The sequence below is a fragment of the Rhinatrema bivittatum genome, chromosome 7 (assembly GCF_901001135.1).
Source record: "Rhinatrema bivittatum chromosome 7, aRhiBiv1.1, whole genome shotgun sequence".
Classification (NCBI taxonomy): domain Eukaryota; kingdom Metazoa; phylum Chordata; class Amphibia; order Gymnophiona; family Rhinatrematidae; genus Rhinatrema; species Rhinatrema bivittatum.
In genome coordinates this window covers 184,083,286-184,227,464 of record NC_042621.1, presented here as the reverse complement: position 1 = coordinate 184,227,464, position 144,179 = coordinate 184,083,286, and positions in this window count along the sequence as shown.

The following is a 144,179-nucleotide window of genomic DNA, read 5'->3' as shown; positions in this document are numbered from 1 at the left end:
GGGGAATGGGTTCCAAGAACTTGGAGATAAGGGAGAGGAAGGAAGGAAGGTTCTAGGATCTGGGAGATAGAATTTGAGATCGAGGGAGAGAGAGAATGGATTGCAGTGTGGCTGAGGAGAAGGAAAGAGAGGAGGCAGGTGCTCTGGTCCTGCTCCCCCTTGCATCCCCTCTCTAACCTCTCAGTCTGGCACACCCACACACAGCATCAATCCCTTCTCTCTCTCACAAACACACAAATATTGCCTCCTCTCCCAGCTGCTCTCATCCCCCAGCCTCTCCCCTCACCCCTCAATGATTCCCATTCAGCCCCTCCTAAACTCTCTTTGCTCTGTGTTCTCCAGACTCATTCCCCTCCCATCCTGTTCCCTGCAACCTGCATGAATAGGGAACGGCTGGATCAAGAAGCAAATGGCAGTTCTTTGCCGAGTGAGATTCAGCAAAGCTGGAAGGCATTGCATCTTCACCCAGCCTGCTGCCCACCAGAGTTTTGCAGCCCCTGGCAGAGGTCTAGTGTGCCTATTGTCAAATCCAGGCTTGTGTGTAGTGGAGCAGGCCTCAGATGGTAAGATCACCACACTACCTCGATCACTTTCTGTTTGTAGGTTGAAACTCCTCTGAATACAAAAACTTACTATCAGTTTTTGAAGGCATTACTGCACAATTTGGCATACCACTAGCACAAGAAAGGATGGGTCAGTGCCAGATGCAGTGGGACCAGCATCTTCCTTGATATTTCTGGGAATGGAACTGGATATGTGTCCTAGATTGTTTAGGCTTTCCCGAGATACGCTTGGAAAGCTAAAGGAAGTATTACAAAGCATGAGATGGGCCAGAAAGGCGACTTTGTGGCAGTTCTAGCCACTGAAGGAGCCTGCTAGCATTGCCAATAGAGTTATCCCAATGACCAGGGTGTTTACTGGCACCTGGCAGCACCATTACAAGGGCTATTAATGATAATTTAGACATATGGGTAGCATTTCTGTGAACATCCAATGGCCCAGCGTTATGATCCAACACGCTTATTTGCAATACTGAAGTTGAATGATTTAACAATGCTTCAGTTGGAAGGGCTTTATCTATTTTCAAGGGGTCTTGTACATTGAGGCATGAGCATAAGCATGACATTACCCTCCTAGAGTTGTTTCTTATTTAGAGAGAAATTGTCATACTGGGTCAGACCAAGGGTCCATCAAGCCCAGTATCCTGTTTCCAACAGTAGCCAATCCAGGCTACAAGTACCTGGCAAGTACCCAAACACTAAGTAGATCCCATGCTATTGATGCCAGTAATAGCAGTGGCTATTCCCTAAGTCAACTTGATTAATAGCAGTTAATGGACTTCTCCTCCAAGAATTTATCCAAACCTTTTTTAAACCCAGCTATACTAACTGCACTAACCACATCCTCTGGCAACAAATTCCAGACCTTAATTGTGGTAGGGCTGCATTCATGGGGCAAGAGCCATGAATGCAGCTATAGTATTCATATCTAAGAACATGGCTGTAGTAGAAGCCATTAATAGGATGCCCGCTAAACACTAGGTGTAATCTCTTGGCTGAGAAAACTACTGCTGTAATGCCTGCTGCATAATATCACATTTTGTGCTTTGCATGTATGAAGGCAAAAAACACCATAGCTGATTCACTTTCCCATTATAAGTAGTCCTATATCAGGTCTCTGGCATCATTCACTGACACAGAAAGAGCTCCTCCCCCTTCACCAGTATGAAGTTTTGGTCCACCGACATATGGCATTTGATACTAAACTCCTTGTTGCTGAGTATCAGGAAGAGCTACATTGAAGCCATAAACAACTTCCAAGCAATTGCTGGACAATGCATCCTTAGACATCTGTTGTCAATTAGGACTAGTTCCATCATGCAGTATCATACAGTGCAAAAGGGAGAGCATGTCCAGAGCAGCTGTAGCAACCAGGCTAGACACAGTCAGCAAGCACACTAGATGGCAGAATCCCAGCTAATAGTTTTGTGGTTAAAGATGATGCGTGAGTGTTCAAATGAAGCTGGATGAAGATCAGATAAATGTCAGGCGATAACACAAGAGTGCCTCAGCAGGCAATTAAAAGGTTCAGTGCATATGAAACATGTCTTCTTAAAGATGCCTTTTCTCTAGTATTTTTTGGTGCTATCAGTCATCTAGTTACCCATTCATCTTGGGTATTGGGTCTCTCTGTCCTCAAAATGGAAGATATCCTGCTATAGTGCAAAAAAGCCACAATTGTCACACACAGTTCAAAGACAGACAGAAGTGCACGAGACATGCAGCTGGTGTTAAGGCACCTCCAAGGCCACTGTACTTACTCAAAGAATACATTTCACTTCAGCCACGGGGGATCCTTTTTTTGTTGATTCAGAGGGACAGTGTCCCATTGTCATGCTTTCAATTCACAAGGTTTTTAAAGAAGTGTTTAGTAATCATGAATCTAGACAGGATGCACACATTCCTTTCATAGAGGGGCAGCTGCAATAGTGCAGACATAGGCTTATCACCAAGACAAATCATGCCCACTGGCAAGTGGTTCTCCCAGCATTATAAAATATATGTTAGACCTCAAAACATATTTTTTAAAAAACCTATGCACATACAAGCTGATTTGCTGTCTATTTTGCTCCAGGTTTTTCATGGCAGCCTCTTTTTTGTATGAATTTGTGGGTATTCATTCGTTCTTTGGGCATATAAAAGGACATTGACCAGGTCACTAGGCAAACACCTGGGATTGGTTGACAGTGGAATAACACTTCTCTGGATGGGTCAATACGGGATACAGTGGGACCAGTTAATGCCCTTAATACAAAAGAAAAAGTCGTTTGCATCTCGCTTAGCCATAATCCTCCACTTAGGAGGAAATTATATTACCATGATTAACAACATGGAGCTCACAGAAAAAATTCAGATCAATCACTGGGCTATTTCCTGTAGAACATACTGTCTGGTCCTACATCATTCCTCAGAGAATATGGCAAGGTGAAATGTTGCACCAAGCCATCGACTGAAGTAGAAGGAAGCAGAACTGACGGATCTATAAGTTCCTGTGTTTCGTCAGTGGCATGAGCATTCCACATAACCTCATTGTTGAGAATTGCCCTGGAATATATCGGCCTCATGGTATAAATCTGTCAGAAGTGGGCCTGGATGTTTGTAACAGTAACCTACAGGATGCAATAGAGATTATGAGATTGTGCTATGTCCGCAACAAAACCCTTAGCAAGTGAGGTGTCACTATCATGGGCTGTGGTGGGTGGTCATGTCGCTACCATGGGCTGTGGTGCGTGGCCATGTCGCTACCATGAGCTATGGTGGGTGGCAAATAATAATATGCTAAAGTGGAGCAGGCACAGACTAACCAGAAACAGATTTTTCTCCCCTCCATTACACTGTGTTGCGAGAACTGTAACAGGTTACTGGCCAAGTTCAACTTCGATGACCTGAACAGACCTGGTATGTCCACAATTATAAGCAAATGTGGCAAAATGACTCTTGCTCTTTTACAAATGGCAACAACAACTTGCACAAGTAAATGTTGCTTGTCAATCAAAGATCAGATTGCTGGACTGTGATAGGGACAAGGTTTCATCAGCTCTGCACCTCAAATAGCAAGAAGTATCAAAAGAGGAGTTGGTTTCAATGGACAATTCTATGGCAAGCAATTGCTGTCTTTAAGTGTTAATGTTTGAAATTTGACAGGTGGGCTGTGAGTATAGATAAAGACAAGGCCACTCCCTATGTAGGATAGTTAAGTTGGTATAAGGTTAATGAAGATTTTGTTTTTTTGTTGATTGATTTAATTATGCTGTTGCCAAAGTTAATGAAGATTTTGTTTTTGATTTGTTGATTGACTTAATTATGCTGTTGCCAAAGTTACAGACAAAATTTAGTTTAAGTCGGCCATCTTACAACATTAAGCAGGAAGTTAGGGATCTTGGTTGTACTATAGATAGTGAACTTAATCTATAGGCTTTTGTAAAATCCACTGTTAAAGATGGCTTCTATAAACTGCAAATTTTGAAAAAATTGAAACCTTTACTACATGGCAATGACTTTTGGACAGTTCTTCAAGCTCTTTAACTGTCCAAATTAGACTACTGCAACACTCTTTTGTTGGGTCTCCCTTCATCGTCTATTAGGCCCTTACAGCTCTTGCAAAATGCAATGGCACGTCTGTTAACCAACTCGAGGAAATTTGATCATATCACTCCCATATTGAAGGACCTTCATTGGTTACCCATTCATTTTTGCATTCAGTATAAATGTTTGACATTAATCCATACATCAATTTATGGGGTAAATATACAATGGCTAAATGCTTCTTTTTACATTCACACTCCATCACGTAATCTAAGATCTATGGGCAAGGCATTACTTACAATTCCATCACCGAAGTCAGCACACTTAAACGCGGTTAGAGAAAGGGCCCTGCCATTGGCTGGGCCAAAACTTTGGAACACTCTTCCACTTGACATTCGATTAGAGGCAAGCATTCAACCATTCAAGAAAAAGCTTAAAACTTGGTTGTTCAAAGAGGCCTATACAAAGTCAGGCTAAATCCCTTTTTTGGTCATTCTCCCATGGAATTAAGAACATAAGAAAATGCCATACTGGGTCAGACCAAGGGTCCATCAAGCCCAGCATCCTGTTTCCAACAGTGGCCAATCCAGGCCATAAGAACCTGGCAAGTACCCAAAAACTAAGGGGCGGATTTTAAAAGGAGCGCGAATAGCCTACTTTTGTTTGCGCTCCAGGCGCAAACAAAAGTACGCTGGATTTTAGTAGATACGCGCGGAGCCGCGCGTATCTGCTAAAAACCTGGATCGGCGCGCGCAAGGCTATGGATTTTGTATAGCCGGCACGTGCCGAGCCGCGCAGCCTACCCCCGTTCCCTCCAAGGCCGCTCCGAAATCGGAGCGGCCTTGGAGGGAATCCTCTAACGCCCTCCCCTCACCTTCCCCTCCCTTCCTCTACCTAACCCACCCGCCCGGCCCTGTCTACACCCCCCCCTTACCTTTGTTGGGGGATTTACGCCTCCTGGAGGGCCCTGCTCGCCTAAATCCGCCCGGTTTTGGGCGGATTTAGGCGAGCAGGGCTCTTAAAATCCGCCCCTGAGTCTATTACATGTAACCATTGCTAATGGCAGTGGCTATTCTCTAATTATAGTGTAGTTTAATTTAAATAATTTTAGTTTTTTACTAAAAGTTAGGACAGTAGTCATGAAATTTTATTAATTTTTAAATGTATTTTATTATTTTGTAAAGTATAGTACAAAATTTATTTTATTATTTTAACCTAGAAATTCCAATGGGCTGCTTTTTGTTTATAATTTCAGAGTATGTTTTTATTTGGTTTTAATAGATCAATATATTTATGGGTCAAAGTAATAATGGTTTGTCCCCAAATGAATTGTAAACTGATGTGAAGTGAATACAATATGTTCGGTATATAAAATGTTTAAATAAATAAAATAAAATATATATATCCAATAAAATAATTCTCTCTTGAGCAAATGGTAAGATGCTGCTTCCTTTGGGGGAAAGGACTTGGGGAGGAGTTGTAATAAAGGGTGGTTGGTAAAAAGGGGGAGAGATAGTGTGCCACCCACCATAGCTCATGGTAGCGACATGGCCACCCACCACAGCCCATGATAGAGACACTTCATTTGCCAAGGGTTTTGTTGCGGACATAGCACAATCTCATAATCTCTAATGCATTCTGTATGTTACTGTTAAAAACGTCCAGGCCCACTTCTGACAGATTTGCATACCTCTAAATTTTTCTATATTACAAGCCAGGATTCCTATCTCCTAAATAGAAAAATAAATACTTTTCATAAGAATCTGTTTTAAAGGCTATCTAAACAGAATAAGAAGGCAATCACATTACTTTATCCAGATATAAAATGTCACCATTTTAGTATTAAAGTCTGATCTACTCTAATCTCTATAAAATATTATATTACATTGCAAGAAACTGTAGGCAAATGTGAGGCATTGCATTTTTTAAGATGAGGATTTGAATAGTGGATATTTTTAAAAATAAGCAGCAAAGGCAATTCTATTTTAACTCCTTTTAGATATGCCAGGTTTGAACCCTTCTCTTCTCAATTATTGCATGGGCAGGTAACAAATCTTCTCTAAGTACTTTCTCCATCACTTTTCCTTATTTTTTTCTTTCCCTTCTATCCCTTTGTAATGGGATTCTGAAAAAGGAAAGTTGTCAGGCCTTTTGGAAGCTGATTTAGTAGAATATTTTAATGAGCAAAATCAAGGAAATGGGACTTGCTAAGAAGATATATTTACCATGTTACTTATTTTTGGCAATAGTTCTCAAGGTGTCTCCTTCCCATTAGATAATTTTCATTTCTGTAGTTGGCGACCTAAGTAAAAGAATAGGTCATAGACATGAGGACAAAGATAATTTTCCCATGGTTAAGCCCTACAATGAATACAAATATCTTGATTAAAAAGAAAAAAAGAATTGAAAACAGTTTTCGAAAGTCTGAAGTAGCCCTAACTCTGAGGTGGCTTGCCATCACTAGTTGTTGTTCTTTTTATAAAACATTATTATAGAGTAATAAAGTCTTATAGAGAGGAAGAAGAGTCACAGGTCAATGCAATAAGATGAGCGCTCATATTGAGCACCTGTTTTCCAAATGTGCGCACATCCACAACCCCTGTGCATCCAATGCAATATTTAAATGAGAAAGAAAGTGGAGAGGCATACAAAAAGGGTGTGCTAAGGAGAAATGGGCATCTCTGGTGCTCAAAAGTGTATTGCATTGGGTGCCCTGTCATCTACATTGTGTGTTTCCAACAAAAGTGTATCATTAACTTGAAATTACAGAAATCTGCAATGCGTGTTGTTTACCAAATGGAAAGGAATCACCAATGATTTTTTAAGGTCTTAATCAGTTAATCATCATGCTCTTCTCCACTACTCCCTATATACTTTTTTTTTTGTTCTAACCCCAAATAACTGAATATTATACTAATCTCTGTAAACAATTCTACCCTACAAGAAGCACATTTATCGCAACACAGAGGACCACATTTTTTTTCTCATGAGTCCTTCACTACGAGCAAACTTTACTCCACCTCCAGAGCTGGAGTTCATTTTTTGGCATAAAACAATGTGCAATGGGTGTCCAGCCTCTGGGCATGCTTTCCTGCATCGGGCAGTAATAGCTAATGTCTTCATTTATATGGAATTTAAATGCCATGGTCGCTATCCGGTATGTGTTTGTTAGGATGCATGCTTTAGACACACTAATCTCCTTGCTGCATCGGTCGCAATTATTGCGCATTTGAAACGTGCACGCAACTGGGAGTAAAACCATGCATTAGGCTGGTCATCAGCCTGTCAAGGCAATAATCATACAGTACTGACAGACAGCATTATGTGATATCAATTTTCATACAATTTTGTCATGACTCACACAGCAAAAATAAAAGAAACATTTTCATGATTCGTCAGAAAGTAAATTGTAAGCAAAAGGAAGCAGGAAGTGAGTTTTCTATTGTTTTATTTATTTTTGAGCATTATTCAGTTTCTAAACTGTACTGTGACTATCCCTTTCTTGCCAACCACATTCTTTCAGCTCCCTCTCATGCTCTTGGATTAATTTTATACCATTTACTGATACTGCCATATCCTTTGTTAAAACTCTGTCACTTTTTTTCTCCTGGGGACGATGATATCACAACTTTCAGCTGTACTTGTTTCCTCTAAGTGACTATATTTTCACATTGCCAAGAGTACAAAGTTTGTCACCTTTAAAATGCCAGGCTTAGAAAATGTTCATATCTGTATGATGCTGTTAACTACAAAAGCCTTGTTTATATTTTCCTTGGCAAATGAACTGGCCATATATGTTAACTATTCTGGCTATGATTAAACTTTAAAACTCACTTATGAAAGTGTAGAATCCCTTACAAATAATGCCCAATTTCCATTTTTCTATGATTGAGACACTTAATCAGGCCTTCTTACGAAGGGCCTGATTTTCAATGCATTTACATGCTTAAAGCTTTACCCACATAAGTGGGCTTTTATTTATTTATTTAGTAAATTTATAGGCCACTAATACCGAAGCCTGCAGCAGCTTACAAGTAAACATGCATAGTAAAACATGGAACAAAGACATAAGGATAACATCTTAAAACAGAAAAAGATTAAAACCAGATAAAATTTAGACAATATCTTTAAACACAATGGCTGGATTAAAAAAAAAACATTTACATGTATAAAACTGGGTTTTACTTACATAAATACATTTTACTGGATTAAGTGGGCTTTTGAAATTTGTATATGCCGTTGAATTGTCCATAGTATTTGCTCATGTAAGTGCACTTTAAATGCTTAAATGGCTTTAGAAAATTGCTACTGTAGTAGTTACATTTACATGTGTAAATCCTTTTGAAAATTCACCTGATAATGAATTGCTGCAATATATACCATTGAATTGTCAATAGGTTTTACCTGCATTAAATGCACTTAACACAGGTAAATGGGCTTTGAAAATTGCTACGATAGTATGTAACAGTGACATGCATAACTCCTTTGAATATTCACCTGCATGAAGATAACTTTCCAACAAATTATTTGTAACCTACAAATGCACATTAAGGTTAAATTCTTTCCGTCTAATATACTCCCTACAGACAAATTTAATGTACACACATAGGGGCGGATTTTAAAAGGAGCACGAATAGGCTTACTTTTGTTTGCGCTCAGGCGCAAACAAAAGTACGCTGGATTTTAGTAGATACGCGCGGAGCCGCGCGTATCTACTAAAAAACCTGGATCGGCGCGCGCAAGGCTATGGATTTTGTATAGCCGGCACGCGCCGAGCCGCGCAGCCTACCCCCGTTCCCTCCGAGGCCGCTCCGAAATCGGAGCGGCCTCGGAGAGAATCCTCTAACACCCTCCCCTCACCTTCCCCTCCCTTCCTCTACCTAACCCACCCGCCCGGCCCTGTCTATACCCCCCCCTTACCTTTGTTGGGGGATTTACGCCTCCCTCTGGGAGGCGTAAATCCCCGCGCGCCAGCGGGCCTCCTGCGCGCCGGGCCGCGACCTGGGGGCGGGTACGGAGGGCGCGGCCACGCCCCCGGACCGCCCCGGGCCGTAGCCACGCCCCCGTACCTGCCCCCAAAACGCTGCCGACACGCCCCGAAAACGCAGCGACGACCGGGACCGCCCCCGACACGCCCCCGACACGCCCCCGACACGCCCCCCTCGGAGAACCCCGGTACTTATGCGAGTCCCGGGGCTCTGCGCGCGCTGGTAGGCCTATGTAAAATAGGCTTCCCGGCGCGCAGGGCCCTGCTCGCCTAAATCCGCCCGGTTTTGGGCGGATTTAGGCGAGCAGGGCTCTTAAAATCCGCCCCATAGTTTATTGAAGTGAATTGTTACCGAACTATGATGGCACATGATTAATTGTAACCTATACCACTTACTTTATGCATTATCGTGCCTTGCTGTAAACCATTGTGATGGTTATCTAACTTAACGACGGTATAGAACAGCTTTTAAATAAATAAATAAATAAATTCACACATCCCCATACATGGGCATATATGGCCACACTAAGATCTACTACAGATTTCTATAACCTGTGCTTATCAGGTATGCACAGATTATAAAATACACATATGTCTATCCCACAACCTTTCCACCTATGTTTGATTATGCATGAATACCTGCAATGAATTGAAAGTGAGTATTTCAAAGCACTGAGTGGGCATACTATTCTTCCCTCCTTTATAAATATAGGTGCATATATTTTAAGTGCAAAAACAATCTTGCTTGTGTAAAACTCTGATTTATGCACAAGTTGGTGTATTTTAAAACATGCACACATAGTTATAATCATGAGTTTTCTGATTCCTCCACCAGTTTCTCCCAGTCCTTCTCCAGGTCATTGAGACCCTCCTAATTTTTCAGCCTCATCTCCTTCCATTTCCCCCAGACCTTCCATCCAACCAGTACTTCACATCAGACCTATCTGATATCAATTTCATGAGATAATTAACAGGTATAAATTTGCGAGAATAAGTAAGCACATGTACGTGTGTAAATCTCATAAAATAGCAACTTATGCATATACCTCTTAGTTTTGCGCCAGAACATCCCTAGACCACTCCTTTTTTGTGCAGGTAAATGTGGGCGTAAACCAAAAATACATGTGTACTTTTATGGCCCGATATTCAGCCGACAGATAGCCGGATAAGTAAGATTTATCCGTCTATCTCACACTGCTGAATATCCACTCATGTTCAGTAGCTGCTAGATAGCTGGAAACGTCACTAATCCAGCTATCTTGTTAGCTGGTTAAAAGGTGGGTGGGCAATGGGCAGATTGGAGCAGTGTTATTTAGCCAGATAAGTTACCCAACTAAGTATAGACCTGCTATTGAGTACGTCTAGACTTAGCTGTATAACACTTATTCTGCTAATTAGTACTTTCTATGCAGATATTTAGCTGCATAACCATGCCGCTGAATATCCTTGTAACTTAGCCAGATATGTATTATCCGGTTAAGTTACTTAGCCGGCCGGCCTCTCAATATTCACCTTTTATTGGGTGGGCCCACGAGGCAATCTGGGGGCCCATGGATTACCTGGGGCCGGGAGCTGGAACACACGTGGTGATGGCCTCGGGCTCTCCCCAATGATGCCGGCAGCATAGCCCGCCCCTTTGGGGCGGTTCTCAGGGGCCAACGTCATTTGGGACAGCCAAGGACAGCCACCGATGATATCGGCGCCTGAATAAAGGTGCAGGGCCGCACTGCAGCCGACCTCTTTGCACCATTGGGCAATTTCCCACCCCCATTAGGTGAATTTGTTGAAAGGAATAAATATAAATGTTACTAAATGCATTGGGGTAGATTTTAAAAGGTGCACGTGGGAGTAGATTTGTTCGCGCAACCCAGTGTGAACAAATCTACTCCCGATTTTATAACATTCGTGCGCTGCTGTGCGCATGTTATAAAATACAGGGTTGGCGCGCGCAAGGCTGCGCAAAATCGGCAGCCTGCATGTGCTGAGCCACGCAGCCATCCTCCATTCCCATCTTTAAAAATGGTGTGGGCCATCCAGTGCTCCTACCATGTGATAGGGGCCGGCCAATGGCACGGATACCCTGTCACATGGTAAGGGCAAAGGGCCATCGGCGCCATTTTGATTAATGGCAGCCGACGGCCCGGGAATGGGAGATCGCTCCTGGGACCCCCACTGGACCATCAGGTACCTGTAAAAAGTTTTTTGGGGGGGGGGGTTGGGAGGGTGGGGGAAGCAAAGGGATTAGTTTTAAAGGGTCGGGGTGGGTTTTTTGTTTATCGGCTCGGGTGCAGCCGATAAACAAAACCACGATCGGGCCCGATGGAAAAAAAACACATGTGAATCGGAACCGGAATCCGAACCGATTCCGGTTCCAATTCACATCTCTATCCAGCACATGGTGCGAACCTTCGCTGGTGATCCATATTAAATAGCATGAAAACCCACCTGATCACAATTAGTCAACACTGAAACATGATGACCCCCACCTGGAATCCAAACCCAGAATGCGAAAATACCAGTGCAACCCTGAAAAGTATAAACCATAAAGTGGCGCACCGGTGTCGCCCTCCGCAAAAAACCGCTCCCGCCCCAAACAGCAGGCAGGTCCGCAGGCTGCCATACCGTGTGCGGGACAACCCAGGGAAAGGAGGACCCGCATCAATAATCGTATGTGCCGCCACTGTTGTCGGGTCCCCTTGATATGATCTCCTGCCGTGTCCCCCCCAACCTCTCCCCTCGGTCAGCGCAAAGCGGTAGTGGATCCCCCCTGTGTAGAGCGGGGCCACCCACTCTTCCATTCCATCCCTCCTGTCCCTCTGCCTGGCGGGAGCCACCGTGACCTCACGCCCTCCATGCCATCAAGCTGGATCCCAATCCCTGGGCCAGCGAGGCTCCACCAATCCACAAGCATGAAGCGAAGGGGAAGAACCCCCTGTCCGGGAGCCCAGAGCGCCCCTCCCCCACTGCCCCAGCCACCAACACACACCCGGCCCTATCACCTCCCGTGCGTGTGAGATTACTCAAATGTACTACCATTGCTGGCGCGCAATCGGCCCCCTCACCTCCCACCAATGCACAATCTCACCGGTGTCACCTTTGGCAACAGCCCGCCCTGAACAGCAGATTGATCCACGGGACAGCAGGCCATGTGCGGGACCACATGGGGAAAGGAGGGCCCGAATTGGGGACTAAATGGTGTCGCCCACTGCAACAGCCCGCATCCGGGGGAAAGGAGGGTTCGAATCGGGGCCCAAATGAACCACCAGCACGTGAACCAACGGCCTGACACCCAGGGCACCCATCCCGCGCTGTCCAGGCAACCCGCCCGCATCGAAAAGGCCCCCCTCACCTCCGCATATGCGAGTTTGCTCCTGCCGGCGTACTCTTTCCGGCGCGCGGTCAAAAAGAGGGTTATCTGGCCTCTGTTGCAGCCCTTTAAAGGGCCATTGACATCATCAGCTGGCGCTGCTCCCTATTGGCGCCGAAGCCCGAGGCGTGGCTTAATGCCCCATGCTTGCACTTGCGCAGGTAAGGGGGGGTATGCCCGATCGTGCCCTGGCTCATCGCGCGCCTCTTCTCCCCCCTTTTTACGTTCCACCATCCTTCGTGGGAGGATGACGCTTCGGTTATGGGTTGGGCTCTGGCCAGTAGGGGCAGGCCCAACTATTTACTAATGGTGTGCCTCAGTGATTGATCCTTGGACCAGTTCTTTTCAACATTTTCATAAATGACATTGCAGAAAGATTGCTAAGAAAGGTTTTTCTTTTTGCCAATAATTCCACAATCTGGAACTGGATAGACATCCAGGAAGATGTGAAAAATATGAGGAAGGTTATAATAAATCTTGAGAATTGTTCTAGGGTCTGGCAGCTAAGATTTAATGCTAAAAAATGAAGAGTATGCAGCAAAAACCCAAAGGAGAGGTATAGTATTGAGGTAAAATTTTTCTAGGCACCATAGAAGAGCAGGATCTGAGGTAAATGTATCTGTCTGATGATCTTAAGGTGACAAAACAGATGGATAAAGCAATGAGAAATTCCAGAAGGATGCCTTGCTGCATAGGAAGAGGAATGGTAACAGATAAAGGAAGGTGATATTGCCCCTGTAAAGTCCCTGATGATATCTCATTTGGAATACTATGTAAAATTTAGGGATGTGAATCGTTTTTTGACGATTTAAAAAAATCATCAGATATTTTTTAAATCGTCAAAAATCGTTAGAGTCGCGATACAATAGAAATTCCCCCGATTTATCATGAAAAATCGTAAATCGGGGGAGGGGGGAGGGCAGGAAAACCGGCACCCCAAAACAACCCCTAAACCCACCCCGACCCTTTAAAACAAATCCCCCACCCTCCCGAACCCCCCCAAAATGTTTTAAATTACCTGGTGGTCCAGTGTGGGGGTCCCGGCGCGATCTCCTGCTCTCGGGCCATCGGCGCCATTTTGGCTGCCACTAATATAAATGGCGCCGATGGCCCGATAAAAAAACAACCCACCCAACCCTTTAAAATTACCCCTTAGCCTCCCCCACTCTCCCAACCCCCCCCCCCCCAAAAAAAACTTTTTACACATACCTGGTGGTCCAGGGGGGCCGCGGGGAGCGATCTCCCATTCCCACGCTATCAGCTGAGCTAAAAAAAAATGGCACCGATGGCCCTTTGCCCTTACCATGTGACAGGGCAAAGATAGCGCCGGCGCCATTTTGAATATTGGCAATACGGCCCGCGTGCAGGAGATCGCTCCCGGACCCCCGCTGGACCCCCAGGGACTTCTGGCCAGCTTGGTGGGGCCTCCTGACCCCCACAAGACTTGCCAAAAGTCCAGCGGGGGTCCGGGAGCGACCTCCTGCACGCGGGCCGTATTGCCAATATTCAAAATGGCGCCGGCGCTACCTTTGCCCTGTCACATGGTAAGGGCAAAGGGCCATCGGTGACATTTTTTTTAGCGCAGCTGATAGAGTGGGAACGGGAGATCGCTCCCCGCGGCCCCCCTGGACCACCAGGTATGTGTAAAAAGTTTTTTTTGGGGGGGGAGTCGGGAGAGTGGGGGAGGCTAAGGGGTAATTTTAAAGGGTCGGGGTGGGGTTTTTTTATCGGCGTGAGCCTCACTAAAAAAACTTAGTGATGTGAATTGGAATCAGAACCGATTCCAATTCACATCTTGTAACGATCAGATTCTCCCCCCCCCCCCAGCCGAACCCGATCATTAAAACGATTGGGCACACGATTCACATCCCTAGTAAAATTCCTGAGATTTTACATTCAAAAGGATATAAATCAGTAGCAGTCATCCAGAGGGCACATATTAAAATGACCAATGGTCTTTGTTCTAAAGCATTTGGTGCCAAACATAAAGATCTAATGTATACCCTAAAGGAAAGGCAAGATGGGGGAGATATGATAGAGACATTTAAGTACCTCCAAGGTTTTCATGCACCGGATGCGAGTCTCTTTCAATGGAATGAAGCTTTAGAATGAGGGGTCATGAGATAAGAGTGAAAGGAGGTAGGTTTAGGAGTAATCTTAGCAAATATTTCTTTACTGAAAGGGTAGTGGATGCTTGTAATAGCTTCCCAATGGAGGTGATTGAGATAAAAACAGTATCTGAATTTAAGAAAACATGAGATAAAAATAGGGGATCTCTAAGGAAGTAACTGGAATTGTAAAGCAAAATTAGTTTGATTGATGGGCAGACTAGATACCATCATGTTTCTTTGAGGAGATGTCAGAGATGCTAAGAGGAAGAAGAGACCTTGGGAATGGAGTGAGGAGGGAGAGGAAGAGAGGATCTTAGAAATGGAAGAAGAAAGAGAGAGATAATATGAAAAAGGGAGGTGAGAAGAAGGAGGGCAGATTAGTCATGGGGACATGAAAAGAGTAGGCAACTCAGCAAGTGAAAGAGAAAAGAAAAAGGAGGAAATTCAGGGCTTGAGCTGAAGGAAGAGGAGAGAAAAGAGAGAGGGTGAAAATAAAGGTGGGACATTCCGAGATCTGGGGGTGCAGCAAAAGGGGGAATATTCTTAGATCTGGGGGGAAGGAAAGTGGGAAGATTCTGGAAACTGGGGTGGGAGATAACCAGATGGGGGGAAAGTGGTATCCCTCTCCTGATCTGGGTTCTTCTGTCCCTTGCATTCCCACCCTCTCCCATCCCATCCCAGATGCCCGCTTTCAACCTATCTCTTCCTAGTCAATTCCCTTTTACTCCACCCTACCCCTTTCTTTGATTCTTCCCTATTAATCATCCTTCCCACACTGATCCAGGCCAGCAGGAAGAGAGGGAGAATGATATGCTTTGGGCTGTGTCCTCCTCCTCTTCTGCCACCTGTGACATTGCTTTCTACTTAAGCATCCCCCCCATCAAAGATGCACATCTAACAACTACAAGAGAGAGAGCTTTTTCTATCGCCTCCCCTAAACTCTGGAACACCCTTCCTAAAGCACTAAGAACCCAGCACAACCTGAAAACTTTCAAAAAGGACCTAAAAACTTTTATGTTCCGCAAATTCTTCACTGACTCTCAGACCTCGGATATTCCCAACTCTCTAATGAACTCGCATCTATAAACCACTTATTACCTACTCTCCACCCTGAAACCCCTCTCCCTCCCTTCCAACCTAGTAATGCTTTCTGAACTTGAAACTTTCATATCTACTATTGTTAACATTGGTTTACTGTTGCACAACTGCGAAGAATAATATGTACTGTTCACTTGGTTTTTACTGTTGCCTAACTACTAAGTTATACATAATCTGTAAACCGTTAACTACTAAGTTATACATAATCTGTAAACCGTTATGATGGCTCTACTGAATGACGGTATATAAAACTCAATAAATAAATAAATAAATAAATAAATAAAAGCCATTCAGTAGCCTTCAAGAAAGGAATTGTTGTCTCATTCCAATTCTCATTAAGGAGTTAATTTCAAAACTGCTCGCATTGGTGCAAAGTTAGCAAATACTTTTTATCAGCAAAATTGACACTAACTTTCACAGTGGAAGTGTATGTACTTTCCTTTTGAAAATTATCCCAGAAAAACTACCTGCAAAACCCTCCCCGACCACACCTCTGTCTCCTACTGCAGGTAAAAGTACTTGTATAATATGTGCATAATTTTATGCACATATAGGGCAAGCAGTTTTCTAAAAGCCCATTGGCTTTAAAAATGGCTTTGAAAACTATCCTCCCTGTGATTATCTCTAAATTACAAGAAAATTATTGTAACTGATACTTCCTGGCACACTACTGGATTGGATTGTTATGAAAGTTTTCAGTACTAGTAAACATGGTTCTTCAAGAATTAATTTCAGTCTCTTTAATGAGTGAGAATGGGTTTATGCTGTACCCAAGAAAACAATCTTACATGAAAATTCAACTTTGGAAAAGCCGATTTATCAATCAACTGCTGCTGTTGTCTGCGTGCTAACTAAATAAACTAGGAAAAGTTCAATTGGATCATTAAGGTAAAATTATATTAGCCAAAGATTTTTCTCTTGCCGTAAGTCACTCAGAGTTTATAGCTTTAATAGTACAAATGCAGTAATTACAGAGTTTATGTGCTATCCTTAACATATTTTTATTGCTGTGTTATCAGGATAGGAATGAATGAGAAGTTAATGTAAGCAGTGAACCAGACAAAATGCATGCTTTATAGCCATTGTTCTAATAATCTGGACAATATGGCGCCATTATCTGACACAAGGAAACTAGGACTCATATCCTATAACCAAGGTTAAATTAAGTGACTGTTTCACTTATTGTTCTACACCAGTGTGGCCTTTTGGAGACCTTTTCTAGGAGGAATTACAGGTCTTCAATAAGTAAAAATGGAAGACTGTGGAAGCTTGCTACATATAAATTTGATAAAAGAAAACAAACAAAGAAATTGTGTAGAAGAGAGGATACTTTTATTAATCTAATAAGTATTCTAAGATGCAAATTTCAGGATTGCTATGATCCTTTGCTTAGGCATGTCTTATGTAACAAGTTGGAAAGATTCCAGTCACATACAGAAGGTCCAGTGCATGACGAGGCGCAGGCATTCTTTCTTGGTAGGATGCAGATCCCCCTGGTAAGAGTGGCATAATCTTGCCTCTGTGCCTGGATGCCTGTGGAAGATCCCTGCATCCCCAACTTCCCTGACCCTTCCGGCAAATAAACTCCAGCTCATCCCACTAACCTGGTTGCAGGATTTGGCCTTATCTGCTCCTGGCTGCACTGCCTCTCTCTCCTTGGCCACTACTAGCATCCCGTAGCTTCTGCGAAGACTTTTCAGTGTGCACAATGTTGGTTGCATATATTTCGCACACCGAACAGGCTCGTGCTTGATCAGTTAGAAGGAGGTCACAAACGGATGGACAGACTGAATAAAACAAAAACAACAATGAAAATTTAATTTCTAAAGAAAAAAAAAGTGTAAAGGGAGTCTGCTGTTTTCTCCAATGTTGTTGGGCCCTAATGGTATTTTCTGGGGAGACAAGGTTCCACCATTTTTCTCTAGCGAAGGCACTGGTATGTTCTCTGTTTATTGCTAGAGCTGGAGTAGGACAAGTCATGCGGGGCGGGGTAGGAAAATAGTAATCAGAAAAGTTATAACACAGACACAAGTGAACCAAGGAAGTGCAAAGCAATTCATGAGTCAGCAAATATAACTCCCCCCTCCAAAAGGGATCTTCTCTCTCATGCTAGGGTAAAGCTCATAGCATGAACATCTCACGCCCTCTCCTCCCCTCCCCTTCTCACTTACTCAGCTCAGCTCCCCTTGACAGTAAGGGATGCCTTGGGGCTGTGGGTCAAGGAATGCCAATGATGTGACAGTCAGCTGCAGAGAAATAGCAGAGCATTTTCACCAGAGCATGAAGGATGGGCAGCAGCTCTGTATGAAGCTGTAAGCAGAGGGGATGCCTCTGCACCAGCATCTTCAGAATGTAGGCAGCAGGTGTAATTCCACCTATCGAGTGCTGCAATGGAGCAACACACAGCTCTTCATGAGTGGTCTCTGCAAACCAAGATAGTTGTAGATTACCCCCTGAGGCTTCATGGTTGATTACACATGATGCCGACGGTACAAGTCCTGAAGCATTTCAAGGATGTCAAGGAGGATCTAAATTCAACAAGAACCATCCTGGGTGGTCAATTCTTTTAAGGACAATGCAATTCAATCTTAACAATATTCTAATCAGCTTCAGTACTTATCTTTTCCGGGCTTATGTAGCCTTCTTATGAACAAAAAATGCCAGTTTATATAAAACTCTGATGAGCAAAAAACACCGACATAGCCACGTTTTGCAGTCTGACCTGCTGCTTCAGGGCATTCCGTTTATTTGCAAGAAGTGAAGTACATGGAACGCCCTGAAGCAACAGTTCAGACTGCAAAATGTGGCCATGTCGGCATTTTTGCTCGTCAGAAGTTTTTATAAACTGGTGTTTTTTGTTCTTCAGAAGTCTACATAAGCCCAGAAAAGATAAGTACTGAAGCTGAATAAGATTGAATTGCATTGTGCTTGAAAGAACTGTACACTACAGAGTTTAGCATTGCAAACAGAAAAATGTTTTTTTGTGGGATTTAAATGTAAAGATAAGTGCAATGCTTAAGTGCACATATTTATAAAAAAAAAAAAAAAAAAAAAGGGTTTATTTTTCCAATGATGGCAGCTTCAAATGGCTTTATGCACCACTAAAAATTGTCAGGTTGACATCTTGTGGGTGCGCTGTCTGAGGTTTTTTCCCCTTATTTTTCCATTGCTCTTCCTTTACAGGCCATAGCTACAATGGTTGGTAGCAGAGACTAGTATCTCCTCTAGCATAGGAGACCTGTGCACAAATTGCAGTCAATCGCTATGTTGCAGAACCCATGGAGGACGGGGCCGCAGGCTCCTTGGCATACTGGGCACACACAAAGCTGCGGTCTGGCCAGATCTCAACAAAGTTGGCCAGCATTTCCTTTCTACCAACCAATGAGGGTGCTTAGTAAACAAGTATTCCCAAAGGCAGGGAACACTGGGAGTCCACATCACTCACTCACAGCTTGCACCTGCCTTTCTCTTGGCCTCAAAAGAAAAACATTTTTAAAAGCAAGAACAAAAAACTTTCTGCTCCCACCTTGCCTTTCTCCTGGTTCAGCTCCTTGCTGCCTCGCCCTCTCCTTCCATTTGCGCGTTGTCCTGGGGAGCTCCTGCTACTGGTAGTACCACATTGTCCCTCTCACTCTACCTTGGAGTGTATCGTGTCACTCTGGATGCCCTTTGTCCCTCCTTTGGTGCTCTGAAATGTTCATATGCCTCTATTTGCCCCCTTTTTGGTTCCTTGGCGCTTCATGCCACTGTCTGTGCTGTGTTGCCACTCTCTTAGGCACATGGATTGTTAATGCCATTGTTGGGGGTGCCCTTTGCCTCTCTCTCTTTTGGTACCTTGCCTGTTCTTTCCACTGTTGGTTCTGCTTTGCCCCTGCCACAGTGCCTTGGGCTCTGCATGGCACTCTTCATGCCACTTTGCCCCATTTTGGTGCATTGGAGTGCTCGATATCCTGTTGTTGACGATTGCTTGTAAGTTTTATTCATCTTGGACAGAAAACCACATTTTTAGAGCCCCAGATAAGATGCATGGTTTCCCCCTTTGACTTTAATGAACAGAATGACTGAATGAGTACAATAAACAAATGAAATTATGGGACCCAAACCAAACAAAACCTTTGGGCCAGTAGAATGGTGTTTGAAAAACAGAACAGAAAACAGCAATTAGTTCTACCTTACCCTAGCAGTACACATTAAACCGATTAACACGTGTGATAATACACTTCACAAATAGGGGGGAAAGATGCGAATACTTACTGGAGCTGCTGTAATTTTTAGCTTGATCTTCTGTAAGGAAACTGGACTTATAAAGAAGTCATCAGTCTGTAGGCCTGTACGCCTCATGTAACTATGTCCCTATCTAATAACTTTTAAGCCAGAAATGCCAATTGATCCAAAGCGAGCAGGGATATTTTGAGCCAATCCTGGGTTGTTGTTTTTTTTTTAACTTACATCCCAATGTAGACTAGGGGTGTGCAATGAGAATGTTTTTTCATTTGTTTTTCATTTGTTTCCTCTGTTGGGGGAAAAGGGGATGTTGTATTTTGTTTAGGCAGTAGCAGCTAGCCCTGGAGCCATCCTCCCCTGCTGCAAAAATTGTAGTCTAAAAAATAAAACTAAGTGCTACTGGGTCTTTTCCCCAATCCCCAATATCCACCTTGCAGCCCCTCTCAGATTATCCACAACTATAAATGTTTTCATGGGGTAGGAGCAATGCCAAGATGCTCCTGCACCACTCTGTTACTTTATTAAAAATGGCAGCTTTTGACTCTCAGCTCACACTTTTCAGGTCTAAGTCTTTTTTCTTTTTCTTTTTTGTAGGGAACTAGGCCAGTACAGTTCAAATGAAATTTCAGGGAGGTCACAGCAACTTATGATGTCATTGAGCATTTTGAAAACTGCTGTGCCATTGGTTGACTTCAAGTATTTACAAAGCTACCCTGCCATTGGCTAGTGCTTGTGGCCAAAGAAGGAATCTAGGTATCATGAAATATTCACATTTTTCCTTTGTTTCACCTAAATTTTAAATCCAGGATTAAACTCATGTCAGCAGCTACATTGGCCCATATATGTGAAAAATAATGGCAGATTACCATTCTTCAGTTCAAAATCACATAGATTAAACTCACTAATCTTTTTAATAAAAACTTCTTAAGCATTTATTTCATTAGCTGCCAAATTTTGATTGTTTCCTTATGGGACCTTTCAGTCTTATAATGTTTCTGAATTCATATTCCTTCCAAGTAAGATGTCAGAAATTATTACTGAATTTCTGGAGAAACAATCTTTCTTTTTAAATGTTCCTGTGATACAAGCACCCAGCCAATAAAAAAGGTTTTCAGAATACACTGGATTATGGCATAATGAGAGCTGGGTTTTATATTCGGGTCATCTTTTTCTTGTGCATTCCAGATGTATGTCGGTATTAATTAATCAATACTATACTTTTGGCAAAAGTAGCAAACCTTTATACTGGAATGGTCCCAAAAAACGTGTTTATTATAGTTCCAAATGAGAAACTATTCTTTCTTTTAGAGATTGGGCACCAATAAGGGCCACAGTTACTTTCAGTAAAAAAAAAAATACAACAGTCTCATTTTTCAGACCAAGCTTAATCTATAGAGGATTTCTTATAACATGGATATCACGTCATGACCTAAATAGAAATCAAAATGAAAAATAGAAAATTAATGATTTTGTTTGTATTAGCTGCCTGCTGAATTATGTATTCAAAATGTTTTTGCTAATGGATCTTTTCAAACCTATCTGTGGTACAGCATTTCCGTGAGTAACTGGACCTGCACAGTTTATAAAATACCACATATTTCTGGTCCAAAAGTATATACATATGTTTCAGTATGTGTAAATATTTTCTTTTTTTTTAACTTCATCTTTATTGGGTCAAAGAAACAAAGCAGACATGAGAGCAAACTGGTAAATATTTTCAGTGCAAATAACTAGATACTTTACGTATTTTATAAATATACTCACACATAATTATGGATGTAAGAAAATTAGAACATGTATTCATAATAACCTTGATTTATACATGAAGGTAGGTATTTTATAAAGATCTGTGCACATACCCATATATGTGTGTATATGGCCGTGCGCAGGTCTACTCTAGTATTTTATAACCTGCATGTATATGATAAAAGTGGGTTATAAAATATGCGTAATTCTTCCGTGCAGCATTTATGCATATGTAAAAAATATGTGTGACTAGATATTCAAGCTAACTGGATTAGTCTGGATGCGGAAGATAGCCGGATAAGTCTCAAATAGTGCTAATTATCTGGATAAGAAGAAATGAGACTTAGCTCCCACTTTTCTGGATAAGTAGCTCTATTTGAGACTTATCTGGCTATATCATTTGTCCAGATAAGTAGGGCTTTTAAGACCTATCCAGCTAAGTGGCAGCAAAGACACCACTTTGCCATATAAATTGGAAATTATCTGGCTATGTGGCGATGAATTGCTGTGTGTACAATTTTTTACTTTAAAAATATACACATGGAGATTTTACATGCAGAATTTATCTCAGGTGAGTCGCTTTTTACATGCGTAAATCCGAAAATTTTAAATGCATGAATGAAATTACCAATTAGTCATTGAGACCCTTCTGGTTCTTCGCCTGAACTCTCCCAATTCTTCCAGACCTCCCATCCAGGCAGTACTTCACAATAAAGACTTTTGCCAGATAATAAGCAGGTATATATATGGGAACAATTTGCCCAATCTCTTATAAAATAGCAACTTACATGCCTAAATGTTAGCCCTGCACCAGGCAGAATGCTCCTAGACCACCCCTTTTTTACACAATTATTTTTTTTTTACCTATTTACGCTTGTATATTTGAGGTTTATAAAATGGCATATACGTGAGTGCATGCTATTTAGACACGTATATACACATTTTACGTGTGTAATGTTTGCAAAATTTGCCTTATAGTGTTTTCAAAATACTGACTTGCATGCATACTTAGAATCACCAGTTCATGATACCTCCACTAGTTCATCCAGTCCTTCTCTCCGGTGCACTTAGACCCTTCAGCACTAAACCTTGAACCCCACCAGTTCACCCAGATTTCCCACCCCCAAAAAACGCTAACATGAATCAATTAGCAGGTGAAAAGTTAATGGATAGGTTTGATAATGTACACATGTATGTCTCTTACAAAATATCAAGTATTGGGCATACTTCTGAAGCCCACTCCAGAAAGCCCCTAAACTGTTCCTTTTTTCCCTGTAAAATACACAAGCAAAACCAAAACTAATTACATACGCTCAACATTTATTTATATATATATATATATATATATATATATATATATATATATATATATATATATATATATATATATACCTCCATGTCTAGTTATATAGATATAGATGAATGGAATAGATATAGATGTATAGATGAAGATATAGCTCTTTTTGTTAAATAAACATGCACTGATGGGTGGATTAACTGGCATGGAACTTTTAGACAGGACATTCCATCTTGTCTGTATAATAATAATTCTTGCAGAAAATAATTGAAGGAAAGAAGGACAATTCCTCTATTCCTGAGAAATGAATACCATGTAACCACAGTGAGTCATTAAAGGGAAAGCTTAGGAGAGAACAAATACAGCAGGATTGACTGTAGCTCTCCTGAGACAGTCTGAGTAAACGATTGGAAGCTGACCTGGTATTTGGCCCAAAGGCTGATCCCCTTCAGAGCCTCGTAGTCAGATTTGAACCAAATGCAATAATTACCTTTTTAAAGCTGCTATTTGTAATGAGAACTTCATGGAAAGTTTGGTCAATAACCAAGTTGTGATTCAAAGAAGCTTAGAATATATTTTTTAAAAAGTACTTTAAAGGTAATGATTTCAACAAATTTGTCTACTTCTAGAAATAAGAAGCTAGACATAGATTCAAACTGTCAGCATCAATGAAATACACATTTTTAAAGCAAGGGCAAACATTTAGATAGGAAAGTAGCTGTCTGGCTGTCAAAGCTATGGGAACGTAGACCCAAACAAATCTCAATACCACACACACACATCCCTGAAACACACAACATTTTCATTATAAAAACCTTTAACATTTTAGGTTTTCTTAGTTTGTTCAAAGTGAGCTATCATACCCTCATAATATTTGTCACTTGCTGATAGCATCCTAGTTTTGTTTTCCTGCTCTGGTTATCATTCATACGTACAATGATGTTATCAGCATGCAGGAGTTTGAATTCCCATGGAATTGCACCAGTGTTGCCAACTAATGAAAACATTTTTTACTGATAGGATTCTACATTTTTACTGGCAATCCAACCTTTCTTTTTACTGACACATGTTTTACTGTTGTTATGTTGTACACAGCTGGACTTACAAAGCTGAGATTTACCCCTTTATTCACTGAGACGTCGCTCTGGACTCCCAAAGAATGCAGCCTCATAGAGCTTGAAGCCAAACACCAGAGACAACTTATTCATTGTGGACTGACATCTGCAAGTAAAGGTACTAACAGTCAGTAAAAAAAACATACGAGCAAAAATTACATTTTTACTGACCATCCACAATTAATATGTTCAATCTTACCCCTAGATTCATCAAAGTGCTATGAATATAGCAGAAATAGTGCCTGCGATAAAAATGGGCATGGCTATTTAATTTCTTGTCTATTACATCTCGAAAGCTATTTCTGTGGAGTGTCATTCCTTAGAGCGTCACACGATGCATCGGCACATCATGCATACGTAGCCACATGCCACATAATTAGCCAAGTCCCGCGTAGATTTATATGTTATGCGTTATTTTGTTTGTTTATATATACCGGCTTCCTGCAGCTGCCTCTTTGAGGAACTATGGGGAGTTAGAGAGAGAGGAGGTAGATGTTCTTGGTTAGTGGATAGTTGGAGGTTAGGAGGTTCTTGCGATTACTGAGTTGTCCTTTTTGGTGTTCTCATCTGTTTCCCTTTTCCTTGGTCTCATTTGTCTTTTTCTGTGTGTTGGCGAGTTTATGGAATACACAGCTGAGCAGCACTATATTGCTTATTTTGGATGGGGGCATACATTAAAGCTCCACCCATTTTATCCAAACAGCAAAATCTACTTTTGAGAACTCTGAAGGTGTGTTCTATGACACAGTGGGTAGAATATAAGGCCTCATTGTACCTCGTCTCCGCTGGCATGTTAGGAATGGCAACGAGGTGAGAAGCCAGGTCCTGCAACCATAGCCAGAATCTCCTGTGGCAGATACAGATGTAGGGCATCAGTCATAGCACAGTCACTTGGAGATCTGGCTGCCAAACCACAGCATGCTATAAGACAGAAGCTAGCCTCTAGCTTAGCCAGAACCTTAAAAGCCTACTTCTCTACCCTAAGTGTGTGCCACATTGTTCTGGGGGAATATGTGTCCAGAATAGCAATAGTCAAATCTAACTCAGATCTTCTGAACTACTAAATCGCTTCTGGGGATTGCAATAAATGCATGCCAGGCCCTCACAACCAAGCTAAGGCTACTCATTCGTAGCAGTCAGCAATACATAAAAGCTGCCACACCTGTCCTAGCAGGTCTGATTGAGCAAGTCCTACTTGCTCTGCAGTATCTCCTCCAGGGATACCAATTTGTAAGCCCTGTTGTTAAAATTAGTGAGGTTTGGGTGGACCCTTGGACACTGTGGCATCTGACCATGCCCACGGGGGGAAGTTCCAGGTCAGGCTCAGCTTAGGACACACAAACACAGAGATTGATCTTTTATTAGACAATGTGATGAAGCCACCAGAGGTGGCTGTAGTGAGCAGCAGAAGTAGCCCGGCTGGGCTAGTATCCCTCAGGCGCTGGAACAGCGACTCCTCTGGTAGCAGTGCTGTAGTAGAAAGAACTGAGAATAATGAGTACAGTGGAATATGCACAATGCCCCAGTATGGAGAACCCCAGGATAGGGAGAGCAGGCCCTCGAGGAGCGAGTACCTGATCCCTGAGAGCTGAGAGGCTTGAAGGTAATGTACTCACACAGAGGTTCCACGTAGGAGATGGCACTAGGGCTGGAACAGAAGCAGGCCCTCGAGGAGCGAGTACCTGCTCTGAGGTGAAGATAGTAGTACTCACTGGTGTTGAAGATAGTGAATCCTTCCAGGCAGAAGAGAAGGTAGGAGCAGGCAGTGAGTCAGGGAACATGGGCCCTCGAGGAGTGAGTACCGGTTTCCCGATAGCGACCTGAAAAGCAAGTGAGACCCCCGAGGAGCGGGTACCCCGTTAGAGTTAAGAGTCCAATGGAAGATTGGAGAGGCAGAGTAGCTGGGTACGGAGAGTGAATCCCATCAGTAAGATTCCCCTTGCTAACTCAAAGGCTAGCAAACATCGTAGGCTTTAAATATCCAGGCAGCGTGACGTCATCACAGGGGGACGCCCCTGAGGTTCGCGCCAAGTAGGAAATAAGAGTGAGGGCCACACGGCGCGCACGCCCTAAGGTACCAGCGGAGCATGGAGGGAGGCAACGCCCAAGCCGGTCCGAGGACGCCGGAGAGGATGGCAGGCAGACGCCGCAGCAGCCAGGCATCCATCCATAGCGAGAGGAGGTGCAAAGAAAGAAAGGTAGGCGAAGTGAAGCCGTCGGGAAGGGACGGTTGCAGCACCTGACACAGGAATTATGCCTGGTCCTCAAAATTCACAGGTCACTGCTTCTGGTTTAGCTGTGGAATGACCAAGACCAACTGCCCGACATCCTGGCTGATCCATCACTAACAGGCCATACGTGATCTGGTAGTATCAGTAGTGTGGACACTTCAATCTTGTGATTACACAGTGAGATTTCAACTGCTCCAAATGGGAGGTTAGGAACAGGCCATTTTTGAAGGTGAACACACAGAAAGTGTATAGTACCTGCTTACACACCAAGCTTTAGGGCAAATGCATTGTTTGCCCTCACAAGATTAGCAGGCTTCTGCAGCATGGGGATAAAAAGGCAGGCCTGGTACAATGTCCTGCAGACATAAGTGTACAAGCCACTTGTCATGTCAGCAATGCTATTATATCCCCCACAATCCCCCCCCCCCCCCAGTGTCCCAATGTTATAAACACATAGCCAAAGATAGAATAGAGACAGAAGCATCTCTCTTACCTACGAGCCAACCGTCACCGTAGAGGCTGTTCTCAAAATTTTCACATGGGCCCGATTGCCTAAGTATAAAGGAATTGTGCGCGGATCCTGGATACCTGGCCACCATATTGAGCATGCGCATTTGAGCATCACAGACCACTTGCATGTTGATGGAGTGGAAGAGCTTTCTGATGTGGAAGATCTCCTCCCTGTCTCGAGGTCGGATGATACCCAAGTGAGTGAAGTCAATAGCTCTCATAACATTGGGAAATTTTGAAAAGGCACAACAGTATCTCTTCAATTCCATCAAGTCCTGTCTGTCCCAGAGAAATGCTATGTAGTGATTAATTCGGTCAAATACAGCTGTTATGATCTGGTTCAGACAGCAGGAAAAAGAGGTTTGGGACATTCCCCCCACGACCCCTACTGTTGCCATGAAATCCAGGGTGGCAAATAGTTTGTTGCGGCTTGGCACAGCATGGGACCTTTCCATGACAGAATCCAGATCCCTTAAGATTTCTTCATATAATTTCAGGATAGCCCAAGAACTGAGGTGATATCTCCTAACCACGTAATCCTCTGGCATGCCGAGAAATTAGGCTTGGGGAGAAAAGATGCACTCCTGTGTCTCCTTCACCGTGGCTGCTTGCATGTCAGGCACTGCCGTGGGCCCCGACCCTCTCCCTGTGGGGCCAGTGGCTCAGATTCTGGTGCAGGGTATTCCCTAGGAGGGGTTGGAACAGACTTTGCCTGATCTTGTGGTTGTTGTTGTTCCTCTTGTTGTCTATAGCAAGTCTCCCAAAGCATCCAGTATCCCCAACAAGTAAACTTGCCACCAACATTATGGGTTTAGGAAGACAGGCCAGGTAACAACAGGTGTTACTGGCTGCGATCAGTGATAATGGCTGCGGCGGGCACAAAAAATGTTTTTCACCATACCGGAAAAAAAATGTAGTAATTTCTGACATTAAATCCCACGTTACTGTGCACTACTCTACTGCATTCTGTGAGAGCAGACCCTAATTTCCATTAAGTTATCCTAAACTCCTCCCACTTGCATATTAAATATAAAATTTACATACTAATGCAGTTTGCGCCATTTATCAAACACATTAGAGCAATTTATCTTGTGTTCGGCCCCTACACATTTTGATGAATGACCCGATTAGATTTTGAGTCCTCTGAGGATAGGGAAATATCTACAGTACTTAAATGCAATCCACTTTGAAGTGCTGAAAAGCAGAAAATAAATCAAAATAAACAAATAAATAAACCTTGGAAGTGACTGAGTTTTAGCGATTATAATTGCACTATTTCCAAAATTAAGATAGTGTTTAAAACTATCTGAGATGGTAGGTAGCTAAAAATAAGCACGAGCATTTTCTTATTGTAAATGAAAATTCTGAAAATGTAATCTAAATGCTTACAATTAAAGATATTTCACCTTACTTTGCCCATAGATCATAAGCTTGAAAAGCACTTCTGGTCTCATGTCCCCATGTTCATTACATTGTTTTGACTAAGCGTAAGTTTTACCAAAATCAGTTTTAAATTTATTAGGCATTCTTTATAATGGTCTAAGAAAACATTATGTTTCTGACAATGGTGTCTGTCTCTGTTCTGTCATCTCTGCTAGCATGGACAGTTTATATGCATAAAATTCCTGGCAAGGAAAGCTATATAGGTAACAGGAAAGCTTCGTATGCAAACTGTTATGCGTGTATAGACAATTAAGGCCCCAGACAAGGAGTGTACACCAGGCTCAGGATAGTTGGAGGGGATCTCCAGGCCCCATTAGCTGAAGAGAACTAAGGGCCAGAGTGCCATGGCTGTCAGGGATCCTCAGGCCCTGTCAGCCAAAGAAGAGAGAACCTCATGCCAAAGAAAGGAGATCTTCCATCTGAAGGAGGAGACGTGAGACTGCTGCAGCCATAATGGGGATGAGAAGTACATGAGCAGAGGGTGGAGAGGGAAGGAGAGAGAAGTCCAAAGATGGGGGAAGAGAAGCGGGTCGGGGGCTGTGGGAGGTAGAAGGTTGAGGGTGTAAATGGGGAAGAGAGACAAAGGTGAAGGTCTGAGTTAGGGGAGAGATCAGGGGAAGGGATCAAGTAAGAAAAGAAAGGAGAGTGAGTGAGGAGAAAATAGGAGGATGAGTGCATGGCAAGGAGTGAGTTGCACCAGGACTAGTGTGGAGAGTGACAAGCATGCATGAGGCTGGAATGGGGTAGGGGAGTGCACTCAGCAGGGAAGAAATGCACTCATTATCAATATGCACTCCTGCCACCTATATACCCAAAAAACATATAGAGTCTGGAGGTAGTGAGGTAGGAGTTCATGATGAGTGCATATCTTCCCTGGTGAGTAAGTACTGGAAGAAAACCTTTGCAAATTTCCAATTTGTTCTTAAGCAAATGTATTTATTTAAAAAAATTGTGTAGGCCAACATCATCCATAGCTTAAGGCAGCGTGCAATAAAACATTCATAAAATAAAAAAACAAAAAAATCCCCAATTAACTCATTTCTTGTTCCTTCACTGCTCATGAACATAGAAAAATTACAATAGCTGCTTCCTGAGAAGTTATTATCACAATTGAGAGCTATTAGTGTAATTAAGTATCACATACATCGGCTTCAGGAAATGCCTGTGAAAACAAATATGTTTTCAAATTCTTACAAAAGGTTTTAGTATATATCACAAGTGAGCTGGGAGTGCATTCCAAAAAATAGAGGCTGCAAGAGAAAATGCCCTCACCCTCATTTCTACAAGGCGAGCTGACTGTGAAGGGGCATCAAGTAGGCCGTTTTTGATGACCCTAATGTGTATGTTTAGGATTGTACATGTGCAGCATGGCATTAATCCATTGTAATATGTTCTTACATAAACATGTGTGGGTCAACATGGCCATTCCACATGCAACCAGGGAAGACAGTGTACAATCGGTGTTATAGGATCCTTCATCTTTATGTCTGCCAGAACGCGAGCTGCCGTACTCTGAACAATTTGAAAAGCCCACAGAGAGTTCAGCGGCATTCCCCTATAGATGGAATTACAATAGTCGAGGCTTGAGAAAAGCCAATCTTGGAGGACAGGGCAAAAATTAGGTAAGCTTAGTAAAGGTTTTAATCCCCGTAACAAGCACAATTTAAGGAATGCTGCCTTGACAACCGATTTCAAATGGTCAGGCATTACATTTTATTATAGAAAAAGCAGGAGAAAATGATTCAAAAAATAAATAAGTGGTTGGGTGTGGGGAGGAGAGGAGTGGAAAATGACTTCATATCTTATCAGCTGCAGCACAAAGAAGAAATGAAAGTAAGGCAGCAGATTAAAATAGAAGCCACGTAATAGAAGTTCTTTTTGCTTAGATGTGTAAAAAAATGTCATTTAATTAGTTCAATTTTTTATTACATCATTTATTTTTAATGTGCATTAGCAAAGACATGCAAATTGAAGCACTGTGACTGGCCAAATCTGCCAGCTTTTCTACAATCTAAAATCATAAGCATATGGTTATTAGGGGTGTGCATTCGTATTGACCGCATATGAAAAACGCTACGCATATTTTTTTTTTTACTTAAAAAAGTGATGAGACATAAACGATCGGATTTCCAACATATCCAACATAGCTATGTTGGATATGTTGGAAATCGCGATTGTTGATTCAAAATTAAAAGTTAAACCCCTCACCTTCCTTAATCCCCCCCCCCCCAAAGACTTACCAGAACTCCCTGAACTAGCGAGGAGTGAGGACGCCATTTCTGCAATCCTCTGCGAGGAGCACGTGACGTCGGCGCCACGTCGAGTGACGCGGCGTCACGTGATTCCCCGCGGGGTCGCGCCGGAACAGCCCGTTCGGCCCAAAAGGAACTTTTGGCCAGCTTGGGGGGGCCTCCTGACCCCCCCAAGCTGGCCAAAAGTTCCTTTTGGGCCGAACGAGGATCCCGGAAGCGACCCCGCGGGGAATCATGTGACGTCGGCGCCACGTCGAGCGACGCGGCGTCACGTGATTCCCCGCGGGGTCGCGCCGGAACAGCCCGTTCGGCTTAAAAGGAACTTTTGGCCAGCTTGGGGGGGCCTCCTGACCCCCCCAAGCTGGCCAAAAGTTCCTTTTGGGCCGAACGAGGATCCCGGAAGCGACCCAGCGGGGAATCACGTGACGTCGGCGCCACGTCGATTGACGCGGCGTCACGTGATTCCCTGCGGGGTCGCGCCGGAACAGCCCGTTCGGCCCAAAAGGAACGTTTGGCCAGCTTGGGGGGGTCTCCCCCCCCAAGCTGGCCAAAAGTTCCTTTGATATTATTTATCTATTTTTTAATCCTCTCTACTTTACCCCATCTTTGTTTGATATTATGAAGGATAGGATAACCAGATATTGCACCAAAGAACTGGAAAATTTGGAAAACTATTCAGTTTGCCCCATGATTATTCTATTTATTTATATTCCACTTTTTGGCACTTCAACGAGGATTACACTCAGATACTGCTTTGAGATGTTAAAAAAGTTTTTTCTTGACATTTAAAAATCCCTAAGGGTTTATTATCTTCTGTTTCTAAGACATGCTAAGTATCAGATCTTGAGAAAGTAACAACTTTAGAGATAAGATCCAATTACCATCTGAAAGTTTTGACCTAACTGGGTTTTTGGAGAAGTCACAATCAGAAGTTTTGGATAGGGCAACCTTAATAACTATCTTTGCATAAGAAGCTGATACACCATTGGGTTCCCTGATGTGGTCAGAAAAAAATCACCATAAAAGGAAGTTGTTTTTGACTGAAAAATAAAGAGTTATTGCCATAGGAGCCAGTTTTTGTTGAAGTTTCAGTGCAAATGTGCAATCATATTAGAAGGGAAAAATGTACAGTATTTTCTTTGACCCCATACAATTTTCTATTCTGCTTTTTGCACTTTTCACAGCACTTCAAACTGGATTACATTCAGGTACTGTAGGTATTTCCCTATCCCCAGAGGGCTTACAATCTAAGGGGATCATTTATCAAAGTGCTATATGGCGTTTTTGCATGCAAAAAATGCCTTTAACACATGCAAAAGCACCATAATGTTTGGTGTGATGCAAAGGGGAGGGTATTGGGTGGGAATTTTGGACAAGTGGGCTCACAGTTTAGTGAAGCTGTATTGCATGGCTTTAATGTGAATTTTAACGACACCTTTTTCATTTGCGTAAAGCTGTATGAAAGGGCTTTATTGTGGTGTCATGCCATTTTAAGCTCCTGGAGAGCCAGCCAAGCTATCAGGGCCCTCCTGGGGGAGAGGGAGAAAGGGAGAGAGAGATAACCTAGCCATAATACCCTCACACTAGATAGGTATTTATATCTCTATGTGAGGCCCATCTAGGTGAGGTTTAGGTATTAGTGTAGGGGTTGGGGACCACTTTGACATTCAGAGTGAGACGTATGAACAGAACAGTATACTTTTATGAAGATTTGATGTCCTTCGGAGTGAGGAAACTCACACAAAGATGAGATTTGCAACCTCTACACTACTACCTTGGGGGGGTCTCCTGACCCCCCCCAAGCTGGCCAAAAGTTCCTTTTGGGCCGAACGAGGATCCCGGAAGCGACCCCGCGGGGAATCACGTGACGCCGCGTCACTCCGACGTGACGCCGACGTCACGTGCTACTTGCAAAGTTGGTCAGAAATGGCGTCCTGACCCCACTGGACCACCAGGGAGTTGTGGTAAGTCTTGGGGGGGGGATTAAGGAGGGTGAGGGGTTTAAATTTTTATTTGCACATATGGACATATACCCAACTCATTGAATTCTGTTTATGTCCATATTGACCGCAAATGGGACCCCCTTTGGACATATGGACATATGGACATAAACTTTTGCTCTGCACATCCCTAATGGTTATTGTGATGGGAGACAGTCGCACATCTTAACTTCTTTGCATTTATACAAAAGAATGATAAACTAAAATAATGCTATAGAGATACCAAGATCTCGCCCATGTAAAAATAGAAATGGAAAAAAGTTTTGCTTCATTTTTTTTACTTCCATATGATGCCCAGTTCCTCTCTCCAATACCCCAGTTAGTCCAAAGACGGATTATGTACTGAGTTGTTTACCTGAGCAATCTGATTGAATACGTTTATTAATTATTTTTTGCTTTCCTCTGGATTTTTCCATGTACTTCTTACCCCCGACCATTGGCAGATGGTTTACCTTGACAGACTGATGTGTTCATTGACCCAGATTATGCAACCATGTAACTAAGGAAAGAGGCTCATTGTATTTACATTTAGGGCCTGAATCATCAAGATTGTTTCCTATAAACAAAGGGGCCAATGCAAAACAGTGCGCTCAGCCGAGCACACTGTTTAACCTACGGTCGGACGCGCGTTTTGGACATGTGTCCACAATCCCTTATGCTATAAGGAGATTAGCGCATCCAATGCGCCATGAAACTAATAGTGCTCATCACATGCAAATGCATGTTGGTGAGGCTATTATTAAATATTAATAGTCACCCCACATGCAAAAAAAAAGTGTGTCCAATTCACACATTCTTACGCTCAGAAATTAACGCCTGCCTACAGCAGGTGTTAATTTCTGAGCACCCCAAAAAGTTGCCATATTAAGTTAGAGGAACGAAAAGTTTAAAAGACTAAAAAAAAAATTAGAAGAAACCAAAAAGAGTGCTGGCAGTCAGGATAGGGAAACGGACGATCAGTTATACCAGCATCCATTTCCCTAATCTGTGGCTGTGTGCCAATTAGGAAAACAGGTGCCGATAAATTCAGTGTCCGTTTTCTTAACTCACTGACAGCTGACCTCTCCTGGGCTTCCTTGGCAGCACGAATCCTGATTTAAATATTGCATGGTGCCTGGGTGCACGTTAGGAAAGTGGGGGCTGAACACTGAGCACCTGCTTTTGGCGCATTTTTTTTTTGCATCGGCCCCAAAGAATGGGAGAAAAGCCTTAATGAATGAAGCTGGGTTTAGAAGGTCTGCGGCAGATCTGTCTGCCAATCTAGCAGTTCAGTAAAGATAGTATATGACCTCCAAGCATTCTACCATACACAGACATTATCTTCCAAAGACTTCATAACCTTTAATATTATGTTTCTTAGCCCAGATTTTTGCACCTCATATCTCTTCTCCCTTTCTACCTTTTAAACCACCCCAAGTCAACACGATGATCATTGTGTATTCTTTACCCCTTCTCCCAGCTTTGTGGACCACACTATTCCCGATTGCTATAATTCCTCAGTGCCCAACCCACCAAGCAGCTTCCAACAATGATTTGAAATAGTTCATCTTCTGCCCAAGGCTTTTTTTTTTTTTCCCTGCAACTTCTGGTAGGGAAAAAATTACACCGAAAAAATTTATAGAAGCAAAACTTTTTTTCAAAAGCAATGGTTAAAAGTTTTAGCTTCCCAAATTTTCCAGTGCAATTTTTTTCCCTTGCCAAAGATATAGGAAACTAAAGCCTTGAACAGAATATGAATCATTTAAAAAAATGTGAATACAACCTGACAAAGATTTTTTATTTTCATTTTTTAGCTTTAGTTTTGCCCCAAATTCAAATCTGGCTCTTTTATCTTCATTCTCTCTTATGGATCCAAAAGATATGCTACAAGATCCCCAGTAGAGGGCAGAATATAAATATAATCACTGTTGTAACTGAAAAGATTACAAAGAGCAAACATTTGCTGTCTTCTTAATCATTACTGATTAATTCATCTTATTATGTTGAAAAGACATTTCAGCTATGGAATAGTCTGTTCCATGTCTGTCATCTTAGGAAGAGAAAAAACAAAGTGGTGTTTAGGACTCAGCTCTTTGAAGATCCTTTCCCTCCCAGTAGTAATCACAAAACGATTTCAAAATGCTTGAAGAAAAATGTTTTCCAGGCACCAGCGATATCAGAATCATTAGGATAACTTTTAGGATCACAATAAAGCATACTACCAAAAACGTTTTCTCTGGTTTGTTTTATGTAAAGTTTGATGTGGTTGTTGCAAATATAAATTAAAGAGCTCATGTCCCTAGGATAGGGACAGGGTTTAGGAATAAGAGACTTCGTATATTTATGCATGTAAAACTAGGTTTTACATGCATAAATGGGCTTCTGAAAATTGTAACTTTTATGTGCATAACTTCTTGGAAAATTCATTCCTTAGGGTGGAATTTTCAAATGGTTTTAGGTATTTAATTACCACTGGGATTCATTACTAAAGGTGCCTTAGCTTATCTCTTTTAGCCAGGATTAGGCAGCATAGAATTACGAGGAGGTACCATTTGTTTGCAGACCCTTCCTTTCAGGGTGATGGGATGGCCATCCCCCTGGAGACATTATGAAAGCAGCTCTCTACTTACTGAAAGAGTGTGGGCAGTGCAATTTTGGTTTTACGTTTGGAGGCAGTCTGGGAGTCCTTACCTTTGTTGCATTTTAGGGCCTACCCTTGGACTCAGGTACCACGTGCCTGCAGTTCCTGGGCAAGATCGAGCTACCTCTGCAATCCACCCTTTGGCAGTAGAGTGGTTCTTTGGATTGTTTTCAGGATTTTTCCATTTTTCTTAGTAAGGAGCCTGTGAAACCCCTGGGCAGGGGCAGTTCTATCATGAGGCAAGGTGAGGCGGCGCCCTAATTTGGAAGAATTTTGAAGTGGCAAAAAGAACCCCTCCAAAACACCTCTACTGCAGCCACCGCCTCACCCTGTCTCCAAAGTTAAATATCGGATTGGGAAGGGATAAACGAAATCCCTACCCGATCTGCTCAGTGGCAATCCCAAGCAGCAGGAGTCACGTTTTTCCCGATGTTATCTCCTGCTGCCGCATGCCAACCTCACAGCAGCAGGAGATGACGTTGGGAAAAAAAAATGTGACTCCTGCTGCCTGGGGTTGCCACTGAAGAAAGCAGCATCTGGAGAAGACGTCTGATGGGAACAGGGCCAGCCCTGCTGGAGCAACGGACGAGGATCCCTCCTCCCCCACTCACTAGAGCAGGAGACGTGTGCACAAAGGCTATTCCTGTGCCATAGGAAAGAGCCCGCACAGGCTGCCTGCCCATGTCCCCACCAGGCTGCAGAAGAGAGCAACCAAGTTGGTCAATTTTCCTCAGGAAAGGAGTGCAGGGCTGAATAATCTGCCTGGATCACCACAGGACTGAGAGTAACCACAGCAGGACTGGACTGAAGTAGAGCACCAAAGGACCTCTGCTCTGCAATCAGGAGGGCACAGCCACAGGTCTGTCAGCCCCCACCCCCGCCAAGGAACTCTTGCTGCTGATGTTTATTCAGAGCCCCTCCCCCAATCATTCTGAAGGAGAGCAGACATAAAATGGAGAACAGCGGCCTCCATTGATTCCCCCTTCTCTCAAGGAGGCTGGAGCCGGCTCAGGGAGTCTAGAAGCAGAAAGGAAAATACAACTGGCTTTTAATTAACTATTCTAGTTGGGAGTTCGGGGGGGCGGGAGGGAAATTGTGACCACCAGAGGTTGGGGGAGCTTCAGATCCATTGCAAGGATTGTGTTGCATGGGGGATAGGGTTAGGCTCGACAGCTCACCTTTTCTCAGAGGCATTCCAATGACTTTGTCAGTCTGAACTAATTTCATCATCTTGTATTATTTTAAATTTTCTTGCATTTGTTTTTAGTCATTTTATTGATAATTTAATTTTTGTGAATGTTTTCTCCCCCCCCCCCCCCCCCCGGACTGAATTAAAGAGGCAGGAAAGAAAGGCAATAAATCAATGGAGTTCTGATTCTGATTGACCAATGTCAGCGGGTGGCTGACTGCCTGCCTGGCTAGATGGGTGATTGATTGTTTGTGTGTGTGTGTGTGTGTGTGAGGGGGGTGAGAACCTTTGTGTGTAGGTGAGAGGCTGTGTTGGTGTGGAAGACCTTGTGTGTGTTTGTGTGTGTGTATGACAAAATGAATTTTCACCTGCCTGGAGGTCTCTGTATGTGTGTGAGAATGAATTGGTGCCTGCCTGGGGTCTGTGTATGTGAGAATGAATGGGAGCTTGCCTGAGTGTTTGTGTGTGTATATATGGGGGAGCCAATGAAAGTGAGAACATGTGTGTGTATGAGATAATATGGGGGAGTAAGAGCTTGTGTGTGGGGGATAGGGGAGAGAGAGAGGGTCTTAGAGCCTGAGAGTGTGTCAGTGTCTGTGTGAGAGGTTGTGTGTGTGTATATAAGAGTATGTATGTGTGTATATGTGACAGTGTATGTGTGAGAGAGAGAGGATCAAGTTTGTGCGTGTTCCCCCCAATCCACAACAATTTTAGGGTATGGAGAGTGGGGAATTTTTTTATTCTTATTAGATTTAACTGATGAATATTATTTGATGTGTCTTGTTTTGAAATATTTTATTGCTGGTTTTTTTTAGAACATTTAAAAACATTTTGATGTTCTGTTCATCAGCCATTTTGAAATATTTATTCTTTCTATTAGTACTGTTTTACTATTATGATTAATGTTATATTTCTTGATTTTATTATTGTTTTATGAGGAATGATGGTGTTTCTATTTTTCCATTATGCACTGCACACAGGTCTGGCTTCATGCAGTTTCCAGTTCAGTTTTTGTCTGCACATTTCTGTTTATATTTTATTCTATATTTGGTGTCGATCTATCTGTGTTCTACATGTGTGATCGAAGGGACGTATTCTGCTGGCATGTAGTTTCTGTGTAGGGATACAGCAGCCTGTTTTCCTAATAGGAGGTATATTGGTGTTTTAGAACCTGATGTCATATTTGTAGTGTCTTTTCAAAGGTAGGGTTGTTACTGCTTGAGTGCTGGCATTTAGTGCTGTTTGGTAGGAGAGGTTTATTTATTTATTTAAAATATTTCTAGGCCGCTTATGGGAAACATATTGTACTAAGCAGATTACAATGGAAACATAAAATACTTCATATTAAGTTTACTATATTATCATTGTTATTCAGTTTACTCATGGCTTTCTGAGGGCCAAGCCCACATCAAATGTATTTTACAATAGGCCTAATAACAAATGTCTTTTTTGCAGAGTTTTCTGGTTGGCACCAGTACAGTGCATGTAAAAATAATATACTTGTTGCTGTGATATTTTTACCTTGGAAGACAATGAATATCTTTTTTCATGTACAATCTGTTATTATAAATGCACAGTTTTTAATTGTGTGTGGAGAGGTCTAGTGTGTAAAGTTCGCCTAGTGTGCCTGATATCCTTGCACTGACTTGGAGAGAGTGTGTCGACCCCCCACTAGTCACCCATTTCCCACTTCTCCAGGGGGCAAATGCTGCAAAAATGTGGGAGGCAGGTTATAGTGCTCCTGGGAGTGTAGCAGGGTTGCCAGCTTCCAAGAAATATCATCAGTGATACACTATCCGCCAATTCTGACCCTTCCTTTCCCCCTTCTGTAGCATTTCCAATCACTGAAAGGGCCAGATTCCAAGGGGACTCTCTGCCCCCCATGACCCTCTTGACAATTTGACCTGTGCTTTGGGGAGGGGGTGGGTGGGTACCATCTCATCCCTCGCCTCAGGCAGCAGATTGCCTTGAGCCGCCCCTGCCCCTGGGTGTTGCTTGAGGAGAAATCATGGGGAAACCTCTTTCTGGATGGGGGGGGGGGCCCAGGATGAGAAAGACATGCCCCTCTGTAACCTCCTGTGAGGACAGGGGAATGGTGGTTTCCTGCAGCAAATGTCTCCTGGTGTTGGACTCAGTTTTGGGAAAAGAAATTTCTGTTAGATGAACTGGGATGAAGATTTTTGCTGCCCCTTCCTTCATTTGGAGGGTGGACCATTTGAGAAGTGCTTGTTCCAGTATGGATCCCATCAGTCACAGGATTTGAGAGAGAGAGATTAAGAGAGACATTGGAGAGGAGAATTGTGAGAAAGCTTAAGTTGAGACCTATTGAGGACACCCATTTGAAGTCTTCATCCCTGGGGAGAGAGGAATTTGTGCAGACTGGGCCAGATTTTCAAAGGGCTACGCGCATAAGATACGCGCGTACCCCCTGAAAACCTGCCTGAAGTTCCCCCTGCGTGCACCGAGCCTATGTTGAGTAGGCTCAGCGGCGCGCAAGCCCCGGGACGCGCGTAAGTCCCGGGGCTTTCCTGGAGGGGGGGGTATGTCGGGGGAGGGGGGGGAGGGGGGGGCGTGTCGCGGCGGCGTGTCATTTGGAGGCAGGGCCGCGGACGTGGTTCCGGCACGGGGGCATTTCGGGGGCATGGCCGAGACCTCCGAAACAGCTCCCGGGCCTGGGAATCTCACGCCGGCGGCTGGCCCGGCGCGCGCAAGTTACGCCTGCCTCGGGCAGACGTAACTTGTACAACAAAGGTAGGGGGGGGTTTAGGTAGGGCTGGGGGTTGGGTTAAGTAGGGGAAGGGAGGGGAAAGTGCGGGGGGGGGGGGGTGGAAGGAAAGTTCCCTCCGAGGCAGGCTGAGCGGCTCGGCGCACGCAGGCTGCCAATTTTGCACAGCCTTGTGCGCGCCGATCCTGGATTTTAACAGATACGCGCGGCTACGCGCATATCTATTAAAATCTCGCATACTCTTGTTTGCACCTGGTGAGCGAACGAAAGTACGCATGTGCGCAAATTTGTAAAATCTACCCCACTATGTTTACCATTTTTGCCAACTTGGAGGGGGGTTTTCCTGCCCAAACAAAGATAATCTGTCCACTTGGGAACCTCATTTAATGCATGTCCTGGAGGTTGAGTGTTTTCCCAGCCTTTGTAGTAAAAGACTCTTGCTCAGAGGATAAATTGTAAACTAGAAAGATCAGCTGTGGTTCTAAGGACTGTTTTTGAACTGTGCCATTTACTCATCTAATCACCCTCAATAAAGCATTTTATTTGGACACTCAAACTGAGTCTCCATGTTTTATTGGCACTGATAGCAAGTCACAGCAGGAAAAAGAACGTTACCGCTCCCAGGGAAAAATGTATCAAGGCACCCCTGACACTCTGGGCTCTGAAGGGAGATCCCGTCCCCCTCCAACAAAGGATTCAGACCCAGAAGAGACGGTGCAAGAGTTAGCCTGTGTAAGAAGCACAAATACTTTTATGGCCTCATCAGTGTTAAGTCAGCTCAGGGAGATGGGGTTACATGTGCATAAATGTACATTATCAAGTACATTTTCAAAGGCCCGCGCTCGCAAATACCGGAGGTTATGCATATGGGCGGGCCCTGCACGCGCTGCACACATTTTCTAAAGGGCCTGGCCATGTGTGTAACCGCCGATATGCGCATAAATGCTGAGCCTCTCAGAAGGGGGGACTGGGGGGGGGGTCTGGGCGGGGAGAGGCAGGGTGGGGGCGGGACGGGACAGCGCCATTCAATGCTGTCCTGGGGAAGCATGCTAGCAGCTGGCCGGCATGCAGAATCTACTGCTGCTCCAGAGGAGCAGCAAGGTAAGAAATAAAAACAAATTTAAGAGTTAGGTAGGGGGTAGGAGTTAGGGAGGAGTGGGGAAGAGGTAGGAAGAGTAGGGTTAGGCATAGGAAAGCTCCCTCCCAGTCCTCTTCTGCCAACTGGGAGAGAACCGGGGAAGGCCCAATTGCGTCACCACACGTAGGCTTTTAAAATTTCTCCTCCTGCGTGCAGAGGAGGAGGCCATCCACCTGCACATGCATGGCGGATATTAAAATCCGCCATGCATGTGTGTGTGGATATCGTATTTTATAACACGTGCGCATGTTATAAAATAGCCATGTCCATGTGCACGTGCCGGGTACCGCGCACACATAGACGACCGTGCGCTTCTTTGAAAATCGACCCCTATATGCATTAATGCGTTTTTGATAATTGCTCCAATGTTGCTACATAAGAACATAAGAAATTGCCATGCTGGGTCAGACCAAGGTCCATCAAGCCCAGCATCCTGTTTCCAACAGTGGCCAATCCAGGCCATAAGAACCTGGCAATTACCCAAACACTAAGAAGATCCCATGCTACTGATGCAATTAATAGCAGTGGCTATTCCCTAAGTAAACTTGATTAATAGCCGTTAATGGACTTCTCCTCCATTTCATGCATGTAACTCCTTTGAAAATTCACTCCGCTGTGTTTTCTCTATAAACTTTTTTTTAACCCTGAAACACATTGATGGCTCAGGGAAAAACTGAAGGAAATGCAAAATGGAAGATTTTGTAAGAACTTTGCTACTGAGTTACTTAATGTTAATTTTGTGTGGCTCTGAGATATAATTCTATTTTTTCTTCTAAGGAAAATCTACTTGTGAAGATGTGGTCTTGAGGGCGTGGGTGATCAGTACCCTGTGAAAGCAGCAGCAATGGTCTCCCCACTGTTACCGTCTGTCTCTGTCCTTCTTCCCTCAGGACAAAAGTATGGATGTAGCATATTTTCCATAAAGTTTGTGACTGCAAGGGTTTCCTCTTCACGAGAAGGAGGGGGTAAAAGATCTGCTTCACTGGTTCCTGATGTTGTTAGTGTCTGCAATAATATGCCCTTTGAGGGGATAATTTTAGGACTGTCCACCTCGGAACAAAGTCGGCACTGCTTTTTACCCAAAGACTTTGCACCAAGTTTCAAAGAGAAAATACCTGCGTACTTTCCTTTTGAAATCTGCTGTGAGTAACTCTGTACTTTGAAACCTCCTTTTTGGGTAGGCAGATTTTCTATGGAAAATAACATGCACAGACTTGAAAATAAATACACCCTGCTGAGAACACATCCCTGGGAATGGCTTCTCTAAATGTGGCTAATAGAATTTGTGTTGTGGAACAATGCACCGAACTTTAAGCCATACTGAGTGAGGGAAATTTTCAGAGGGCCAATTTCCATATCTGAATCACTATTTACTTCTGTAAATGGATTTCAATATTGTCCTCCTTATGGATAAGGAAGGTGGCCTGCTTTGAGACTAGAGCCATCATAGTACTGTCCAGTGTCCTGGCCCCTAGTCTTATTTGGGTGCCTTCTAGTGGGCAGGGTAAGCACATTCTTCCCTTGAGCCTGCCCTGGGATCCTAGGATAGTAAAGACCATTAGGGGTGTGCATTCGTATTGACCGCATATGAAAAACGCTACGCATATTTTTTTTTTTACTTAAAAAAGTGATGAGACATAAACGATCGGATTTCCAACATATCCAACATAGCTATGTTGGATATGTTGGAAATCGCGATTGTTGATCCAAAATTAAAAGTTAAACCCCTCACCTTCCTTAATCCCCCCCCAAAGACTTACCCCAACTCCCTGGTGAACTAGCAAGGAGTGAGGAAGCCATTTCTGCAATCCTCTGCGAGGAGCACGTGACATCGGCGCCACGTCGAGTGACGCGGCGTCACGTGATTCCCCGCGGGGTCGCTTCCGGGATCCTCATTCGGCCCAAAAGGAACTTTTGGCCGACTTGGGGGGGTCAGGAGGCCCCCCCAAGCTGGCCAAAAGTTCCTTTTGGGCCGAACGGGCTGTTCCGGCGCGACCCCGTGGGGAATCACGTGACGCCGCGTCACTCGACGTGGCGCCGACGTCACGTGATTCCCCGCGGGGTCGCTTCCGGGATCCTCGTTCGGCCCAAAAGGAACTTTTGGCCAGCTTGGGGGGGTCAGGAGGCCCCCCCAAGCTGGCCAAAAGTTCCTTTTGGGCCGAACGGGCTGTTCCGGCGCGACCCCGCGGGGAATCACGTGACGCCGTGTCACTCGATGTGGCGCCGACATCACGTGATTCCCCGCGGGGTCGCGCCGGAACAGCCCGTTCGGCCCAAAAGGAACTTTTGGCCAGCTTGGGGGGGTCAGGAGGCCCCCCCAAGCTGGCCAAAAGTTCCTTTTGGGCCGAACGAGGATCCCGGAAGCGACCCCGCGGGGAATCACGTGACGCCGCGTCACTCCGACGTGACGCCGACGTCACGTGCTCCTTGCAAAGTTGGTCAGAAATGGCGTCCTGACCCCGCTGGGACCACCAGGGAGTTGTGGTAAGTCTGGGGGGGGGGATTAAGGAGGGTGAGGGGTTTAAAGTTTTATTTGCACATATGGACATATACCCAACTCATTGAATTCTGTTTATGTCCATATTGACCGCAAATGGGACCCCCTTTGGACATATGGACATATGGACATAAACTTTTGCTCTGCACATCCCTAAAGACCATATTGACTTGTTAGATATTATTGCTTTTTTATATTGTAAGATTTTATTTTGCTTAATTTACAACACTTGAGCTTCTGTTAGGTGATTAATTAAAATGCAATAAATACAATTCTCACTCATTGAGGCTTCTTGGGCTGGTTTCTAAATGTGGCCTTAATTCTGGGCCCAGTTATACACTGAGTCTGACCCAATTCTCCAAGGTTCAGACCTCTGTTCCCTCAGTTCCTCCCTGATCTGCTTTTGCTGGGTTTCATTCCATCTCTTTACGGTAGTATCTTCTCAGGTTGTTGGTTCCCTTACCGTCCTTAGGACTCTTCTCTGTTTTTATGTGCCTCCCCAAACTCAGTATTATTTTTCCAATTAAAATCTATCATACTAACAGCAACAGATATCATAAAATCAATATTTCCTCTGTGAAAAATACAAAAAGTCCGCAATGCTAATGATTGAAGAATAATAACATCGTAAGAGATAGGGTAACGGATATGTAAAATATCCAAAATTTTCTCCCACATTTCCACCCAAAACTTGTGAGTTAATGGGCAAAGAAAAAGCATATGAGAGAAAGAGGTGTTGGCAGCACAGCTGGACCAACAATTGGATAGAGGAAGTAGGCGTGCTTTGTGAGGTGTCAGAGGGTCTAGTGAGAACATAAGAACATGCCAAACTGGGTTAGACCAAGGGTCCATCAAGCCTAGCATCCTGTTTCCAACAGTGGCCAATCCAGGCCATAAGAACCTGGCAGGTACCCGAAAACTAAGTCTATTCCATGTTACTGTTGCTATTAATAGCAGTGGCTATTTTATGTTAACTTAATTAATAGCAGGTAATAGACTTCTCCTCCAAGAACTTATCCAATCCTTTTTTAAACACAGCTATACTAACTGCACTAACCACATCCTCTGGCAACAAATTCCAGAGTTTAATTGTGTGTTGAGTAAAAAAGAACTTTCTCCGATTAGTTTTAAATGTGCCACATGCTAACTTCATGGAGTGCCCTCTAGTCTTTCTATTATCTGAAAGAGTAAATAACTGATTCACATCTACCCGTTCTAGACCTCTCATGATTTTAAACACCTCTATCATATCCCCCCTCAGCCGTCTCTTCTCCAAGCTGAAAAGTCCTAACCTCTTTAGTCTTTCCTCGTAGGGGAGCTGTTCCATTCCCCTTATCATTTTGGTTGCCCTTCTCTGTACCTTCTGCTTCGCAGTTACATCTTTTTTGAGATGTGGCGACCAGAACTGTACACAGTATTCAAGGTGCGGTCTCACCATGGAGCAATACGGAGGCATTATGACATTTTCGGGCGGATTTTCAAAGCCCTGCTCGCGTAAATCCACCCGGATTTACGTGAGCAGGGCCTTGCGCGCCGGAGCGCCTATTCTCCATAGGCCGCCGGCGCGCGCAGAACCCCGGGACGCGCGTAGGTCCCGGGGTTTTCGGAAGGGGGCATGTCGGGGGCGGGGCCGAATGACGCAGCATTTTGGGGCGGGGCGCAGCGTTTCGGGGATGGGCCCGGGGGCGTGGTTTCGGGCCGGGGCATTCCGGGGGCGTGGCCGCGCCCTCCAGAACCGCCCCCGGGTCCGGTCTCGGCGCGCCAGCAGCCCGCTGGCGCGCTTGGATTTAAGTCTCCCTCCAGGAGGCGTAAATCCATGGATAAAGGTAGGGGGGGGGTTAGATAGGGCCGGGGGGGTGGGTTAGGTAGAGGAAGGGAGGAGAAGGTGAGGGGAGGGCGAAAGAGAGTTCCCTCCAAGGCCGCTCCGATTTCAGAACGGCCTCGGAGGGAACGGAGGCAGGCTGCGCGGCTCGGCGCGTGCCGGCTGCCCAAAATCGGCAGCCTTGCGCGCGCCGATCCAGGATTTTAGAAGATACGCGCGGCTACGCGCATATCTTATAAAATCCAGCGTACTTTTGTTTGCGCCTGCTGCGCAAACAAAAGTACGCTATCGCGCAGTTTTTCAAAATCTACCCCTTTCCGTTTTATTCACTATTCCCTTTTTAATAATTCCCAACATTCTGTTTGCTTTTTTAACTGCCGCAGCACACTGTACCGACGATTTCAATGTGTTATCCACTATGGCGCCTAGATCTCTTTCTTGGGTGGTAGCACCTATTATGGAACCTAACATTGTGTAACCTAACATTTTTCCCTATATGCATCACCTTGCACTTATCCACATTAAATTTCATCTGCCATTTGGATGCCCAATTTTCCAGTCTCACAAGATCTTCCTGCAATTTATCACAATCTGCTTGTGATTTAACTAGTCTGTACAATTTTGTACCATCTGCAAATTTGATTACCTCACTCGTCGTATTTCTTTCTAGATCATTTATAAAGATATTGAAAAGTAAGGGTCCCAATACAGATCCCTAAGGCACTCCACTGCCCACTCCCTTCCACTGAGAAAATTGTCCATTTAATCCTACTCTCTGTTTCCTGTCTTTTAGCCAGTTTGCAATACACGAAAGGACATCACCACCTATCCCATGACTTTTTACTTTTCCTAGAAGCCTCTTATGAGGAACTTTGTCAAACGTCTTCTGAAAATCCAAGTATACTATATCTACCGGTTCACCTTTATCCACATGTTTATTAACTCCTTCAAAAAAGTGAAGCAGATTTGTGAGGCAAGACTTGCCCTGGGTAAAGCCATGCTGACTTTGTTCCATTAAAGCATGTCTTTCTATATGTTCTGTGATTTTGATGTTTAGAACACTTTCCACTATTTTTCCTGGCACTGAAATCAGGCTAACCGGTCTGTAGTTTCCCGGATCGCCCCTGGAGCCCTTTTAAAATATTGGTGTTACATTAGCTATCCTCCAGTCTTCAGGTACAATCTATATGGTTTGCGTAATACTAGCAGATAATTAAGCATGAATCATGGATTTCCAATAAAGATCCCATGGAATAGTGTTCTTCCATTATAGATCATGTTCCCACAATTTTTCTAGCTCTATGCAGCAAGAAAACTTGGCATTTTAAAACATTTATAAAAATTGGATGCTGCATGACCTTGCAAAATCACCTCAAGGAATAGAGGTATAACCAGATGGGGTATATTAAATATATTTAAATCCACTATTGCAGTTTTAATACAATGACAAAGCCACATCCCGCAGTAGTATTGAGAGGGTAACAAAGAAAATAAAGAGGATAGCTCAGAAAAAGGAATAAATACATCATTTTTTTTCTATCTTTTCTACAGTCCATATCCCAGCATGCTGCCAAGAAATAGGGCATTTAACAATCTTAAAAGTTGGATTAAACCATAGGGGCATAAATGGTGTAGAACGGTTTATAAAATATCAGCAAAAATCTCAGTGGATCCAGCTACATGCATAAAATACTAAAAATTAGGCTCCATATGAGCAAACTGGACATCAAAGCTTTTTTGATTGTTCCAGATGAAATGATCGAAAACATCAATGATTCAGACCAACTTGATTCATGTTTCAGAATTATCACCTACCTCAGGGTATAATTTACAGTAAGCAGCAATGTCTCAGTTAAAATATCCCATACTTTGTTAAAGACATCTAACATTCAAGTCATATTGAGTGCACTACATCTCTTATAAATGGCCAATAGCCATCATGGAAGTTTTAGATATTAGAGGATGATATCACAACAATATAACAAATTGCAGGTCAAGGTTGCCACGCATTTAGCATTCATCTTCAGATTGGTTCACAAAACCAGACACATGACTCAAAAGATCCAGTCAGAGAATAATGTTTATAACACCAAAACTGAGATTCATTCATTAAAATCTGTAGTATAAATCATGTACAAAATAAAGATTATTATTGGATAATCTAACAAAAACAGATCATAACAACACTGCAAACAGTAGAAAAGCAGAATAATTATTAACATTATCCCAGGACCAAATGAGTACAAAAAATTCACAGTCCTTTTAGGCTGATGTAGCCCCTCCATTCTTATCAGTAGGTTGTATGGCAAGGTTCTCATAATATGTTAGAGATTCCAAAGATGAGTTCTCATTTTTAGTTAAGTTGAAAAGCAACTTTGGGGGAATTGATTCCAACTGATAAACATCTTGTGGGACAAGTTATAGAAAAGTCCTACTTTATGAACCAAGAGGAAGTTACTGGACTGTCAGTACCAGAAGAACTTAAGTTAAACAGTGGACAATTGAAAGATTTGCCCATGTATTTTGGAAAAATAATCTTAACATAAATTGATAGCAACATTTATGAAAATCTACATGAAACCTAAGGAGGTCATATAATTTCATAGACACAAATCATAACCCTTTACTAAACACAGATAAATGATCAGGTGTTAAGACTACATCAAATACATGTATAACTGGTGATACTGCATCGATTGTGTCCATATCTCTGCCTGTATCAAATGAAACATGCTTAGAGGACACAGAATAAAACTTCTTAGTCCAAAATATTTAGAGAGCCACAGGTGTTGTCCTGCTCATCTCATTTAATTTATTTAATTTTTTTTTTTACCTCTGCCCTGAAAATATCCGTAGATCTTTGTATATCTTAGACAGTGCATCTAACAATCAGTCATATATTGTTTCAATGATACCAAAGAACTAAGTAACTATTCTGTAGTCTGTTGACATTATTCTTTGCAGTCTCAAAGATCAATAGCATTAAGTCCAAGAAACTTGTTCAAGACACATTCCCCTTAAAAAATAATTCATGATTTTATACATATAGTTTTGGCTCTTTAAAGATCCTAGGAATCTGTGTAAATCTACAGTATTCAAAGGGATGGTAATTTTCAAACAGGCACGTGGGCACACATGTATACATGTGCATTGGCGTGCACCCGGAGACATGGCAATTTTATAATATGTGCGCACATGTTATAAAATAGCCTAGTCACGCATATATGCGCACCTAATTTTAAGCTTGTGTGCACCCAGCAGAGTAAGTCAGGCTTGAGCCACGTAAGTGAGGGAATTTTGTAATAAGCACACGTCCATTCCTTGACCAGTTTCATCAGTTTGTCCACCATTTCATTCAGTCTAGAGCTAGGTCCTCCAACCCCCTTGGTTCTTTGGCCTGCACTCCCCCACAGTTACCCCGGACCCCTTAAACCCTCTCATAGATGCTTGGAAATAGTTTTATTACAACTTACACCTGCTCCATAGCGGAAGTAAAGTTACATGGAGCTGAGCTTGTTCTTCAGCGCACTTCTCTTAACCCCACCCTGGAACACCCATACCATGCACACATCCCCCCCCCCCCCTTTTTTTTTTTTCGTTCGACGTGAGATATTCATGCATCGGGACTTGCGCACACATGTGGGCAGGACGTGCGCATGTCCTACATGCACGCATATCTCCTAATTTTGGCACTCATTTGGCTTTCAAAATTCACCTTTAAGAATGGCACTCTACACGTCAGTACAAATAAGGCACGCGATTAGAAAGTTAGCATCTGATCACTGAGTGGATACAGCATGGATAGTCTCATGGGTAATGGTCCAGACATGTTGAAGAGGCACAAAAGAGATCAAAGAGTCCGCTTCCGTAATTACTGCCATGGGCATCAGCCATTGAATTACAGAAGAGGTTGAAGTCATTTCAGTAAAGCAGGAACTTTTACTGTTAATTAATAGCACTGTTCAACAAGACATGACACTAGCATATGAGAAATTACATACAGTAGCAACCGTTACTTTTAAAACAGCCATCTTGAGGATTCTAGATCATCAATATATCCTCTTCCAACTGAATATTTATTAATATGTGCTCATACAAAGTTTGCAAGCAAGTCAGAATTGTATTAGTGATTACTAATACATGGCGTTTAAATGGTGATCTATACCCGTTTCCAAATCATAACATGCAACACTTCGACTGTAACTATTCAATCAAGCCCCATGACTGACATTTGTTTAGACAAAATCTTGTTATTAATTACTAGCAAAACACCTATGACATCAGAAACAGTCACTTCTATTAGTTTATTGTATTCATTAGTGTGTCATTTTAACAGTTTGAGTTATGAATGGGGAGTTCTGCATATTATCATAACACTCATTTATCACCAGTGTTTATAACTGGTGACACATTTCAAAAGCCACTGACAGAAAGCAGGGGGCCACAGAATTAGATTGCCATAAATGTTCTTTGCCATCCTACTGCTATTTCAGTTTGCTGCTGTACAATACAATGGGCAATCACTGATTATAAGAAGTCAAACGGCTCACTTCTTACTTGCTATCTTACGTGATTATCAACTTGACAATGGGTTATTTTATAAAGAAACGTATTTGGGGCAGGGGGGGAATGTGGCTAAGGCTCACCTTGACTGATGTTGGCCTCAAGATGGCAAATAGTCATTTATATTTTGGTTTAACTGAATAGCAACTGTATAAAAGCAGATATTTGGGCGATATTTGACATGGTCAAAAACATATTCATCACTGCTCAAAAAAGGAATTTGGAGCACCATATACACTCCATCTACAACATGTATACTCCTCCCCATAAACATGTGTTTACCTTTGATTTGCTTCTGATAGTCTACAAATATGAATAAACTTCATCTTGCCTCAGGCTATCATATGTCTGTAACTAAAGTAATAAAGCTCCCATTATCTACATTATTAATGGACTACATTATTAATTTTATAACATAAACCTTATTTAGGCTTTTGGATAAATAGTAAACAGGTAGATTGTAAAAGCGATGCTTGTGCAAAAACAGCCCCATACACGTATATATGGGCCGTGCACGAGCAAGAATTTTAGAAAAGCTGACAGTGGCCCTGATGAGAGAGAAATAAAAATGTTAAATAGTTTGGACAAAATCGCTAATCTCAGAAACCACTGAACCGATTGCTTTCAAATTTGGACACAACCTTCATTTCGCATACAGGAAGGTTCTTCTGTACTTACATTACAGATATGTCACACCTGTGACAGGTAAAATAGGTTTAAAAATGTTTTCGAGAAAACAGCGACATCTGCTGGACGTAAGCACCATCTGTTACACCTTACACTAACACATGCTACACTAATCATTTCGCCAGTCCAGGTCCACGTTTCACTTCCATTTTAATACATTTGCGCACTTTTTTCGCCGGAAGATAACTATTTCCTTTACAGATAAAATACACCCACCACCCTCCTCACACCCCCCACACACATGCCAAATTGATTTACTTCCCACAGCCTCCCAACACACACAAAACCACCCTCCCCACACCCCCCACACACACATGCCAAATTTATTTACTTCCCAGGCCCTCACAACACACACAAAACCTGACAGAAGTCCGGGAGGCTCCAGCGGGGGGCCAGGACCGGTCCGGGACATATCTCCTGTACTACGGCCGTTGGCTGCCAGCATTCAACATGGCGCCGACGGCCCTTTCCCTTACTATGCCACTCAGGGACACCAATGGCGGCAGTAGCCCATGTGACAGTAAGGGCGAGGGCCCCTTGGCGCCATTTTCAGGACTGGCAGCCGGCGGACCTTTGCCCTTACTATGTCAGAGGACCTACCGCTGCCATTGCTCCACCCCACTGACATAGCAAGGGCAAAGGGCCATCGGAACCCGTTTCAGTGCTCGCAGCCGACAGAGCAACGCCAATACATCGCTCCCGTACTGCATTTTTATCAGGTCTCGGGGGGTCTGGAGGGTGGTAATGAATGTATTGCGAACATCTTGGGGAGGGGTCACGAGGGGGTGGGGCAGGTTTCATTCATTCATCAACTCTGGGGGGGGCAGGGGGTGGGCTACTGTTTTTCGCAGGGCTCGGGGAGGGGGGCAGGAGAGTGTGGGGTGGTTATTTTAAGAGAACTTTTCTCATATGGTTGTTTTTTGGGGGAAGGGGGAGGTTCACACACAAATACATACACTAAACTTGCACGATCTCAGGAACGCACCAAAATAGCCCTCCCCAGACCACAAAACAAATTTGGAAGTGCAAATTTGGTTAGGCACTCCCCTATTTGGCTACATAACGCGCACAGATGCCCAGGGACAGACCACATGTAGCACCAACAATTTTAATTTCCCAGGTCTTGGGAGGGGGCAGGAGGGTGGGGGGTTATTATTTGATTTAAAGGGTTGGGATTGGGGGGTGTTGGGGTGGGGGTTTCCCACAGAAATAGAAAGACAAAGGTTTTCTGATCTGAAGGGTAGGCAGTAGGTGGGGGGAGGTGACAGTGAGCGGAGGGAGAATGAGGGGGGGAGGTGAGTGTCTTTGGGGGGAGGGGTTTGGTGGACCAGGGCCATGAGTGTATGGTTAATCTTTGGGAGGGTTGGGGTGGGTCAGCTGGTACCATGAATGTGAATGGGGGGAGGGGTTTAAGGGACCAGGGCCATGAGTGTATGGTTGATCTTTGGAGGATGGGGTGGGAGGTCATCGCTATGTGACTCCATGTTCACTTTCACCCCTGTTCAACCTCCTCTCTTTGCTGTTTTCTTTTTTTTTATTGTTTACCACCACTTTAAATTTAAGGCAGGAACCTCGGGACCTGCATTATGGTCCTGGGCCTCTCACTTCACATCACCATTTTTCCAAGAGGTGTTATTTTACCATGGCTGACCACCTCCTCAGTTGGCCGCGATAAAATATTTACAAAGGATTACCCATGCATGACTTTCTTTGCATGCATTTGCATTATTCATGCATGCAAATCACATGCAAAGAACGTCATTGTAATAAGGGAGGGAACCTGGGTGGAGAGATGGCTGTCAGCGGGTTCAGAAAATCGACACTCGTAAATTTGAATGTTGGTTTCCTGAACCCGCTGACAGAGCCAGCTCTCCTGGGCCAAGGAAGCACTAGGGGCGCATAATCATCCCTAGCGCTTCCTTTTAGCGTGACCCCTCATTTAAATATGGGATTGCGTGCTCAGGAGAGGTGGCTAGGCACATGTTGGGAGAGCGGCCACTCAACACATAGCGCCTGTTCTCACGCATGTTTTGCAGAATCGACCTGTAAGTGTATAGTTTAAATAAATAAACACCTCCCATGACCTAATTTTGCCGTAGGAACCCTACAGAAATAAATGGGTAAAAGTATGTATGTTGTTGACATAGACCCTTACTTTTATCTAAGTGGCTGGGCAATAATCACAGCATTTTACATGTTGAAATGGCTTTCATCATTATTGCCCTGCTGTTTTATGTGACTTAGGACTTGATTTACTAAGCTTTTTCTCATAGACATAGAATGGACAAAAAGTTATAGTAAATCAGGCCCATATAGGGATGCGGTCCTTAAAAACCATGTAGATAGGGTTTACTAAACTTTATGAGATATGCAGGGACTATAAAAGAAGGGTTTTTATTAAAATAGGATGCAGATATAGTCATTTGTCAAATGTCTCTTTTTTTTATTTTATTTTTAGACATTTCATATTAATACAATACTCAATTTTACATTGAATCAAAAAATATCGAGAGTACATGGAATATACAACTGGGAATATTACCCAATAACAATTAAGAAAGTACATTTACTATACATAACACAACAAAATATTTATGTCTTATCCGTGTCTCCCTGTTACCAAACAATTTTGAGGGGAATCCATCATTTGAGCAAACCTACACCATAAATACATTATTTCAAAATAATATGAGAGGTTACAGAGTAATATAAACTTTAACCAACTACTCAGGAAGGTGATGCATTAGGCGCAATTCCTTGGTTCCATCGGGCTTCTAGATATTTCTCCAGTTGATCTGGTTCATAATAAACATATCTTATACCGTCAACTTTCATTATACACTTGCATGGAAACTTGATTGTTAATTGAATTCCAAAAGTTCTAGCCTGGTTCACCAGAACTAAAAAAATATTACACCTTATCTGTGTCTCCTTAGAGACATCCAGGTAAATTCATATTTTTTGTCCCAAATACAGAGAGGTTCTTTTCCTCAGAAATAATTTTAATACATTATCTCTGTCTGACAACAGCTTAAATTTAACCAACAAAGTTCCCCTCTTTTCAATTTGAGAACTATAGGAGGTTGCCAAAAATTCAGTAACATTCAGTGATTCTACTTCCACTGGTTGATTTTCAATTACTTGTTCATTTTTTCCTGGTAGAAAATAAGCTTTCAATAATGATGGTAAAGTTTCAGGTGTCATCTGTAATACTTCTTGAAAATAGTTCTTTAGTTGTTCTTTTGGAGAAACCATTCTGCATTTAGGAAAGTTTAATATTCTTAAGTTATTATATCTGGTGGAATTTTCTAAACTTTCAACTTTCTTTCCAGCAACATTTCTCCTTGTATTATAGAAAGCTGTACCCTTTTTATTTGAGTGATATCTGAATCAACTTTCTCAAGAGTCTCAGTGTGCTGATTTAACACTAGATTCATGTAATAAAACATTAGAACATAAGAACATAAATTGCCATGCTGGGTCAGACCAAGGGTCCATCAAGCCCAGCATCCTGTTTCCAACAGAGGCCAAACCAGGCCACAAGAACCTGGCAATTACCCAAACACTAAGAAGATCCCATGCCACTGATGCAATTAATGGCAGTGGCTATTCCCTAAGTAAATTTGATTAATAGCCATTAATGGACTTCTCCTCCAAGAACTTATCCAAACCTTTTTTGAACCCAGCTACACTAACTGCACTAGCCATACCCTCTGGCAACAAATTCCAGAGCATTGTTTGTGTCTCTCTTATATTTGTTGTTAAGTTTACTATGGAATTCTGCAACATGGTTATTGCCTGCCGTATCAATTCCATTGTTACAAGTTTTGGTTTTTCAATCAACATATGAGGTGTAAAAGTTACTGTTTGAAGTAAAGATATACCTTGTGAGTCCAGATTCCTCTGGGATTGAGCCGTCTTCCTATCTGTAACAACGCTAACGTCGTCGGTGCAGACTCTGTCCACGCCAAGTAGCTTTTCCACTTGTGGGGAGAAAGGTGTCAGGCCTCCCGCCTTCTCTGGCACCGCCATTACCTCTGCTGCTCCCTTCTCGATTGGGCTCAACTCCATAGACGCCATCCGTTGTGTGGTAAGCCTGACTCAGCAGTTGTTGCGGTGCTTCTAGTTCGAGAAGGTGTTGTTGGTGCCCCGGGACTAAGAGTAACTTCTCCCAGGGACGGAGGTGCTTGCTCTCCACCTTCCGCTCCAGTGGGACTCTCCGGGGCTATCAGCTGTCTGTGGGTAGAAGCCCGCTATCGATGTTTGAAATAGCGCGGGTTGCACGGGGGTCAAGGTGCCCTCTCTCACCCTGCCTTTACGTTTAATATGTGGCATCTTTCACAACGATGCCAACAATCAGAAAAAAGGTTTAGCAAAGCAACGATTCAGGAGCTCCTAATGCCAACTCCTCTCATGGAAACGTCATCTTGGATTCCCCTCCTGTCAAATGTCTCTTGACTGTAAATTTTTCTAAGTCTTGAATTTTGGGTGAATTGATTCCCTTATTCTGTGTAAGTGGGCTATGGGAGCTCAACTTTCAAAACTGTCCTCAAATTACTATTTAATGTGAATTTTAAAAGCCCGGTGTGTGCATGAATCATAAAATGTGCGAATAAATCGGGCTCACGTAAACTGACTGTATTTTTAAAAGCACCCTGGTACGCGCATAATTCCGTTCGCACATCTCAAAAGTCTCTAAAAAGGGGAAGGGCGTGGTCTGGGTGTGGCATGTGCATTCGGGGCCTGGCCAAGAGATGTGCACATAAATACTTACGTGCCCATGAGTGCCAAGATCCCCTGCCACAAAACTTTACTTCTGCTATGAGTGACGTGTAAGCTATAAAATAAAAGGATGGAGCCATTTCTGGGGTAACAAACCAGGATGGCTTGGTAGACCTTGCTGTTAAATTGGCAAGCTGGTGGACAAACTGGTAAACTGGCAATTGCATGGGCATGTCCCCCTTTTAAAATCCCCCAATTTATGCTGTGTAAGTGGCATCTGCGTGCCCAAGCACACGCCCAGTTACAGTTTTGCGCACATGACCAGGCTATTTCACAACATGCACGCATATACGCGTGCAAGTTATAAAATGGCCGTGACCCTGGCGTGGGCCAATGCATGTGTGCAAATATGCTCCCGCACACCAGTTTGAAAGTTTCTGAATTTGTGCACATAGGTGGATGCACAGAAATGTATGCAAGTATTTTATAAGGTGTGTGGCAGGTGCTCCAGAGTTTAAAATATATCACATATTTCTGCCCCGAAAGTACTTCTGTATGTTATAATAAACGTGTATATTTCCAATGCCAGAAAACACTTATTTTCTCTACCTATTTTATAAACTAATCATGTATATTTTAGACTTGTAAAAATATATAACCTGGAGGCCTAATAACCATGATATGGACACATAAGCAGGTATTTTATAAAGTGTATGTGTGTATACTGTTCTGAAAATACTTTCTTTGGATTCACCAGTCTGCCAGTACCTCCACCAGTTCACCAAGTCGTTCTCCGGTTCACCTAATATTTCATCCTGAGCCCTCACTAGTTCAACCAGACCTTCCACCCAAAAACCGCAAAAAAAAAAAAAAAAGACTTGTCGGATTCAATTGCACGAGTCCATTAGCAGCTGTCAGATTGTTCGGCCATGCACCTAAACCTCTTACACATAGCACCTTGCACACGTAATTCTGAGCTCTGCCCTGGAATGCCCCCACACTGTCCCTTTTTTTCCCCCTGGTAAAATGACTTGCCATTCTGCAAGTATGTGCGTACTCTCGAGGTTTATAAAACAATATGTACGCATGTACCTGCTACTTATGTGTGTACATGCTATTTATATTCATGAAATCTCTTTGAAAAACTCATTTTTATGTGTCTGGAAATTTGGAATCAATCTTTTCTAATACATGAAGCTCCTCCCCACAGGTTGGTCATGCTTGCTAAAAGAATCATCCTGTTAGTGACTACATTAGGCCTGATTTAACAATGGACTCCTTTACATGGACACAGATTAGAAGAAAAGTCTCTACAAATCATTTCTTTTATTCTTAAAATCTACCAAGCGTATAGTTCCTATTTAGTTTGGAATAAATAAATAAATCCTTCTGGAAATATAGCTTATAAGTGGGCAGGGGTGGCTTTATCTCCTCAGTGAAACTCATTACCATTAATCTAGTGAGACAGAATAACAGTCCAGTTCTGATTTAGTTCATTGAAATTTTAACATATTTGATTTTTTCATTGTTTTAAAATTCTCTTCTAGCAGATTTAAGGCTTCTACGATACAGTGTAAATCTTCCATCTATTTAGGGACCATTGACTCTTACACACATTTGCTTTAATATACTGTATTCCGTGCAAGCACATTTTCATTTGTCATTGTTATGGATCATCCTACAAAACCTATAGAGGGTTCTATATTTATCAAACGGGGAAATCATTAGTCTCTTTCAGACATGACCTCCCTCTATATTAGTAGAGCAATTCTCTGATGAGGTGCCCAGTGCAGCTGCCTGATGAGCAATGATTCCTTCCTCCGTAAAGTAGGGTTATCTTAATATACTGCAAACAACTAATAAAACTGAAATGGTATCTTGAGGTTTTGCTCTGCTTCTATTAATCCCACGTTCCATGAATATAGTGGTCTTTTCCAGGACCAGCTCTAGGATAACTGCATCTTCTGCAAAACTGTTTACTTCATTCTGTCATTAGCATCAGTTTTCAACATTAAAAGCCTTTACATGATTTATAGACACTATGAGACTGTCACAACTGAGGGTCCAGTTAGAGCACCGTACTTCAAGGCAGGGCAGAGAGGATCTTCCACCTGGACCAGCCATCTCCCCCTTGAAGGCAAATTTTAAAACAACCGTACGGGCGTCCATGTGCGTACGGTTCCCGGCGCAAGCACACGCGTGGCCGATTTTATATCAGCGCACACATGTGCGCACGAGTGTCACCTCCTATGCCCAAGGGGGGGTGGGATTTTCTTAGAAATGTGCAGCAATGTGACAGGGCATTTTCCCAGATCCCTCCCAGTCGGCCCCAATATACAGTGGACTGGGAGGGAACATCCTAACCCACTAGTAACCTGCTTGCCTTTTCCCCTATCCTTGCCAACCTCCTAACTACCCTTTTCTTTTTGCTTTTTAACTACTTGCTCTATCGAGCAGCAGTAAGTCGCGTGGGGCGGCAATGGCACTGTCCCGATCTGTCTATGCCCCACCCATGCCCCGCCCAGACCTTGCCCCTGGCCCGCCCTTTTTTCAAACTTGGCGGATACCAGGGGCAGGACTAGGCAGATAGGACCAAATAGATAAGACAAGACTAAACTATATTACACAAATCTATCCACTCTCACAACTCTAACTGGCTGGATGAACCCTTCTGTCCTATACGCTCTAACCGACCCATTCGTTCTGTCAACAAAGGTACCCTCTCCATTCCCCCTTTGAAAAAAGCCCACCTCTCCTCTACCAGGGATCGCGCACTATCCATTGCAGGCCCCAAACAATGGAACGCCCTCCCTACCACGCTCAGGCTTGAGCCATGTTACTCCAAGTTCAGAAAAAAACTTAAAACATGGTTCTTCCAACAAGCCTACCCAGTCTAATCTCCACCCCCCTCACCCCCCTCAGCCCATACCTCATTGAACCTTTTGTATATAGACCCCTGGGCCCTTGTAAGTATTTAGACCCTGTAAGTAACCCGTTTAAGCCTGTATATACAGACCTGTAAGTAGCCTGTTACAGTTTTAATGCTTCTATTTCATTGTCCTCTGCTCTATGTATATTCTTCCCTGTTTCCCCCTCCCCGTTGATTGTAATTTCAGCCTTTCAGTTACAATGTGAACCGGTATGATGTATGCTTACTAATGCCAGTATATAAAAGTTTTTAAATAAATAAATAAATAAACTTGACAGACGAGGACTGCACAAGATGAGACAGAATAGAACAAAAACACAGAGGCCCAAAGGCAGTGGTTCAGTAAACCTGTAAGCCAATAAGCATAAGGCCCAGAGGTCTGAAAGGGATATACTACAGGGAAACATAGAAAGGATGGCAGAAAAGGACCAATGGACCATCGCTGTCTGCCCAGCAAGTCTATGGTAGTTTCTGTTGAGCCATACAAGTCCCCCCATTCTTATCAGTTTCCCAGACCATCAAAGTCAGGGCCTTTGTTGGTTGCTGTTAGAATCCAATTCCCTGTTACCTTCTGCCGTAGAAGCAGAGAGTAATGTTGGAGTTGCATGAAGAGTTTCAGGCTTATTGGTTAAGGGTAGTAACAGTCGCATCAGCAAGTTAACCCATGTTTATTTTTCCCAGACTGCAAAAGTCAATGTCCTAATTGTTTGCTGTTAATATTTAATTCCCCTTTACCTTCTTTCCCCCTGCCACTGAAGGCTTTAGTTATTGCCTTGTCACATTGTTTTGCCAACTTCAGATTGTTACGCGACCCGGCCATGGTAGGCCCATGCCAGGGCCTACTCTCACCCCAGGAATACAGTGCCAGCTCCGGCTCACCTTCGTTCGTGGTGGTGGACAGCCGCCTCTGTCCCCAAGTGCCTGCAGCCACCTCTGCAGCTTCTGACTCCTGCGTGGTTCCTCCCTGCACCCGGCAGGTCTCCCCGCGCAGGCCACGGAGTGATGCTGCCATCCTGCTTCCTCCGGGCACTGGCTTAGCCCGCGGCCGTGGATGATGACATCACTGGGCCTCTGTATAAAAGGCAGGGCCTAGCCACTTATTCCCTGCCTTGGCAACAGGTCTCCATGATTGCTTGTGTATTCGTTGCTTGTTCATGGTTCCTGGTTCCTGTTCCAGTCATCGTTCCTGTCTCCTGTTCCTGTTGTTGTTCTTGGTTCCTGTTCCTGCTTGGTCCTTCGCCCACTTCTTGTACCCTTGGATTGATTCTCTGGTATTTATCCCTGCTTCATCTGGACTATGCTTGGACTGATTCTCTGGTAGTGACCCTTGCTTTGCCTGGACTACGCTAGGACTGATTCTCTGGTATTGACCCCTGCTTCGCCTGGACTACACTTGAACTGATTCTCTGGTATTGACTTCTGCTTTGTCTGGACTATGCTTGATCTGATCTCCTGGCTCTGACCTTAGCTCTGCTTCCAGTACCTCGCCTTCCTGCCGCCTATCCTGACTCCATCTTGCCTTGGACTCTCCTTTGGCATCCTATGGACCTTGCCTCTCAAGCTTTGGCCTATCTTTACCTGGACACCCCCTGCTTCCCTCTGTTCCTATTGCCATCTGGTTCTCAGGAACCCTGCCTCGTCCGGACTGTGGCCCTCCACTACCTCTGCTGGTTCCTGGCGTACCCTTGTCTACCACACAAAAAACCCACACACACCAACTGGTGTACTCCAGTACACACCAATGTAAACAACCCAAAAAGCAAACAATGTACTGGTCATAAATTAATATAGCACATAGAACGCCAAAACAACTTATGTAAGACCCTCTAATCACGAGCAGACAATTTATATGAACAACTCGTTTCTCATAGGGGTCTCTGTTACTTTAATAGTAGTCATCCATGAAATAAATTTTTTAGTTTTTGATATTTTTCTTCCAAAAAGTTATCATGATAATTATAGGGAAACTTCCCAATTGAGATAAAAACGGGTACTTATCCACACTGAAAAGGTCCCAGATAACCCGACATGGCCATGTTTCGGACCGCCGTCCTGCTTCAGGGGAAAAAGTGGAAACCGATTCAGGCAGCCATCTCCTATGTGGCTCAGCAAATCATCTTCTTGCAGCGTATTTTCTCCGTGCCGATCCCTTTTGTAGAGGCGAGCTGAATTTCAACCCTTGTCTACACCAACTGGGAGTTGTCACATGGAGGCCCACCTAAGTCCAGCCAGCCCCGGCACCCAAGGGCTCAACCTGAGGGGATCGTGGGTTGGTATGGCGAAGCTCCAGTCGGCCACCGTCTCCTAGCCTGCTCCGCCTCCTGACGGTGGGGACCCATAGGGCTTGCCCTGCGGGTAGCATCAACCCCACCTCGGGCCAAGGGTCCACCATCAGCGCAACACAGATCGCTAGATACTATCATCCCAATGTCCCTTTCTTGCTCCGTGCACAACAGCCCTTCATCCCTATTACATACAGCTCTTTTGGATTACCGCACCCCAGATGCATGACTCTGCACTTCTTGGCATTGAATTCCAACTGCCATATCTATGACCAAGCTTCCTTAAATCATGTCTCATTCTCTCTACTCCTTCTGGTGTGTCCACTCTATTGCAGATCTTAGTATCATCCGCAAATAGACAAACTTTATCTTCTGTCCCTTCTGCAATGTTGCTCACAAAGATATTGAATAGAACCGGTCTCAACACTGATCCTTGTGTGAACTCCACTTATCACCGCTCTCTCCTCAGAATAGGTTACATTCACCATCACACACTGTCTCTGTCTGTTAACCAGTTTGTAAGCCAGGCCACCACCTTGGCGCTCATTCTCAAGCTTCTCATGTTATTCACAAGCCTTCTATGCGGGACTGTATCAAAAGCTTTGCTGAAATCCAAGTAGATCACATCAAATGTTCTTCCTTGATCCAATTCTTTAGTCACCCAAATAAAAAAATCAATCAGATTTGTCTGACAGGACCTTCCCCTAGTAAATCCATGCTGCCTGGGGTCCAGTAATCCTCCTGACTGTAGATAGTTCACTATCCTTTCCTAGGAGGCCCAGAGACTACAGGCTAGACAAAGCAGAGCTAAAAGACCCAGAGACCACAGGATTAGGCAAGACAGAGCTGGAAGTTCTGGAGGCCATAGGTCTAGGCAAGATAGAGCTGGAAGGCCCGCAGGCCACAGAGTAAGACAAGGTAGAACAGGTCAAGCAGGGAGCCGAGTAGACTCAATGACAAGCCATCAGGTATTGCAAGAGGCAGGGCTAAATAGGCCAAGCCCTGCTGAACCATGAGCCTGAGGAGACTGGCTGGAGTGAGAGCAGGTATAGCTCCATGGGGATCTCTGGTGAAAGGGATACTGCATAACAGGCTGGATCCTAACAGAGGCCAATATTCAGTAGACTGTTTAGTGGACAAGTTATCCGGCTAAACTTGCCCTGAATATTCAGTGGGATAAATGTCTCACTGAGTATCCCTGATTAAACTTATCCAGCTAACCTTAGCTGGATAGGTTTAAACATAACCCAATATTCTTTTGAATATTGATGGTTATGTCTAAAGTTATGCGGCTTTGTGTGGCCAGATAACTTAACAAGTAATTGGATATATTCAATGGAATATATCCGGTTAAGTAACATTTCTGAAAAGAAAAACACAAATTGTGGGTCGGTAGGCCCAAAACTATCCCTGTCTCCCTCCCACCCAAACTCCAAAGGCCCTGCGAGGTCGAACTTGCTGCCTCCTTCCTAAAGAGCTCCATTTTTAGCTTTATAAAAATATATCAGGGCCACAAGACCAATATAATTCAATCCCCCCTCCCCCAGCCCCTGCTATTGCTTCCCGTATTTTAAATGCTAAGATCTTGTGTCCAGACCCACTATCATCCACCCCAACCCTATACCTGGTACACCCCTCTCTGTACCTTAAGTTGTCATATTTCCTCACCCGGATCACAGTAGCATCCTACCGCGATCTGAGCCCTGTGTGTCTGCCATTGCTAGGCTACTGTGTTGGATGTATAGTAGCCTAGTAATGGCAGATATGCCAGCTCAGATCACGATAGGATGCTACTGTGATCCGGGTGAGGAAACATCACAACTTAAGGTACCGGGGGAGGGGAAAAGGTTGTGGTGGATGAAGGGGAGGAAGGTCTGTCTGGACACAAGATCTTAGCATTTAAAATATGGGAAGCATGAGCAGGGGTGGGGGAGGGGGAATAAATGGCAGTGGTCTTGCCACGCTGATATATTTTTTGAAAGCTAAAAATGGAGCTCTTTAGGGAGGAGTCAGCAAGGTCAACATTTTGTCTATTTATTTCAAAATAAAATCTAAAAATGTTCTACAAACTGCCAGTAAGCAAGAACTTTGCACTATGGTGCAGCAGTGCTGGTCTGGGGGCACTCACTGTGTGAGCTCATAAGCAGCAGTACAACAGTAGCATGCCAGAGAGAGTGTGTGTCTGTGTCAGAGAGAGTGACAGAGAGATACACACCTATACACACTTTGTTTGTGACAGTGTGTGGGGGGCAGGGGCGGATTCCCGATGACGACCGGCCCGGGGATTCGCCACCCAGGCCGGACCAGGAGATACCACGTGGTCTGCCGAGCATGGCTCTGTCACAGCCGGGCTCGGCAGACCACGTGACTAGAGCAACCGGCCCACCGGGGGATGCCCGATCCCTCGATAGGCCAATCCGCCCCTGGTGGGGGGTATCTTTCTCTCTGACATACACACACACATACTCTGTGTGTGAGTGTGTCTTTGTGTCTGATAGAGTATGTGTCTTTGTGTGTGTCAGTGTGTATGTGCCAATAAAGTTTCTGCAATCTAAAAATCTGTTTGTGACTGAGTGTGTGCGTGTCTGACACTGGCTGGCAGTGTCATTACTTGCAACTGGTTCAAGAGTCAGACCCAGAATCCAGGATATATCTCTACTAGCAGATTTGCATGGATAGAACAGGGGCTGCAGCTCTCCTCACTCTGGTCACTTCTTAGTTATTTAGTAAAGATGAGGTTTATTTTGGACATATTTTGGCTCAATTCTGCCAGGTGTCAAGGTTGACACATGTGCTACAGGGAAAGTACATGAGGGCATCAGATACCCCATGGGCCAGTTTTGAAAAAATTCCCTAGACCAATATTTTTCTGCAATCTGCCCCTGATTTAGACTGTCCAAACACAGCAGAAAATTTCACTGTTGAAATACTTACAGTGGCCAGTGAATTTTTTCTGACCAGAGACAGCTTGTTGTAACGTTTCTGTTATTCTTCAGCTGTTCCACCAAGCAGGAATTTCTCAGAAACAAATCTTCTGCAGCCTATCTCAAATGATCATCTCCTGTTTTTTCTCTCTGTCCCCAACTGATTTTCTTTTGGGGGGAAAAAAAAAAACAAAACCAAGCAGGCTATTTTCAGAAGACGCTTCTCTTTCTTGCTGGCTCATAAAATCAAGTCTCCTGAAACTTGGTGCAGCCTTATGATGCAGTGACAGGTTAGAGAAACCTCTGACCTTCCTTCTGTGGCAGAACCTGCAGTGCAAAGTAGAAGGGTACTATATTATATATTTATATATGATATTTTATAAATCTCATGAGTACATGTGGACTTGCAGTATTGCATGCACATTTTAATGGAGGAAAAAAGAGAAGATCAGTGGGCACTTTGGGAAGGGTTCCTATGTATGTGTGCATATGACTATTTTGTAAGAAATATGCACACATTCGTTACTTAACTTGTCCAAACACTTTTACACCTGCTAATTAATTTGTGAAATTGAAATTGTATCATTTGTCTGTAGTTTTTGTGTGGGAGATCTCTGAGTGAACTGGTGGGGGTTCAGAATGAAGTGTGGAGAGTTTAGGTGAATTGGTGAAAGTCTAGGTGAGTTAGTGGAAATATCAGTGAAATGATTCCGAATAAATTTGTAACTATTTTCAGAATGGAATACACATGATCTTTAAAACTGCGTGGTTCCTGCCTCATAGTAGCATAAATCTCAGTGTCTCATTTATTCATGCAAATGATGTACCATGGACAGTTTTGTAAGTTCTGTTGAAAATATTCACAATAAAAGGAATATTTGTGGAAAAATGTTTATAATAGTGATAACATAATTATTTTTTTTCTTTATTTATCACATTTTTTCTTTTACAAATTAGAAATATATTTAAACAATCAAACAATTACACTTTTGAAATTCCTTACGAGTATTTCACAATAGAATATTTTCAATGAAATAAAATTATTTTAAAGAAAAATTATTTTAAAGAAAAACATGAGAAACCTTGGGAGACAAGTGAAAATTCTTAAGGAGATTTATAAAAAGAAAAAGAGCTATCAGTAAGGGCTCTAACATAGAACATCCACCTGCACTTTTTATTCTCTAGCCCTCTCCCCATTAGAAGTAATTGGGGAAGAGATGGTAGGCTGACGGACCGCCACAAATTGGCGAAACTGATCAAACTGAAAAAATACATATAGCTCTGCGCCCCTCTTCAAAATACATTTGCACGGATACCATAGCACAAAAGAAAAGCCTAAAGCAGTAACATTTTGTCGCAAAGTGAGAAACTCCTATATCAACATTAATGATTTCAATAATGGATAAGGAATTTGTTTTCCAATTTGCAAGCATTTGTTACTACAGTGTTCAGATCCAAGAGCAGTGGCAAATATCCATGAGTTTTTAATTACTGAAAGTTCATAAATAGTCCCTATTGACAGCGCAAAGAAACCAACTATTCAATAATAACTGAATAAAGGAAATATAAATGTTTTCATGACAAAGAAGCATTTGAATGAGGGTATTCCAAACACAGTCCAGGTTGATTGTGATGCAACTTTTCCCATCAAACTATCAAGAGAACTAAGACAGCAGGGTGTAAGAAGGATGTTATGGGCATTGCTGCTAATGGACAAATTATGTGACTGGATGGAAAACATCTGTTGTGCATTTGGATTTGAAAAAGGATATTAAGTCTATTACCCCCAACTTGTATCTGTCAGAGTTATGTTATGATTTATTAGGCAAGGGATTTGGGACATTGGTTGGCTCAGAGCATTGACACAAGAATACTGAGACTTTCACCTCTAGGTTACCAGTTCAAATCCTGCTCAGTTTCATAGTGACCAAACATTAGCACCAACTGGTAACCAAATTAAATAAGCAAGAAGTCCCAGTTCATGTGCAGGTATACCCACCACTACAAAAACCAAGTTCATAATTTACACTAATTGAAGCCAGTGTTGGCAATTTCAATACAGTGGCCAAGCATTGAATGAACATGGAAATTGTATTAGCATTTTACCTTTAGAGGTGGTCTACACACTGCACAGCTGGGAAAAATTGGCAAAGCAGCTTACACAGTTCTGCAGATAAAAAGAGGACTTCAAGTTATAATAACCTGTCACCTTTTACAGTTACTAAATTCACTTGAAAAATTTAGTTTTTAGAAATATTTAAAATCATTGGGATTCAAAGGGATAAATAGCACCATGGTACAAAGGAACTACTAACGGGAAATAGTAAAATACACAGAAATAGCCCAGCCAAAGTCAGCAAAGTCAAACATGAACAAATGTGGTCCAAATCCAGATGGAAAAGAAGAAAATTCCCTTAAAAGAGAAAACCCCATAACTCCCCAAACATAGTAATCATAGTAGAACCTAAGGGTGTACATTTGTTTACAAACAAAATAAAAAAAGTGATGGAAAACTTGTATTTTTCTTGTTTGAAAATGAAATGGAAAAACACCATAGCAATTAATTCCTTTTTCTTTGAATTTCATTTTAAAAAGTCTGTGAAAAATCCCTCCTATACGTCACCAAAATGTTTTAATTGAAACCCCTCAACCCTTCTCGCTCCTCCTTTGGCATCACCTTACCCTATCCATAGGGTCATTGCAGCCCAAATGAGACAGGCACAAATCCCAGTCATTTTTTTTCCACATGGGTCCCAGTTGCATAATGATGCTAGCCGGCCCTGAGGCTGGTGCCATTTTGTTGTGTGGCGGAGAAGATTAGTTTGGGTAATTCCAGACCTACTGTGGAAATAGAATCTTAGCTTCTAGAGAAATGGATGATAATGGATTAATTAGATTTAATTCAAATGTGCTGAATATCTCCAGGCATTGGCATGTAGCCTTTTTTTCTTTTAATTCTTTGATGCTGGATTTCCTCTTTATTTGCAAACTCTGTATTTGGGGGCTATACATGACTTTTTTTTTGTATAATTTGTTTAATTACTGAGTTTACATGTGATAATTTCTGGGCAAATTATTGTCAATTTATTTTATTTTCCACAATTTTGCTTTTGTAAAATTAATTTGTATTTTGTATATATAAAAACAGTTTAGCATCATGCAAGCTAAACAAGGGGTGATGACTTGTTTTGTCATTACCCTGCTATTTACTAATCTCTGATAAAGTCACCAGGGTCACACCGCTGTGGTAAATTTACTGACATTGCAGAGGTTCCATATTAAAGGCTAGCATGGCAGGGTCAGTGCATGATCTTTTAACATAAGTTTCTGCAGTGGTATTAAATTTACCATGATAATGCTGCCCTAGAAAATTTATCCTTCATGGGTCATAGTATGAAGAGATGTATAACATCACCATTTCAGGTGCAATGGGCTGAGCCAGCAGAAATGATGTGAGCATCCTCCTGCTGGCAGAGGGGCATGGAGGGGGCCATCAGCAGGGGAAACAAGGGGATGTTTTAGGGACATCAGTCAGGCTGAAAGTGAGATGGATAGCTATATAGTGCACCAGATCTGTGCTCTAGACTCTTAATACCACCCCTCCCCCATTATACAGCACTTCATCCGTGTACATTCTACGCCATTTTATACAGCTTCATTCATAAGGAGATAAGAACTAATGAGCTCTTTTCTACTCACTTAAATACTGTATGTGGCCACATTCATTTTCAATCAGGCCGATATACAGGCCGATACAGTACAGTGCGCTCCGATGGAGCGCACTGTACTGTATCGGCCTGTATATCGAGCAGGCTAACAGTGCGCTCCGATGGAGTGCACTGTTAGCCTGCTCTTGGACGCGTGTTTTCCCTTACCTCTTATTCAGTAAGGGGAGGAAAACGCGCGTCCAACCTGCGGCACCTAATAGCTCCCTCAACATGCAAATACATGTTAATGGCCCTATTAGGTATGCGCGCGGGATACAAAAAGTAAAATGTGCAGCCAAGACTCACATTTTACTTTCAGAAATTAGCGCCGACCTTTGGGTCGGCGCTAATTTCTTCCGGCGCCGGGAAAGTGCACAGAAAAGCAGTAAAAATTGCTTTTCTGTGAACCCTTTTCTGCGAACCCTTCGACTTAATATCATAGCGATATTAAGTCGGAGGTCCCGAAAAGTAAAAAAAGTAAAAAAAAAAAAAAAAATTAGAATTCGACCCACGGCTGTCAGGCCGAAAACCGGACGCTCAATTTTGCCGGCGTCCGGTTTCCGAGCCCGTGGCTGTCAGCGGGCTCGAGAACCGACGCCAGCAAAATTGAGCGTCGGCTTTCAAACCCGCTGACAGCCGCAGCTCCTGTCAAAAAGGAGGCGCTAGGGATGCGCTAGTGTCCCTAGCGCCTCCTTTTCCCCGTTTTTACCGTGTCATATAATTTAAATACAGAATCACGCGCACCAGCGAAGGGCCGGTGCACACGCTGGGAGAGCGGGCGTTCGTCCGCTCTCCCGCAGACTTTACTGTATCGGCCCGATAATAAGAAGAGCGGGAAAATGGGTGCTCCGTGTTGAGCACCCGCCCTCCCAACATGCGTTCAGTCACCTCTCCTAGGCATGCAATCCTGTATTTAAATGAGGGATCATGCTAAAAAAGTCACTAGGGACAATAGCACATCCTAGCACCTTCTTATTAGCGGAAACCCAGGAGAGGTGGCTGACAGCGAGTTCAGGAAACCAGCACTCAATTTTAACGGGTGGATTTTAAAAGCCCTGCTGGCGTAAATCCGCCCGGATTTACGCGAGCAGGGCCTTGCGCGCCGGCGCGCCTATTTTCCATAGGCCGCCGGCGTGCGCAGAACCCCGGGACGCGCGTAGGTCCCGGGGTTTTTGGACGGGGGCGTGTCGGGGCGGAGCCGAACGACGCAGCATTTTGGGGGCGGGGCGTGGTGTTTCGGGGGCGGGCCCGGGGGCATGGTTTTGGGCCGGGGCGTTCCGGGGGCATGACCGCGCCCTCCGGAACCGCCCCCGGGTCGGGTCTCGACGCGCCAGCAGCCCGCTGGCGCGCGTGGATTTACGTCTCTTTCCGGGAGGCGTAAATCCATGGATAAAGGTAGGGGGGGGTTTAGATAGGGCCGGGGGGGGTGGGTTAGGTAGAGGAAGGGAGGGAAGGTGAGGGGAGGGCGAAAGAGAGTTCCCTCCGAGGCAGCTCCGATTTCGGAGCGGCCTCGGAGGGAACGGAGGCAGGCTGCGCGGCTCGGTGCGTGCCGGCTGCCCAAAATCGGCAGCCTTGCGCGCGCCGATCCAGGATTTTAGAGGATAAGCGCGGCTATGCGCGTATCTTATAAAATCCAGCATACTTTTGTTTGCGCCTGCTGCGCAAACAAAAGTATGCGATCGCACAGTTTTTAAAAATCTACCCCTAAGAGCATTGTTTTTCCAAACCTACTAAGAGCCATAGATTAGGAAAATGGATGCTGGTAAAACTGAGCATCCATTTTCCTAACCTGACGGGCCGGCACATTTTTTTTTTTTTTTTATATTTTTTTTTTACATTTTTGGTTCCTCAGACTTAATATCACTAGGATATTAAGTCAGAGATGTTATAATTAGTGAGGTTTGGGTGGACCCTTGGACACTGTGGAGGCTGATCACGCCCACAGGGGGAAGTCCCGTGAGGGGCCACAGGTCAGGCTCAGCTCTGGACACACAAATACAGATATTTCTTTATTTAGACAGTTTGAGAAGCCACCAGAGGTGGCAGTAGTGAGTAGAAGATGTAGCCCGGCTGGGCTAGTATTCCCCAGGGCGCTGGAACAGCGGTTCCTCCAGTAGCAGTGCTGTAGTGGAGAGAACTGAGAAAGTGAGTACAATAGAACATTCACAGAGTCCCAAGTATGGAGAAGCCCTGAAATAGGGAGAGCTGACCCTCGAGGAGCGAGTACCAGATCCCTGGAAGCAGAGAGACTTGTTGGCAAAGTACTCACACAGCGGTTTTACGTAGGAGATGGCACTGGCACTGGAACGGAAGCAGGCCCTCGAGAAGCGAGTACCTGAACACAGGGAAACAGCGCTGAGGAGTGGATGATAATAGTACTCACTGATGGTGTCTGTAGCGAATTCTTCCAAGTAGAAGAGAAGATAGATGCAGGCAGTGAGTCAGGGAACATGGGCCTTCGAGGAGCGAGTACCGGTTACCCGATAGTGACCTGAAAGAAGTGAAAGGGGCCCCCGAAGAGCGGGTACCCCGTTAGCAGAAAGAGTCCAATAGAAGTTGGAAGGGCAGAGTAGCTGGGTACAGAGAGCGAATCCCATCCATAAGAATTCCCCTTGCTAACTCAATGGCTAACAATAAACTGTAGGCTTAAATATCCGGGCAGCGTGATGTCATCACAGGGGGACGCCCCTGAGGAACATGCCAATGAGGAAATAAGAATAAGGGCCGCGTGACTGGCGCGCGCACCCTAAGGAACCGTAGAACATGGCGGGAGGTAGCGCCGAAGCCGGTCCAGGGACGCCAGAGAGGACGGCAAGCGGATGCTGCAGCAGCCACGTGTCCGTGAAGAGCAGTAGGAGCCACAAAAAAGGAAAGGTAGGCGGAGTGAAGCCATCGGGAAGTGATGGTCGCAACAAGAGGGAGTACAGAATTTTCTGCTTTTTTGTATACTTTTTCAGACTGCTCAGAAATTAACACCTGCCCTTGAGCGTAAAATGTGAGGCTGCCTGCACATTTTTTTTTTCGTATCCTGGGTACAGGCAGGGGCGGGGGTTGGACACAAGTTTTTGACGCACTAAATCCCCTTAGAGTATAAGGGGTAGTGGATGCATGTCGAAAACGCATGTCCAACCACATGTTAAACAGTACGCTCAGCCGAGCGCACTTTATGGTATTGACCTGCTTATGACTGCAATCCCTTGATTTAATATATTTCACCAGTGTTCACTAGTAATTAGCACAAATACTAACAGTTGTTTTAGGATATTGACACTTAAATGCTTTAAATTTACCCCATACTGTATTCTTGTTTCTTAGGCGATATTGCAATTTCAGTCTGAAGTTTTCTTGTTAATACCTTAAAATCAGTGTCTGATAACATCATACAAGTTGGTTTGTTTTTAATTTCGGCATGCTTTTAATCTTTCACAATGTAAGTACATCAAATTTGTACCAGTTTGACTCCGTCCACCATCATCTAAATCAACTCAACTAGGCTCCTCCATTTTTAATCCAGCATATTGAACTGGCACAAGGAGGTGCTGGGTTGAATAATCATTTGACATTGATGCCATAATGCATTTAGGGCCTTATTTCTAAGGCTATCGCACGCTTGTGCTACTAACGCAAGCGTGCGATAGCTAGCGAAGGTACCACATGCCTGCGCTACCTACATCGGGGCGGAGTCGGCCCCGGAAGAGGAGGAGTCGGGGCATCACCGGGGCCGACTCTGCGAGGATGGCGCAGACAGCGAAAAGGTAAGGAGCCTTTTTGATGCCTATTTCGTGCCGAATAACTACACCTTTTAAGGTGTAGTTATTCGGCGTGATGCCGGCAGAGATCGCACCGCAGCAATGTGATCGCTGCCAGCTAGCGCAGGACCATCCCCCATTTCGCCCCCCCCCCCCCCCCCGCCCCCGTTATCACCGGATTTTCTAAGTTGTGCGAACATAGAAAATCCAGCCCTTGGTTTGAAAGATTCCTAAATTAAAAGAAACATTTTGCCTAATCTCTGCCTCGCGAATTTAATAAAGTTGGCTTGCATTGAAAATCTGGGACAGTTTACTTACAAAATATAAACCAAGGTAAGCCAATCAAATAAAACCCATGCTGAAAATTCAAATTTCAATCCAAATCTGGGGAGACATGACTTGGAAAAGAAATCTGAACCAGAACACCTTCCAAACAGGAACAGAGCTACTCATCCATCTTGTCTGGCTATTTATAATTCCTAGCCAAACTTCTATAATAAATGCAGCACTGGATCTTTTGAATTAGTTTCTAATCAGATAAACAATATTAATATATTTTTTGTCTAGAGCCTTCTAATGATGAGTAACCTAAAGTCATTAAATGCACTACCAAAAGTCATTAATAAAATATATTACACATTTATTGTGCACAATGAATACCAGCAGAAATAATGTATCTCTAATGCCAGTATTAAAATAATGTAAAGCAGGGGTAATTAAGCCTTTGTGATGAAGAGGAACACAATCACTTACCCATTTTAAAACTGTCTCCTCTGTTGTATGGTAACTGTTTTGCTATCTAGCATTGAGGTTTGTAGTCCTTTTAATCAGAATATTTTTCCCTCATGCTTATGCATGCAGTATACATTTGGGAGCAGCAGGGAGGTTATGGAAATTTCTTAGTACTAAGTAAAGATATTTGCTAGGTAAATGACCCAGAGGCCAAGTGCACAGTTGACAATGGGTGGTCCATCCTGGGAAGTATATCATTCAGTTCTGTACCAAATGTTTCAGCAATTGTTGAGTCATTAAACAGCAGGAGGTTTGATTTGGGTCTATGCTTGGCTCTTCTCCCTCAGTGCTTTCAGTTAATCTGAATTGGAATGTTTATTTATGTTATTTTAGATTTTACCATATATCAACTTGCTTTTCTGTGATAAATGATTCAAACTGCCAGGAGACTATAAAAAAAAAAACACTATTGCAATACATTAAGTATTTTTGAATGGGCAATTGAAATTATCAGTGTGGTCTCAGCTCAAGCAGGGATTCTCTAACTGTAATCTTTGTTACATTTACAATTTTATATGACATCTCTCTTCTTAGACGTGTTATTTGACAAATAGATTACTAGTTTATCATAGTTATAAATAACTGATCTACAGTCAAAATGCTTCTGAAATGAATGTGGTCAAACTTTACTAAATCTGGGTCACTGAGAATGACAATGATACTTAAAATTGTTGATTGGCTTTAGTTTTCAAGATACATTATGCTACTGGATCAGTATATATGACCTTTGACTTGGGAATTGCAGAGGATAAGTGAGTTGGAAAGGATCTCAAATTAGCATCCAGACTTGTGAATCAAGGAAGATTTTGTTACCACCCTTACAGATCAAGCTGGGTCTGATGAAGAACTTTGTCAAGGCCATGGAGAAAACTAAAGAGCCTTCAAGTACCTCTGTGGTAAATTTCTAAGGTTAAGGGGGTCATTTTCTATAGCTTTTGCATGAGATACCTAGATCGGGGCAGAGTCGGGATGGAGGTGGCACCGGGGCGGACATGGCAAAGACATCGCTGATGGTGAAAAGGTAAGGCCCCTTATCGCTGCCAGTAACGCGCCCAATAGCACCACCTTCCACAGTGGCGCTATTGGTTTGCAAAAGCCGGCAGCGATAGCACCGCGGTGGTGTGATTGCTGCCGGCTTTCACAGACCCGCCCCCCGCTTCTCCCCCTCCCCCTGGTACTGCACGATTCACTAAGGCCTGCGATTTTAGAAAATCCAGGCCTAAGTGAAGCTAAGATAAGGGAAGGTATCTTTGCCCTCAGATTCATGAAGTTCTTTGAGATTATACATTTAACTGTGCATTGCATGACAAGGAAAAGAAAATGTGGAAAGCCTTCCAATTAGTGGTAACACATTTTTTGAAGAAAAAGCAAGACAGAAAGCTACAAGGAGTTAATGGAAAACCTCTACAAGGCATACAAAAGCCTCAACTTCAACATGTCAATAAAGATACATTTTTTGCACTCGTCTAGATTTTTTTCCACCAAACTGTAGAACAGTGAGCGATGAGCATGGTGAAAGATTTCACCAGGACATTGCAGCAATGGAATAACAGTGTCAGGGAAAATGGTGTCCATCAATGCTTGCAGACTATTGCTGAACAGTGGCAAGAGATGTTCATTTAATGAATACAAGAGCCAAGCCAAGATGAGCTGAGTAGCCAATAAATAAGGACTAAACTATGTACATTTATATATATATATATATATATATATATATAGTTTTTGGCCTTTTATTTCATAGTAAATTTTATTTCTATAAATCTTTGCCTGATTTAATTTTTAAAGTATTATATAAACATGACGGGTAAAATATTATTTATTTATTTATTTTATTTAAAACTTTTCTATACCATCGTTTAGTAGTGCACCATCACAACGGTTTACAGTTAGGCACAAATATGTTTAGTTTGGTTTCTAAATTATCCATAGGGTGCTAGTATTATACGGTTACATAGTTCAATAATATACTCTAAATGGGGAATGGGTGTGGTTACCATTTATGATTATACTGTCTTTCTAATTTAATACTTAAATGTGAGAAAAATAATAAAAATAAGCAATTCTGCTTATTTTTGAAAAGACCTAAGTTTACAATTTATGATTAAAACTCTACTTTCTATGCATTATCTATGCAATAGATATCGATGTAAAATGTAAACATTAAATATCATGGAAACAGTAGTCATTCAGTTTGTGTCATTGTCATAATTGAATTCAGCACCAAGACCATTATTTCCTGATCCAGAAGCCAAGAAGTTATAAAACCATCCAAAGTTTATTGGATAGAGGAGATAGTAAAATTTGCCTTTGATGGAAGAGCTGATATATGACCTTTCTCTTCTTACCTAGCTTCAGGATTACGACTAATCCTAAGAAAAGGGCCCAGCTGATATTACTCACAGTTCACATATGGAAGGACACCATATCACACTTTTGTGATTCCCGCTCCTTCAAGGGATGAAATTTCCTACACGGGGCATGCCCCTTTGGCACGTGGCTTCAGCTAAGCGCTATTGGTGCAGGTATTAAAGTCTATGGTCCAGTCTTGATGACATCTAAACAGAAGGGAGGAGGAATTGCAGCATCTCTCCTCACCTCTAAACACTTGGACCAGCCATGTCACCTTCCCAAAGGCTTCTCCTCAATTTCCTGGAGCCAGAAGTCTCGCAAAGATCTCCAGTTGACCCGGAGTTCAAAGCCTGGCAGTCCTGCCTTGATGACATCTGAAAGGGAGGAAGGAATCTTTCCCCACCTCCAAATGATTGGACCAGGTGTGTCACCTTCCCAGAGGCTCCTCCTCTATTTTTTGGAGCCAGCTGCCCCCCCCCCACCAAGTTAGTGCAGATTTTGAAGTCCAGTATTCCCGCCTTGATGATGTCTGAGCCAGGAGGGGGTAGGAGTTGCAGGATCTCTCCTCATCTCCAAACACCTGGACCAACCGCATTGCCTTCCCAGAGGCTCCTCCTCGATCTCCTGGAGCCAATGGTCCCTCCAGTTTTTGCTCATTATTTTCTGACCTGAGGAAGGGAGTAATATATCCCAAAAGCTAGTCAAGAAATATATTTAGTCCAATAAAAAGATATTGCCTTACTTTTTTTTTTGTTAGGCTTTATTTCCATCAAATTTCTCATACAGACTAATGGCCTAATTCATTAAGGAGTGAATTTTCAAAGGATATACACATGTAAAGATAGCATATATAAAAGCAATTTTCAAAAATTCATTTACATGTATAAAACCTTTTGAAAATACAACCCTATGGAGTGAATTTTCAAAGGAGTTATGCACATAAAAGTAACAATTTTCAAAAGCCCATTAATGCACATTGAAGTGTGGAACTTAAATCCAATTGTTTTCAAGTTACATCATAATCATTATGGAGCAGCTATTTAAGCATGAGAATTATACCATGTGCATACAATTTACATTGATAATGTTATTATATAAATGATAAATATTATAAAATATATAGGGGTGGATTTTAAAAAAAAGCGCGTTCGCGTACTTTTGTTTGCGCAGCAGGCGCAAACAAAAGTACGCTGGATTTTATAAGATACGCGCATAGCCGCGCGTATCTTATAAAATCCTGGATCGGCGCGCGCAAGGCTGCCGATTTTGGGCAGCCGGCGTGCGCCGAGCCGCGCAGCCTGCCTCCGTTCCCTCCGAGGCCGCTCCGAAATCGGAGCGGCCTCGGAGGGAACTCTCTTTCGTCCTTCCCTCACCTTCCCCTCCCTTCCTCTACCTAACCCACCCCCCCGGCCCTATCTAAACCCCCCCTTACCTTTATCCACGGATTTACGCCTCCCGGAGGGAGACGTAAATCCACGCGCGTTAGCGGGCTGCTGGCACGCCAAGACCCGACCTGGGGGCGGTTCCGGAGGGTGCGGCCACGCCCCTGGAACACCCCGGGCCGGCGCCATGCCCTCGGTCCCGCCCCCGAACCGCCGCGTCCCGCCCCCAAAACGCCGCGTAGTTTGGCCCCGCCCCCAACACGCCCCTTCCAAAAACCCCGGGACCTACGCTCGTCCCGGGGTTCTGCGCGCGCCGGCGGCCTATGGAAAATAGGCGCGCCGGCGCGCAAGGCCCTGCTCGCGTAAATCCGGGCGGATTTACGCGAGCAGGGCTTTGAAAATCCGCCCGTTAGTAAACGGATGCTATAAATGTGGCAAATGTAAATCCCTGTAAATATTATTACTGCATGCAAACCTCGATATAGGCCCACTCATAGATTCTGGTTCATAATTTACTGATTTCAGTTTGGGATTCATGAGTTATTATCCAGATTTTTCTGTGATTTTTTTTTTTTTTTTAATTAAGTAACAGGCCTTCTGGATGAATTTGAAAAGATTTCCATTTTACTTCCGAACATATATTGGAGGTCAAATAGAATGCAATTCATATTTCTAAGAAAAACTCAAGCCTGTGAAAGGCACAATATGGGAATCCAAAACCGCACTTATTCTGAATGGTATTTTGACCTTTAAGAAATCTGAAAAAATTAAGCTCATATCAACCTTAATCTTTTCTTTTAATAGATCTTTTGCTTTGTGAAAGATTTATTTTATATGTCTGTTGTAGTTTATGGAAGTCTGTTGTTTGGTATATAAATTAATGGTTCCCAGGGAGCTACTCATCATTTCAAGTGTAGTCTTATGCACAATTATATGGAAAAAAAACAAACAAACCAGAGAGAAGTTGAACAATTCTGTAATTCTAAATACATGAGAATGCATATCTCATGATTAAATTCACTGGGAATAATTTATGTACTATGAATATGATGAGAATAGTGGGGAAGAAATATTCCTGTTTATAGGCATATGCTAAAAATATTTAAGTAGATTATGTTTCCAGCTTCCCTTTTCACATTTAGATACTGAATTTTGTGTGGGAGACACTTATACATGGAATGTAGAAGCAGAATCTGATGGCAGATAAGGACAGTAAGTCCCATCCAGTCTGCCCAAGTTACTTCCTTTTGCAATGCCATAGACCACAGTTGATCTCTGGTTTTAACTTTATTTCTTTGCATCTTAGGCTCCTCTGTGCTCACTGCTCACCCTGTACCTTCTTGTATTCTGTCACTGTTTTTGCCTTTACCACCTCCACAGGGAAATTGGGGGTGCTATGCCATGCATCTACCACCCTTTTCTTTGACATCTACAAGACTAAAAGAAATGATAAACAATAGTGCTAATGTTACTCCTGAGTCTACCCCATTTGAATGTCTTGTTTTAAAAATCACTGAAAAGAGTTTTGCCTCCAGTACACAGAGAGACTTTCAAAGAAATGCGAGCGGAGGCAAAAACACACATATAAGCCATAAGCAGATATACACAAGTATTTATAGCCTGCGCATATGATATACGAGCATTTTATAAAATACACATATTTCTAACCTGCAACATACATGCGTATGCATGCTTATGCGCAACTACATGCAATGCATTGAATACACATATATCAATGCACTGAATGCATGTACTTTCCCTATCTGTTTTAAAAATATATGTATATTTTATGCATGAAAGTAAACTATGTCCCACTTTATGTGCATAAGTCTACCAATTTTAAAACATGCTCACATAAATGAAATTAGCCAGTTTACCAATTAGTCCACCAGTTCCCCAGGTCATCGAGACGTTCCTAGTTCTTCAACCTGAACTCCATCCGGTTCATACACCCAGTCAGTCCTCCACAGTAAACATGTTTAATATCACTTATGCCAGAAAATTAGCTATTATAAAAATATTCAAGGAAGTTGTCAAATGTACGCCCGTTAAGTATATTTAAAAATAGCAAATTATGCATGTAAATGTTGGTCCTGCCCTGGAACACCCCTTGATCACCCTTTTTTATGTGCACAATGCACATATGTACATGTGAAAGTGAAAATACAGGCATATTTTTTACTTTTGTAAAATACGCAGACTACTTACATATATGCTGATTTTTACGTGTGCAAAGTTTTGAAAATTCACCCTATATATTTAGGTATCTGAATGTTTCTATTATATCCTCAATTTCTCTCTCCTTCCCTCTAGGGTATACATAATTAGGTCCTTAAGAGAACAATTTTCAAAGATATTTACAATTTTTAAATAGGTCCATATTCAGTAAGCCGGTTGATGTAGGCAGTCAGCAACGGAGTGAAGATTAGTGGCAGCAGGTACAAGGATCAGCAGCAGCGGGAAGATCAGTAGCAGCAGGCAGAAGGATCACCGGTAGTGGGACTTCCAATCCCAAAGAGCAAAAAGAGAGTGCAGAGGTAGGAAGATCAGTGGCCTAGCAGTAAGAAGGAGGATCAGCAGGAGCAGACACAATTGGCTGTACCAGGACTCCTAAAGAGCAAGGACCAGAGGAGTCTATGGAGGTGGGAGGATCAGAGGAAGCTATGTCATGCCTGGAGACAGTGGCATACATGAGAACCAATGGCAGGTGCCTCCTACTAGGGAGAATCAATATTGTATTGAAAAAGATGGGGACAGAGCAAGGCACTGCTTATTTGAGTACTCCTGCATTTCAAGGTGACCAGGGTTGGCCGGTAGAGGATTGGAGAGAGGAGGTCATGGCTGATACAGTTTGTAGAGAGTGGAGAATAGACTGCTGGGATGTAGGGAAGTGAGAGAGAGGCTGCTGGGGATGGAGGTGGGAATGTGGGGGGAGGTAAGTGTGAGGCCGCTGCAGACATAGGTGAAGTGAGACAAATGGTGGAGGAGGTGGCTGAGTGAGACTGCTGGGGAGGGGGGAGGGTCTGGGGAGTGAGAGCAAGATGGCTGGGGATAGGATGGAGAGATTGAGGGTGAGACTGTTGGTCAGGAGGGAGTATGAAATGGATGGGTAGAGGTGAGGTTCTGGAGGTAAGAAAAAGACTGCTATCGATGGGAATCAGGAGTGAGAGGAAGACTACTGAGTCAAGGACAAGGAGGTAAGAATGAGAGCAATGGAGTTGATATGGAGGTGGGGGTCGGTGTGAGTGAGTTTAAGACTGCCCCTCCATGTCTACAGCAGTTTCTCAAGCCTGAAGCACCATCTTCTCTTCCAGGCTCACTGTTTCAATCATTGTAGGGAGTAGATGCACTGAGAGAGAAAAATGGCTGTGGACAAGGGTTGAGACTTGAGAGATTCTGATTTAGGAAACTTGATGGGCATGACAAACTTACATGAGTTGCCAAAGTAATACATAGGGAGGATAACTTTCAAACAACTTTGTGCAACCCCATATATGTGCATATATGGCCATGCGGAGATCTACTACAGCATTTTATAACCTGCATGTATCAGGTACATGTAGATGATAAAATAAATGTTTGTCTACCCTCCAGTATACACTCACATGTTTGGTTATGCATAAATACCTGCAATGCATAGAAAGCAGGTACTTTTTCTACCTGTTTTATAGACATATGATCATATGTCTATATGTCTATAGTGGGGGGATATGATAGAGATATCCTGCACTCGGGCTGTCGGCTGATGGTATTCAAAATGGCGCCGATAGCCTTTGCCCTTACTATGTCACAGGGGCTACTGGTGCCATTGGTCGGCCCCTGTCACATGGTAGGAGCACAAGATGGCGCTGGCCGTCCATTGCTCCTACCATGTGACAGGGGCCGACCAATGGCACCAGTAGCCCATGTGACATAGTAAGGACAAAGGCTATTGGTGCCATTTTGAAAACCGGCAGCTGATGGCCCGAGTGCAGGAGATCGCTCCAGGACCCTCGCTGGACCACCAGGTACTTTTTACAAGTCTTGGCGGGGTCAGGAGGGTGGGGGTTTTATTCGTTAATGGTACGTTGCATTCGTGGGGGTTCGCCATACGTTTTGGGAACCCACAAATGCAACGAATAGGGACCTATACGTTGCGGATTGCGCATTCGTTCAAAACGAATGCACATCCCTATAAGTTGCTGAATGTATTCATGTATATCCCTTAAAAAATAGCCACTTGCATGTGTTCCTCTTGGCCTTGCCCCAGAACACTCCAGACTGTCCCTTTTTTACACAAAAAATGTGCAAGCGAAAACAAAAATATGCACATGTATTTGATGTTTATAAAATAGCATGTATGTGAGTATAAGCTACTTATGTGCATAAATGTTACTTTTACATGTGCAACTTCTTTGGAAATTCACCCCAAACTGTTTAAAATAAAAAAAATATTTGCAAAAAATGTTTTATAATAATGACAACTGTATAATAAAATTTCAAGTTAAAGAAAAGACAATAACAAGAACAATTCCCAAGTTCTGGTGGTGGTCCATATTGCATGTAGCAGCAAGTTACAACATATTTTGTTGCTATAATTGCTGTTTCTTCTGTTTTTGTAGCCGACGATGGATGCACATTTGGAATAAACATGCTATGCTTTATAATTTTCTGCTGAAGTATTTTTAAACATGTTATGCTTATTATTGTATTCATATTCTTCTAAATCACCTTGGGTCTCCTTTGGAGTGAGGAAGGCTGTACGTAAAAGTCAATGTTTTGTTCTCCTGGGAGTTTTTCTGCTCATTCTTTTGTGGGAAGTGTTTCATTTTTTTCTGTAAGTTTTGGGAAATGTGCATCCTGATATCTTTGTATTTTGCACAAGGCAGGAGGAAATGCATTTCTTTTTCTATGATGTTGCACTGCATGCAATGTCTGGCCTTAGGGGATTTCCATTTCATCTTTTTTCTGCATATTTCTGTTTCTAATTTGTGGTCACTTACTTTGTATTTGGTGAGGGTCTATCTGTGTTTTGCATGTGCAACCAATATTAGGTAATCTGTTAGCATGTTATTTCTGTGTAAGGATCAGTAACAATCCAATTTGTTTGGTTTTCCTATCTGCAGTTCCCAATAGGAAGATAGAATATGTTCTAGGGCAGTGATTCTCAACCTTTCATGATTACTGTACCACTTTCAAGTGTTTTAGATGTCTTATGTACCACTAGGATCACAAAATTGAAGGAATACTGCCTGTTGACATTTTTAAATCTAACTAAACATGTTTCCATAATTGTATATATGTTTAAGCATTGGCAAGAGCTTGACGTCATTGAGACTAATATATTAAAAGCATGACAGATGTAGCAGACTATTTAGAAATCTATTGTTGGGTGCACTCTAAAGTATTATTTATAATTAAGAGTATAACTGCCATGGCTCAGACCTGTATGTCTAGATGCTGCGCATGTTAATCTTGGGCCCAGCCAAAAAATCAGTTCTGGCTACACCACTGCAACCAGCGTCTTGATCTGACTCTAGATTGGAAAGACTTTGAAACTGCTTTGTTCCTGTAGAATACCTCTGTACTTTGAATTTGTTCCCTTCTTAGTCATTGTAAGAAGTGATTGATGGTGAAGATTTCATCTATTGTGTTGGATAAGTATGACTGTGAATTTGTTTAAGTCATGATCCTCTGCTTTGGTTTTGGATAGTAAAGATACTTCTTGGAACCATAGAACTGTGTGTGCAGAGCTGTAGCGTGCTTATGGCCAATATGGCCACAGCTATAGGCGCTGCTACCAAAAGGTGCCAGGTGCCAACGAGAGTAGGACAGCTGGCTGCCAGTGGGTCCTCAGTAAAAGAAAATCTGCACAGGCCCATCGAAATTGATGGCGTGGTCAGCGTAGCCTTAGTAAGCGGAAAAGCAGCACAGCCCCACTGGCAATGCTGCTGATTCTGGCAGGGCCACACTGCTTTTCCATTTATTAAGGCTGTGCTTACCACACCATCAATTTCAACAAGGCTGCGTTGCTTCTGAGGAGAAGGAGGAGTGCCCCTTCTGGAAGTAGTCTAATGCTAGAGCTGGCTCGGACCTGTGGCCAGAAGTCTTTCCCTTAGCCATGAGGGCTAAAAAAGGAGATTGCTGCTGCCTGCTACATCAAGGAGGAAGTGAGTGAGAGAGAGAGCATGTGTGTGCAGTAGATTGAGAATGAGCATGTGTGCTTGTGTGTCGAAAAGTGAGAGAGAGCATATATGCATATATGTGGGAGAGTGAGAGAGCATGTGTGTGAGAGCAAGTGTGCGGGAGAGTGAGAGAATGTGTGCATGTGTGTGTGGGAGAGTAAAAGAGCATATATATGGGAGAGCGAGAGAATATGTGGTGCATGTGTGTGGGAAAGTGAGAAAGAACATAAGAAATTGCCATACTGGGTAAGACCAAGGGTCCATCAAGCTCAGCATCCTGTTTCCAACAGTGGCCAATCCAGGCTACAAGTACCTGTCAAGTAGTCAAAAACTAAGTATATCCCATGCTACTGATGCTGGTAATAGCAGTGGCATATATTTTCTAAGTCAACTTGATTAAAAGCAGATAATGGACTTCTCCAAGAATTTATCCAAACCTTTTTTAAACCCAGCTGCACTAACTGCACTAACTACATCCCCTGGCAACAAATTCCAGAGTTTAATTGTGCATTGAGTCAAAAAGAATTTTCTCCGATTAGTTTTAAATGTGCTATATGCTAACTTCATGGAGTGCCCCCCTAGTCCTTCTATTATCCGAAAGACTAAATAACCGATTCACATTTACCCATTCTAGACCTCTCATGATTTTCAAGTCCTCTATCATATTCCCCCTCAGTCGTCTCTTCTTCAAACTGAACAGTCCTAACCTCTTTAGTCTTTCCTCATAGGGGAGCAGTTCCATTCCCTTTATCATTTTGGTCGCCCTTCTCTGTACCTTCTCCATTGCAACCATATCTTTCTTGAGATGCAGCGACTAGAATTGTACACAGACAGTATTCAAGGTGCAGTCTCACCATAGAGCAATACAGAGGCATTATGATATCGTCCGTTGTATTTACCATTCCCTTCCTAATAATTCCTAACATTCTGTTTGCTTTTTTGAATGACACAGCACACTGAGCCAACGATTTCAAAGTATTATCCACTATGACGCCTAGATCTCTTTCCTGGGCGGTAGCTCCTAATATGGAACCTAACATCATGTAACTAACAGTTTGGGTTATTTTTCCATATATGCATCACCTTGCACTTATCCACATTGAATTTCATCTGCCATTTGGATGCCCAATTTTCCAGTTTTGTAAGGTCCTCCTGCAATTTATTACAATCCGCTTGAGATTTAACTACTCTGAATAATTTTGTATCATCTACAAATTTGATTACATGACTGGTCATATTCCTTTTCAGATCATTTATAAATATATTGAAAAGCACGGGTACTAGTACAGATCCTTGAGGCACTCCACTGAGAAAATTGTCCCTTTAATCTTACTCTCTGTTTCCTGTCTTTTAACCAGTTTGTAATTCACGAAAAGACATCGCCACCTAGCCCATGACTTTTTACTTTTCTTAGAAACCTCTCATGAGAAAGTTTGTCAAACGCCTTCTGAAAATCCAAATACACAATGGGCCAGATTTTAAAAGCCCTACGCGTGCCGGGCCTATTTTAAAAAGGCCCAGGGACGCGCGTAAAGCCCCAGGACTTTACTAAAGGGGCAGTCCGGGGTTGGGGCGGGGCGGGCCCATCTTACTTTTTAGACTTTTGGGATTAGCATACAAACATTTTAAAGTGTGTTTTTGTTTGTATTTTCATTTTGCTTTCTAATTGATAGGGATAAATTGGAATCTTTTAGCTCAGGTGAGTTTATAATTTCACGCACTTGGATTACTTTTCTTATTAATGGAACCTCACTGTCGGGATGCCCTAATTCTAATGCATCATTAGCATCCTTTGAAGATACCTCCCTCAGAACCATGCGCTGCTGAGCGACTGTCGGCTTTCCCCTTTGTTCTAATTTAAAAGCTGCTCTATCTCTTTTTTAAAGGCTAATGCCAGCTGCTTTGTTCCACCCTGGTTAAAGTGGAACCATCCCTTTGAGAGAGTGAGAGAGAGCATGTATGTGGGAGAGTGAAAGAGAACATGTGTGCATGTGTGTGGAAGAGAGAGAGCATGTGTGCTTGTGTGTGGGAGAGAGAGAGAACATGTGTGCTTGTGTGTGAGAAAGTAACAGAGAGCAGACGCGCATGCATGTGTATATAAGAGGGAGCATGTGTGTGCACAGCTACCCCAGTAGCATATGGAAATCAAAAGTTCCAAGGTATGTATAATGGGGAATTTTTTAAAATCCTTATTTTAATTGTTGGGTGTTATTTGATGTGTCTGTTTTGAAATATTTTATTGATGTTTGGAAGACTTTTATATAAGTTTTTAATTATTGAATGTTAATCTATTCTTTAAGGGGCAGATTTTCAAAAGGTTACGCACGTATATTATGCGCATAACCCCGAAAGCCCGCTCCTGTGCACGCCGAGCCTATTTTGCATATGATCAGTGACGCGCGCAAGCCCCAGGATGCGAGTATGTCCCGGGGCTCGAAAAAGGAGCGGGGTGTGGGCGGTCCGGGGCAGGGCAGGGGCATGGCCAGAGGGCTCCGAAGGCTGGGGGATCGCGCTCCGGCACTTGGCCAGCACGCGCAGCCTACGCCTGCCGAAATGCAGGCGCAAGGGGAAGAGGGGTAAGGTGGAGGGGCAGAAGGAAAGTTCCCTCAAAGGCCGCTCCAATTTAGGAGCAGCCTTGGAGGGAACTGGGAAAGCCATCGGGGCTCCCCTAGGGCTCGGCGTGCACAAGGTGTACAAGTGTGCATCCCCTTGCGCGCGCCGACCCCAATTTTATAACATGCGCACTAGGGATGTGAATCGTTTTTTGACGATTTAAAATATCGTCTGATATATTTTAAATCGTCAAAAATCGTTAGGGCCACGATACAATACCAATTCCCCCGATTTATCGTTAAAAAATCGTAAATCGGGGGAAGGGGGAAGGGGAGGGCAGGAAAACCGGCACACTAAAACCCCCTAAAACCCACCCCCGACCCTTTAAATTAAATCCCCCACCCTCCCAAACCCCCCCCCAAATGCTTTAAATTACCTGGGGATCCAGCGGTGGTCCAGAATGGCGGCGGTCCGGAATGGCCCCCTCAATTGAATCCTGTTGTCTTCAGCCGGCGCCATTTTGCAAAATGGCCACCGCAAAATGGCGGCGGCCGTAGACCAAAACGATTCGACGCAGGAGGTCGGGGGTTCCGGACCGCCGCTGAACGACCTCCTGCAGTCGATCTCCTGCCGGCGCCATTTTCCGTACGGAAAACGATTCGCGGCAAGAAATCGCTCCCGGAACCCCGCTGGACTCCCAGGAACTTTTGGCCAGCTTGGGGGGGCCTCCTGACCCCCACAAGACTTGCCAAAAGTCCAGCGGGGGTCCGGAACGACCTCCTGCATCGAATCGTTTTGGTCTATGGCCGCCGCCATTTTGCGGCGGCCATTTTGCAAAATGGCGCCGGCTGAAGACAACAGGATTCAATTGAGGGGGCCGTTCCGGACCGCCGCCATTCTGGACCACTGCTGGATCCCCAGGTAATTTAAAGCATTTGGGGGGGGGTTCGGGAGGGTGGGGGATTTAATTTAAAGGGTCGGGGGTGGGTTTTAGGGGGTTTTAGTGTGCCGGCTCACGATTTTAACGATTTTCACGATAGTTTACACACCCAAACGGCAACAATACGATTCCCTCCCCCTCCCAGCCGAAATCGATCGTTAAGACGATCGAGGACACGATTCACATCTCTAATGCGCACGGCTGCACGCGCATGTTATAAAATCGGGTATAGATTCAAATATCTGGCCCTAATTGTTTTGAATTTTTCTTTTTATTGGTATGGTTTTACTAATTTTGTTGTATGAGGAATGGTAATGTTTCTGTTTTTTACATTGTTGCAGTGCGTACAGAATTTGGCTTGTTGCAGTTTCCAGTTCAGTTTTTGTCTGTACATTTCTATTTATATTATATGGTCTCTTTATTCAGTATTTGAGGGTCTATCTGTGTTTTGTATGTGTGACTGAAGTGAGTTATTTTATTAAAGCCCATGCTCGTAAAAAACGAGGGTTATGCGCACGGCTGGTCCTTGCGCGTGTTGCACGCATTTTAGAGCAGGCCCGGCCACGTGCGTAACCCCCATTATGCACAGAAGTGCCAGGCCAACAAATAGGGGAGGGCCTGGTAGCGGGGTCTGGGCAGGGATGGGCGGGGCGGGAGCCAGCTGGGACTATCCCGGAGACCCGTGCAATGGCAGCTGGCCAGCGTGCTGAATATACTTCTGCTCAGGAGGAGCAGTAAGTATTAAAATAAAAAAATGGGGAAAGCTGGGGTAGGTTTAAGGTTCGGGGAAGAGGGAGGAAGGATTGGGTTAGAGTTAGGAAAGTTCCCTCCCAGTCTGCCATAACGTCCACAATAAATAACACAATGTGAGCTGCTTATGGAAATTTTAATATTTTTCCCAAATGGGGAGGTACACATATTAGTCAACTTTTTATACCACTGTAAAAAGGGCAATAGTAATTCCGGGATTGGACTAGGTTTGGGGGGGCAGTTTTACATGCACAGTCAGAGGTACAAACAGCACAGTACATATCAGTGAAGATTTGATGTGATTTGGAGTGATGACAGGTACACACAAAGATGAGATTTGTTCAATGTACTCTCGACCTAGTTTGATGCACTCTCTATCTAGCTGCTATAAAGGTAGGTCGAGAGTACAATGTATAAATCATATCTTTGTGACTGGGATCAGCCACCCCTGGCTTAGATGAATTATGAGGTATTAAATTAACCCTTTGTCCTACTTTTCCTTTCTGTCATTATTTGCACTTTTCATTAAGTGGTTTTCATGTAGCATCATAGACACATTCTATCTTCTTTTGAGGCAAAAACAAAAAAATATTTTTTTCATCTGTTTAATACAGTATATAAAGGGAGCTTTATTTTCAGTTTGTATTTTATTTTTCCTGGGAATTTCAATGTTGTAGCTACAAAAAAAATCAATGCAAAAATGACTTTTCCATTGATTTTTCTCCTGTATGTTATAACAAAGTCATTTTTGCACAGATTTTTTTTTTTTTTTGCTATAACATTGGAAATCCCAGAGAAGTAAAAATAAAAAGCAAAAATGAGGTCCCTCAGTATATAATCAATTAAGATACAATATGATAGCAAAACATATGCACCAGTGACTTGATATATTGCCTTCTGGGAATTGTCTTCTTTGATCCTCACTTACTTTTAATTAAAAGTATTTTCAAAAACACCCCAGAGATATCTCTATAATTTGTAAGGAAACAAAATCTATATTTGGAAATATTTACCACTAGATATCTAAACATAGAAAAGGAAATTTTATAAAAACCCAAGTAGGAATTAAGTCTGAATGTAGAAAGTATGTGCGGACTTCAGATCTAATTTTCAAAGTTGACTTACTCACGTTAAGTCCGCTTTGAAAATTGACAAGCACACGTATAGTCTGGAGTGGCGTATGCGCACGCATTTATATCTGCTCCCGGGGATACTTCTTTCAATTATGTGTGAAATCACTTTTATGTGTATGACTCCTGGGGTCATTTTTAAAAAGCTGTTTTACCCACATAAATGTTTTTGCAAATTACCCCCTCAAATTTCTAAAATGTTTTGAGTGTTTTGGCAATGCACGGACAAACATTTAGGAAAACATGGCATCGATCTGTACATCTACAACATTAAGATTATTACAGTGGTGTCTGAGTCATGAAACTAACCCAGCTGAAACCAGTTCCAGTGATCTGTCTATGCCAAGGGAATCCCTATTAGTTGTAGCAGTAGTGGTATTGCTATCTTCTAGTACTTTCCTTACTCCTTGAAGATGGGTATTCTTCAAAAAATGCTTTATTTTGCACACACGAACAGAAACCATTCTTGCCTCATTTTCACGCCCTTATGCTTTTTTTGGGCAGAGCACAAATGGCGTGAGATTAAAAGCCGCCATTCCACAACACTGTCAGATAATATGCCCCAGCTGGGAACAGAATCAGAGATTTCTGATTGAAAAAGTAATCTCTGCCATTTCAGCTACCAAAGTCTTTGCAATAGGTATAGTGAATAGTGATAATTTGTCTGATTTATCTACAAACTGACCTGTAAAAAGAAAGGTTGCTTGAAACTTTTGATCTTAACTAAAGTATAAAACACTTCCCAATAAATACCATTCTTCATTTGCTTCTCCGTATGCTCCAATGGCCTATGTCACAATTGTGATGTTTGAATGTTCTTGGGATTAGTGGAAGCAATAGAAGATATAATTAAATTAAGCGGTGCAGATAATTCCCTTTCAATCCAGAGTGCAGTAGTATTTCAGATAAGGACACTTCCCTTGTTGAAATGTGTTGGTCCCTGTGTCTTGGGCTTAATTTACCCAGCACCTCCCTTTATTTCCAAAGGTTCCCGTGTGCATCGAAATGTCACAGTTGTGGCACAGGTTCCCCAATTTCCGAGCGTGCTCAGAAGCAGATGAAGAGGGGGCTAATTAAGCAAGATTTTCATTACTTGAAATTGTGCATTTTCAACTGCAATTACCTTTACACCAAATACATGGCAAAACTGCCACAATCAGTGGCAGCATGGCCACATCACTAAAATTCACCTGCCTTGCATATCTGTAAAAAGAAATAGAGTAAATGGCTACATGAGAGTACAGTTGATCTACTTTCTTACTCCATCTTGGGTCTTTCAAGTGAAAAGTTATGACAATCACTAGGACTGTATAAATGGAAGCTTGCACTGCCACTGCCTCTATTTTCCCTAAAGATGTCCATTTAAATAAATATTTTCATGAGCCTTTAAAAAATATAGTTAAAAAAGTCAACTCAGCCTGAACAAAAGCATGAACATTTGGAGCTGATCCAGCCCATTGCTCAAAATTGACACCTTTTGGGGGGAACTATCTGACGTGTTTGATCATCAAAATTCTGCCCTTGGAAAAAAAAACTGTATCTCGTCCAAAGCATTTCAAGATGCAGGGGTGGTAAAGGTAGGTGGTCCCTATTATCCCTACAAATGTCCCTCAAAATTGCTTTTCAATGTTAGATTCAATAAGGGTCAGTGCGGTTTGACCTGATTTTTCTGACAGAAATACACTTGTGGTGTTCTAACTCTTCAAATATTTTGTCTCTCTGGGAGGGTAAGGTCTGCATATTGAGAACTAATCAGGTGAGGCAGCATTTACAAGCAGTGAATTCTGTGTCTGCCTCCAGCTGAAGTAATTTGCACCCTGAACCTTTGGAAAATATTAAAAAATGTTCAACACTGAAATCTGAGGTGGGATAAAGTCTTTGGGCTGTTGATGCTCCAAAGGCCTGTGGCTCACATTTAGAAAACCTGAGGTCTTATGATATAAAATAGTGTGATTTTAGAGTGCAAGTCATTTTCAATAAATCAGTTCCTTATTCTTTAAACAGAGAGGTGATGTCAGCTCTATGAGACATCCCTGCCCCTGTAATAAAAAAAAAGAAACATGCTTTTTCTAGGGACCATTTCTATTTTTATCAAGCATGCAAAACATAAATTCCTAATGAAGTGAATATGCATCCTGATTCTCCGAGCTGATTCGTCTATTATAAATATACAAACCGATTCTCTATTTTTGCATCTGTTTGAAAGCATTACTCTGTTTTAAAGGAAAAAAATATATATATTTTGCCCATTTACTGTTTGCCTATATATTCTTTATGTATGATCCTTATTTCTGACAATGGCTATAAAGTCTAAATGAACAATGGCTATAAAGGCTAAATGAACCTTTCTAAGAAAACATGAATGGTCATGTTCAAAACTGTGCTTCAGAACATCAGTGTCAATGAGTTATACTTCCGGTGTAGAAATGCAATATTATTACATGGGAAGTGAGATGGGAATGCACTAGAGAGCTTGCTGTTTGATGCACATGTGAGAGTTCTGCAATAATAAAACCTGTATGTAAAACTGCTGTCTCATAAAATTTGCTGAACATTAAATTACTTATCTGGAAAGATAACCGTTACGGTCAATGGTAAATTGTGCAAAACAGAAGCAGCTTTCACATGACATATGATATCAAAATCTTTAACCAGGACCTTCCAACTCACAGAAAATGTCTGTTAGAAAGAAACGGAAATTTCCCATACCATGACCATAAATTTGTTGTATTTATTTAAAAGCGTATAGTCTGCCTGCCAACCAATCTATGTGGACAAACAAATAAATCGTTCAAAACAAATAAGCCACAGCTGTGTGCAGCCCTATTGCCACAGCTGTCAGAGTAGTACAGCCCTTCAAGGAGCTTCAGAGGACGGCACCAATGCTTTTATGACACTAAGAAAACTCTAGGGGTGGTGACTCAAGGCAAAGGGCAGCCAAGGCTACACCTCTTATAGGGTTGTCAACTGGCTCCAGATTTTCAGGACAGGTTGATCCAGGCCTGGTTTTACCCCATTGCATGCAGGGACTTATTCTGCTTTCCCTATTGTATTCCTTAAGAAAAGCAAGACTATAAGTACCTGCATGTAGGGGAGTAAAACCAGGACTGGATCAACCTGTTCTGAAAATCTGGAGCCAGTTGGAAACCCTAACCTTTTACCATTAAATTATCATTAGCTGAGACAAGATTTGAAGTAGGGGGCATTTGAGGATTAGGCCCAAAATCAGAACAGCACATATTGATATCAGAAGAGACATGGAAGAGTCAGGGGTTAGCTGCCATGAATCTAAACATGCATGCAGTTGAGGATGTCACAGAACTTGCATCATACAGTAGGGGTAATAAGGGATAAAAAATTAATTTTTGGGAGGTTTTTTCCCCATGAATTTTAGTTCTTGGTATATTTGATTCATTTCATTCGAATGAAAAAAAATGAATCATAAACAGAAACATGCAGCATACTGGTGCAATTAGATATTTTAAATGGAAAAAAATGTGTAACTTTTTTGCCTTTTTTAATAATATTTATACATATGAAATATTTAAAGATTTCTAAAGCACCAGCAATATTCTAACAAAAAATACTTTTTTTTTAAAGGGAAAACCTCAGAAAGCAGCAGTAAAAAACTTGAACTTCCACAGCATTTTAGCATCAAGTTTGAAAGCAAGCTGCCATCATGGGGAAAAAAAACTCTTTCAAAGGAACTTTATGTATAAAACATCACTTGAAAAATATTTACTCAAAAAATGTTTCCCAGTGTTCAAAAGTCTTCTATTGAGATAAACCCAAAGGGCTGAATTTTAAAAAGTTTACGTACGTAAATCCAGAAGATTTACGCGCGTAACCGGTCTTACGCGCGCTGAGCCTATTTTAAAAAGGCCCGGCGATGCACATAAAGCCCCGGGATGCGTGTAAGTCCTGGGACGTGCAAAAGTGGCGAGGCATGGGAGGGGCTTGGGTGGTCCGGGGGCTGGGCGGGGGCAGGGCCAGAGGCTCCAGGCACAGCAGCCATTTGCTGCTGTGCTTGGGATCATGCTCCGGCATTCAGCCAGCGCCCGCAACTTACTTCGGCCACAGGGCTGAAGTAAGTTTAGAAACAAAAAAAAGAAGGAAAAAAAGGTAGGGGGGAAAGGGCGGGGAAGGTAGGGAAAAGGAAGGTGGGGTGGGGGGTAGGGAACGGGAGAAGGCAGCACGGCTCAGAGCGGGCTTGGCGCGCGCAAGGTGTACAATTGTGCACACTCTTGCGCATGCCGCATGTTATAAAATCGGGCGTAGATATGTGCACATCGGGTAGTGCGCTCACATGTATGCCCGTGTGCTCCTTTTTAAAATCTACCCCAAAATGTTCCACTTTAATACACTGCTGCTTAATACATAAACCACAAGTAGTTATCTTGCCAACAAATCAGTCAATCAAATAACTCAGCTACAAAAGTTCTCATACTGCTGAACACAGAAAACACATGGCCATGTTTCTCTATTCACGCTGTATCAGGGCTATGTAGCAAAAGATTTCACGTGACTTGTGTCTGCATATTTCTTTGCCTGCATCTAAGGCAGCTGGACAGCCTCTGTTTGAATCTGGCTAGCACTCCATGGTTGCAGAGGCTTACTCTACAGCTGGAATTGTGTTTCCAAGCGCAGAGGCCCAGGCTCTTGTCGCTGTCAGGGCCACTGTCCAGATGATGAGGGAATGTCCACAAGATTCAGGCTGACCTCTGGAGGCTGGTGGATTATGTCATGCAGGCTCAAGAGGGACTCATGGTTGCTCTTCAGGTGGTGGTGGGCATGAGACAACCACCACAGCTACCATTCCCCTAAGCTTATCAGGACCTGTCCTCCTGAGGGTCCTGGGGTCTTTATTAATGTAATTAGTTATGTCTCTAGATGATCTCACCCTTTTCCCCCTTTTTAAAAAGGTTTTAAAAATGTTTTACAAGTTTAGGTATTTTTCTAAAAATTTTATATTAGTTACCTTTTGTGTGCATCTTCTATTTATGCATACTATATACCATGTCATCCCTAAGTCTAGCCCCTTTCTGAAAAGCCTACTGCACTCACTCTCACACCCACACACTGGCCTGCATGTAGCTAGGCATGTAGCCCTTTCTTCTAACTTCTGTCTTCCACTCATCAACCCCTATGGCTGCCTCCATTTACCTGCATTTTATTTGGGTCACCATTCCAGACCTAACTCCCCTGAATGCCCTTGCTGTAATGGTCACAAAACACTAAAGAGCTTTAAGTCAACACTTACATCTTATCTTCTCAAAATGAAGACAAGTCATAAATGTTGATATAATGCTGGGGTGGCCAACTCTGGTCCTTGAGAACCTCAAACAGGCTAGGTTTTCAGGATATCCACAATGAATATGCATGACTTAGATTTGCATGAACTGTCTCCATTGCATGCAAATGTATCCCATGCATATTCATTGTGGATCCTGAAAACCAGGCCTGTTTGTAGCTCTCAAGGACTGGAGTTGGCTACCCCTGGTATAATATATAGAGGCATATACTTTGCCTGCTTCACAATATCTAACAATCCACAACAGGGAGACATGAAGCTGAAATTTAGTGGCCCTTTCACCAACAAGAAACCTTCCAGCAGAGAAGAGGTGTTTTATAGAAATTTATTTATTATTTAGTACTTTTTTATACCAACATTCATGATACAGATCATATCATATACAGGTAGGAGCTCTTTTCATCAGAATATGCATCAAGTTCTAATCATCCACCTCTATTTTCCAAAAGCCAGTTATGTCAATGAAATTATCAGGGCACCAATTTAGTCTAATCCCACAGGGGTGATGATCAACCTGGAGAACAACAAGAGGCTGATGTTATTACAAGCCCAGTCCTCACCTTCTTTCTGCTGGCACTGACTCCCCTCCCAGGTAGGGGCCATCTAACCATCACAAGGGTCTCAACTTCTAGTTTGACATTCCTCCATCGCCATTCCAACACTAACATCTCTTGAGGCTCCACATGCCAATGGAGGTCAGCCTATGAGTACAGCATGTACCCCAAGGCCCCTGTCTTCTATCAGGCATGTAGGCAAAAGGAGTATTTGAAGGCTTAATGCTCATTAGAACTCCCAGCTGTGAGCTATCAGGGGCTCCCAGTTATTACCATTATCTCATCTCCTCACCCATCTGCACTTCTTATAATGAAGAAGGACCAACGCAAAGCAACCATTCAAAGTTTGACAGAAATAACCTGAAGTAAGGTAAGAATTCTCAGTATCCTCAGCTGCTTTCGATTCAGACATAAACTACACTAAATGGATTATGTAGGTTAGATACTAGGGATGTGCAGAGCAAAATTTTATGTTCATATTTTTTATGTCCGAAAGGGGGTCCCACTTGCGGCCAATATGGACATAAAAAAAATCCAATGAGTTGGGTATATGTACATAAGTGCAAAAAAAAAATGTAAACCCCCTCACCCTCCTTAATCCCCCCCCCAGACTTACCACAACTCCCTGGTGATCGAGCGAGGAGTGAGGACGTCATTTCTGCAATCCTTGGCGAGAAGCATGTGACGTCGGTGGCACGTCGAGTGACGCGGCGTCACGTGATTCCCGGCGAGTTCGCGCCGGACGGCTCGTTCGGCCCAAAAAGAACTTTTGGCCAGCTTGGGGGGGTCAGGAGGCCCCCCCAAGCTGGCCAAAAGTTCTTTTTGGGCCGAACGAGCCGTCCAGCGCGAACGAGCCGGGAATCACGTGACGCCGGCGTCACTCGACGTGCCGCCGACGTCACATGCTTCTCGCCAAGGATTGCAGAAATGGCGTCCTCACTCCTCGCTCCATCACCAGGGAGTTGTGGTAAGTCGGGGGGGGGGGGGACTAAGGAGGGTGAGGGGGTTTATATTTTTATTTTGGCTCAACAATCGCGATTTCCCACATATCGAACATATCTATGTTCGATATGTGGGAAATCCGATCGTTTATGTCGAATCAATTTTTTAAGTAAAAAAAAAATATGAGTTGCGTTTTACTAATGCGGTCAATCCGAATGCACACCCCTATTAGATACAGTAAAAGAGATCCTCTAGAAAGCCACACTCTGAAGTCTTCTAATACACAGGGCCCATACTGTAACAAAGATGAGAGTATTACGTTGACTGAAGGGCCTCACCATCTCTGATTAAATATTAGTTAAGGAGGTAAAGAGCAAAGGCCAATAAAAGATAGGAAAAGGCTTTATATAATGAATTAATCATCCACACATGCCTTGGACTCCTTATACTCAATAATTAGCATATTAGCTAACTCTACACACACACACACACACATATAAGAGATAATATACATATATCACTAAAAAAAAGGCATTGCATTTGTATACATCAAATAAAATATACACTTTAGGGGTAGATTTTAAAAGGCTTCGTGTGGACCCATAAATGTGTGTGTTTTGCCGCAAGCAAAAATCCATGCTACTTTATAACCTACGTGCAGGTTGGAGAGAGAGAGAGAGAAACTCTTTATAAGGCTCAGCCTGATACTCTATATATGGACCATTGTAAGGGGTAATTTTGATTCAGGGTCAGTTTTTGGGAGGTGAGTTGAGGTTAGGGGGAGTGTTGTTACAACACACTCAGAGGTATTCATTGTAAAATTGATATCAGTAAAGAATTTTAGATCTTATAAGTGATGAAAAGGAATTGATTTGTACAACACAGCTAGCAGACACTGCAGGGGACAAATCAACTCCTCTTATCAGAATTTTCATCACTTATAAGGACTAAATTTCTTTAATGATGTCATTTTACAATTAATACCTACTTCCCAAAAACTGACCCCAAATCAAAATGGCCCCTTACAATGGTCTATATATAGAGTACCAGGCTGAGCCTTATAAAAAGTCAATCTCTCTCTCTCTCTCTCTATCTCTCACTCACACACAACTTCTACACCTACCAAGGAGCTGTGGTATGCCTGCTGAGGAAAATTAGGAGTTACAGAACACCCAAACCCTGCCCCTTTTTCCAGGCACACATGCCCATCTCAGCTACTTAAAATTTGCATAGGTCCCATGCAGCCTACTTACATGCATATGTGGCCATTTTCCACATGCAAGGCTTTTAAATTCTACCTCAGTGTATTCAGGTTCCATGTGAAAAATGACTGTGTTTTATAAAAGTATATACATATGTTTCATAAACCTGTTCTCATATATATGTAATTATGTTGCTTTTATGTTCAAATACAGGTATATGCGGTAAAATCAGGTCTCATAGCTTATCTTTCTAGCTGCACCATGCTTGGAGGAAAGAGACCCCCTGTTTAGAAATCCTAATTTCCAGCCACAGGAAGTGGATCTTTTGTCAGAGAGGTCATGATGGTCCAAAACATCCTGTATGGGAAGGAGTCCAGGAAATTGGGATCCTACAGAAAAGAGCAAACCTGGGAGAAGGTCCAACATAAACTGAATGCTGCCTTCCACAACAATAGAAGTTTGTAAAATCTCAGTCACAAGAGGCAAAATCTTGGACTCAAGTTCACAAATTCTGGTTTGGATAATTTTTATTGCAATTTACAAAGCACGTAAACATTACAAAAACATTTATAAAAATAATGCAGACATATATATAATCAGTGTTAGCTGCTAGAATATATAGTCCCATTTATGATGGTCTGTATTTAGCCATTATTTGTGTTGTGTTCCGCGGCCATGGCACACCACGACCGTGGCCCCCTACCTTGTCCGCGGCATTCCTCCGCCGCGGGAGCCCCGGGGGAGGGCTCTGATTCGGGCCGTTGCTCCCGCGCGGCCTCCGGTGCTGCTCGCTGCAGGGGGAGCCGTCCTGCTCTTCCCTCGTGGCATCCAGTGCCGGCCGTCCATTACTCCTACCATGTGACAGAGGCCGGCCAATGGCACTGATACCCTGTCACATGGTAAGGGCAAAGGGCCATCGGCGCCATTTTGATTAGTGGCAGCTGATGGCCCGAGAGCGGGAGATCGCTCCCGGGACTCCCACTGGACACCAGGTACTTGTAAAATGTTTTTGGGGGGTTTGGGAGGGTGGGGGAAGCTAAGGGATCAGTTTTAAAGGGTCAGGGTGGGTTTAGGGATTGTTTTGGTGTGCCGTATTTTCCCGCCCTCCCCCAAAACGATAAGAGAACCCCACGAACAATTTTGTGGGGTGTTCCTATCGGGTTCAGGGAGCCCCCGATTTCTGACGACTTTGAAAATATCGTACGATATTTTCAATCGTCAGAAGCACGATTCACATCCCTAGTTATTTCCAGTATCATAACATGCATTTCACTATCACACACAACATTAAACATCTCTCATTTTCATAAACCCCACCCAAACTCTTCCCCTTTGACTAAAATTAAAAATGTGCATACATATCTCATGATGTGATAAATAATGCATGCATTATGGGGTCATAGGGTCCTAACGCCAGCAATAACATCCTAATGCTTTTTGATGAATGACCCTGTAGATTTGGTAAAAATTCTAAGTGCATCTATCAAAATCTACAGAAGTTCTATTATTTTCAAGGAAATATACCTTAGATTTTTGCAGATCTGCAATAAATCTGAAGTGGATCTACTGAGTTAAAGAAAACCACTTCAAACTTTTTTTGAAAAAGTCTGTCAGTTAAATTTGACAAACCTATAAACATTTTCACAGGTTTGTTGAATTGAATATGAATCGTTTTACAATGATTCACATGTCTCTTGTTGCCATTAATGTATGTGCATCAATGTGTGCTTGATGTAAAAAATTAGCACACTTGGTAGGTCACCTTTTACATGCCAATTGTAGAAAAAATACTAAGTAATGGAGACTCCATAGAGTGAAGATGATATAACAAAATCAGTTGAATTAGGGATGCAAAAAGGAAGAAGAAATGACCAAGAGAAAAGGAAACAAAGTGTTGAAAGATCAGTATAGAATGGAAATGAAATGAAGTGGAAGAGTATCATAGAGGTCAATTTAAAAAAATGGCCACATATGCATATATGTGGGCCACGCGGGATGAGCACCTATTTTTAAAGCCGCAAAATATGTGCACATATACACAAGGTCACACAACAGTACGCACATACAAAAGTGGCATATTAGGGGCATGGAAGGAGTGCAGTCTGGACGTGACTATACATATGCACATAATGACGTATTTTAAATCAGACCTACATGCTGACATATGCGCATTTTTTTGCACACAAATTTGCTATTGGGGGTTTACACGCACAGCGCCAGAGAAACTTTCGATTAACTTCTTGTTGTTTGTCAGGCCACCTTCTCTCGTCAAGTGGAAACAGGAATTGCCAGTGTGGGAGGGGGTAGGATCTCCAATAGGGATGTGCATTCGTTTGAAATGAAATAGGAAATAAAGATGATATTTTCTATTTCGTTGCATTTCGGGGGCCTGACGAAACAAAAGAAAAACCAACGAAATTTCATGTGGTTTTCCTATCGTTTTTTGGGGGGGGATAAAGGGCACACTTAAAAAAAAAAAACCCAAACCCACCCCTACCCTTCAAATTAAATTAATTACAAACCCCCACCCTCCTGATCCCCCCAAGACTTACCAAATGTCCCTGGTGGTCCAGCTTTCAGTAAGTCTTGGGGGGGTCGGGAGAGTGGGGGGATTATAGGGATGTGCAAAGAGGATTTTCCCAAAATTTCTGGAAAATTCATTTCGGGGCAGCCGATAACGAAGGCTGAACTGAAAGGTTTGGCCGAATCACATTTCTAATCTCCAGTGCCGACTGTGACCCATTGGGTGTGGGTTAGAAGGGGAGCAGCAGTGACATATTGAGGGCTTTGAGACAGGAAGACACACTTTCCTAGCCAAATGACTATAATCACAGTATGGGTACTCATGGCTTTAAGGCAGAGAAGGGAGAGAGAGGAGAAGGAGAAGGTATCCCACACACAGAATCTATAGGACATGGACTCAGTTTTTAGATCTGTCAGAGGAGGAAGTCATGCATAGGTTTGGATTTAATAAGGAAACCATACAGTACCTATGCCAGCAGTTACAGGAAGACCTACAACCCACCAGCCAGAAGGGCCATGCATTGCCAGCACATCTCGTTTACCACTGGCCAAGCATTATTTGCCACCGGCATCTTCCAGATTCATCTAGGGGCCATGGATGGCATAAGCCAGTCTGCCACCTCCACGTGCATTAATCAGGTGCTTGCTGCCTTGCTAAGAAGAACATGCCAGTACATATCCTTCCGTCAGAGTGATTTCACCAAATCATGCAGGATTTCTATTAGGCACACTTTCCCTCCATCCTGGGGGCAATTGATTGCACACACATACCTATAAGGGCACCAGGGAGAGATGAGGCTGTCTACTGCAACCACAAGGGATTCCACTCCCTCAATATGCAGGTGGTCTGTGACACTAAGGGACTCATCCTGGACTTTGTCCCCAAGTTTCCTGGATCCACTCATGATGCCTACATCCTCTTGCAGTCAGGAAGTCATGACCACTTCTAGGAAGGACACATCATGGGAGTCTGGCTACTAGGTAAGAAACAATCCATTGATAACACCATATCACAAAATCTGTGGGTTGCCTGTCCTGGAGGAGAGCTCCAACCCAGCCTAATCTCGTAATGTCTAGTCCGACCAGAAATCCTAGATAATAGCTTAGCTTTAGTTTCTCTCTTGCAGGTGACAGAGGCTATTCCCTCAAAACCTGGCTGAAGATCCCTGTGGCCACCCTACAGAGTGCAGCGGAGGTATGATAACAGGGCCCAATGGATAACCAGAGCAGTCATCAAGAGAATTTTTGGCTTACTTAAAACCCGCTTCCGCTGTCTGGACAGAACAGGGGGATGCCTCCTCTACAACACACCTAAAGATTGTGAGATATTCCTAGCCTTCTGTATGCTACATATCTTGGCCAAAACCAGATGCATGCCTCCTCCAGAGGGACTAGATGAGAATACAGATGAAGAGGAAGAGGAGGAGGAACAAGAGCTCAGTCAGGAGGAATTGCAAGTGATACATCACCACAGTCACAGGCTATAGAAGAAAGGAACACTCTGAAACAAAGATATTTTCATTGGTGATAGTGAATTTATTCAGGTGTGAAATGCCAAATAATCATAATAAATTCAATGGGTCTTTCACTGACACTTTCCCTTTCTTGGACTACGGGAAAGGGGCACTGGACAGTTGTGTCTTGAACTCCTCCTTAGCAATGGGCCTTCAGAGGGTGCAGGACCAGGATCTTCATGCAGGTGGCTGCCGGAGGGTGTGACTGGTAGATTAGGGATCGCTGGTGGTGCTGTTGGTGGCTGGGGCTGCCAAGGGGACAATGCTGTGAGCATCTCCCTCCATACAGTGGTCTGCTCCACCATTTCCTGGCACAGGTCTCTCAGCTCCTCCTTTAGCCCCTGTCCCTCTCATTCAATCACCTCCTACAGGCTGTAGTGTTCCGGATACAGTGCGGCCACCTCTTCAAGCATTTGAACATTCAGCTCAATCAGGAGGCTCTCTACCCTTCCATATAACATTATTTCTGCTATGGATGCAGTGCAGGTTATAAAATAAAGAAAACTAAGCAGATTTTTAAGTGTTGGGGCAAATTGGGAGGAATGAAGGATATTAAACTAGGGGGGTTTGAAGGACCTGTCTCTTAGCTGGGTGAACTGGGGGATGAACTGGTAATACTGGGAATAGCCTTGGTGCGCACCCCTTTTAAAATCCGCTGAGTTACAGGGTAGATGCGGCATTTGCGCACAGTGGTGCCCACCCACTTAAAATTTGGAGCACATGTGCGCACAGCCAGGCTATTTTATGCCATGCTCGCACATACATGTGCATGTTATAAAATAGCTGCGTCTCTGGGCTCAGGTCAGTACACACGCGCAAATGTGCACTCGTGTGCAGCTTTGAAAGTTACTGTCTTACTTTTGTATTTCTGAAAGTATACAAGTAAATTATCATGCACGAGTTATGCTCTGCTTGGAACAAGTGTCACTTTGTGTGTGGACAATGTCATGCATATGCAGCCAATTAAGAGGGATCTTCAAAGCAAGCTTATGCTCATAAGTTCCTGTTGAAAAGCCTTGGTAAAATCTGCGTGTACAATATGCATGCAGACTTTACCTTTATGCAGGGGCGGATTGGCCTAGTGGGGGGATCGGGCATCCCCCGGTGGGCCGGTCGCTCCAGTCACATGGTCTGCCGTGCGTGGCCATGACGGAGCCTTGCTCGGCAGACCACATGATGTGCCCTGGGCCGGCCTAGGCAGCGAATCCCCGGGCCGGTCTTCCTCAGGAATCCGCCGCTGCCTTTATGGAAGGAGTTATAATTACCCTCTCTCTTACTAAAAGTATATATTTAATGTTGAGAGAGTTCAAAGAGTAGCAAAACCTGTTAGAGGAATAGAATATTTATCAAAACCAATCAGATCCAAAAAGCTAGGAATGCTTATCATGGTAATATAAAAGATAGGGGGAGAGAGCATAACATTGTAAGAGAACAGGCTGGTATTCTTAAGAACTGAGAAGTAAAGAAGAAGACATAGAACTGATTAAATTGGAGAAATGTTGAAGAATAAAGTAACTTTTATATTTTGGAAAATATTTTTTACAGTAATTTGATAAGGCTCTAGAAGAGTCTACTATCCTATTTAATTCTTCAGTCGCAATAAAGCTTTGTGCAAGGGTACACTGGACATACTCTTATTTGTCAATAACTTAAATTGGTGTAAGGACACAGGATTACCAGAATCAGCAAAAATATTCAAAACGCTCAGAAGAATGATGTACAAATGTCTTTTGTTTTCAATATAAAATCTATGCTACTTTGTTACAGCAGCTTTAATGTATCCAAGAGCCACTCTGGCCATTGCAGAATAGAAAGGTTAAAGTTGTTCTCTAGTTTCATATTGGCAGCTTTTATTCATTTCTATTGCTTGTATTATTTTTATTAAAAAAAAAAAAAGCAAAAAACCTCACAAGTGTGAAATTATGGTGATTAAAAACATGTTCACCACCACTATTTTTATACTGCAAATTTTCCTTCCAAAAGTCACAGCTGATAATATCACATATCTCATATCTTTTACCTCTGGGCATGTAAATTACTTGTAATTTTAAATAAATTATAGCATGTTGGTTTTGGAATACTCTGGTAGAGTTTTTTTGGCTGCAATCTCTTTGAGGACTTTTAGTAAAATATATGTAAAGCTACCACATTTCAGGCCTCTTGTACTAACTGTTGTAGACAATACTAAACATGCTTTCTACTAGTAGAATGTTACTCCAGGACAAAAGAAATGATTTTAATTTGTATGTTATCTTATTTTTAAGACCCTGTTCAAATAATCAAGAAGAGCTCATGTTAGACCAAATTGAAAAGATGCAGTAGGTCTCCCCTTATTTGTAATATTCATGTTTATAATAGAGTATAACAAATGCAAATGAGAACATACAGTACATCAGTGACACAACATTGCCATACTGAAGTCAGTGGAAAAGTATCCATATAAATGTGTACTGAGAAGTATTCCCAATATAAAAAAGCGAGATATTAGAAAAGAAAAAAAATCATAAATAGAAAAAAATGCAATGGCTGGAGAATTCTTAGTTCTCTCTATTGCAGATTTAGAAAATAAGACCAAATGCAATCATATTCAGTATGCTCCGTTGGGATTGTGGACGCTTGAGCCGGCTAGAGGATGGAGTAGATCCGCTGAAGGAAGGCCCACAGCGAAACTCATAGCCAGGAGGCAGAACAGGCCAGGAGGAATCCAGTGTACTATCTGAGTCAAGGCAGGCTGAAGTGAAATGGAGCCAGAGGAAGTCCAGAGGTTGTGGCAGGCAGCAGAGATGCAAGACAAGAATGCAGACCAGCAGTCGGGGCAAGCAGCGGACTAGCGAAGACCAGAGACAAACCAAGGATCAGGACGGGCAGCAGACAAGGTATACCAGAAGCCAAGCTGAAGTCAGTAACCAGGAAGACAAGCCGAGGTGGAACAGGAACTGGAGCAGGAAGGCAGGAGCGGAGCAGGAACACAAAGGCAGGAATAAGCAGGAACTGGATCAGGAACACGAAGGCAGGAACAAGCAGGAACTGGATCAGGAACACGGAAGCTGGAACGCAGGATCAGCAACTAGATACTCAAAGAGGGAAGCTCGTTGAAAGGCAAATTAGCTGTGTGCTAGGACTTCCTTTTACAGTCCCCAGCTGATGACGAGCATTTAGGGGCCGGGCTAAGGTTTCTCGCCACAGCCCCTTTAAATGCCGCAGAGAGATGCACGAGCGCATCTAAGGGATGAAGCCAGACTGAGGGAGCAGTCGGCGTCTTCTCGTGGTGAGGATGCCGAGAGAAGGCCCCGACGTGGCTCAGGGTGAAGCAGAGCAAGCCGCTGCCGTGGAGAGCAGCTGAGAGGTGAGAGGGGGACTGAGTGTGGCTGCCTGCAGCTTGGGTTCTTAATATGCACATACTAGGATATATATATTATTATTTTCATATGACATCATGGAGGCCAACAGTATTAATCTGATAAACAGGTATTGAATTGGGCCTCCACAGTTTCAGTACAACTTGTTTGGCTCATGAATAGGTTATTGCTAGTCACGTTTATGATGCTTATCAAGAGAAAGCAAATTCTAAAGGTCATGTAATATGCCTATGTGCAATCAAATTAAAAAGAGTGTAGTTGAAGCATCTATTGATCTGTATGTGAAGAAATCAGTCAAATAATCAAAGTGTTGCAGCACTGATTCATTGTTTACTCTTTCATTCCATGAAAACAGGAAAGGTCCCCCATGCCTATGTGCACTAATTACGGTATGAGAAAGGAAAAGGTTTTACAATTGGTTGACCAAACTGACTGTTAAAAATTTGCAGTTCTTGGGTATTTCCAGAGAATTTGTAATAGGTGTTTTTCATCTTCACCAATATACCCTATATTGTTTAATCCTACCTTTACTAATTTTTATAGGAAGTCCAGTTCAAATTTCTGGTAAAAGACCTTAAACTGCATCATTTTAACTTTGCTTTTCTAAGATGTATTCTAGGACTAAGGTTCGATTCCATTTCCCAGAGGCAGTAGTCTTGTTTAGTTCAGATTCTCATTAGAATTTTAACTTCTTTAATTAAAGAAGAGAAAAATGCTGAATCATGGCTCTTTACCCAGACCTTTCCCACAGCAACCTTCAGTCCCTCTGTGCCGACCTATCTACCTCAACCACCTGGCTACCTATCTTTAAGACATGTTGCCAGATAGCTTCAACAAATTAGAAGTTACAGAGAGTGTCTCTAAGAAATTCTTAATTAGGGACCTTCATATCACCTCACAGATACTGGAGCAAAGGTTTTGTCTTCCAGTTTTTTCACCATTCGAGGTACACTTTAATCATCAGTCCAGAGAACAAAGAAAACCTTTTTTTTTGCTTTTTTTAAATTTGTAAACTTTTATGTAGAAAAAGACATACTTCCCCATTCAGCAGAGCCTGACGTATCACGTTTCACCACGTCGGTTCTCTGGACTGATGATTAAAGTGTAACTCGAGCGGTGAAAAAACTGGAAGACAAAAACTTGCTCCAGTATCTGCGAGATGCTATGAAGGTCTCTAATTAAGAATTTCTTAGAGACACTCTCTGTAACTTCTACATTCTTGAAGCCATCTGACAATGTGTTTTCTATGATAGTCTTATTTCGGTTGCACTAGACATTTCGACTATTTATGGTGTGCTTACCTATCTTTAAGGCCATAAGTTACACACCATTGAATTCTTACTGCTATATCAACTGTGAAGGCGCCATCTGTGAATTTGATGCTAACTGTATAGTAATTCAAATGGTATTGTCTGTTTTTAAATTTGTTGAAATCCACCTTGAGGCCATTCTTGTTAAAAAGTAGAATATCCAGTGTCTATAAATAAATAAATAGATGGGGAAGCATAGACAAGAAGTTGGCTGTAGAATAATGAGACTGAATGGAAAATATGCCAAGATGCCTTTAAAGCAGTCAAGCAAATGGATTCAGGCTATAAATAGGACCCAAATGTAAATCCTTCCAAAGTGCAGTTGTGAGTTGATATTTTTAAAAAGTAGAATATCTGACAGTTGGTAAGTTTGTTGTTAATCTGCATTAGGATTCCATAATGTATAACAATCCAGGAATTTTCTAGCCATATGATTTGTAATATTTATGTTTCACTGTATATTCTAAAATGGAATCCTACAATATCTCCTGTACAAATTCTGTACACTACAAATATTTTCAGTGCATTTAATCATACTCTGCATAGTTTTAGTTACCTGTTGTCTTCCACAGTCTGCAATATAACTGTGACTAACAATTTTGCCCACCTTCCCTGAACCTCTGAATATTATTTCTAGTTTAAGGAAATTGTAAGTCCATGGTCCCAATAATGCCATTATGATAATGGCAGAAATACCTTAAAGGTCTCAGTCATAACTTCCTGTTTTTCTGCACCCTTCTCCTTCCCTACAAAGGTATTTCCTTTTGATCTTGCAGGACATGCTTTTAAGAAGCTGTCATCCATAAATCAAGATAAGATAAGGCCAGTGTTCATAACACTTCCAGATTCATTTCTCCTTAATGTATGCCTAAACTTCCTGGCAGAATTACAGCTGTGAAGGTCAGCATAAGCTCAGCATGTTATATTAGTCACTATCATGTTGTCAGTGACACTTCTTCCTGTGTTAGTCTGGACTGAATTTAATGATGTCTGATTGCATGATGGATGTCAATGCAACTTTATGTTTTGGAATCTTAGTTCAAATTTAAAAATCAATAGAATATTTTGCTAAATATTTTTCATGGTCCTAACTAAATCACTGTTGCATCCATCCCAAAACATATATTCTGAAAAAAAGAAGAAAGAAAGGTACGGAAAATAATTTTTCTAAATTCAAACTCATAAACATATACTTGAGTAGAATGTCACTGATTTCTTGTATGCCAACATTGAGTAATCTATCAAAAGATAAAATAGTAGAATTTTATATTAAAAAATTCTTACGGAATTAGGCATCTAGATCTGCCAATGTGAACCCCTCTCTCCTGCTGACAGGAGAATTTTCAAAGGAGTTACACACGAAAAAGTAGTATACTTTTGTAGTAATTTTCAAAAGCCCACTTACACGGATAAAGGGCATTTACACGTGTAAATTCCAGTTTTACATATGTAAATGCTTTTGAAAATCAGGCCCGCCTGAGTGCCTAAATTTAGGTAACTATATTTACTAGGCCATTTACAGTGGGAGGACTCAAAGGTAAGGCCAAGTCAGGGGAATGAAGTTAGGCAGTTGCATGCATAAAAATAGCATACACATAAGTAAGTAGCATGTACATGCATACAAGATATTTTATGAACTTCATGAGTTTGTGCAAGCCTTCAGTATAGCACGCAAATTTTACCAGTTGAATAGTGGTGGTCTAATGGCATTCAAAGTGAGATGGGATTCATAAGTATACACAGAAGTTGCTATTTTGTAAAAGATATACATGCATACATTATCAAACTTCTCTGAGCATTTATATCTGCTAATTGACTCATGTAAAAGGCTATCTTGCTGGGGCGTGGCGGAGAGACTGCCAAGACAGATTTTTTTGGGAGTGGGGAGTGATAGGATGTTGCTGCATCTATTGTTTCTCAGGTACTATTAGGTTGATAATAAAGTGGCAACCAATGACCTCTGAAGTTTTTTTTAATATTCTTTTTGTAATATTGTGTTGGTATTAATAGAGAGGATGGATATGGAATGAGGAGGATGGTCCTGGTTACCTAAGTTATTTTCGTTAAGATTTATAACATGAAAAAGTACACATTACACTTTCAGGTTAATATTTTTAAAGTTTATATATCCCCTGGTATTCATGAAAAACAAATAAGTGTAGCCTTTGGAATTTCCATTTAAAATGGGATATTAATTCACATGTGTCATCACAGAAGCTTGCTAAATGTATTTTACTCTTGGAAATAGTATCAAATAAGTTAAGCCAACATCGTTTTGGAGGCTGTTGTCAAAGCTAATTCATTTTTGCATAGCAGTTCATGGGCCTTCTGCCACAGCCTTTTCCCTGCTGTACAGGCGTGAAATATTAGGAGAGGAAATCTGGCATTGGTTTCAGTACCTGCCAGCTGGTACAGTACATTAACAGCTACATATAGCCTAGCAGATTCTGGGCTTTCCTTAGTTGCTAAATCACCTCCTACAGTCTTGAATGGAGCTGGACAGCTGTAATCAACAGCTGAAGGAATTTACCCCTGCCTTTGAAGTATAAATCTATTTGACCAGTAGTCATATGTGACGGAAGAAGGAAGCTCCTGGGAAAATAACATTTAAATGCCTACTAAGGGAATTTTATGTAGTACCCGCTGAACATTGCAGATATTGATAAACTATACTTTTCTCCATATGAAAACCATTTCCAAACCTGAACTATCTCTTGATATGCAGTTCACTTAAGTGCCTCCCTTGTCAGGCAGAACAATAAATCTAGAAGCCAAGAGGCTCAGGTGTTCTGCCTAGCTGGCTGTGCTCCTGATAGAGGGGATTATTTGTGTAAATTGGACATATGCAACATTGTACAGATCCTTGCTGCTTGCTGGAAATCAAGGTCTGGCTCAGCTAGCCAAGGTATTTTATGATCTAGCTCTTCTTCTTCCAGCCTTGCTGAAGTGACCCAGTGCTTCTATCAGCTTGTATCCCATGCTAGGACTGATGCCAGCTTCTTGAATCTGAAGCCTGAGCTACCTTTCAGATTTCCTGGAAATCAAGGAACAAGAAAATGATCTAAACTTTCATGGTCAAAAGTTTACACAGTGATGCTATGTCTTATAATAAAATTATTAATTGTTCTTTTTTGAGATTATAGAATTATACAGAATGATATACAGAATGACAAAGAAAAACATGTGCCTTCATATCTTTATCTACCACTATATATTCCAGATTTTCTAATCTACTTTGAATAGATATAGTTTAGTATTAATCAGTATTTCTTACCTTAGAGAAAATCCATGGAGGATCATACATATTTTTAGTGATCAGATATTTTTCTGTTCTGTTTACATGTTGAACTTCCCTACACTTCATCTACTACACATCATATCCTCCCACAGTACAGAGAGGCACATGCTTTCAGGCCCGGGGCGACCGGATGCATATACTGTGCATTTGCAGGTTTTGTTTTGCTGAGGTGATACCAGAATTTGAATTTGTTTTTCTTTTGCATGTTGAATTGTAATGTGATCTGTCCTAGTTCTGCTCTACACTTGTTCTTATGATTATGATTAGTGCTAAGAATATTGCCTTTTCGGAAGTATTACCTGTTCATGTAAAGTGAAATGAGAATATATGCTGTATAGATCATTTCAATTCCTGGCTCAAAACCTGGTGTACAGAAAATGGTTTTTGATACATTGGAGGCTGGGGTCGTGTATGGAGCAGTAAAAGGCTATATAGTAAGGATGGCCTACATTTGTTCATAGAAGAAAAGAGGATGCTAAGTGAAAAATTCAGATCATATATTATAAGGCATTTAAACTAAAGAATGGGGGTGGCAGGAAATGGCCAATGAAATTGGCATGTCACTCTAAAGCAATACAGGACATGGGAGGAGAAAATAACAAAATCAATCAGCCCAAAAAAGCAGAAAAGGTGTCTAGAAATTGCTACAAATCAAGGGAAAAAAATTGGAAAGCTATGACTATAAATGCTTGTAGTTTTGGCAATAAAATCTGCAGGCCCTCATGGTGGAGGTGGACTTGGACATTGCTGCTGTTACGGAGACATGGTTCAAGGATTCTCATGATTGGGATACGGCCATACCGGGCTATAACTTGTTAAGGAAGGACAGAGAGGACAGAAAAGGGGGAGGAGTCTCTTTATGTCAAAAACAATATCCAAGCTACTGAACTGCAAGAAATATGGGGTAGAGAAGAAGCATTATGGATCATCCTAAAAAAAAGAAGATGGTGCATCCATTTTTACTGGTGTGGTTTACAGGCCTCCAACTCAAATGGAAGAACTAGACAGAGATCTTGTTAAAGACATCCATAAGGTGAGAAAGAAGGGAGAAGTGTTGATTATAGGAGACTTTAATCTGCCAGAAAGGCTGGAAAATCCCTTCTGCGGAATTGACCAGAAGTAGAAAGATAATGGATGCCCTGCAAGGGGCTCTCTTCAAACAAATGGTAATAGAACCCATGAGGGAGGGAGTTATACTTGACCTAGTGCTCACTAATGGGGATAATGTTTCAAATGTCCAGGTAGGTGCCTATCTCAGCACCAGTGATCATCAAACAGGATACAAAGAAGTCACACGAAGAACCGAGTTTTGACTTTCAAAAATACAGACATTGTCGAAATGGGGACATATCTGGACGTAGAACTAGAAGACTGGGAGAAAATGAGAGAGGTGGAACAACAAGGAAAGAAACTAAAGGGAGCAATCACAAAAGCAAAAAATCTATATGTTAAACAAAGTAAGATAAATAAGAAACCAATCTGGTTCTCAAAGGAGGTAGCTGACATACTAGAAACAAACAACAAAAAAAAGCAGCATTCAAGAATTATAAAGGATCCCAAAAAGAGGAACACAGGGAAGAATATCTGGTGAAACTTAGGAAAATGAAGAAAGTAATCAAAAAAGCAAATAGTCTGGCAGAAGATAGGATTGCCAAAGAAGTAAAGTGAGGAAACAAAACATTCTTCAGATACATCAGGGAAAGGAGAAAGGTCCAAAGAGGTATAATGAAATTGAAAGGTGACCAGGATCAATGTGTGGAGAAAGACGAAGAAATGGTGGAAATATTAAACAAATACTTCAGCTCGATGTTCACTAAAGAAGACCCCAGAGGACCATCTCTAGTTAACAAGACTGTGGAAGAGGGTGGAGCAGACAAAACTCCATTTAAGAACATAAGAACATAAGAAAATGCCATACTGGGTCAAGCCCATCAAGCCCAGCATCCTGTTTCCAACAGTGGCCAATCCAGGCCATAAGAACCTGGCAAGTACCCAAAAACTAAGTTTATTCCATGTTACCATTGCTAAAGGCAGTGGCTATTCTCTAAGTGGACTTAATAGCAGGTAATGGACTTCTCCTCCAAGAACTTATCCAATCCTTTTTTAAACACAGCTATACTAACTGCACTAACCACATCCTCTGGCAACAAATTCCAGAGTTTAATTGTGTGTTGAGTAAAAAAGAACTTTCTCTGATTAGTTTTAAATGTGCCCCATGCTAACTTCATGGAGTGCCCCCTAGTCTTTCTACTATCCGAAAGAGTAAATAACCGATTCATATCTGCCCATTCTAGACCTCTCATAATTTTAAACATCTCTATTAGGGATGTGAATCGGGCTTCGGACGATTGAAAATATTGTCGATATTTTCAAAATCGTCAGAAATCGGGGGTTCTCCCAAAACAATTCTGGAGGAATAGAGGAAGAGGTGACTGTGTCAGATCCAGAGAATATATCTTAGATATCTGGAAGGCAATTACAAATATGGAAAGGAGATTATCCCAGTCCATGGCCCAATCTACAGTTTTCTCTAATGAAATTAAAAGGAAACTTGACGACCATGGAAAAAGAATAGATCAGATTGAAGCAACAAATGTTGTATTGAATTCTCAGATAACTGCATTACAGACTGCAGGGGCCACCTTTGTGAAAGACTCTTTGTTGATATATAAAAACATGGAGGGGTTGGAAAATAATTTGAGAAGGAAAAACTTACGTTTTTTAAATTTTCCCTATACAAGATTATTATCCGCACAAGAGTTATTTAAAAAATATGTTAAAGAGATATTATGTATTTCAACTGAATTGCTTATATCAAAGATGTATTATTTATCTAATTCTAGAAGAGAAGGGTTAGCCCCAGAAGGTGAAATGGATGTGTTAGTAGCTAACAGCCCAAATTTAACATCTTTTTTAGAGGCTTCCGAAGATGAAATTCCCACTAGGGCAACTTTGATAGTGACCTTTGTATTAGAACAGGATAAAAATCTGATCTTACAAAAATACTTTAAAAACAAAAGTTTTATGTTCTGTGGTAAATTAGTTCAAGTATTCCCCGATGTATCAAGGAACACACAGATGAGAAGGAAACAATTTCTTTCGATGAAACAGAGAGTGTTGGCCCTAGGGGCCACATTCTTTCTTAAATTTCCTTGCAAGTGTATCATTACTCTACAAAAAAATAAGTTTGTTTTCATAGAGCCCTCTCATCTAGAAACCTTTCTTATAGATATTGATAAAGGTAGTTGAAGGCATTGTAATTAGCCTGAAAATGGATAGATTGTAAACTGGTTAAAATGATGAATCTCCTGAATTTCATAAGATATTATGATTATTGTTTTGTTTTCTTAAAGGTAAGCTCCCCATTATGTGGACTTAATAATGGGAATGTGTATAGATTCTATTTTTCTTTTCTGGTTTTGTAAACTGAAGATATGGTAACCTAGAATTCTTACTTTCTTTTCATTGTATAATGTATGAGAAATTTAATAAAGTATAAATAAAAAAAAAAAAGAAGTTTGGTGTGCAGTTGGACTTTACCACAGCCTTTCACCCTCAAGGAAATGGGCAGGCCGAATGGATCAACAGAGGATTGAAGTTGTTTCTTGGTCTATTTGTGAACGACCGCCAAGATGATTGGTCCACACTCTTGCCTTGGGCCGAATTCTCGCATAATTCTCACAAGCACTTGGCTACGGGGAACTCCCCGTTCCAAATTGTCTATGGAAAGCTGCCACGACCTCTGCTTCCTCTATCTCTCTCTGTCGCCTCCCCGGCAGCTCACCTTTCTGCATTACAGCTGCATGAACTATGGAAATTCACCAATGCCAAACTTCTACGTGTGGCCTAGACTACCAAATGTATGGCAGACAAACATCGTCGACTTTCTCCACTGTTTAACTCGGGAGACCGAGTTTGGCTTAGTACACGCCACATACGTCTCTGGGTTCCATCCATGAGACTCGCTCCCAGGTACATTGGATCCTTTTTCATCAGTCAACGCCTGGGACCGGTAACTTATCGCCTGCGACTCCCAGCCAGTCTTCTAATCCATAATTCCTTCCATGTCTCGTTGCTGAATCTGGTGCTTCTCTCTCGGTTCCATGCAACTCCACCTCGTTCACCGGCTGTTGCATCTGAGGATGATCCAATTTATCAAGTACATGAGATCCTTGATGTCCGTCGTAACCACAGGCGATGGGAATATCTGATTGCATGGTAAGGCTTTGGCCCGGAGGAGAACTCATGGGAGCCATCGGTGAACATATTAGATAAAGCCTTACTCCAGCACTTTCATCTGACCCATCCTGAAAAGTCTGGTCCTTCCAGAAGGGGGCGTAAGAGGGGGGTACTGTTGCAATTACTGGCCGAGGCAACCCCGGGCCAGGATCCCTACCTTCTTCCAAGCACCGGAGCGGGACCCCCTCCCGATGCTGCGAACGATGCGTGGGCCGCGGCACAATTCCTCCGGCATCCTCCCAGGCAGCTTCGGTAAGAGCGCGTCAGGCCCCGCCTCTTAAAGGGGCAGTGGCATGAAGACCAGGCCAGCCTGGGAAATTGACGTCAGCACCCAGGGAGATTTAAACCTCTCCCTGGGACTCAGCAGATGCCTTGCAATAAGGTTCTACTGTGGATGCCTGGTTGTGAACTCCTAGTTTTGCCTGCCTTGACCCTGCCTGGACTTTGACCTTGCTTTGCCTGCCACCTGCCTTGACCCTGCCTGGACTTTGACCTTGCCTTGTCTGCCGCCTGCCTTGACCCTGCCTGGACTTTGACCTTGCTTCACCTGCCGCCTGCCTCGACTCTTGCCTGGACTCGGACTCCTCGCCGCTGCCCGCTTGGAGCTCTGGTGGTTTTTCTCCTAAAGGGACCGTTAGCAGCTGAAGTTCGCCTCGCCTCGGTGGTTGCCATCGCCACCTCCCGGAGAGGAGTTTCATCAGAACTGTGCCTCGGTGAGTGTCTCTTCTCTCTGGACCAAGGGTCCACATCAGTACAATGCAATAGGGATGTGAATCGGGTGATCGATCGTCTTAACGATCGATTTTGGCTGGGGGGGAGGGAAATCTGATCGTCATGGTTTTTGCTTTTTTTAAATCGTAAAAAATCATAAATCGGGGGAGGGCGGGAAAACCGGCACCCTAAAACCCACCCTGACCCTTTAAAATAAATCCCCCACCCTCCCGAAGCCCCCCAAAATGTTTTAAATTACCTGGGGTCCAGTGGGTGGGTCCTGCCGCGATCTCCCGCTCTCGGGCCACGGCTGCGTTAAAAGAAATGGCGCCGGTGGCCCTTTGCCCTTACCATATGACAGGGCAAAGGTAGCGCCAGCGCCATTTTGGTTCCTGTCACCTGACGTCACGAGTGCAGGAGGTCGCTCCCGGACCCCCGCTGGACTTTTGGCAAGTCTTGTGGGGGTCAGGAGGCCCCCCCAAGCTGGCCAAAAGTCCCTGGGGGTCCAGCGGGGGTCCGGGAGCGATCTCCTGCACTCGTGATGTCGGGTGACAGGAACCAAAATGGCGCTGGCGCTACCTTTGCCCTGTCATATGGTAAGGGCAAAGGGCCACCAGCGCCATTTCTTTTAACGCAGCCGTGGCCCGAGAGCGGGAGATCGTGCCGGGACCCACCCACTGGACCCCCAGGGACTTTTGGCCAGCTTGGGGGGGCCTCCTGACCCCCACAAGACTTGCCAAAAGTCCAGCGGGGGTCCGGGAGCGACCTCCTGCACTCGTGACGTCGGGTGACAGGAACCAAAATGGCGCCGGCGCTACCTTTGCCCTGTCATATGGTAAGGGCAAAGGGCCACCAGCGCCATTTCTTTTAACGCAGCCGTGGCCCGAGAGCGGGAGATCGCGCCGGGACCCACTTACTGGACCCCAGGTAATTTAAAACATTTTGGGGGGCTTCGGGAGGGTGGGGGATTTATTTTAAAGGGTCGGGGTGGGTTTAAGGGTGCCTGTTTTCCCGCCCTCCCCCCTCCCCCGATTTACGATTTTTTGACGATAAATCGGGGGAATTGTTATTGTATCGCGGCTCTAACGATTTTTGACAATTTAAAATATATCTGACGATTGTTTTAAATCGTCAAAAAACGATTCACATCCCTACAATGCACATATCTTGGCAGCTTTTAAAATCTGCTTGGCGCACCAGAGCCCGTTATATTCGCACATCCCCTACTTAATGCGGACATCGTGCTTTTAAAATACACCTTTTAATGTTTATTTTGGTTTATCAAATGAAATGAATCAAAATAAACTTGAAATGAACCAAAACCTGGATTAATAAACAATATCTAAAATGGAAAAAAAAATTAAATTATTCTCTGGTGTAACACATTGTTACTAACCGATTTGTTATAATCCAACCACCCCCAGGCAGAAGACAAATTTGGTCCCGAGGGAACAGGGTGTGCTCCAATGTGAGAAAGAGTTGGAGATGAAGGAAGCGGCAGCTGGCGGTGTTTGTGAAATGGCTGCAGTTTTCACCAATTCATCTCTCTGCTAGAGCTTCTAACTACTCCCAGAAGGGATCATGCACAGCATTGTATGAACTTTCAGATGGAGAGATGGCTGCAGAAGAGTTCATTCTATGTTAGTGCAGTACTAACAAGAGAGGCTGACTGGAATTACTACAGCAAATTGACTCGTGAGTATTTCAGTTATACCTGGAAATAGTGCCAATTGATTATGAGATTAAGATCAGTACTGGGATAGTGAAACTTAATACCTTCTAGGTCAAACAGCGAATTAACATCTGTTTTGAGAGTTGAGGAATTAACATCAATTACTTTTGTCAGCATTATAACATCTTGCCGATTTGCCTCATAAATTCAGCAAGTTGGAAACAATGTATTTGGCGTTGACATTGGCTTTATTAAGAACAGCACCAATACATGGAGTAAATTAGCCTCCAGAACCCTTTTCGAAGAGAAGATATCATTCTAAACCCTGATAGCCATAAGGGTAGTTGAAAGAAGAGTTTAACGTAGTGGCAGTAGGAATTAAAGACATGCATATGTTTTTAAACAAAATGAAGAACATGACAAAACATTCTGTCTTGTTTTGTTTCATTTATTTATTTATTTATTTTTGGTTTCTATATACCGATCTTCTTGCATTAAATACAACTCAAACCGGTTTACAAGGAACAAAAGAACTGCCTGTAAGGCGATACATGGAACCAAGAACATACAGTATAATAAACTGGGCAACATAGTTAAAAATTTAACTGACCAGTGAAAAAACATTTACAATACAATACATTTAAAAATGAAACAATCTCCCCTCCCCCCCCCCAAAAAAAAATAAAACTTCAGAGGTAGATATTCAAAACCTGCATGACTAGGAAAGTTAGCTAGATAAGGGGTTTATTTATTTATTTATTTATTTATTTATTTAATTATTTTATATACCGGCCTTCATAACAGGTCATATCAGGTCGGTTTACATTGAACCTGGGGGTAAACATTCTTTAATGACCATTAACAAAAGGTCATTAACAGAAGCAAAAACAAAAAGCCAGAAATTACATTGAACAAGGAGTATCAACATGGGAGCTGAAGAAGAAAGAAGACAGAGGTAACCAAGTTAAAAAGGGGTCATATCTACTTATATAACGGGGCAGAAGTCAATTGTCTGGATTCATGATTTGGATCAATTCCTGGTTTGACCAAATTATGGGAACGCTTGGCGGAATAGCCAGGTTTTGAGTTTTTTCCGAAAAGTTTGTAGGCAAGGTTCCAGTCTGAGATCCAGTGGGATGTTATTCCAGATAGTAGGTCCTGCAATCGAGAATGCTCATTCTTTGGTGGCGGTGTGGCATGAGGCTTTTGTTGATGGGACATGTAGGGAACCTTTGTATATTTCTCTGATGGGTCTGGATGACGTGTGGAGTGTGAGAGGGATCCGGAGGTCGAGCGGGAGTTGATTGTGGATGGTTTTGTGGATTATAGTGAGGGATTTGTGTAAGATTCTATAGCTTATAGGTAGCCAATGCAGGTTCTGTAGGATGGGGGTTATATGGTCTCCGCGATTGGTGTTGGTCAAGACTCTAGCTGCCGCATTCTGGAGCATCTGTAATGGTTTTGTGGTGGAGGAGGGGAGCCCCAGGAGGAGTGCATTACAGTAGTCGATTTTGGCAAAGAGAGTGGTTTGGAGGACTGTCCTGAAATCATGGAAATGGAGGAGGGGGTTTGAGCCTTTTTAGGACTTGAAGTTTGTAAAAGCAGTCCTTCGTTGTGTTGTTAATAGAGTTTTTTAAGTTCAAACGGTTATCGAGGATTACTCCTAAATCTCTTACTTGTGTGATTTGGGTGGTGAGAGGAGACTGAAGCACGATAGCCGTGTGGTCAGATGAGTTGATAAGATGTTCCGTCTTAGATGCATTCAGGACCAGGTTCATACTGTTAAGGAGGTTGTTGATGGATATGAGACAGTTTTCCCAAAATATAAGAGTATTTGGGAGGGACTCTTTTATAGGGATCAAAATCTGTACGTTGTCTGCGTAGAGATAATGTGTTAATTTTAGGTTTGTTAGCAGGCGACAGAGGGGGAGGAGGTAGATATTAAAAAGGGTGGGGGATAATGCGGATCCTTGGGGAACTCCTACTGATGATGTAATAAACATGTGGATAAAGGTGAACCAGTAGATGTAGTGTATTTGGATTTTCAGAAGGTATTTGACAAAGTCCCTCATGAGAGGCTTCTAAGAAAAGTAAAAAGTCATGGGATAAGTGACGATGTCCTTTCGTGGATTATAAACTGTTTAAAAGACAAGAAACACAGAGTAGGATTAAATGGTCAATTTTCTCAGCAGAAAAGGGTAAACAGTGGAGTGCTTCAGGGATCTGTACTTAGACCGGTGCTTTTCAATATATTTATAAATGATCTGGAAAGGAATACGAAGAGGGAGGTTATCAAATTTGCAGATGATACAAAATTATTCAGAGTAGTTAAATCATAAGCAGATTGTGATAAATTGCAGGAGGACCTTGCAAGACTGGCATCCAAATGGCAGATCAAACTTAATGTGGACAAGTGCAAGATGTTACATATAGGGAAAAATAACGCATGTTGTAGTTACATGATGTTAGGTTCCATATTAGGAGTTACCACCCAGGAAAAAGATCTAGGCATCATAGTGGATAACACATTGAAATTGTTGGCTCAGTGTGCTGCATCAGTCAAATAAGCAAACAGAATGTTAGGAATTATTAGGAAGAGAATGGTGAATAAAATAAAAAAATGTCATAATGCCTCTGTAGCACTCCATAGTGAGATCGCATCTTGAGTCCTGTGTACAGTTAACAGTTCTGGTCACTGCATCTCAAAAAATATATAGTTGTGATGGAGAAGGTACAGAGAAGGGCGACCAAAATGATAATTGGGATGAACAGCTCCCCTATGAAGAAAGGCTAAAGAGGTTAGGGCTGTTCAGCTTGGAGAAGAGACAGCTGAGGGGGCATATCATAGAAGTCTTTAAAATCATGAGAGGTCTAGAATGGGTAGATGTGAATTGGTTATTTACTCTTTCAGATAACAGAAGGACTAGGGGGCACTCCATGAAGTTAGCAAGTAGCACATTTAAAAGTAATAGGAGAAAATTTTCACTCAATGCACAATAAAGCTCTGGAATTTTTGCCAGCGGATGTGGTTAGTGCAGTTAGTGTAGCTGGGTATAAAAAAGGTTTGGATAAGTTCTTGGAGAAGTCCATTAACTGCTATTAATAAAGCTGACTTAGGGAAAAGCTTCTGCTATTACTGGTAAGAGTGGCCTGGTTTGGCCACTGTTGGAAACAGGATGCTGGGCTTGATGGACCCTTGGTCTGACCCAGTATGGCAATTTCTTATGTTCTTATATCCGGCTAATTTAGCTGGGATATTCAGTGGTGCATTTGTGCATCTGACTATACCCAGATAACTTTTAGTTAGCTGGATAGTAGGTCTAAATCATCCAACTAACTTACAGGGTCATTTATCAAAGTGTGTTATGGCGTTTTCTCATGCGTTAATGTGTTTTTGCATGTGAAAAACGCCTTAACGCATGCAAAAAGCATCATAAAGTATGGTGCTATGCAAATTTTTAAAAGAGGAGGGATTGGGGGCAGGAATTCTGTAAAAGTGTGCAGTCATAATATTGCTGAAAATCTCATAACACAATTTGTGAAAGAGAGAGAGAGAGAGAGAAGCCAGTGGGACAAGAGAGATTGGGGATTGCCACTTGCTACATCAGAGACCCCTGCAGAAGGGGTAAGCATGATCTGGGAGGGAGGGGCAGCATTTCTTTCTTTCCCCTTTTCCTTTTTAATTTAATGTTTATTTCTGTTCAGCAAATGAAAACATCTGAAATAAATATTAAAGGGTTCGTTTTCAAAAGCACAAAAGCACTTACACGTGTAAAAACCTAATTTTACGCTTTTAAATGGGCTTTTTGTAAATGACTTCAGGGGTTGTATGTGTAGAAGTGATTTCACGTGTGCTTTTATGCGTGTTGCAAAGAGGGATTTCCAGGGCAGAGGTGGGATGGGGAAATAATTAGCATGTGTAATTTCGATTTTCAGAATTTTCTGCATAAATATTCACATGGACGTTTATGCCTGCTCTCTGTCTATGCCATGCTAAGTTGCATGCAGTCCCGCTAATTCTCAAAGTGAACTTGTGTACCTAAGTCCGCTTTGAAACTTAGGGCTGAAGTCCACGAGTACAAAGTGCACAAGGACCTCAGGCCTATATTGGCTGAAAAAACTGGGCTCTAAAGTACCTGAAACTCTAACTGAAAAAAACAAACAAACATTTTTTTCCCTGCACATCCCTAGCAGGAACAGGGAAGGATGACAGCTCATCCTGGCAGCTGCAGCACTGTTTCTGGCAATTTGTGGTTTAATTAGACAATGATGAGCATAATTAAATGATTCCTTCTTTTTCATACTGTGTCAGAACTTAAAGAGGCCAGGTCTCTGTGTGATGGTGAGGTGGAGCTGAGAGGCATGCTATGCACTTTGAGGATCATAAGTTGCATGATGAGGGAATGTGAAAGTCCTCATTTTGGTGGCACATGTGAAAATTGGTTGATGCATGACATGGTTGCCTCTGTAAGTAGTGTCGAATGTGCCTGTTGAGAGCAGTAAGAGCAGGGGACATACAGGGAATCCTGTGCAGCAGTGTTACCCAGTCAGCCAATGTGAACGCTGGCTGCACTGTGGCAGGTATCAGGATGATTGCAGGATACACGAAGACACTCCCCTGACTGCAGGCCAGAGTGCTTTGGAGGGAAGGCAGATGATGAAATGATGGAAAGATGCAGAATCAAAATCATGTAGATGTAAAAACCTTTATTGACGTCATTATATATATTTTTTTAATCCATGATGACCTTGCCTGCCAACAATTCCTGACATGCTGCAGCTTGCCATGGTATTTGTGGTTTGTGAATGCAATAAGCAGTTTTTTATGAGTCCAAATGATAATTTTCCCAATTCGTTCCTATGGGATGGAAGGACTTACTGTAAATGCTTTAGGGATTATGCAAATGAGGTGTGTGCATGGGGGAGGGAGGATGAAGTTTTAGTATGCTTTTTCAGCTTCTTGTTCATGTTTTCAGTGACATCACAGCCCACACATGCTTGTTTTCATTTTTCCACTGAATTTCAGAAGATGCTGATAGGCGAGAGACTTGGTATAGCTTAACATAGATAGTAATGCACATAGGGAAATGAAGCAATTAATGTATGTCAGGGCTCATAGCAGGGTGGATACAATTTCCTTTATTGTATGCTCATTTACATGCAGATCATCTCTATTCAGGAACTCAAAAAGAATCTCCAGGATTTATTGTTAAAGTTTAATTTGCTGGCTAGCCCAAATAACTATTCATCTTGACCTCCTTTTCGGGCCTTGAAATGGGTAAATCAAGTGCCTTGTTTTTGTATATGCTAATGAAAATCTTTGGGTGGCTACCATGTAGAATGACAAAAAGCATTATATTTAAAGGCATGGACCCACATGAAATGCAGGACCATGATTTCCTCACAGGGATCTTTTCTCCCTGTCAAATATGTATCCTCAGAATTCCCACTTCTGGTATATGGAGCATATTAATTGTCCACTGCCAGACAGGGAAGCACTGAGGGCAGGATGAATCACCACCATGAAATAAATTTGATTCACTTTTCCTTCGCTTTGTTTTCAAGAAGCCAACAGCCCTGTTACACCCCCCCCCCCCCCCGACCCTGCCAGAAAAAAAGCACTGCCGTCATTGCAAAAATTAAAAAATTGAGATGTCTACAGTACTCAAAATGGTGCCGATCGCCTTTGCCCTCACTATGTCACAAGGACCCCTGTGACATAGTGAGGGCAAAGGCGGTCGGCTGCCAGTATCCCTGTAACATAGTGAGGGCAAAGGCGATCGGCGCCATTTTGAATACTGGCAGCCGACGGCCGGAGTGCAGGATGTCACTCCTGGACCCCCGCTGGACTTTTGGCAAGTCTTGTGGGGTCAGGAGGCCCTCCCCCAAGCTGGCCAAAAGTCCCTGGGGGTCCCTTGGGGTCCCAGAGTGATCTCCTGCCCTCGGGCCATCGGTGCCAGAAATCAAAATGGCGCCGATAGCCTTTGCCCATACTATGTCACAGGGGCTACTGGTGCCATTGGTCAGCCCCTGTCACATGGTAGGAGCACAAGATGGCGGCAATGGCCATGTGACAGGGGCTGACCAATGGCACCCCTAGCCCCTGTGACATAGTAAGTCAAAGGCTATTGGCGCCATGATGAAACTGGCACCGAGAGTGTGAGAGTGCAGGGGATGGCTCCTGGACCCCCCGCTGGACCACCAGAGAGTTTTGGTAAGTCTTGGGCGGGTCAGGAGGGTGGGGGGTTGTAGTTAATTTTAATTTTAGCTGGGACACGAATAGAAATCGCCGTATTAACGCATCGGGGCGCCATACGGCCGAATGCAATGTATCTCCTCCCCGACGAATCCGAATCCCAAATGCAACGTATGGCGTCCCTCTGCACATCCCTAGCCCCTAACCCCTAAGTACTAGAAGGGCCATATATCTAGTCTCTCTCTCTCTCTGAATTTTGGTATTACTGTGAAAAAGTTATTGCACTCTGTGGTAATACCTGTGCTAAGATAGTGCACAATGGGATATATAGGCCATTACCATAAAACACAACCTCTTCCTATTGCATGCAATAGTTTGATGAATCTAGCCCTCAGTAGCATGTTTCTGGGCAATTTATTAAAACTCCACAAAATAACACCTAAACAATGAATAACCAATCACCAAGGTTAAATGCTTTTCTAGATGGGAAGAAAAGAATGTCTTACTGGGATTTATTTGGAGGAATTGGTGATGTGAAAAGTGCACCTACTATATTTTAATTTGGGTGGTTAGATGACATTCAGCCAATACAATAAATGTGAAACTTTGGGAGTATCTGGTTTATTCATATGGAAACCAGATTCTGCAAATCACTGCTGGGAGTCATGTTCAGCACCTGTCAAGTCTCATTTTACAAGTGTAACTTTATTTGAAAAAGTTGTCCTATGCATTTTTTTGTAACACTAAACCTCTGAAAGAAGTTGTGGTTTTTTGGGGTTTTTTTGCTTTTTGTAAATATTTTCTTTACAATTATATAGCAGTGAGGATTCCCAAACATAAGTAATACTTCTTAGCCTAGACAGAGTGATAAGTGAGCAGAGTTAGGCCAAGGAGGGAACTTATGTGCAGGGATTTCACTTTGAAATTTCTGCTCATAGTTTCAAGAACATGTTTTGTACTCACGTTGTCCTTGCCAGTGGGAATTTTAAAGGGAAACTCCATGAGAAGTTTCCCTTTGAGAATGAGCTTGCAGTTCCTCAGGCTGGAGGATTGCAAAGCCAGCAGCCATATTCAAAATAGCCTTCCCTACTTTTTATGATCTTTTTGTGACATCAGATGTCAACATTCAATAGTGTAGTGCACAATTTATGCCAAGAAGGCCTAGAGTGCCAACGCACTTAAACTTCTGCTAAAAAATGTTAAAGTGCAAGTCACAAAAATGTTTATATGCTTAATAAAACACCACTTGATTGCAGCTAGGAAGGGAATGCATCAAGCAAGGTAGAGAGAACATGGTATAAATATACTCTTCTTTCACCTTTCGTCACTCCAAATCACCATAAATCTTCACTGATGGAAACTGTGCTGTTCGTACATATGACTGTGCATGTAAAATTGCCCCCTAAACCCCAACTCAACCCCCAAACCTCACCCCGAGTTCTTAATGCTCCCTCTTACAGTTGTATAAAGAGTTGTAAAATAAGTGAGCCTCCACAGAGGCTCTCTCTGTCTCTTTCTCCTACCCTCCTCCCTTCTTCCTCTTCCTTCCTGAAAATGATTTGTGATAAATAATGTTACGCTTGTAACACACAACTAACGAAAGCATAACGCTCATAAAAACGGTGGTGTTATTTTCAGTGTTAAATCCTGCAATAGCACGCTTTACGTTATCGCATGCAATGCTAAACAGCCCTCTTTTCCATTTACTCCGCCCAGACTCCTCCCACTTTAATACATTTTCAAATTTGCATATGCATTTTGCTATGCAATATTTATCACATGCGTTATGGCGTTATCATGAGCGTTAGTGCCCTAACGCCCATGATAGCACCCTAACTCAATCTGATGAATGACCTCCTTAGCCATCTCTAAGAGTAACAAATTCAGGAGCTGAAGGACTTGATAAAATAACTGGGCTATGAGAAAACATTGAGCAGTCAGCTATAGTGTGACTTTTACTTCTTAAATCTCCTCCAGCATTCATGATAGAAAAGCATCCAGCTGCTAGTGGACCTGTTAAAGTCATATATATAGATGTGGAAGGCCAAATCACCAATCCAGTAGGAATACAAAATAAAATTTGGCAGTAGATTACACTGCCAAAAAATTTTAGGCTGTTCAAAGGTTTAATGGTTTCATCAAGACATCAGAGGATTGGAATGGTTTACAACTGAATTCATGGTCCCCTGACATGGACTGTGATTTGTAAACTGCATTACGAGGGACCAAAACTTGCTAGCAAACAAAAGAATGTAAATCAGTAAGGACAGGAAGAGGCAAGTGTATGTAAACTGTACATTTTAGAAGATTAAAATTAAAATTAGTACAGGCTAAGGTCAAAGATAAAATCTCACCTTGATAACATTAAGTGGGTACATAGAACAGCATACCAGACAGACATTTCCCATAACCAATGTTAAATAGACTCAAAAGACCTGTTAAAGTGCCAAAAGAGTATGAAAGACTGGGGGATGTATGAACTACTATCCTGCATTTTCTCGGATCCCCATTAATTAAATATATGGAACCCTTATATTAACAAACAAGAGGCCTGGAGTAATTGAATGTTTTTTGGAATTCCTTTTTTATTTTTTTTACTGCAAATAAGAGATACTGTTGCTGTGGCCTGAAATGTGTATGATTATTATTATTATTATTATTATTATGTTTCATAGAATGAACCCACTTAGCAATGTGGGTTAACTTCCCTTTCTAAAACATAAATTGTAACAGCTGCTTTCTCAGTAGGAAATTTCAGGACCACAATTCCCAGAATGTTTAGAGATAGTTATAGAAACGTCAGTGTAAAAATATCATGGCAATCTTGGAGCCATCTGCCCCTGCTCCATCCTCACAGTAGAGGGAATGTGAACAAAAAGCAGTTTTATATTCTAAGCTTGTGCAGGTGATGCTCAAATGCACCTAAGGATAATTTGTCTTTTAAAAGAGTGCCATGTAATTAGTTTTAAAATGCCTATGTAAGGCTAGTGCCTTAAAAAGCTAAGAAATATGTTCCTGATTAATAATCTTATATAGACATCTTTACATAATACGGATGAACCACATGTGCTCGCACTGAGCCTTTCCCCCTCGTCTCCCTACAGGCAAATTCTGCTTTGCTTCCTCCTACCCCTGAGATACTATGTGCAGTGAACTGGAGAAATTCGCTGGTGTCCTTTAGATTTTCCCTTATGCCATGCTTCCTTTATTATGTATGCAACTTCTAATCTGCGATGGGGCTGCAAATGATTACAGTAATAATGGACTGCAAAATGTACCACATTCACGGTGGATGGAATGATTGATTGAAGGGAGGCACAGGCTCTCACTGAAAAAAGATCTGACAAAGATCAAAACATTATTAAAAAGTATTATGTATTTCTCAGACTGCCAGAGAAAAAAAGAAGTCATATATACTACTGTAGTATAATGTGAAATGAAGAACAGGAATAAACACCAAACAGTCATAGAGGCGTTAGGCAAAACCAAGTCCAACACATCCACCTGTTCTTTGAACAAAAACAGAATGCCAGAAATGCAACAATTCAGGATACAATACAAAGGTTTGCAAAGTTATATGCCTGTTGAGAGGCTTAAGGAAATTCTAAACAAAGGCCTGTGTGCAGAGTCAAATTAATCCAATGAAAACCTCAATTCATTTTGAAGAGGAAGAAATGCTAGCCAGATCTAAAAGCTTGGGGAATCTCGCTGATTTCTTGACAGGGTGATGAAGCTAATTTGCTCTTGCACGCCTCTCCTGGGAAGACCGCTGCAGCACCACAATTTTGAACAGAAATATAAAATCATTAAAAAAATATACACAGCCCAGCACATTATTTGATGACTTGTGAACAGAGTCAATATAGATTCAGTTTCAGTGATTCTAATCTGCAGGTTGCAGAACCTGCAAATCGAGCGAATGCACACAAACTCCATTGCAAATTCACTGAATCCAGGTTAATGCTCTTCAGGGGCAGTCAGGATGTCAGAGCCCTCCTGCCTACACTTCTGCACTCTGCTAAATGACCCCCATTGGACAGTGTTTCACAATATCAAATGAGGAGCCAGAGACTGTAAATAGTAAAACCACATTCTAGAGGAGTGACAGGAGAGTCAGGGAAGGGGAGATTGGTTTTGGAAGGGGGTTTAGAGGACCCTTCTGCCTCAGGGGGTTGCAGGGGTGGGGGATGATGGGTCCTGGGGTGGGGGATTCTTTTATTTTAAGAAAGGGGGTCTGGGATGATGAATATGAGGTTGTATGATACAGCATATTATGGGAGAGGAGAATGATAGCTATGGGGGGATGAGATGTGCTTTGAGAGAGGGTTGGATAGGGGAAGAGCTTCTCTGCAGTGAAGTTCAAGGAGAGAGGAAATCTCTCTTATTAACCAGCCCAAAGTCAAAGAGCTGGTTATTAAGGCAGATTTCAAGCCACAAAATGGCTCCTGAAAAATTTAGCGCCTGGTCTGAAGCAAGTGTTTAATTTTCAGATTTTACTCTAAATAGTGGGCATGGAGTGGAGTAGCACTAGCTTGGTTCTGCTAAAGACTCATTTGCATTAGATGCTCCATCATTTACATGTGAGTACATTCCTTCTAATGTGTTCGCAGAATGTTTGTTGTTTGCATCCATGCTAAGGACTTTTTGCATAGCACTATATTTTATAATATACAAAATGTCATTAACATTAACATTAATGGCAAACTTTATGCATAGGCCTCATAAAAGGTAAAATTTTTAAGTCCCTTAATCCTGCATGTCAATTTTTAAAGGGAAACTACCCCTGAAAAACTGGGGTGTAAGTGCTTTACCTTTCCCAGTTCCCGGCCCTATCCTTTTTGCCGTGGCTAAAAGTAGGCAAAATATTATTTTTTGCTACTAAGAGGAGGCTAATTTTCCATCTAAGGAATTTAGTTGTATAATAATTTACTTAGTTACCTGAGTAAATTCTTTTGAAAATTATCCTAAGTTCATGATACAGCATAAGTAGTAGGACGTCATTTATTGTGCAAGTCTTCTTAGTTCCAGAAAATATTTCTGCAGTGCTGTAGCACATCTGCTTCCTATGAAAGCCAGGCCCTAATTTCAGTGCAGATTCCTGTTGCAATTGACAATATCTGCCCCTTCAGTTAATCTTCAAAACAATGCCTCTTCTCCCCTCCTCCTTCTTGGCAAGAGTGCTGGGGATGCTGCTCAGAAAGAAAACCTTAAAAAAATACAAATCTCACTGAACTAGATCACAAGAAGTTTAGAAAGTTCCATAAATGACTTGGACACCTTGAAAATGTCATTGTCATTTTTTTTTTGGCTTATATTTTTATGGTTTTATAGCATTATCATGAAAACCCCATATTCCACTTAATACCAGATAATACAAGAGAATTTATGATCTCAAGCTAAAATTTAAAATGCTATCATCAGTTTCTAACTTCCCGTGTCACCGTTTCTCTCTGTGCTTTCCTTATTCTTTCTTTCAGCTTTCGGTAATGGTGTACTGGGGCGGCTTGTAAGGGGGGTTAGTGACGGTGTAACCTGCATTCCAAAGGTGATAATACATGAATTTGTTGTGCTATTATCACTCATTTTTCTTGTGAAAACTTCATCCTCTTTCCTGGGTAATTCACAATGTATTAGAAGGGAAACGTTCAAAGGTATCTATGTGCATGAACTGACTGTTGGAAAGTTGCCCTTCCTCAATGTGACTTATTCTTTTAGCTGCATTCAGAGGAGATTTTCCCAGGGCCATGCATGCATAGGTCAAGGGAGGAGAATAATGCAACTAGATGCTGAAATCTCTATGGGTGTCATTTTGCATGAGAAAGTATTTGCACAATAGGAAGTGCAAATGTCTGGGGGGTACTTTGTATCCCCAGTAAGTTTCAAGGTAGTAATGTGCGTGCTATTTGCAAACAGTACAAGCTATTCGAAAACAGAGTGCTATTTCCAAAAGTGAAAACATGAAAAAAAAGGGGGGAGGGGGGAAGCCCATAAAATGAAAACCACGAAAGAAAAAAAAAAATGGATCAGCACATTCCTATTTCAAAGCAACGGTATGTATATTCTTTGTCTTTGGAAATTCCTGCAAAGTCTATGAGTAAAAGGTACCTTTGTCCCAATGCTGAGTTTGAAAATTTCCCCTAGATTTGTTGACCAACCAGCTTGGATGTTTCAGAGTTCTGCCGTAAGCAATGAACGTAAGTCAGCACTGGGAGCAGAGTAACATTGGAAGCGGCTTCAATAGTCTGTTCTCTAGGCCATAGGAAATCGCTACAGTAGAGGTAAAAGTCAGTAAGATCTTGCAGGAAAAGATAAAGAAAGGAGTATAATTGATTAGCAAAATTACACATTACAGTTTAATGTGCTTGTACAACTCCATGCCCTTGCATCAGCTTCTCTTTCCCTCTGCAGTCTCATCGCTTGATTGGAAACATTTATTTTAAATAAAAACTCAAATCAGCTAATCAGATTGCATGGCTCAGATATTTTTGGCATATATTTTACCTCTAAGCATGAGATATGCAACATCCCAGCAGGCCTGAAGCAGATTATAACATTTGAACATCTATTAACAATTAAACCATTAGAAGTGCAAACAATCTATCAGTTGCAGAACCCGGATATGAACCAGTCCTTATCATGGATTAATTCCTACAGAGTGACAGCATCTCATAATACATATTAATTTTTCAGTCTACAAAGAACTATTTTTGTGGTTGAGATGCATATAAACCCCAGGCTATAAAAATGTCCAGTAGGTTAAATTTCAGCCTAAAAAAAGTTGTATTAATGTTTGTTTTTGTGCTGATAATGTCTGGAATGGTATATAGAATAGGATCATGCTCAGTGATGTTTGAAATAAACTACAAGCTGCCTAGTTTAATTTCATTTCCTGTTGGATCCCTAGGATTCCCTGCAGTTGAAATCTCTGGTGCAGATTGTTTTTCTTAGTTTTCCCATCGGCCATTTCAGAAGCATATTGTAAACATTGTACAAGATGATGAGAAGGAATATGAGTGATCATTTTCTGTGGCAAGTTAGGAGAACAATAAAGATATAGCATGAGTATTATATGCCTTAGGCAAACCTTTGTCATGCCATCTACCCCCATATACAAACAAACTTGAAAATTAATATTGTATATTAGTATGAATAAAAAATTCTCCACTTATGGTACCACATTTATTTTACATGAAAAGGAAAATACGATATTGATTATACATTCTTATTTATTTATTATTTTAACATCCCACCTATTGATTCTGACTCAAGGCGTATTACAGAAACATTCAACAAAATACAGTGGAGGAACTTTGAGCAAAAATGATAAACATTAAACCACAGACAATAACACAATCCACAATATTCAATATAGAATATTTAACATAGGACAAAATAAACATATGAAATGTAACATATTCAAATTAAACAAACAATATTCTGCACTATAGTTTTCATAGGACATGTAAGTAAAGGACTACACATTAGAATTTAAAATTTACTTTCTGTGCTTTCAGTTTAGAAAATGTAAGGAAAAACTTTTTCCAGGTCAATGTTTTGTAAAATTTCATGTTTTGTAGAGAAGTTATTCAGCTCAACAAGTCATTCTTGCATCATTGAATAATGAACATATTGTTTAATCCACTTAGGCCTAGATTTATCATTTTGTGATTTTAAAAAAGGGGTGTGGTTAGGGTAATTTTCCTGGTGCTGCTTTCATAGGTATTTTATCACAAGATGAGAAGTCCATTACTTGTGTTTTGGGCTGAGAGAGAGATGGAGAGAAACTCTGTAGAGGCTCACCAAAAAGTTAACTATTTATACCACTGTAAGAGGGGGCATTATGAACTCAGGGTGAGGTTGGGGGTGAGTTGGGTTTTGGGGGGCAGTTTTACATGCACAGTCATACGTATGAACAGCACAGTTACCATCAGTGAAGATTTCATATGATTTGGAATGATGAAAGGTGAAAGAAGAGTAGATTTGTTCCTTGTTCCTTCTACACTGCTTGATGCACTATTCTTCTTTCACCTTAAAACAGACTGAATTGCTTCCTCCATTGACTTTAATGGGGAAAAAAAATGAAATGAATAAACAATTTTTATTCTTTTGAAACTAATGAAACAAATGCAGGTGACCAATGAAAAACATGAAACCCCCTCCCCAAAATAAAAATGTTGCCTCTGCACATCCCTAACACCTAGCCTCATTCATGCAGTACACCTGGGAAGGGAGCCCATGCTTCTATTTATCTAGGCCTTTTTCATTGACCCCAAAAGTACCAGTCCATGAAGAGACAACTTATAGTGGAGGAAGTAGTGCCTATGCTGCCTCAGCCATTTCCCTGCATTGGAATGTATCCAGACAGTGCATCAACTAACCCTTGATTCTTTTCATTCATGCATGCAACTTTCTCCTCTTATATTGTAGCTTTCTTGCATCTTCTTGTGGGTTTGATGCTAACAAAGAATGTTATCTTCTAGCAGATTTCCTATTTGTCCAGTGTCTGACTTTTTGGTCCTGCCACCATCTTGATTACCACCTCTACTAAGTGGGTTTTTTCATTAGGTGAGTTTACTTCTGTAGACTCTTTAATATGTATGAAAAGGTCTAGCGCAATCACAATTGCGCTAGACCTTTTCATACATATTGATATTTTTTAAGTGTCTAGCATTTTTGGATTTTTTTCTTGCGTATTGCCTCTTTGTTTAAAGCATATTGCTTATCACTACTACTTCTTATCCTTATGGTTCTAGATATAAGCAATGCTGAACAAACATGCTTCATAGCACCTGCAATTTATTCATTGCTTCATAGAGCTTACAATTTAATCAAGACAGACAAACAGGATAAATAACACTTTTAGAGAGTTTGATGGAGTATGTACATACACTATTGACCTTGTTTATTTCTAGTAATTCAGACACTGCAATTGATGGGAGCTTTTTTAATAATACTGTCTCACTAACTTTTAGGAGGGCTGCCCAGGTTGGTCCCCGGACAGCCCTACATAATATGGGCCCCAGCTTGGACCAACCAGATGCCACCCACTCCGCTCCCACCCACTCCTCATCTTTCCTGCTTTACACCCTTAATCCCCCTCCACTCCCTTTACTTGGGAAGTTGAAAAAATGCATGGCCAGCTATGGGTTTTATGAAATGATGAGGCTGGGATGGGGAGGGATAGGTGGACCGAGGTTCTTGTGCAATTGCGGATCTCGCAGCTTCATTTGATTGGTACTGGGTCCGGAAGTGCACAGGACCAAGGGGGTACTGGGAGGTCCCTGGAGAGAATATATAAGTCCAGCGCATTTTGGACACTTTCTCTCTTCCCCCTGCACTTTCCCCCTGCCCTCCTTCCTCCTTTTCGCTTCTTATTACATTGTAATTTTTCTTGTGCTTTAGGGTTATATTTTCTTTCTACAAAGTCCATTAACAACTATTAAGGGAGAGTTGCAGAAATCCACTGCTTAATCTTGGGATAAGCAGCTTGGAATCTACCTACTGGGATCCTGCCAGGTACTTGTAACCTGGCTTGGCCACTGTTGGAAACAGGATACTGGGCTTGATGGAACTCTGGTTAACCCAGAGTAATCTGGCTAAAGTTAGCAAAATAACTTGTCTGGATATTCAATAGAGATGTGCTTCGTTTTTAGGAATCGGGTCGGGCTTCGGTCGACCGATTCGTTTAAAAGTTTAGTTTTTCGCGTGTGGTTTGGGTTTTTTTACGAACGGAGTTAGTGCGCACTAACGGGGTTAGTGCACCCAAAGTTCCCGTTAGTGCGCACTAACTAATGCTAGTGCGCACTACCAAAAATTGCAACTTTTAAGTAAAACGTATCAATTTTTAAGGAGTTCGTTAGCTAAATGTACGGTTCTGGGCTCCCACTGGTTCGCACCACCTGGAAAACAGCCAATGGGAATGTAGAATCAGTATTTTAACTCATCCGTATTTAGTGCGCACTATCGCTGGATAGTGCGCACTACCGCTGGGTAGTGCGCACAAACGCGGCTTAGTGCGCGCTCTCTTGAGCATGCTCTGTGAGGTCCCCAGAGGCCATTTTGCTGCACGCACTAATAATTATTTTTTTTACTACGTGCTGTCTGACAGAGCAGCAGCAGTGCCAGATAAGTTGGAACTTGAAGCTGTGTTTTGAGCTGTGCACAGCACAGAGACTTACAACAAACAATATCATCAACAACTTTACCAGTGTAAGTGTATAATATAATAAATATATAAGATTTTGTTTTAGTTTTTATACAGTATTACTTTACTATTAGTTACTTAGTTGGTTAAGTTAAATAGTTAATGCACTTTTTTTTCGGTGAAGTAGCATAAAATAATATAAAAATAATATTAAATGAAGTTACTTACATTAGGGGAAATTAAAAGTTTAACACACAAAAGTACTTCATTTAATTTTATGCTAATTTAGTGAAAAAAAAGTTTAACAGAGATTGTCAGTGTCACACAGACAGCTCCCTCCCTGCATGAGAGGCTGGCTGGCTTCACAGACAGGGGGGGGGGGGGGAGCTCAGCTGCCTGACCCTCACTCCTCCCCTCCCCCCATGCCCCTGCCACTGAACTGAATAGCGTACTGTCTGTCACTGTGAGGGTGAGGGCTGAGACAGCTCCCTCCCTGCCTGCATTACGTAGTGAGAGGCTGGCTGGCTTCACAGACAGGGGGGGGGGGGAGCTCAGCTGCCTGACCCTCACTCCTCCCCTCCCCCCATGTCCCTGCCACTGAACTGAACAGCGTACTGTCTGTCACTGTGAGGGTGAGGGCTGAGACAGCTCCCTCCCTGCCTGCATTACGTAGTGAGAGGCTGGCTGGCTTCACAGACAGGGGGGGGGGAGCTCAGCTGCCTGACCCTCACTCCTCCCCTCCCCCCATGTCCCTGCCACTGAACTGAATAGCGTACTGTCTGTCACTGTGAGGGTGAGGGCTGAGACAGCTCCCTCCCTGCCTGCATTACGTAGTGAGAGGCTGGCTGGCTTCACAGACAGGGGGGGGGGGGAGCTCAGCTGCCTGACCCTCACTCCTCCCCTCCCCCCATGTCCCTGCCACTGAACTGAATAGCGTACTGTCTGTCACTGTGAGGGTGAGGGCTGAGACAGCTCCCTCCCTGCCTGCATTACGTAGTGAGAGGCTGGCTGGCTTCACAGACAGGGGGGGGGGAGCTCAGCTGCCTGACCCTCACTCCTCCCCTCCCCCCATGTCCCTGCCACTGAACTGAATAGCGTACTGTCTGTCACTGTGAGGGTGAGGGCTGAGACAGCTCCCTCCCTGCCTGCATTACGTAGTGAGAGGCTGGCTGGCTTCACAGACAGGGGGGGGGGGGAGCTCAGCTGCCTGACCCTCACTCCTCCCCTCCCCCCATGTCCCTGCCACTGAACTGAATAGCGTACTGTCTGTCACTGTGAGGGTGAGGGCTGAGACAGCTCCCTCCCTGCCTGCATTACGTAGTGAGAGGCTGGCTGGCTTCACAGACAGGGGGGGGGGAGCTCAGCTGCCTGACCCTCACTCCTCCCCTCCCCCCATGTCCCTGCCACTGAACTGAATAGCGTACTGTCTGTCACTGTGAGGGTGAGGGCTGAGACAGCTCCCTCCCTGCCTGCATTACGTAGTGAGAGGCTGGCTGGCTTCACAGACAGGGGGGGGGGGGGAGCTCAGCTGCCTGACCCTCACTCCTCCCCTCCCCCCATGTCCCTGCCACTGAACTGAATAGCGTACTGTCTGTCACTGTGAGGGTGAGGGCTGAGACAGCTCCCTCCCTGCCTGCATTACGTAGTGAGAGGCTGGCTGGCTTCACAGACAGGGGGGGGGGGAGCTCAGCTGCCTGACCCTCACTCCTCCCCTCCCCCCATGTCCCTGCCACTGAACTGAATAGCGTACTGTCTGTCACTGTGAGGGTGAGGGCTGAGACAGCTCCCTCCCTGCCTGCATTACGTAGTGAGAGGCTGGCTGGCTTCACAGACAGGGGGGGGGGGGAGCTCAGCTGCCTGACCCTCACTCCTCCCCTCCCCCCATGTCCCTGCCACTGAACTGAATAGCGTACTGTCTGTCACTGTGAGGGTGAGGGCTGAGACAGCTCCCTCCCTGCCTGCATTACGTAGTGAGAGGCTGGCTGGCTTCACAGACAGGGGGGGGGGGAGCTCAGCTGCCTGACCCTCACTCCTCCCCTCCCCCCATGTCCCTGCCACTGAACTGAATAGCGTACTGTCACTGTGAGGGTGAGGGCTGAGGGCTGGCTTCACAGACAGGGGGGAGCTGCCTAGCCCCTCCCTGCATTAGTGTGTGAGCTTCTGAACAAACAGCTGTCCTATAGCACATACTTTTTTTCATCTTCTTTTTTATTTTCTCATGGTAGGATGGAACGTGAAAGGGAGTCAGATGACAGGGGGAGGGAGTCTGACTCCTCCCCACCGTCCTCCTCCAAGGTGGCAGCAAGGTCCAGGAAGCCCCACTTTACCCAGGCCGACGTGGACCTCCTGGCCCGGCTGATGCTCCTGGATGAGGGGAACCTTTACACCCCCCCAGGCAGCAGGCCTAACCTGCAAAGGGAGACTGCTGCCTGGGCCTCTCTCCAGGAGGAGTTTTGCCGGCGGGCCTCCTACCCTCGTGAGGTGGAAGACCTCAAAAAGAAAGGTGAGAAATAATAATGTTGATCATATTATTCAATTATAAATTATGTATATTATTTTGTCATTGAAAATTAAATAGAGTATGATAGTAATACTAGCTACAGTAGCTACTAGTAGCATACAGTGAGTTATATAATTATAATGTAATAATTAACTACTATAAGTAATAAAAGTTATAATGTTAAGTAAATATATTTTAAAAAAAACAGAAATACTAGTAGCTAGCTACTAGCTAGCTAGCTACTAGTGTACCACCCTTACCCTATACTATACTAGTATTAATACTTAATAACTAGACTACAAAGGAAATAAAATTATCTGTGGTATATTATTGATATTTATATTTATCTTTTTGAAATGATGGTATTTGGGATTTTTTTTGAAAGCCACATTGAAATATAAATAAAATAGTATTTATGTATAACTAACTTTTGTATGTTGCATAAAAAATAATCTAGTAGGTCAAGGCAAAACATGGGCATGTTGTAAAAATTAATCAATGTTATTCTTTTTCCTGTATATTCCTCTAATTTTCAGGTCGCCATCTGCGATTGCACGAGGGTAGGTGGCTCGAGGAGATCCGCCGAACCTTGCCCCGTTCCGTGCCTGGTAAGTTGTTTTCAGAATACTACACAAGAACAACACACATTACACAACTATTCAATTAATTGTAATGGAATTTGTGTTTAAAAATGTTTCTTTAATATAACAGTGAATGAATCATTGTGTCTGATCTCATTCTTGTTTTTAAAATTCTAACTGTTGTTCTCTGAATTTTGATTTGTCTTGTACAGAACCACACCCAGGCAGGGACGAGGCGGGGCTTCCTGGGCCTAGTCACCAGAGGAGGACGGAGTCAGCAACGTCAACAAGTAGTGGTCTAGGTAGGAAATAATATATCTTGGCACGGCCAGTACAGTAGTACTATATATTATCTGAGGCTGGAAAACAAAATCTTTTTTTTTTATATCAGTCAGTTATAGTGGCTGGGGATTGGGAATGGGGGGATGTGTGTATTTATTTATTTGTATATATTAAATGTCACTGAGTGGCTATGATAGTAAACTAAAGAATTGAAGGTGAAAAAAAAGAAGAGGTTTGTAGTGTATCTCCTACCATCATATTCTGTGTAACCTGAGATTGACTATTATTTCTCCTTCCAATCCTTCAAATTATGTATTCTCTCTAATCTATGTTGATAGATTTGATATCCCTCCACTCTCCCCCTCACTCCTTCTTCCCTGTAATGGACTACTCATTTTTCTATAATCCTCAAGGTCAATAAACTAAATAAGGGGTAGATTATTTTATAAACTTGCTCACATGCATCCAGTAGTATTTGCTTTTTTATTTGTCATATCTGACTATGTAATGTATGTATAATGTATAGTTCTGTGTCTCATGTTGAATTTTTTTTTTTTTTTAATTTCTTTACAGGCCAAGAAAAAGCTGTGAAAACCCAGCGGCCCACCACTGCCACCAGCACCACCACCACCAGCGCCAGTGCCAGCACCAGCACCAGCACTGCCGTACTTCCTCCAGGATCTCCTCCAACCTGTAAGTGCTGCTGTGCACAATATTCAAAGTTGGAGGAGATCCTGCAGGAAGTACGGCAGTTCAAGGCGAAATATGATGCCGACTTCATGATGTTGCAGCAGAAGGTCGGAGAGGTGCAGGCCAGTGTGTGCAATGTGGAGAGGAGGTTGTTAGCCCTGGAGGAGGCCCCTCAGGAGCAGAGGGAAATGGCTTCTCCTCCTCATGAGATGCCTCATGAGGAGGAGGTGCCAGTTCCCTCTGCTTCAGAGCAGGTTTCTCCAGTGGCGGCACCCTCCTCTCCACATGAGCCTGACCCTGCTGCAACATCATGAAGTCAAGGCATCATATTTCGCCTTGACCTGGGCTGCTGGCCTGGTTTTTTTTTTTTTTTTTTTTTTTAAATGTGTCTATGTGGTGGTGGTATGTGAAATATAAATATGTAAAATATGTAAAATATAAATATGTTAAAATAAATTTGTTAACATTGTAAGTGTTTGCTTGTTCTTTTTTATATATTATTTTATTAGTCATTTAACTAATAATAATTATTCCAAAATAATATAGTATGGTACTACTAAATTACAAAGAGCAGACATGTACGGATGTATGTCTATTATAATCCAACACATTTCATTGTTTTAGTAGTAGTAACTAAGTTAGTCATACACTTCCATACAACATTCAGTCTGGCTGAATTAGCACAAGTTGTATACTTGTGAGCAGTAGCGCCAACGTCAAGGCTTCAACCGTGGCTACTGACCATTCACACATCTTTCAACCTGGCCAATACAATATTGTGCACTGTGTGCAGTGTGTGCAGCACTCAAGCTACTGCAATGACTCACACGTCAATGCCAAAAATTGCTCCATGACCAAGACAGCCATTTGAAGCAAAAAATGTAATGCTTGTGATACTAAAGTAGGAGTAAGGACTAGGAGAAAGCAGACTCATGAACAAAAAATCCTTCAGAAATGTACAACTTCTGGGTGCTCAGTTTTCTCTTTTTATTACACTCAAGGGTGTCTGTATATATTTGGTTAATCAATATATTGTTACAGTAGTGGATATAACAGTAACAGTTTATATCCAACTAGTAGCTAGTAGTAGTAGCTACTAGTTGGATATAAACTGGATATCCAAGTAGTAGCTAGTACTTGGATATCCAGTAGCTAGTAGTAGCTAGCTAGTAGCTAGCTAGTAGCTAGCTACTACTAGTACAGCCACTAGCTACTTAGTTAGAGTATCAACCTCTCTGTGCACTGTAAGTGCAATTTAATATTGTATTGGCCTGAAATTCTTTCATACTTCATTCACACAATCATGCTGTCGGAGATGGACGCTGAGGCAGAAGAACCCAGCGAGGACTTGCCTGCCTCAGAGGTGGACATTGGGGGAAAGGAGCCTGGGAGTGAGAAGCCTGTGTTGGAGACGCAGCAGGACAGAGTGTTCATGTCTTGTGACTCCCAGACTGGCTTCTCCTGTGGGCCACAAGAGGCAGCAGCGGCAATGTTGTGGCCGCTGCTGCCTCTTGTGGCCGGGCGCCCCAGCAAGCGATGCGGGGAGCACAGCTGCATAGAGCCAAGCCTCTCTTCCACCCCTTGACCTTGGATCTCGGCCCTCGACAAGAGACTCACTCCTCCCAGTCACAGGGAAAGTTCGGATACCCAAGCTGTGGAAAGTTCGTTTTGATAAAAACCAATTGCTCGACTAAGTCTGGAGACAAACGTGCACGGTGTGGACTCACTATGTTCCCTGTCATTGAAAATACTCTTTCACTTTGCACACTTGTTGGCGGGCAGGAAAGAAAGTGCTGAACTAGTATTGCAAGATCAGGCCACATTGAAGCTTTCTGTGCCCAATATCTCAAGGGATCTGAGTCCATGCTCTGAATTGGCTCAGACAGAAAACTCTTAACATGCAGTTCTGAAACATTCTCCTGCAGGTAGGACTCAGTAGTAACTCTTCTGCCAACAGCTGATGCGATTGCTTGTGACATGGCAGGCAGTTCATTAAATGTGGAATGACTCATATTTTGATGTGTTATGGAAGGGGTAGGGGAGCAACTGATCATACTAGTACTTGAGCAGGATGGAGTTGGAGACTGAGAGGATGATACTAATTCTTTTTCATCGTTACCAGTGGAACAGACCCTGTTAGACATTATGTTTTCAACCATTGTAATCAACTTTTTTTTCCAATGTGTAAGAGCATTGTTCTTGAGAGCAATACTGCCTTTCACACGTGGGTCACACATCGTGGCTAACATATAGCAATCCCTTTGCATGAGAGGTTTCAATCTTTTTTCAACTTGCTCTTTTAAGCATTTAACAAGCATTAACACTTCCTTAGAGAAATCTGGATGATGCAGAAATTCCTCTAATACCTCCTCCAGATAGTTTATTACAGGGATGACACCACCCAAAGTGGCATTAGCTGAACTCAATGCATCAGTATATACTTTGAAAGGCTTGAGGACATGCACCATGTGTGCAATGTTTGTCCAGTCCTGACATCCAAGAGGATTTTCCAATCCAATTTCAGTTGCCATTGCCAAATCATGAAGAGGTGTCTGCTGTTCAGACAACCTCTCCAACATAAGATAGGTGGAATTCCATCTGGTAGGCACATCCTGAAGAAGGTTGTGCAAAGGTGCGCCAACTGCTATTTGCCTCTTTCTGAGTTGCTTCCCACTTTTTACACTACGATTGAAATGCCCAGCTATTTTGCGACACTTTTCAATCAACCGCTTCAGGAGTTGACTACTACAACTAGTAGTACCACCTTCCTTGCCACTAAGCCCCAAAGCATCCCTCACTATCAGATGCAGGGTATGTGCAAAGCATCGGATGCCGTTGAATCTACCATCAGCCAGAGCCTTAATAATATTGGAACCATTGTCAGTAATGAAAAATCCATTTAAGCATTCCATATCACTGCTTCTAAGGAGCCCATTCCATTTTTCCATCATCCCCTGAATTGCGTGTAAGATATTTTCGGAAGTATGTCTCTTGTCTAGCACTTGAGCATGCAGTAAAGCCCAATGGTATCCTGGCGAAACCTTTTTGGAGCTGCTGCCACTGCCACTGCCAATGCTGCTAGTGCTTACAGGTATTAATGCCTCATCCAGCTGCCACCAATGTGCTGTTAGAGATAAATATGCATGCATTGCATTCATACTAGTCCAAACATCAGTGGTGAGATGGATGCTCCTCCCCTTTGCCCTTGCCATCATAATCTGCATTTCAGCACGACATTTTCTGTATAGGGAAGGAAGCACCTGATGGCTAAATGTACTTCTTGAAGGAAGTTTGTAGTAAGGGGCGAAATAATGGAGCATCCGCTTAAATCCCTCATTTTCTACAATCTGCAGCAGCTGATCATCCAAAGCAATCATTAGAGCAATATGTCGTGTACCCACTTTAGACATTGCCTGCTTCCTGCTCTGTGACATTGCAGAAGAACACCACCCCATCTGCTCCATGGTAGCTTGCCGCTGCTGCTGGGGATGAGGAAGAGGAGACTGCTGCTTCTGCAGATGCACACAATCTGTATCTTCTTTATCTTTAGTACTACTACTTTCCTTCTGTGGCTGCTTCCCTGTTGCTTTACTTGAAGCCTGGGCAAGCACGGTGGGACCAGCTTCTTCTGCAAGCAACAGTGCTCTATGTTCTCTTTCAAGGTGATATTTCATGTTGCTGTTAGTAAGATGTCCAATAATTCTTCCACGGCTCACCATCTTTTTACAATGGATACATTGTCCAAATCTCTGGTCAGCCACAACATGATAATGATTCCAAATCTTTGATGTCCTTGTACTGTTCCTTACTCTAGGCTGGATACTTGTCATTTTCATACTAGTAGTAGAAATAGTAGTAGTAGTAGTAGTCACACGTGGATGTTCAAATGGTGTAGGGGACAGGGTACCAGCAATACTGCTGGCACTGGCAGTAGTTGTTTGTTTTGCAATCTGACTAACATTGTCATTGCTTCTGTTCTCCTCCTCCTCCTTCTCCTCAGAATGTTTACTAGCCAAAAACTCCTGATCATCATCCTCCTCCTCCTCCTCCTCCTCCTCCTCCTCCTCAATATCTGATTCATCATCATCATCCAATACTTTCTGTAGCACCATTCTTTCATCTAATCTTTTCACCTTTCCCTCAAATTTTGCTCGTTCCTTCCCTTGCAACAAGTTTCCTTGCACTTCTACATCCTCTTTCTTCTCAAAAAATCGCAGTTTTTTCCTAGGGACTGGCAGACAGCTCTTTCCAGTAGCACTATCACTAGCAACACGTTTTTTTCCAGAGGGTACTGGTAGGGGCATTATGATTCTGTTGTCAAAGAAATATATAATAAATATAGTACATTAAACAAGTTAATAAATTAGTTTGGTATTCATTTTTAAAACTTTATTGAGCTAATAGCATTAGCTAGCTAGCTATTGCTAAGGCTACCCCCAGACCACAGGACAAAGAAGGATATAGTGATTATTTATTAGTCAGTGAGTGACACTGACAATTGATAATTTGATATAGTATACTTACTAATATATTATATTGCAATTTATACCATGCATTGGCCAGAGCATCAAACTGCAGCAGACTGAGACTGAAACTAGGCTGCAATACTTCAGTTCACTCATTACACTAGCCTCCTGGCAGGACTGGCTAGTGGCTAGGCTTTTCTGCATTGAGGTTAGAGAAGTCCTATTCCTATTTTTTCATATCCTTTTCAGGCCTATTCTGTTCTTTGAACTAAAATAACTTCTCCCTCCCACTTCAAGTCTTACCCACAGATCTCACACACAGGAGCAGAAGCCTCAAGCCAAGCACAAGATACATAATATAGGATATTGGACAAACTATTGGCCAATTATAGGTTTAGTAGTAGAATTGATTTGATAGTAGTGACTCACTGGCTTTAATAGCTAGCCAATATAGCCAGTGACACTAGGCTAATAGCCAAGCTAGCTATTAGCCTAGTGTCACTGGCTATGGCTAGCTAGCTATAAACACTATTAGTGATAAATCTGGTAGATTACACATACATCTATATAATATTGATAAATATAATATTATATAATTTTATATATTTATAAATCTATTAAAACTCTACTGCTGCAATGTTCAGAAAGCAATCAACGCACCTACCTTAGTACCTTCACCTTGTCCTTTATAAGCAAGCCCTGCTGCTGGACTGGAGTGCTGGTGCCTGCCTATGCCTAGGCTAGGAATGCTGCGAACGAAGAGCTCACTCAAGAAACAGAAAAAAAGAGTAGAGCTCAGCTCAGCTCACTGGTTGTGGCTATTGGCTATTTTGGCTAGTGGCTTGGCTGCTAGCAGTAGCTAGCTATATGCTACTGTGGCTAGTGGCAATGGCTACTGGCTGGCTGCTAGTATCATAGGCTGATACTAGTATCAGCTAGCTAAGCCAGCTAGCAGCTAGTACCCCTTAATAACAATAAAGGCTGTATAATATTAACTAACTATCAAATCAACAGCTGCAGCTAGCTATAAACTGATTGACTGATGTTTTCTCCTCAAACCCACAAAACAAAAGCAACACATAAGCAGAGCACCCCTTATTATATAGCTATTATTGCTACCTATTGACTAAAAGTAGGAGGGAAAATAAACCTATTAATTTAAGTGGCCAATTCAAAAATGATGCAAATGAATATTATGCATAATATATCAAACAAATTCTAGTCACATGATTGATGACATAATCACAATATCCACAGACACACTACTACAGTAGGATTAGAACTTCAAGCTAATAGCTCTATCCCCCATTCCCATTCCCCATCCCCCATATAAAACAATCTGTAAAAAACAGCACCTTGGCTGTTGGTAACCTTGGTAATGAATAAAAAAACAAGAAGACACCCAATAGGAATACATATTCAACCTTCAATTTTAAAAAAAGTGTCAATTTAGTATCAATTTACGTTAGTGCGCACTAACATATATCACTGCGCACTGCCATGTACCTAGTGCGCACTAATAATCCGTTAGTGCGCAGTACGGTGAGGCGCCATGTACTGCGCACTACGTCCAGCGACTGCGCGCTAACGGATAGTCCATGCGCACTAACATCCGTTAGTGCGCAGTAATAAAAAACCGACTTTAACCCGAAAATTCGTGGAATTTTGATTCTTTTTCCCAACTTCCCCAACAATGACGAATTAGACAATGTCGTTGGCATTGGCTAAATCGTGAAAAACGAAGGCACATCTCTAATATTCAACGGGAGAAATGTTCTACTGAATATCCCTGATTAAAGTTATCTGAATAACCATAGCCAGATAACTTTAAACATAACCAGATATTATTTAGGGATGTGTATTCGTTTAAAACAAAACTGCAAAATGCGATGAATAAGGCTAATTTGTTTCATTTGGGGGGGCCCCAAAAATGAATTTGGGGCCCCTGAATGAAACAAATCTTATTTGTTTGTTTCATTTTAAACTAATGATTCAGGCCCAGGTCTATGCCTGAAGCCGGGGCCTTACCTAAGGCATAGGCCGAGGCCCAAAGTAGGGGCCATGGCTATGCTTGTTGTGTTTGGCGGCTCGCGGCCTCCCATGAGCCGCCACACTCACCTTCGGGTTCCCTAACTCCAGAGAAGACTGCTCGCCGGGGTTTCAGTGTGCGCCTCTCCTCCTGCGGAGCAGGAGCACCGATGCAGCCTCCCTCCTGCTCACACGACTGACTGCCATGATCTCCCCAGATCTGACGATTCTCTCTCCTAGGTGCACACCCTATCCTGCCCTTCTTAAAGGGCCTGTGGTGGGAACTACTGCCCAGCACCCACTGATAATATCACCACCTGGGACTACTTTAGGCCGGCTCCCACCTCAAGTCCCTGCCTTGACAATGGATTACCTCCTCTAGACGCAGAGTATTGCCTACATTCCCTTCTTGATTCCTGGTTCCTGACTTGCTGTGGTTCCTATGTCTCTGTGTCTTCTGTCCATGGATCCCTTTGCCTGGTTGTTCCTGGATTTCCTTGTCTGTGGTCAGTTCTTCACGTCTGTCTTCAGCATCTCCTCATGTCTCTGTGGTCCTTTTCCCCCCTCTTCATTGTCCTTGTGGTTTGATCTTTTGGCTTTGACTCTGGTTGGACCCCGATGTGCATGTATTCCACCTGCCTCAACCACTGCTTGGACACTGACCTTGCTTCTCGCTGCCTGCCTCAACCACTGCTTGGATACCAACCCTGCTTCTCGCCGCCTGCCTCTGACCATGACCTGGACACTGACATTGCTGTGCTCTGCTTGCCTCAATATCAACTTGACCCTGGGCTGTCCTTCCGCTGATCCCTCAATGTTCTGGCCTGCAGCATTTCCTGCCTACCTGGACTTCCACCACCACAAAGGCCCCCACCTCAGGCCAGTCAGCTCTGGCATCCAAGGGCTCAACCTAAGGGGAACGTGGGCTGGTATTGGTGAAGCTCCAGTTGGGCCTCTGCTTCTGTCAGCTCCACCTGACAAAGGTGGAAACCTGTGGGGCTCCTCCCTGCAGGTAGCGCCAACTCCCCCTTGACCCAAAGGTCCAAAGACGCAACAATGCATGAACGCAATGCCAGCACCTTGGCCTATGCTCAAAGCCAGGGCCTTGCCTAGGACATAGTCCGAAGGCCAAAGCAGGGTCCATGGCCTAGGCCAGAGCATGATGCCAGGGCCTCAGCCAAGACCCCAAAAAATTAAACAAAAAAAAAAACCTTATCTTTTTTGTCAGATATCTAATGAAGACCAGGCCCTGATGTTAGGACCTAGGTCTGTACCCAGGCCCGAACTCAGGTACAACACCACTACCTGGCCTGGAGGCTGGGTCACAATGCCAGGGCCTCGGCCTGGGCCCAGGCCCGATGCCACGACCTGACCTGGAGGCCGGGATGCTGGGGCTTCATTCTAGGCTGGCCCTTTGCCCTTACCATGTGACAGGGTAACCGTGCCATTGGCCAGCCCCTGTCACATGGTAGGAGCACTGGACGGCTGGCACCATTTTTTAAAATGGCGCGGGCCATCCAGTGGACGGCCGGTGCCATCTTTAAAAATGGCGCCGGCCGTCCAGTGCTCCTACCATGTAACAGGGGCCGGCCAATGGCACAGTTACCCTGTCACATGGTAAGGGCAAAGGGCCATCAGCGCCATTTTTATTAGGGGCAGCCGACGGCCCCAGAGTGGGAGATCGCTCCCAGGGCCCACTGGACCACCAGGTAATTTTAAAATGTTTTTTTTGGGGGGGGGGGTTGGGAGGGTGGTGGAGGCTAAGGGAGCGGTTTTAAAGGGTCGGGTGAGTTTTTTGTTTATCGGCCGACAGCCCGAGCGTGAGAGAATGCTCCTGGGACCCCCGCTGGACCACCAGGTAATTTTAAAACTTTTTGGGGGGGGTCGGGAGGGTGGTGGAGGCTAAGGGGGGGGTTTAAAGGGCCAGGGTGGGTTTTTAGGTTGTGTCCTAACTCCCGTTAGTGTGCACTAACCCGATTAACCCGATTAACGATTTTTTCATGATAAATCGGTGGAATTTCTATTGTATCGCACTCTTTAAGAATTAATGACGATTTAAAAAATATCGGACAATATTTTAAATCGTCAAAAAACGATTCACATCCCTAGTAATTGGTTATAACTGTTGAAACACATTTTCATTCAAAATCTGTATTCTTTCCCATATAGCATCCAATGAGATAACTTTAGGTCTTACCAGTTCCTTCCTGATCAAAACCGGGATCTCACTATCTTCCCCCATTGAATGTGGAAATTCCACGCTACCAGTGGTTTCCCCGGGTCCGTCAGGAGCTCTTCGAGACTCCAACATAACGCCTTAGAGGCTCAGGTCTTCCAAGTCCATGCTGATCCTTTCTCCCTGAACTCCCTTCAATGTTCCCTGTGGGTAATCAGAGTAGCAGACCTCTGCCGGGTTAACCAGGACCTTTCGATCCTCTGGGGACAGAGATGCTAGTGATTCCTGCAGAGGGGCAGGTTCTACTTCCTCCTGCTCCCCCGACGGCGAGCCAACTCCTGGAGTGTCTACCCCCTGGACAATGTGAGTGTCCATTGGCCCCTCAATTATTTATTTATTTATTTTATTTAGAGTTTTTCTATACCGGCATTCGTGATTGGAATCGCATCATGCTGGTTTACAATTAACTAGGGGTGCAAAAGGAGATATTTATTTTTATTTATTTATTTATTCAGCTTTATATACCGACTTTCAATTTAATATCAAGGCGGTTAACAATCATAGAATTTGCAGTAGCAAGATTCGAAAAAAACATACCCATAAAACAAACTTCTCACTATAGATTTTACATTGTTTTCAGCTAAAAATAATAAACTAAAAATACATATTACTTCCACATTGAAGTTTAAAACATTTGAAATAAAAAGTATTAATAAGACAATTCTAAAAGTTAAAAACCCTTCTAACTTCATCACCCTTCCTCTCCCCATGCCTATACCTCCCTTGTTCCTATCCTTCTTTGTACCCTTATTCCCCTCTGAACCCTTACTGTTTTAATTTTTCCTTCTAGTTCCCCATTAAATATACTCCACAAGAAGAGAAGAGTCAGTTGGCCTGATTAAAAGCCTGTAAATATAAATAAGAACATTAACAGGTGCTGGAGAAATAGTTGCAGTTACAATAAAACAGGGATATAACAAAACTTGGAGCAATGTAAAGGTGATGGGGACTAACATAACTTGGGGTAGAGCAAAGGCAATAGGAATTTAACAGAGAACAAATTTGCCAGTTAATGGTGATTGCAAAGTTATGGTATTTGAAAAGTTATTGATTACCATGTTATGTTAAAATCTGCTTTTCGATTCAAGGTGAGTTAAAGTTCAGTTGTAGTCTGGGAAGGCTAGGTAAGAGGAGCAGTCAAAGACTCATGCTCCCGTGCCCTCTGCTTACTTCTGGAGTGGGGCATCACTTCAGAAACACTGTGACTCTCACAGCAAATTGACGTCCGACGGAGCTCTGCTCAGCAATCTTGGACCTCCCGTATAACCCATTTAGGCCTGGATTTATCAAAATGCACTAAATATTAGGGATGTGAATCGTTTTTTGACAATTTAAAAAAATCGTCAGATATTTTTTAAATCGTCAAAAATCGTTAGATTCGCGATACAATAGAAATTCCCCCGATTTATCGTGAAAAATCGTAAATCGGGGGAGGGGGAGGGCGGGAAAACCGGCACACCAAAACAACCCTAAAACCCACCCCGACCCTTTAAAACAAATCCCCCACCCTCCCGAACCCCCCCCAAAATGTTTTAAATTACCTGGTGGTCCAGTGGGGGGGTCCAGGTGCGATCTCCCGCTCTCAGGCCATCGGCACTATTTTGGCTACCACTAATATAAATGGCGCCGATTGCCCGATAAAACCCCCCCACCCGACCCTTTAAAATTACCTCCTTAGCCTCCCCCACTCGCCCGACTCCCCCCAAAAAAACTTTTTACACATACCTGGTGGTCCAGGGGGGCTGCGGGGAGCAATCTCCCGTTCCCACGCTATCAGCTGCTCTAAAAAAATGGCGCCGATGGCCCTTTGCCCTTACCATGTGACAGGGCAAAAGTAGCGCCGGTGCCATTTTGAATATTGGCAATAAGGCCCGCGTGCAGGAGATCGCTCCCGGACCCCTGCTGGACCCCCAGGGACTTTTGGCCAGCTTGGGGGGGCCTCCTGACCCCCACAAGACTTGCCAAAAGTCCAGCGGGGGTCCGGGAGCGACCTCCTGCACTCCGGCCGTATTGCCAGTATTCAAAATGGCGCCGGCGCTACCTTTGCCCTCACTATGTCATAGGGGCCAACGGTCAGGAGGAAAGGGCAAAGGGCCATCGGCGCCATCTTTTTTAGAGCAGCTGATAGCGTGGGAACGGGAGATCGCTCCCTGTGGCCCCCCTGGACCACCAGGTATGTGTAAAAGGTTTTGGGGGGGGGGGGTCAGAAGAGTGGGGGAGGCTAAGGGGGTAATTTTAAAGGGTCAGGGTGGGGGTTTTTTATCGGCGCGGGCCTCACTAAAAAAAATTAGTGATGTGAATTGGAATCAGAACCGATTTCAATTCACATCTCGTAACAATC